We start from the raw sequence: 112,289 nt of genomic DNA, 5'->3' as shown, positions 1-112,289 counted from the left end.
ACAAATGCTTTGCTGCATACCTCGGTTGTAACGAGTGGTTATTTCAGTCAAAGTTGCTCTTCTATCAGCTTGAATCAGTCGGCCCATTCTCCTCTGACCTCTAGCATCAACAAGGCATTTTCGCCCACAGGACTGCCGCATACTGGATGTTTTTCCCTTTTCACACCATTCTTTGTAAACCCTAGAAATGGTTGTGTGTGAAAATCCCAGTAACTGAGCAGATTGTGAAATACTCAGACCGGCCCGTCTGGCACCAACAACCATGCCACGCTCAAAATTGCTTAAATCACCTTTCTTTCCCATTCAGACATTCAGTTTGGAGTTCAGGAGATTGTCTTGACCAGGACCACACCCCTAAATGCATTGAAGCAACTGCCATGTGATTGGTTGGTTAGATAATTGCATTAATGAGAAATTGAACAGGTGTTCCTAATAATCCTTTAGGTGAGTGTATATATTACTGAATGTGTGGCGAGTCCATTGCTATGTCATTTACATAGTGGAAGGTAGATTATTTTTCCTCTGTTGACAAATCCATAAAATGATATCCATAAGTATACTGTCTGCTTGACTGATTGATGCCCATTCTCATCTTCCTTTCTCTGATATTTTTCTCTCAGATTTTTTTTTGTGCAAATCTTTTATGCTTGTTCTTTATTAATAATAATGTTAATATACAAAGCTGATTAAAGCATTTAACAAGTGTTGAATTCGTGTTTCCTTTTCCCCCTTTTTGCAAAAAATCACACACACACACACACTTCACAATGAAAAAATTACACATTAAGTACTGGGTTTATTCTTTACTGCTTACATTCCGGTAATGTACAGAAAAGGTATGGGAACATTAAAAAAAAAAAAAAAAAAGGTATACAATTTAAACACAAGCCCTGACACTTAAAACAAAAAATACAATTGCCTTCACTAACAGCCTGTACCCCTCCTGTCAGAAACTAATATTGTTCACATTTGACATTGATTAAAACCTGTTTCCACCCCTCTAAAACACACTGCAATATTACAGCAGAAACTTGTATCCCTTTTAAAGAGGTTGGAAACTGAAATAGAAGAATGACATGAGATAGGAATGACTGTTAATCCACAGGGGTAATTTAAGACTGTTCACTGCCACGTCAAGTGGGCCCAGAGTAGGTGTCACAGTGGGTATGGTTCTACAACTACACCACTGCCGGAGAACACCGCTGCAATGGTCTGGTCATTTTTCACTGGGTTCAAAGGTGTTGATCTCTGAATTTTATCAAAGCCTGCCAACTTACCTTCCAAATGTACTAAAGGCCTCTGTTTAACGCAAAAAGAACCCATGCTGCCGTTCACCAGTGTGAACCCGTTGTGCTTATTAAGGAGCAGCAGGAGTGAAGTGTTTAATAGAGTTAAGTGAAGGTTTAATAGACCAATGCACGGCCTTAGAAAGTCATTCCAGGTTTACTGATCCTGTGGCTCTCTCTTCCAGGGTGCTTCACTTGCAGGGATGCACATTTTAAGCCACCAGTAGAAATGATTACATGCATTTATGGGTGGAAAGGGAAGGGGGGCAGTATTGGAAGATTATTCCACAAAATTATGTATGTTGTGCCTTCAGAATAGGATCTCGCGAGTCCCATTTTCTTTTCCCTGACACCATGGCCGGTGGGTCGAGAAGAGGTTGGTGCCGCCTCCTGTATGTTAGCAAGGCGCACCACCATGTGCGTTTCAGGTTTACAGTGCTCTTGTGGTGTTTGATTATACATCCAGCCACAGAGATTCGACAGGCTGGAGTCTGTACTCGCATTGAACGAAAACCTACAGTCCTACCTCAGTAGGGCACGGATCGGCACTATCCAGCAGATGTCCACATTAAAGCACAAGAAAACACATGACAAATATCCGAGACGGATTAGCCCTCTAGTCTCTAAGGGATGCGGTAGCTGCATTCCCGGATTAATACATCAAGTTGAGGAGTTCAAAGGTGTGGATGAGGGGTGGTGCTCGATGGTATGAGTTCTCCCTAAGCTTCCGATCCACTGTACAGAATTGGACTGCAGATTGTATGTGCCGAGCTAGAACCGAGTGCAATACGGACAACTGCACCGGATGACAACAAAGGCACGTTATTTTTCTGGTGCTAAGGCTAAACATTTAAACGAAAAGAGCTTCTGGAGATCTGAGATCCGCGGGTCATTTTGGGGTTTTTTGGTTTGGGATTCGGCACCCAGGACACTGTCCGATCCAAACCGTTTAAAAACCATAAGGTCAAAAGATCCACTGTCAGCAGTAGGATTCTATATAGGGGTCTGATGCCAGTGTACTGGCTGTTTGGAATGGGTTGTACTGTGATCGCAAAAGGAAATACAGATTTTGATTAGACTGATTGGTTGGCTAATTGTTATACAATTGGATGGGGGAGCTGCCCTGCCCAGAGCAGCATGTGCAGGGGGGGACTGGGTGGCCAAAACAGGTGTTTGCTTCCTGGGGTCAATCACATTTTATTGGTCAGTGATTGACTAATTTGCTCTTGCCTCATTGGCAATTAAATGCAGATTCATAGAAAAATCCCCCCCCCGGGAGTTTTGCAAGGGGCGGGCACGGTGACAAGTACTGTCCATACCAGCCTCACACCCATTGTTGGGCCTTTTTAAACGATTTGGACCTCTGGGGCTGATGCTGCTGCTGCATTTTCACCATCTAGTTCAGGTGGCTGTGTCCTCTGGGCAGAGGGCCGGGGCCGGACAGCACCTCACTGTCCCTGTAGCTCTCGCTCCCGGTTGAGATTCTGGAAGAAGGCCTTTCCAAACTCATAGGTGCTGATCATCACAGCACACGCTGGGGCCACTTTGATCACCCGTGGCAAAAAACCTGCAGGGAAACGACAAGTTTATTTGTGAAGTGTGTGTGGGGGGGGAGGGATCTAAGTTCTAATACAGAAGGAAACGCCACATTGCAGGTGCTACTTTAGAATCCATTTGTGTTTTACATATTATAGATTATTTACTTCCTTATATACTGGATTTAGCAAGTAGACACTAAATGGATGCTTCATACAGTCACTTTTTGTTTTCTGATGCTACATTGAACCACACACTAACTGAAAGAGGTTTCCCTTCGATCATAGCAAAACATACATTTTATTTTCCGCTCAGTTCTTGCCATAGAAATTACTTTGTAAAATGACTTCAGACTAATAACAGTAAAATAAAGGTATGGTACAGGACTTTATGCAAACAAAAATATTCAAATCACACAACACTGTTCTCACCTGCAAAGAGTCCACGATAGCCAGCTTCTGCCCAGATCCTTCTCATGATCATTAAGGTGGAGGAGGGCTTCTTTGCAACAACTAGGAAGTGGAAAAAAGAAAAAGAAAAAGACAGGGGGAGGGGAAGAACAGAACAAAAATATTTTTTAGTTTCCTTCGTGGACCCTGGAAGTATATATTTGAGAGAGTGAGAGAGAGAGAGAGAGAGGAGGCAGTCTGAGGGGCAAGTTCATTTTGTCTTCTCGTGATAGTTCCTTCTTTTTTTATTTCCCGCACTCTATGCAGACTCTGCAAAGGTAGAGACGAAGATTGACAGAGTTAATAGTTTAATTAATGACACCCATGTGACCTATCTCAGCATTCCCACCCCCAACTCACCCCCCCCCCAATTAAAAAACCTCCGTCAGGAGTGAGGTCAGTGTGAGAATCATTGTCCAAATTGCAGTCATCAATCTTGGGCACCGATCTCCGCTCCGAGCAAAAAGACAGGTGAGGAATTATTGCACAGAAGCTTAGAGACGAGAATCCAGAGGTTCCCAAAGACGAGACGCAAACAAACAAAACAAAAAAGAGCAGATTTTCTTGCACAACCAAGTCCAGCAAATGCCAGGGAGAAGAGTCTACTGCTGAAGTCAGGCGTTGCCCCACAGCAGAATGCCATATAGTGCCGGGTGCTAGTTAGTAAAGGCGCCACGAGAAAATGAAGGCTCAAGTTGCCAGTTGTCTTGTCCTGCTGTTCACCTTTCTGGTGCCAGGGAGACACTCAACCTGAGAGGAGGGGGGAAATTACACCTTGAGGGCACCCCCCCCCCCATCCAGAACACACACCACCCAGGGTAGCCCCAGCCCGACAGCATCCTGTTTCCAAAAAAGGGGATAAAACGAGGAGAGAGAGGGATTTAAACACGGTGTTGTTGTAGTAGGGTCCCTTTTTGCGTACGTTCACAAAGCAGAACAGCCTCTGCCCCCCCCACCCCACCTCTTACCTGCCAACGTCTCCATCTCGCCCAGCTCGATCTGCCTCCGGGTCTTCACCACGTCGAACGGCAGGGTCATCACCGCAGCTACCTGCAATCGAAGAGCAGCCGCTGTGAGACAGCGCGGCGTGGGCAGCCTCTCGCAGAGTAAGTCCCTTTGTTAACGTAGCCTCATTTTCAGCACAGCAGAAAAATGAGAAGTGATCTTTTCAAAAGCTCATTTCCCCTTCTCAAATTCTCCTGCATATGGTAACTAAACGGAAAGCGGTTCCCCGGTAACTGGGCCTGGTTTTCCATTGCTGGGGTTTATTAATGAGTAATGGCAGTGAGTTTATTCGAGTTACTATTACATGCTTACAGTTTATCATCCTAATCCTAATCATTTTAAAAACTGCAAAATGTTCAACTGAATTCAAATGGTCGGTCTTGATCAGGAGACTTTTGAAAATTGTCTATTGTGCATTTTGTAATGTGCGTAGTTTACAGCATCTGTTTCCTTTCCATTCCTTTTCCCAATTTCAAGGGCTATTTTTTTTCATAGCCACAGCCCAAAAGTTTGTATTTCACATAAGTATTTCAGGGTTTGTTTTGCTTTCATGTAAGAGAGAACAGGAAAAACAACATTAAAGATAAGAGCAATGCTTATCTGGTGTTATTGAACTGCCAAGAAAACCAGGAAAAGCAGACCATATGCTTTGAGAACCACAGCCCTACTCCCTGTATCTAAGTAAGCCAAGGTCAAAATGTGAAACTAAATATAATAAACAGTTAGTTCATCACTGTCCGACTCAAACTTGTGCAGGGAGTTAGCAATTCATAACATTGATACACCAAATACCGATTTTTATCAATTCATTTTTAAGCACAAAGGTTTAACATAAACCAAATGTAGGTCATTACTTTTATATACATGTGTGTGTACGACTACAATATGCAAAGGTAAAATATTGAAATCATGCCTTGACAGCCTTGTTTTGTAAATTGGTTTAACCCCAGTGTGAGTGGAATGGACTTGTTTTGCATTGGAAAGTGAAACAGCAGAGAACTCACCGCGCCTGAAATGGCCCCTGCGCAGAAGCTCATAGAGAAGGTGGCCTCGTGTACTCTGTAGCCCTGGCACAGCTGGGCCTTGACCAGTTCATAGTTGAACCAGTAAAGAGCTGCATTTAAAAAAAAAGGAAAGCAGACCACAGTGATGGATTTGTATTACAATTGTAGCCCTCACTAGCACACAAGAAGCAATTCCATAATTTTAGAGATGGTTCATGTATGTGAAGGATCTTTTTTCCCTACGGCAACATTTATTTTCCAAAAAAACAACAACCACCAACTACATAATGCTGAAACAGATGAGATGCCAGGCAATTAATCTTCTCAGTTTTCCATCCCACCCTCTATAATCGTACACAACAGAAGCAGCCCACTGTAGTGGCAATCAAGTCAAAAGTAGCCCGGTGGAGAGGAACAGCTTTGATACAATTACCAGACGAATAAATACATCCAACAAGCAGAGAAGTAGGGCAGAACAAGCCTCTGAGCTATAGAGAAGATCTGGTCTCAAACTGATATACTGGTATAGGATTTGTCATTGGGTGCTGCATTAGTGGATTAGCTTCCCCTTTTATTGTTCCTTGAGTTTAAGAACACAATACGCCAGTCTGGGGTAGAGGCTGCTGTATGAAGTAATTCTACACATGTTGTTTGCAAAATATCCTGCTGGATGAGGTTTTCTGGGGTGATCTCGATCCCCTTGCATACCTGAGAAGGGCACATCCCTGAGTATGGTGGGTCCCCAGCCCCTCCAGAGAGACAGCCAGCCATCCTGGGCCACGGCCGACTGGATACAGACCCTCAGCTCTGCGTACGACAGCTGCCTGGACTGCATCTTGGTCCGGACCAACTCCAGCGGGCTGATGACCGTGACCGCACCCACTGCAGAGCCAAGCACATGGTGAGATACACGAGTGGCAAAACAGAAGGCCAACCAAAATCCATACAGGGTTTGCCATGGAGGGGGGTTTTCTCCTGTTGCTTCCCCAGAGACATCAGATAGGTCTGCCTGCAGGTTAGTGCTTCCTCTGCAATCAGGGGAAACGCTCATTTTTCACACTCTCCTATCCTGCTCTTGAGGTATTTCACCGGTCATAAAGTCACAAAAACACTGCTCCACTCACATCTTGCGAGGCCTCCAGCCACTAGGGGGACCTGGCTGCCCTGGTAACCCATGCCATACCGAAGGAAGTCCCGCAGCTGGTCATAGCAGGTGAAGTAGATCACTGTAGCCGGCACGGCCATCACTCTGTGGAAAAACACAGAGGGATGGCAACATGAAACATGGGATAGGCCGTCACCGTGTTGATTTTCTGAGAGACTGATCCTGAAGGTAACACCCCCTGATGCAATTAAATCACTAAACGAAACAGCAGCAGCACAGCACCAGTTGATCTTTAAAATCATCACTGCAGATAAACTATTTTGAAGCACATCTGGTGTCACAGCTACCCCCGTTTCCATGGCAAAAGCTTATCCTACTTATGCACATTTTGAAGCCTCACTAATGCCTATAAAGGAGGTTATGTGAAGGCTCTTGCAAACTAATGCAGTTCATTCAATGTTATTCTTTGCTCATGCGTTGTGAAAAGCATGATTTTCTTTGTCGTACTTTTATCATCTGTAATAACCTCTAACTGCCAGGGGTGTTAATCCATGAAGGAGTTCAATTGGATTGATTTTGTTTCTTATGCAAAACCAGAGCTTATGAAGCAATTCAAATGCTAACAATGCTTTGAGCTAAACCAAACATTTGCTTTTGCTTTTAGAAGCATGTTCTTTATTTCTATAAAGTACTGTATACTTAGGACTTGCAGGGTGAAGAACCTGGCACAAGAAATCCACTTTTGTTCTGTGTATAGTTTCGAGATTTCTTGTTTGCTTGGTGATGAACACATAATAAGAAGTAAAGGACATTTATCTAACAGAAACGGCAGTGAAACGAGTCCTCATGGTCAAAGCTTCCCTGTGCTCGTATACACCTAGGCAGGGTCGGGGGGGATCAGGTGCCGGGGCTGTACTCACAGTGTAGGTGGGAGCCCACTCCACAGAGACCGCACACCCTCATTGCGGGTGATCTTCACAAAGGCATCCTAAAGTGGCAGAGAAGCGATCAGGAACTAAAGCAGAAGACACTGAGCACTGAGACCTGGAGGACTGTTCACCAGATGTCTCAAAATGTTGCATGACAAACCCCAGCAGGTCAATGTTTCCAAACATTATTTGGGGAACTCTCCACATTGACAGGAAACAACACACAGCTCATCTTTCTGAAGAATGATTTCTTCACTCACGGATTCACGTTTAGTGCACATGCATATTATCAGAGCTTTCCTCTCACAAGTTGGTGCACATCTGCCTGAACGGGTTGTACCTCATCATGTAATTGGTACGGGCTGGGATGTTATTCCCGTATATTCACCAAAATGACTTACCAGAGTCCCTCTGAAGTGGGTGGGCGTTTTGTACCAGCTGGTGCAGCTTGTACCATTCTCACACACGTAAACATGGTCCATCAGCCCATTACAATACAGGAAACATTTCCCTGCCAATACAAAATGCAAATCAATGCCAAATCCACTAAAAATACCACATGTGGGTGTGTGGTTTTTCCTGATGCACATTCTAAAATAAAACAAAAAAATGAGGTTCTACATTTACCCCTTAAAGCAACTAGTCAACATTGAACTGAAGAGTTTTAAATTGTAGCCTTACAAAAGGGCTTGTTTTTCCAGTTCCCTATCTGTGCTATAAATATACACTTGCAGCTTCAAGGTTATTTACACTAACTCTTATCTACACCTGGCAAAAGACACAAAGATGATAAAAACTAAATATTTATTGTGGAGAACTACACACAGGTTTACACTGCTATTAAACATTTATTTTGCTTAAAATTTAATTGAAAAAAGGTGCCAAATAAGGAGAAATGTGGGGATTTTGAAATGTTTTGTTTTAAATTATCTTTTCAGTTCACATACATTTTATTAAGAAAATATGTATGGAAAACAGTGATGTGTAATCTGACCCACAGAGAAGCTGCCAAATTCAGCACTCAACATACTGGCAGCAAGAGCTTTTGATCTCGGCCTTATAAAGACCTTGTTCTCTTAATTACCTAACAATAGAGGGTAGTAGTGCATCTGTTTAAGGGCCATTTACACAGAAGGTGATTTTTATTCAGCATTACGGCCTATTGTGATAGGGAGGCGTGGGGGCTGTGCATTTGTGACTGACTTTGAAGAAAAAGCTACAGTAGGCGATTCTGTTGTGCTGGGGAATGGAGACAGTGCTTGCAGATACAGTCACCCCTGGTTTATGAGGACTCGAACAGGTTCAATGAACTAGTAATGGCCGCCAGCCCTGCAGTCAACACTGCTGTTACTCAATTGGACAAACGGGCTTTTCGGCATAATGTAATTTCACCTGGGTAAACAAGACTAATGTCCTCCAGTCCAATGCTATTTACAGAGGTTTCTTTTTTTAGCACGACGAGTGATCACAACAAAAACACGAGGTTGGCGCTACTTCGCGTTGTTGCATTATCAATCTCTCCATGGTTTTGTGGGAAGGGGAGGCATGTAGCCAGGTGCGCTGAAGGGTGTCTGCATGCATTCGGATTATTTGTTTAATCGTTTGGCTGATGTCTTGTTTCCACAGCAGCTGCCCCGATCTACCCTTGGGCAAAAAGTATGTGTAGTTGGGATTTTAAAATGGCATCAAAATGCAATGCAGGATGGCTGTGTGTAGACACTTTAGGCTATTACACTAGAGAGATTTTGCCAGTTTACAGCAGACTGTTCCATTAAATAAAGCAGTGCTGATTTTGTGTGTGTTTCACTGAAATTACTGTACAGGGATGCTGCGGAACATCTGTAGTATATTGCTGTTTTTATTTATTGTATGCATTATACCCTCCAGCTGCCAGTCAGATTAATAAAGACAGGGCTTTTACAGCACTCTGTCAGACTGACCTACATTCCCTTTCTGCAGTCCAAACAGATGGGCCACTGGACTGGCAGAGTTAAACACACTGAAAAGCTCCAGCTGAGTTTTACAAGCACACGCAATACAACACTTGAATGGTTGCAACTAAATAAAAAGCAGCACGCCTTTACATAGAATGAACATCATTGTATTAAAAAATGAACACATTTCGGATATCCTGATGTTTCAACAGCCTTTGTGCACATTGGCACATTAGTTATACACGGTAGAGCTCGTCTATATTGAGGGATCAGAGGAATGACAACAGTATGCCGAACATAAATAGATACTCACACTTAGATTGACGTATAACATTGCTCCAGGGCAGTGAGTCTACAGCCAAAGCTACAAACAAATAATAGCAACAACAAACAAACAAACAAAAAAAATTAGTGCTTTCTTAATTGTGAGGTTAGCTAAAGCATGAAGAGGAAAGGGTGGCTTTGTGTGTGCCCAGAGAACTGCCAAGCGCTGTCGCAAGCCTTCAAAATCTGATTAAAACAAAACCATAAAGACTTTTATTGTAGGCCATCTGCAATATCGCATCATCCCCTTGTTGAACTTCTTACAGATGACACCGGGAATACTGCAATCATGTTTAAGGGGAAGAGTGTGGGCCGGTATTACTACATCTTAAAGAGCATGAAAGAGATTATGACTGCTCAGCTTGTGAAAAGCAAAAAAGGTGGGGGGGAGGCATAATACATGAAAAATTGATAAAGAGGTGACTTAGCAGAAATCCAAGCAAAGGGGGCTTTGGGCTGATAGTTCTCAGAATCAGCACCAAGCTTCTGAGGAATACCTTGGTAGAACGGTGTTTTCTGGGCTTGCAGCCTTATCTTGACTACGTCCAGTGGTGTGACTGAAACAAAGAGAAACCACATTTAATAAACTCATGGTGGGGGGTCAATGTCAAAACACACCCGGGTGTAAGAAATGTAATGTGTAAGGGATCCACAAAACCATAGTGAATCAATAAGATGTTTATTATATAATGGTAATAAAATAATATAGAGAAACAGGTGAGAGAGATACAGAGGATCCCTGAACTCCCAGAGTAAAATAGGTGCGGTTATTAATGGTTTGAGACCTCAAAAGCAAACAAAGAAAAGTCTGTAAATGGGAATAATTAAGAAAAAACAATGAATATGCATTAAATACTGATTAATATGCACGGCTAACAGATTATATTGGCTACTGAATAATAAACAATAAATCTAGTGGGCAGATATGTCAATACCTCTGGTACATTTCCACTGCACCATTTATTTAACCTTGTGGCCAACTCTCAGAAACAACAGGAAGGTTCTTTATCAATATGGCCCTGTTTCATCACCTGAAAGTGTCAAGGCAAGGGAAATCAAATGTTTAGAGAATGGAGTGTCTCTGTCTGCAACAGACTTCTCAAGACACAGAAAGAACTGCAGATACATAAAGGCCGTGTATCAGCCAAAAGGAATTACTTTGTATAACTTCAATATAGTTCCTGATCAATACTAGAAATGATTACAGGGGATACCACAGAGTAATGCTGCCTACAGAATGCAACACTGCACACCTCAGTTTGGCCACAACTGTAATTAAAAGCTGCAGTCTTAAGTTTCCATTGGGAAGAAAATACAATATGGGGAGAGGCTGAGAAACAGAGAGAGAGAGAGAGATAAATAGATCAAAAACAAATAAAATAAAACATCTGGGGTCTCACCAAACAGGGATGTGAAAAGGGCACCAGTGCCAGACGCCACCATCTGCTGCACTGGAGTGATGCCACTGGCGGGGCTCAGACCAGTCCTGTCCCCCATCCTGGAACACGACACGATCACAGCATCAGCACCGGCACCGGGGCTGGGACACACCAGCACTCGGTATACTTCAGATAAGACTCTAGCTAAAGACAAGTGCGGATACATGCTGATCACAGAACTATTGTGGACTTTAATTCCACGACTGGATTCTTTTTTGGCAGAGTATGCTTCTGCATGTCTCTGAAATGTGGCTCTGCAACTAGAAGGTATTAGCCCCTCTTTTGTATACACAGTCTGCCATTTCAAATCTATATTTGCATAGAGAAATGTATGATCCAGGCATCATACAATTAATAATGACGTGGTTAATTTGAAACTAGCCCCATCCAAACCTATACATAATTCAGTTAACTCAGTAGAAACACAGTGATAACTAGCCTTCCTATATAAAGCTGCTAAGTACCCCCCCACCTCCTCTGTGTTCATGTCTAAATTAAATGCTTGATGTAAAATGAGTGTCGATAAGTTATCTGCAGTGTACAAAGCTGGGGTGTGGTTGTATGTTCAGCTATTACTTTGAACTTAAAAAAAACTCAGACCCAAGAGATAGTCCGTGACACAGTGGTGTGCTTGCTGACAGATAACAGGGAGACCTGCCCAGTATTATTTGCCACACAATTTAAACTTAAAAATACACTTGCAAAGTCTGATCCATAATATGTTATTAAAAAACACACATCAGCTATGAAAATGTAAATGGGAAAGCCAGAAGCATCCTTTGCCCTGGCGTCTGAAGCAGTAAATGCACATTTGAATCAATGGCAGGTTGGTGGTGATGCAATTATTACTGCAGAGTTTTAAGTTTATAAAAATGATCCATCATCTGCAGGGCAGTGGGTTGACAAGCCTGGGCAGAAACTCGACAAATCAGACTGTTTTGGGGAAATGATCACACAGGGTATTGCCTTGGTAAACAATACAGTTAGGAACTGCTTGCGGGGGGAGGGGTAACATACCAGTCGTTGGTTGAGTAAAAGGGATTCTGTAGACATAATATATTAGGATTACAATTTTACTGCAACCATGCATAGTTATTGTAGGTGTTCGTTGTTTTTATTTTAGACTACAAAAGCATAATGTATGACGACTACCCATTTGCTTGAATCTCGATAAGACAGATCTGGCGCAGACCAGTTCATCACGCACCACCCACACCCTCTTCTTCCCCACTAAGTATTGTGCAGTAATACAATCTGAAATGTGAGCACAGCACACTGGATGGGAAAGGAAACTCTACCACTGGCGACTCTGTATGCAGACGAGACCAGCAATACAGAGCACTGCAGCCCCCACTGGTTTGGTTTTCTTTTGTGTGGAGGTTTCAATATCCTCCCTCCCTCCCTCCCTCCATCCATCCATCCATCCATCCATCCATCCATCCGTGCCAGCGATGGCTAGAACAACAACACGGCTTAAACAGGGACCATTATCCTGCAGCTGCGCATCCAAGAGCTGTTCTTTACAGATGCATACTAATGTTTTGCACAGTCACTGCACGCAAACTGGGACAGATCAAGCATTACGTCACATGAGCATTTTCCGGAGGGTTCCATCAACCAGGACAATAAAATCATCGTTAAGAAATTAACTTTTAGGTGACGGCAGTCGCTACGACACAAAGGCTGTTGCTGGGATGGTTTTCATTCAATAGGGAGACAAGTAAAGAGTGGCCTTTCTTTTTCTTGCCACTGCACCAATTTTAGTAGTTTTTGCTGGAAACACGTTTGAATGTAGTTACCCGTTTAATTTAAAACAATACGTGCTGTGTAACCAATCAAACATTGGATTCAGATCATCATACCGGATAGTGACAACAGTGGGATATTTTTAAAGTGAGATCTGATTACTGTATTAGCCGTCCATTTATCAGTCTCAAAACCAAACAAACAAATGCTATTCTAGGGAGGGTTCAACTCATGTATCCACTGCATTCGGGAGCCCAATGCAGTTACAGTCCGACAGTCATATTTCCTCTTTAATACAGTTTTCTCCAGTGTCCCTTGAAAAACAGAAACAAATATGTCATTACGCATGCCCAGTGACGTGTTCTGTACAGTGTAGCACCGATACACTGAACCCGCGCAGGTCTGCAGCAACTCTGCTTGTGTGTCACATTGTATCATTTTATATTATGTATTTTAAGATCTGGACATTAGTAACTTATAGATGGGACTGTGACGAAAATGAAGCGTTCCCTTGCGAGATGTTTTTGCAACAGAAAATGCCCACGTTAAACAAACGGTAATTTAAGATAAATGACATTTATTTAAAATATATAGGCCTATGTACAATTAATGATCGATGTGCATTTTCTAAACATTGGAAAAACCTCCGAGTCCTCATACTGCTAGTGTATGGTTTTCCTCTCTCTCATTATTCGCTGCTACTGCTTTGAAAGATTATCGCAGAACAGGGTATTTCTACATTTAAAGAAGGCATTTCAAACGCTATCAAAGTCTGTAAAATGGAAAACAGCCTGAGAATACAATCACTCTCAATTATATTCGTTGTACTGTACACTACAGCTGGAAGCGAGTAGTTACAGCTACTGGACTTCATACCTCACTTACGGGGAGGCCAAACACACCACGGAAAACCAAATTGTCCAGCGAGCCCTACGTCGATTTTCTTTTGCCTTACCTTTCTATCTTCAATCTAAGAGGAGATGATTCCTGTTTTGTAATTGTCACCCTTCATATCCTTAAAACGGGAAATAGATTCATGCTCCGGGATCCCAAGACTGGGTTCCCATGCTGCCCTGGACGCAGCCTGGATGGATTTAGCAGCGCCTGCTGTTGAACGTGCAAAACATGTCAGTCATAATCGAACTGCACGACAGTAACCTTGCCCGGAGTTTGGCTGCGGGATTGGTTCGTGGCGCAGACATGTGGGTTCAACTGGGGAAAAATAATCCCTGGGTTGCTAGTTGTTGTTGTGTTAACCACTAAATAAGCTAAATATATTTGAGATTTCATTTTAAATCTGCTAAACCCATAATAATGGAACAGTTTTGAAGTAGAAATAATCAGCCAACATCTATATTTTGTAGCTTCTGTTATGAACAGTGTTTTGATCGGTTTTTACCGTTTGTTTAATTTAAATCTAAATATTGAATTATATATTATTATTATTATTATTATTATTATTATTATTATTATTATTATTATTATTAACTGATTGGATATATTCCCAAAGACTAATTTAGCAGTTCTTACGCCAACCCCTATTGGCCTATGCAAATAGGTGCATCTAATTTACTTTAATTAAGCAAACGGTCTTGTTTAAAAACTGCAGAGTGGTGAGAGATGAACTTTGATTATTAATATTATTATTCAAGTAATGCAATTCTGCCAGAGAGCTGTACCCACATGCAGACCAATCAAGGTATCGGGAAGGGGGTGGGGATTTACAAAGTAGCCTACGTGTGTAAAAACAAATGTACCATGTTTACCCTAGTAAACCTTTCCAAAAATGATCGCCTATGATTAAAATGATACAACAATTCCAGGCTCTGTCGTTTGGTAATTCAGTGCTGCTGCCCCTTTAAGCGCTGTTACCAGGCAGACAACTACCAAGATAGTACTCAACCGCACAAATGTATAGCTGGAAGCAATAGATATCCTAAGATTTGGTTTAAATGCAAAATAGGACAGACAGTATGTGTATCGAAATAAAATACAGGTTATGACTTTAAAACGCAGGTGGTAGGCTATAACAAATGAACAGCAGTCGTATTTCGGGTAAACACGATGGATGCATCAGCATAACGTGCAGAAGCGAGGCAGACACAAAACACAGCAAGAGTCCCACGCCATGGATAACTGCATCAGGAAAGCGTCTGGGTGAGGCGGGATGGACCTGAAGTAGGACATGATGGTAGTGGTGATTATTGTTATATAGGAGGACAGTATAATCATTCTTCATTAATCACACGTAATGGAGAACACCTCCCGTATGAAAGATTTTGGAAATCCAACATATGACATCTTAGACAGTTCAAACACCTGGCCATGCACAGTAACCGCGGTGTGACCGCACTCGTGATCCCCTCAGCGGGTCATGTGATCCGTGATTGACAGGACGGCAGGCCAATCAGAAGCGGACGCGGAACGACAGTGGCCAATAGGCGGAGAGGAACACTAATGTATGGGCCAAGGAAAGGGCTTGCGCTGCTTAATCAAGCCTGATTTGGGAGCAGAGCGTTTAAGAAAAGGTAAGGTCGATTATAGTGTTTGCTCTAATTGTTCATTTAATTTAATTATTACGTGTCCCATGAATTACACCTCTGCCTGAGTTGTGACTGTGCCCGCAGGGAGAGTGAATGGCAGCACTTGGTGGTTGTATTTCTTCCCGGAAACCCTCGTTAATGTACACCGATACTCATCCGTGGTAAGCAACACTTACCAGGTGTGCTATTGAAACCTACACATTATTCCGTCCAATTCGCGTTCAAAGACTTGTTTATGCTGTATATTTCAAATGATCTTCCTAGTCAGTTCACACGTTTGGTGCTTCTGTTCTGTGGCAGCTTTGTTTGTCCATATAAACCACCGCATTTTGCAGTTTGAAAGTTGGGAATTCATTTTAAACCTGTTGACACTGGATACAGATTCGCCCCAGTCCTAATTTCTCAGCAGGTGATGGGCTCTGAAACCCCTCTCTTTGTCATGTTTAGTGGGTTAACCAACTTCAGTTGTGGCTTGTCAGTGTAGATACTGCCTTATTGTAACGTTGTTGTTGTTCTCTAGCTCGTAGGGTCATCCTGAACTGATGGGCTCTTGCTCTGCCGACACTTGTGTCCGGGTCCCACGGCAGGGAACTCAAACTTACACATTAAATTAGGCAGGATGTAACACGACCCAGAGTTTTTTCACGGCTCGGTGAACTTGTTTTCAATGTTAATCGGAAATATATGGTGTTGATCGATCATATTTTTATCTCGCAACTACACCTTTTGTTCAGTTGTTCACGGCTCAATGAGAACACACCCCAGTGTTCAATCTGATAGAGCTTTACTTCATTTTCTGTAAACAGGTTTTACTTTCTGTATGAACCTTGTTGAAAAAATCGTTAAAACCCCACTGTGGCTTTATATAACATATATATCCCTCCCTTTGTGATGATAAGCCTATGAGGTTCCCCATAAACAGGCAGATCATTGTTGCAGATTTGTCCCCTGCTTGCAAAATCCTGCCCTGTTTTCACCTCCAAAGTAAGTTGTATTTGTTTGCGTCCATGAACACGTTTCACAGTGAAAACATGGTCATCTATCTTGTTCTCCAGTAATCTGAAAAGTAAAAACGAACTATTGCAAGTCATGTCCTCAAACTATGACAATTACAAATATGGAGATTTTCTTTTAAAAAGCTTTGCAAATTTGAATTTCACTTCACTTTTTTTACTGATTTATATGCATGTTTGGGGTTTTGCTTCTTCATTCTGCTTCATGCTCTAGTCCACACCCACACTGTGCCGTTTGTACACCTCAGATCAATACAAACATTTTAAAATTTGCAAAGGAGAGTTGGAGGTTTAAAATACTGTATCACAATGGTAATCAATTTGCAGCAAAGTGTTTAGTGAGCGATTTCCCAATGCAAAGCAGATTGGGAGTTTCACAGCCACAATATTGAAAGTGCAAGTTAAATATGTCTTTTAAGTTTGTATTGCCCAATGTCCATAGTGTAAATACTGCTGACCTACACACACATAAGCAATAGATGAATGTAGGCTTTCTAAGAATATCCAGTATCTGAAAGGAATAGAAGGTTTTGGCATACAAGAATTTATTCAGTTGCCTATTGCATCTGTGATAGTGATGTTTTTTTATATATATTATAAACAAGGGGAATGCCACATCCTCATGCCTTTTTCAAAAGGGGATTTCAATATTGAAATGAAATCAAGAAGAAAATGAATACAGAAGTCTGGATTTAATTAACCATATCCCTATTTAGAGGTCATAAATCTACACCTAGTTACCATAATCCCCAGAGTCTTCACTTTGCTTTAACAAACCCTAGAGTTTAGATGTATTCTGGAAATGTCTGTAACTACCGCACAGACGTGCATTCAAGTTCGTTCATGTAATTGTTATTCCACAACATACATTAATTACAGGAGCTGTTGGGACATCTACAGGATATGGAACAGGGAAGAGGAGTGCTTTCACGTTTGACACACTGTGAAAGTGGAAGTTTGTGTTTCTAGTCATGTGAACTTGAATCATGCTTTTTATACACTTTGAGTGGGGAGACCATTTTCATTTTTTTGTTGTTGTCAGTTTTAATTGATTGAAGGCAGTTTACAAATTGGAGTTGTGGTGTTTTAAGCTGTTTTCACACTAAACACTTCAACCCAGGTTGAGTGGACCCTGCTTGCATTCGCATTTGCTTTTTGTTACAATACACTGGTTAAGATTCACATTAAAGTGTTTCATCCTGAAGTGAGCGCTTTGTCCCGGGTTGGAAATCTCAATTCTGGTCACTAGCAGGGGTGAGTTCAGGGGTGACCATATGACAGTGCTTGATTTTTTTTTTTTTACCCAGGTCACCCTGGGTTCAACTGCCTAGTGTGAAAGCAGCTGTAGTCTTGCTGATCAATAAAACCTTCCTGTCCTGCTCTGAGAGAAATCACTTGAGATACAAGGATGAAAGCTTTGCCATAGCAAGGGGTAGTTTTATTCCTTCTGTTTATTTGAGTATGTAAGGGTATTTTTTGGCAGTTTTACAAAGTAGTCTAAGAAATGCATGTTAGCAATTTTGACTACATGAATAGCAAAAGAGCAATATCTTTAGAAAAGAAAGTGTGTGGATGTGCGTGCGCGTGTGTGCCTCTTCCCCTGTATAATTTACTGTATACTTATGTTCTAGGTATTTTATCGGCACACATAGCAAAATTAGAAACGGGAAATGTACTGTTTTCCAACATGCAAAACCCTGCTTGGAAAGAAACGTTTTTACTAAACATTTGTTATAAGGACAAGTAATCTACAAATATACATCCTGAAATGTTTATTCATGGGTTTGGTTAGATTCCCCTAACTGCCTGATCTATTCAGTAATTGAATGTTGCAGAATATTGAACCTATTACTAATGTAAAGTACATTTGTTTTTGAGGTCTAAATCCATCCTAGTGAATAAATACTTAGTAAATGGGCTTTGCACTTGGCTGTTGAAATTGAACTGTTATGCTTTTGTTTTTCCTAACCTTGTAATCTTTTGGCATACTTCAGATCTTCATTTCTGTAACTGCCATAAACCAACCTGCCAAATTAGATAGGAATTTCTTGCACCCAAATCACCTGATTCACATGCACAGGTGTGGACTTTTGTGCCTGCCCTGGAAACAAGTCTACTTTTTTTGATGTTACAAACTAATTGAAATTCAATTCCGACCTTTCCAGTATTGGATTTAACAAAAAAGTAATTATTTACATTGATTTAATGTTTGTAATAACTTCAATGCTGCTAATGAACTATACACGCAAGTACAGAGCAACACTTCAAGTGACAGTCTTGTTCATCTTTTGTTTTTTCTTGCTCCCTTTCGTCTTTCTCACTCTCTTCCTTGTAGATGTATAAGGAGACAGTTCTGTGTCTCTGCTGGCTGGCCCTGGCTGCAGCTCTCCAGTGTCCTGATGGCTCCATCTGTCAGGACAGGAACACATGCTGTAAGAACTCGGCTGGCGGTTATGGCTGCTGCCCATCGCCACACGTGAGTGTTATTGTGGATCTAGTTGGCAGGTTAACCCGGATACCAGTAAATGTGGCAGCAAGGATGGTGACTGTGACTGCATGTCATCACTCAGCATTTCTCTTTCCCCCTCTCCTCCTCAGCCTTTCCCTTTGTCACAGAAGAATCATTCCTCTCCATCTTGCTAGGCATCCCTATGTCCAGTGGCTCACATGGCTGCAGTTTTTGTTTTCCTGATCCTGTTAAATGGGACACCCCCCCACTTCTGCTAGTATGAAGTGTAACTCCATTGAAAGTTAGCTTGAAGCCAGAGTGTTTACAGTTTCACAGTCACAAACGCTGTCAGCTGAGGTGATGTGGCCTGTGTTGACGCAGAGCACAGAGGAGGTGAAAAACCTTCATATGCGTTTACTTCCTGTTCATTGTACCTTGACTGTAAATGGCCTTTTTCATATTCATGCATTGAATATCCCCCTGACTCCCCCAAGCCCCTATATATTGAATCCACAAATAAGTATCCAACCCCAACCCCCCCACCCCCCGCAGACTTTTTTATTTGTTGCATGCATATCTGGGCCCTTAAAAAGCAAGGACTGAAATGATGCAATGGAAGTTCAGTAAAGTATCATGTTTTTAATGCTGGCTTCATTTTAAAGATCAAAACTTGTTTAGTTGGCTTCATATGAATCAGTTGACTACTTTTGGTTCAGCCTACACATGCAATTGGAAGATCCTTTGCTGTTGATTGCCCTCCACATCCTCCATTTCCCTACCTGCATAACTTGTGCGTGTTGGGGATGCGATTTGAAACAGGATTTTCCACCTGTAGTTGCTTCCCTTCATGGTTTTCTTCTCCCTTTCCATTTTGCAGACACTAAGTGCTCTCCTGATGGTGCCCTCCAGCTCAGAGAGAGTTCATCCACGCATCTGTCCAGATGGCTCTCACTGCCCCTCGGAGTACTCCTGTGTGGAGACTCCTGCAGGGCTGTACGCCTGCTCCCCTCTGCCTCAGGTAATGAAAACGAGCATGATTTAATTGATGGCATTACTTGGTGCATGTTATTGGATTATTAATTAAAAAATCACTCGTGACATGATTGTATTCTAGGTTGGAATGTTTGTCTGTAGCCGTGACTACTGAGGAACAGACTGGAATGCACCTGAGTTTGATTCCAGACTCCTCTGTCATCGCTGAGCATACTACTGTCACCTCTCATATTAATCTTTTGTTTATGTATTCATTATATGTATATTTTTGAACCTAGTAATCTAGTGCCTCCCCCACATTCATTGATAAGATTTAATGGGTGGTTGTGCAGCTCAGTGCATGTGCAGAGGGGTGCAGAAGCTCAGGGTGTTAGTAGACTATGTGACTGTGATTTTTCTCTGCCTGTTATGGAAGGATATTGCAATGCAAACCGGGTGTGAAATGTGTGGTTTTACCAGACTGCGGCTGTTCAGATGCAGTGGTTTAGAATAGCAAAACTGTGCAACAGCCTTTTAGTTGACCAAACCACATTGTAGTATATGAGTTGCATTGAGATTAGATACTGCATCAGCATATAGTAAGAACATCCATGCATACATACGTAAACATGAATAAAATATGGAATTGGTGTTTTCCCTGTTTGTCAACAGTTTGCATAAAAGCATCTCTTCTTTTCGGGTCTTGGTCTAATGTAACCAGTTTTATTTATTTTTTCTAATTGAGAAATTCTAGGCACCCAAACATTACTTTCCAGTTGGGCTGCAGTCTTGATACACAGCCAGTACTGCAAGCAGTTCTTGCTTCAGCTGCTTTTACTTCCTCTTGTTCCAGGCCGTCTCCTGTGCTGATGGGAAACACTCCTGTCCTGTGGGTCACCAGTGTAGTCACGATGGTAGCTCATGCACAGAACTGAAAGGTGTGACCTTTGATTGTTTTGTTTTTAAAAGTATAAACTGCTGATTTAAGCAGAAATATTTTAAAAATAAATCCTATCTGTGCCTTTATAATGTCCTTACAGTTATCATAACAGTAAATCGCGAAGGAAGAATTCAGATGCTTTCTACATACCCTGAATGAATCCCCTGTGCCTCTTCTTTCATATAAATAATTAGCAAAGGGTGAGCCCCTAAGGGCTGATTTGTTGTATGTTTTCCCACTTGTAAGGGTCACCTACATGCTTTTCATGTGCCAGGGGACACCATGTACTGTGAGGGGCTATTGCTGCTACATTAGTGAAAGAAAGAGGCTTGATTTGTGCTTGCCCTGGGCCTTGATACCTGTCCCTGTTGTTTTGCAGAGCCCTCAGGTGTGGAGGCAGTGATTTGTCCTGATCAGGTGTCGGAGTGTCCTGATGGGACAACTTGCTGCCAGATCCCAGATGGGAGCTGGGGTTGCTGCCCCATGGAAAAGGTAACTAGTGGTTGGGCACTAGCACGGGGGTCTCAATCTCACTCCCTGTATTCCTGCTGGAGATCTCCATCCCTTAGTTCAACAGATATGCTTATATATACATTTAAATGTCATTGTCACCATTGCTGTTGTGATGTAGAGTTTGGCATTTTGAGTGTTGGAGAGTCCGCAAATGCCAAAATGGTTTGCAGGGGAGATGGGTGTTGTCTGTAACAGAAACGCTGTGCTCCTTGGGTTAGGCTGCTGTGTAAGGGCCAGTCTTGTAGCCCTTTCCATCCCTGGCCTTTATCCTTCCTCAGGCTGTCTGCTGTGAGGACAAGATGCACTGCTGTCCGGAGGGCACCACCTGTGACCTCGAGCACTCCAAGTGTAAGTCGGCCACCAAGGATATGCCCATGTGGGCTAAATTCCCTGCAAGGAAGAGGGCAGCTTGGGAGGACCAGCAAGGTGAGCGGTCTCTGAGAGTCTACCTTATTCTTGTGATTGTGGATGACCACGCCAGGTCTTTGTGTTATAACTACCTTATGGTGTGTGTGTGTGTGTGGGGGGGGGGGGCTGGTTTATGTGATTTATTAGGACCCTTTTTTAGGTTACAAACTGGTAATTACAATGTTATTACACTATTAAGGTGGTTTATGAGGACATTGCCCATGTTCCCATAATTCAAAATGCTTATAAAACATACAAAATTATTTTTTTATTGAAAATGTAAAAATGCAGAAAGTTTGTTGTTAGGGTCAGTGTTAGGGGATAGAATCTATAGTTTGTACAGTATAAAAATCATTGTCTGTGGAGAGTCCTCATAGTGATAGCGGTGTGTGTGTGTGTGTGTGTGTATGTGTATGTGTGTATGTGTATGTGTATGTGTGTGTGTGTGTGTGTGTGTGGTTTTTGTTTTTAATTCCAGCTAACCTTTAGTTAATTAACTGAAATATGCTTAATATAAATCCACATCATTGTGGGGAAAGAGCTTGGTGTGTAGTGATGGTGTGTGTGCTCTGACCCTAGTGTATTGACTTTGGTTTGGTTAGCAATGCTCAGTGGGAAACGTTTTTAGCTGCCATTCCTGGTTTATTGGAGGCTTTGATTCCACCCCTTTCCCTTTGTTCTCTGCAGTTCTAGGTGGAGAAACAGTGCAGTGTCCAGATGGCAAATCCCAATGCCCAGATGGCACCACCTGCTGTCAGACGACCACCGGGTCATACGGCTGCTGTCCCTTCACTGACGTGAGTGGATTTGTGCTTCATTCCAGAACATTTCTAGGTTTTATAGATTTTTATTTTTCCCAGAATCTTAAGGTGGGAACCCACAAAAATAAATAAGGGATTTATGTTTTTAGTCTCATCTCCACTTCTTGTAAGTACCTAGCCTCTTTTTATTTTCATTCAGTAGAGTTTTTGTTTTGTTTGTGTGTGATGAATGGCAAACCATATTTCACATACTCTTTCAAACTTCCATGAGTCTTTTACAGTGTAGTTGATATAAGTACTTTAAAGTATCAAATACTGTAAAAAGGGATCTGGTTTGCCAGTATAATTTGTGTAAGAAAGTTCTTCTGAAGTATGCATTATAATCCTAGTGTGACAAATGGAAAGGTGTCTGTAGAACTGGAGCTTTCTGTGAGAGGCTGCCCTAGGTTTTCTCACATGTCTGTGGTTTCCCAGGCTGTGTGCTGCACAGACCACTTGCACTGCTGCCCTGGAGGCACCACCTGTGACCTGGAGCACAGCGTCTGCAAGTCAGCCACCAAAGAAACCCCTCTGTGGACAAAGCTGCCTGCCGTCCTTAGAGATGGTAAAGTAGCTTTCCAATCCAGAGCCATTGTTGTTGACAAGATTTTACTAACCCAGTTAATCTGCAAAGTAGGGCTGGGCGATTAAATCGATATCAATAATTATCGAGGTAATTACTTCCCTCAATAACCGTTGTTGGAAGTTCATTTGTTGTGGGAAGAGCAGAGCGATTGTGATTTTTGTTTGTTTCGTTTTAAAAACAAAGACCGAAAACAACACTACGAGCGATGGAGCCTATTTTATTCTTTATGCTTTACATGATTGGAGACTGCATAATAAATACATGTTTCTGTTAAGAGATATTAAGAAGAACTAAACGTGTATAGACGCGCATTACGTTACTGTAAGAAAACTTTTCCATGTACAACAATAAAATATTTGCTATTAATTATTATTGTAGTCATCACCAAGATATGTGCTAGTACATGTGCATTTTAAATGGCACAACTTGACTCCCTTAACTTATTACTCTTACTACAGATTTGTAACTGCAAACGACACTTTTTGCCATATTATTTTTAATTTACTTAGCAGACGCCCTTAACCAGGGCAAGTTAGTTGAAACAAAATACACATTTCACGATTAATAATACAGTAACAGCAGCTACAATATAGTGGGTTTAATTTAACTGAAGTGTGCATGTTTCAGTCATGGTGTTTATGGACGCATTTATAAACCAGTCCTTAATATTTTAGAGGGAAACACAGATCTGCTGTATGTATTTTATTTATTTATTTATTCATTCATTCATTCATTTAACTTGTAAATGGACACACATTATCCAAGTTGTGTTCACCTTCATGCTGATTGTCTCTGTGGGGCTGTTTTACATCAGACTGCAGATATTTATTTTTTTGAGGAAAAAGGACTGAAAATGTATTTTACTTAATTTTACTCATGCATATTTTTATGTTGAAAGATTTTATCATTATAATTGTTTTGAATGTTCCACCTCAGATTTGTGAAATGATCCATTGTTTGGCAAGTGTTTGTCATGTTCTGACCATAAAGAATAGTTTAAAACAACAATTAAGTCTGGTTTCTTCAACTTTCACTCAGGAGCAAAAATCTGCCTTTAAACTTGAAAGAAATAATGATTTGAAATGTATCGTGATAATTATCGATATAGACTGATATGAAATGTTTTATCGTGATAACATTTTTGGCCATATCGCCCAGCCCTACTGCAAACCTGACTCTGTGCAGCATGGGGTTCAATAGGCTGCATGCACGACCAATACACACCTAGTGGCCGGGTAGAGTTTTCAATGGCCCTAAAATTACATATTGAATGTACAGTAATTAAATATCATCAATGCTAGTGTGTGTAATTTAAACTATAATATGGGAATATTTAACATCATAAAAGGATAGTTGTTTAAATGCATCTTGTTTTGCTCAACTGGGTATGAAAGAAAATGCTCTGGAGTTTGATGGCAGTGGGTTTTGTTTGTGTCTCCTCAGTCACCTGCCCAGATGGACGTTCGAAATGCCCTGATGAAACTACCTGCTGTCTGCTATCAAACGGGTCTTATGGTTGTTGTCCTTTGCCTAATGTAAGTGTCGTGTCCCCCCCCCCCGTTTTTCCTTTCTTCCTCAGCTGTATATTTTCTTTGTCATTATTTTAAGCAATCAATACAACCTCATTATTAACTCTCTGGAACCTGTAACGTTTGATTCATGACAAGGCCGGTGACGCTCTATTTGCTGCACAGGGGCACTGATCCAGTGTGACCCGGATTACCATTGACGTGGGTGTGCACAATGAACGTCTTTTCTGGACTAAGTTTTTAAACCAAGATGAAAATTCAAAGCAGTCTTGCAGAATCTGTAAGAAAGAGGAGTGAGTGTGAGCAGTGAGAGGGCTTTGGGAGTGGCTAGCAGACCGATCCTTGTGTTTTGCAGGCGGTTTGCTGCAATGACCACAAGCACTGCTGCCCACAGGGAACCACGTGTGACCTGGCCCACACTAAATGTATAAGTGCGGATGGGACAAAAACCACCTGGTCTGAAAAACTGCCCGCACTGGAAACTGAAGGTAAAAGGAGTGCATAATTTCAATGCTTTATGTATTGATTTGATTAATTGGTCTCCACTTGTCTGAAGGGGCAGTGGTTTGCACTGCGGTCTCGCTACTCCTGGGACATATGTTCAGACAGATTATTGCCTGGAATACCTGGGTGCAGTTTGCATGTCCTCCTCATGTGGCCCATGTCTGCTGGGTTTGGCTCTGGTTCACCATGACCCTGCACTGTATGAAGCGGTTATTGAAAATGGATGGATGATCAATCCATTACTTACATCCTCAAAATGCCCTCTGGTACTTTTGTACTGCATTCAAATTACTTGAAAGCAAAACAAAATAAAAATAATAAACTGTTTTTTTAATCCATATTTAGCTAGTTTTTTAATCTTTTGCCCCACAGCCACCAACATATTGATTGCTGTCTTCTATCCTTTGTATGGTTTTATTTTTGGTGTCCCTCTTTCTCAGTAGAATGGCTTGATTTTATTTAGTGGAGTAGCTCCTATTACATCACTATTTAAGACCCTGGCACTTAGCATATGACCCTGTCATCTATGGGTGCCTTTTGTCTCCTAGCCAGGGATGTGCAGTGTGACTCCACCGCTGCCTGTCCCAAGGGTCATACCTGCTGCAGAACCAAGGCCGGTGGCTGGGCCTGCTGCCCTATACCCGAGGTACGTTGATCTGATGCTTCCACCGTGACGTAAATTGTGTACGTTTGTGTTGGGGGCTGTAATGCAAAGCAGGCAAGTGATAATAAACTCCATTAAATATTAATGTTAAAGTGGTATGTCTGTATGTCAGGTTGTGGTTTTCTGATTTTTAAATCTATCTGCAACAGATTTCCTAAAATGTATACCCTTGCTGCCCCCTGCAGGCTGAGTGCTGCAGTGACTTTGTACACTGCTGCCCTAAGGGCTACACCTGTAACGTTGAAGCCAGCAGCTGCGAGCAGAAGAGTCTAGTCTTCCCCTGGCTCTCCCAGAGGCCATTGACGCTGGTGAAGGCGCCTATGAGCAGGGTCCCCGTCAGAGCCAGCGATGTCCCCTGTGATGACACCACTTCCTGCCCTGACGGGTCTACCTGCTGCAAGACCACACAGGGAGGCTGGACCTGCTGCCCTTCGGCTAAGGTGAGGAGATGCAGCTGGTGATTACGCTAATGGGTCCTCTTTTGTAAGGCAACAGGGACAGCAGCTACAAGATATCCCAATAGTAAACTGAGTGAGGAAACCCAGTAGGCTGTCTCGAGTGTCTTTAGATGAGCAACACCCTAAAAACGGAGCATAAAGTTACATTGACCCAGTTTTTCAAATGCCTGTTTCCAACATGCATAGAAGGGATGGAAGGAATTGAAAAAATAAAGCAAAATCCTGGAGGACAATCAAAATTAAAATAAAAAACACATCTGTTTGTGTCCCTGGGGTCCAGCAGCGTATTGACCCTTGTCTCTCACTGTGTGTTCTCCGCTCCCAGGCTGTGTGCTGTGAGGACCACGTGCACTGCTGCCCAGAGGGCACCACCTGTGACGTAGCTGCTGGCACGTGTGACTCCTCCACAGCGTCTGTGCCCTGGCTGAAGAAGGTGCCCGCTGTGAGCAGGGTCCCCGTCGGAGCCAGAGACATTCCCTGTGATGACACCACTTCCTGCCCTGACGGGTCTACCTGCTGCAAGACCACACAGGGAGGCTGGGCCTGCTGCCCATTGGCTAAGGTAAGGAGACATTTACATATTACGCTTTTAAACCTTAGGTCAATTTTCACAATAGAAAATGTCCAAAGCACATGGCTTCAGTCGTCGAGGGCTGCATTTTAGTTTCCCTTTTACTGTGAATCCTAATGTTAATTAACCGTATGCTTGAACTTAAATCTTGAACCCTAACCCCGCCTCATCCTTGTGCTGTATAATGATTGTATCCACACACCCAGCCTACACTGTCTTTCTCAACCAGAACTGTAGCTCAGTCAATTGTGAAAAAATAAAATAAAGTAAAATGTTACATGTAACTCATGTTAATGGAAACGTAATCATAATGGGAACTATGGCCCAGCCCAGATTATAACCCTAGTCTGAATGCTGCTTGGACCCTAACCATATTTTTAGTCCACACTTATCCTGAATTAGCTAAGCTATTACTCCACATTATTGCAGACATCTTATTTCTACAATCTTTATAGCTCATTTTAACCCTCGGAGAACTAAGAGGACAGCGATCGCTATATGCGTCAGGACTACATCGCTCTCACACATCACTGCGCTTGGTATAGTGCAGCAAATTACTTAATTTTACATATATAGGTTTCATATGATCATTATATTTATCACAAGAAATGTAAGATTTGAAGTTTTTCATTCTTATTCTACAATTAATTTTTGGAATGAATACAGAAATGTGCATTAGCAAAGAAACCTAAGTTAGACAGACACCATTTTTATTCTCAAAACAACATTCATTTCAAAATGAACAAGGCTTATAAACACTTATTAAAATCATATATATACAAATCCCCAGAATGTTCTTTTTGTAAACACCGATGTTTACAAATAATTGTTAAAGAGATATCAGTTTTGCAAGGAGCGCATCTGTCTAGAAGCTTGTTGGTACTACACGGCAAAAAATACTGCAAATACGGCAAATAAATCTGGCTGTGCAGTGTTGAATACATCTAAAAGCATCTTCAAATGTACTTATGCCTCGGTTCCACTGGCTTAAGTGTCCGTGCCGTGCCGTGCCGTGCCATGCCGTGTCGGACGGGTCCGTCCTCAGACGCGTCCCAGAGCTTTTTTTTGCAAAACCAGGCCGCTGTGAAGTCCGTCCCTCTGATGGAGGAGCAGCGACTGTGGGTTTAGTTTGTGTTCGTGTTAAAAACAGAGACCGAGAACAACACTGAGCGATACAGCCTGAAATGGAGAGGACTTGTGTGTCTGTTTTATTATTTGTGCTTTACATGATTGTAAACGGCGTAATAAATACACGTTTCTGTTCAGAGATACTAGGAAGAGCTGAACGTGTAGAGACAACATTATATTCAGACAAGCATGTTCCCATAAGAATACGTTTCCATGTGCAACAATAATACTAAATACCGAATATGTATTGTTATTATTATAGTAATCATTTGTGCTGGTATATATGTATGTTAAACGGCACGGCGTGACTCCCTTAACTTATTACTCTTACTACAGATTTGTAACTGCAAAATACTTTTTGCCGTATTATTTATAATTTACTTTATCAGACGTCCTTAACCTGGGCAAGTTACAGTTGAAACAAAATACACACGTTTCGCGATTAATCATCCAGATACAATATAGCAGGTTATAATTGAACTAAAGTGTCCACGTCTCAGTCATGGCGTTTATGGACGCATTTATTAAACCAGTCCTTAATGTTTTATAGGGATCCCCACATCTGCTGTATTAATTTATTTGTTAATTTAACTTGTAAATGGACACGTTAACTAAATCGTGTTCGCCTTCACACTGACTGTCTCTACGGATTGTCCTGCACACCATTCACACAACATAGCCTGAAACACCGGCCAGTTATTCATAAAATATTAAGAATATCGGCTGCTACCGCTCCGATTATTATCCTTCAGTTTCTTTTAACTAATCACGGCACTGTACCGGTCCTGTTAAATCCAAGTTTTTAATGCACTCGGATATTAACTGTAAGCAGTCATTGTTTCTGTACGTGGATTTCTCTCCATGCTGCTAATAAACTTGTAATTTCTTCATGATCGCACACGGCACTTGAGATTATATCTTCCTCCCCGTGTCTCAAGTCAAACACACACCTCCAATACTGAAAGCGAATCATGTCCTCAGTGGGCGGGACGGACGCTTACGGACACGTCTAGCACCAGCAAGTTAACCGTCCACAAAACACGGATGCGTCCGCCACTGGAAACGGGGCATTAATGTCGTTATTTTCCCGTTTGTGTCCCTGGGGTCCAGCAGCGTATTGACCCTTGTCTCTCACTGTGTGTTCTCCGCTCCCAGGCTGTGTGCTGTGAGGACCACGTGCACTGCTGCCCAGAGGGCACCACCTGTGACGTAGCTGCTGGCACGTGTGACTCCTCCACAGCGTCTGTGCCCTGGCTGAAGAAGGTGCCCGCTGTGAGCAGGGTCCCCGTCGGAGCCAGAGACATTCCCTGTGATGACACCACTTCCTGCCCTGACGGGTCTACCTGCTGCAAGACCACACAGGGAGGCTGGGCCTGCTGCCCATTGGCTAAGGTAAGGAGACATTTACATATTACGCTTTTAAACCTTAGGTCAATTTTCACAATAGAAAATGTCCAAAGCACATGGCTTCAGTTGTCGAGGGCTGCATTTTAGTTTTCCTTTTACATTAATGAAGAGTATGCTTGAACTTAAATCTTCACCATCCCTAACGATAGGTTATCATAACCCCGGTTCCCTTAAAAAGAAAGACAGCCATTACCGAATGGGAAGAGCCTTCTGACCTGTCATTCAGTGAAAGTATGTACCAAAGCTGCCCAATAGGGGCCCTGCTGGCAGGAGGGAGACCCGCCCCCAGCGTTTGTGAAAAGTCTCCTCCTGACTGCAGCTCCCTGCCATTTCTTCATCAGGAAGGTCGTCTGGTTGAGCGACCGCTAAGAGGAATGGCTGTCTTTCTTTTTCAGGGAACTGGGTTTATGATAACCTATCGTTCCCTTTCAAATCGAAAGCCAGCCATTACCAAATGGGAAGACCACAGCTGTCGTGAGTCCGGACACCTGACTAAACCTAGGTTTATTGCATCAAACCTAATGCTGGGGTCACAGTACACTATTTGATCGGCACTGATCGGCACGACAAGCAGCTGGTCGGGACGGGTCCCGCTGCCGATGGTCGTGTAGTGAGAGACGGGCTGAAGTGTCGCTTGCCCTCCGATCTGATCGTAAGCTTGTCGGAGCCCCTGCGATGTTATTAAACATGTTAAACATTTACGACTCGATCGGTACCGATCGTGGAGAGTGTCGTGATCAGCAGCCAATGAGAGCCGAGCTGACTGAAGCAGAGAAAAGAAACGGAAGAATAAACGGGACAATAAGATTCATACATATTTATTGAAATACTTCAAATACCAATGGTTGTTTTGGGGCACGTTATTTTAAAATACTATACGCTTTTTGTGTTTGTCTCCACCACGGCTTGTGGTTGCGTTCTTTCCGCAGTTTTGTGCAGATCTGCAGAAATCCACTGATCCCATTGGTGGAGCAGCGCAGATCTGCGATACACAGACGTGACCTGTACATGTGCACGTCCGTGTTTGTTGACCTTTTCTCTGTGTGGATCACGTGTGTTTCTGCGAGACTTGGAGGCTGTGACGCAGATCCATGACAAGGATGTCGGATCAGTCGTGTAGTGTGCGTCCCTGTACTTAAGTGATCGTGTAGCGTGTGCTCCTTCACGACGCAAAAGACACAAATTCGGAGCAAAATAGTCATTCAGTGTGAGCTGCCCACTGTTCATAAAATCGGGTCGGATTGTAGAAATCGTGTAGTGTGACCACGGCATAAGTTAGACAGACACCATTGTTATTCTCAAAACAACGTTCTTTTCAAAATGAACAAGGCTTATAAACACTTATTAAAATCATGTAGCATCTGTCTAGAAGCTTGTCTGTACTACACGGCAAAAAATAAATAAAAATGAATCTGGCTGTGCAGTGTTGAATACATCTAAAAGCATCTTCAAATGTACTTATTGTCGTTATTTTCCCGTTTGTGTCCCTGGGGTCCAGCAGCGTATTGACCCTTGTCTCTCACTGTGTGTTCTCCGCTCCCAGGCTGTGTGCTGTGAGGACCACGTGCACTGCTGCCCAGAGGGCACCACCTGTGACGTAGCTGCTGGCACGTGTGACTCCTCCACAGCGTCTGTGCCCTGGCTGAAGAAGGTGCCCGCTGTGAGCAGGGTCCCCGTCGGAGCCAGAGACATTCCCTGTGATGACACCACTTCCTGCCCTGACGGGTCTACCTGCTGCAAGACCACACAGGGAGGCTGGGCCTGCTGCCCATTGGCTAAGGTAAGGAGACATTTACATATTACGCTTTTAAACCTTAGGTCAATTTTCACAATAGAAAATGTCCAAAGCACATGGCTTCAGTCGTCGAGGGCTGCATTTTAGTTTCCCTTTTACTGTGAATCCTAATGTTAATTAACCGTATGCTTGAACTTAAATCTTGAACCCTAACCCCGCCTCATCCTTGTGCTGTATAATGATTGTATCCACACACCCAGCCTACACTGTCTTTCTCAACCAGAACTGTAGCTCAGTCAATTGTGAAAAAATAAAATAAAGTAAAATGTTACATGTAACTCATGTTAATGGAAACGTAATCATAATGGGAACTATGGCCCAGCCCAGATTATAACCCTAGTCTGAATGCTGCTTGGACCCTAACCATATTTTTAGTCCACACTTATCCTGAATTAGCTAAGCTATTACTCCACATTATTGCAGACATCTTATTTCTACAATCTTTATAGCTCATTTTAACCCTCGGAGAACTAAGAGGACAGCGATCGCTATATGCGTCAGGACTACATCGCTCTCACACATCACTGCGCTTGGTATAGTGCAGCAAATTACTTAATTTTACATATATAGGTTTCATATGATCATTATATTTATCACAAGAAATGTAAGATTTGAAGTTTTTCATTCTTATTCTACAATTAATTTTTGGAATGAATACAGAAATGTGCATTAGCAAAGAAACCTAAGTTAGACAGACACCATTTTTATTCTCAAAACAACATTCATTTCAAAATGAACAAGGCTTATAAACACTTATTAAAATCATATATATACAAATCCCCAGAATGTTCTTTTTGTAAACACCGATGTTTACAAATAATTGTTAAAGAGATATCAGTTTTGCAAGGAGCGCATCTGTCTAGAAGCTTGTTGGTACTACACGGCAAAAAATACTGCAAATACGGCAAATAAATCTGGCTGTGCAGTGTTGAATACATCTAAAAGCATCTTCAAATGTACTTATGCCTCGGTTCCACTGGCTTAAGTGTCCGTGCCGTGCCGTGCCGTGCCATGCCGTGCCGGACGGGTCCGTCCTCAGACGCGTCCCAGAGCTTTTTTTTGCAAAACCAGGCCGCTGTGAAGTCCGTCCCTCTGATGGAGGAGCAGCGACTGTGGGTTTAGTTTGTGTTCGTGTTAAAAACAGAGACCGAGAACAACACTGAGCGATACAGCCTGAAATGGAGAGGACTTGTGTGTCTGTTTTATTATTTGTGCTTTACATGATTGTAAACGGCGTAATAAATGCACGTTTCTGTTCAGAGATACTAGGAAGAGCTGAACATGTAGAGACAACATTATATTCAGACAAGCATGTTCCCATAAGAATACGTTTCCATGTGCAACAATAATACTAAATAGCGAATATGTATTGTTATTATTATAGTAATCATTTGTGCTGGTATATATGTATGTTAAACGGCACGGCGTGACTCCCTTAACTTATTACTCTTACTACAGATTTGTAACTGCAAAATACTTTTTGCCGTATTATTTATAATTTACTTTATCAGACGTCCTTAACCTGGGCAAGTTACAGTTGAAACAAAATACACACGTTTCGCGATTAATCATCCAGATACAATATAGCAGGTTATAATTGAACTAAAGTGTCCACGTCTCAGTCATGGCGTTTATGGACGCATTTATTAAACCAGTCCTTAATGTTTTATAGGGATCCCCACATCTGCTGTATTAATTTATTTGTTAATTTAACTTGTAAATGGACACGTTAACTAAATCGTGTTCGCCTTCACACTGACTGTCTCTGCGGATTGTCCTGCACACCATTCACACAACATAGCCTGAAACACCGGCCAGTTATTCATAAAATATTAAGAATATCGGCTGCTACCGCTCCGATTATTATCCTTCAGTTTCTTTTAACTAATCACGGCACTGTACCGGTCCTGTTAAATCCAAGTTTTTAATGCACTCGGATATTAACTGTAAGCAGTCATTGTTTCTGTACGTGGATTTCTCTCCATGCTGCTAATAAACTTGTAATTCCTTCATGATCGCACACGGCACTTGAGATTATATCTTCCTCCCCGTGTCTCAAGTCAAACACACACCTCCAATACTGAAAGCGAATCATGTCCTCAGTGGGCGGGACGGACGCTTACGGACACGTCTAGCACCAGCAAGTTAACCGTCCACAAAACACGGATGCGTCCGCCACTGGAAACGGGGCATTAATGTCGTTATTTTCCCGTTTGTGTCCCTGGGGTCCAGCTGCGTATTGACCCTTGTCTCTCACTGTGTGTTCTCCGCTCCCAGGCTGTGTGCTGTGAGGACCACGTGCACTGCTGCCCAGAGGGCACCACCTGTGACGTAGCTGCTGGCACGTGTGACTCCTCCACAGCGTCTGTGCCCTGGCTGAAGAAGGTGCCCGCTGTGAGCAGGGTCCCCGTCGGAGCCAGAGACATTCCCTGTGATGACACCACTTCCTGCCCTGACGGGTCTACCTGCTGCAAGACCACACAGGGAGGCTGGGCCTGCTGCCCATTGGCTAAGGTAAGGAGACATTTACATATTACGCTTTTAAACCTTAGGTCAATTTTCACAATAGAAAATGTCCAAAGCACATGGCTTCAGTTGTCGAGGGCTGCATTTTAGTTTTCCTTTTACATTAATGAAGAGTATGCTTGAACTTAAATCTTCACCATCCCTAACGATAGGTTATCATAACCCCGGTTCCCTTAAAAAGAAAGACAGCCATTACCGAATGGGAAGAGCCTTCTGACCTGTCATTCAGTGAAAGTATGTACCAAAGCTGCCCAATAGGGGCCCTGCTGGCAGGAGGGAGACCCGCCCCCAGCGTTTGTGAAAAGTCTCCTCCTGACTGCAGCTCCCTGCCATTTCTTCATCAGGAAGGTCGTCTGGTTGAGCGACCGCTAAGAGGAATGGCTGTCTTTCTTTTTCAGGGAACTGGGTTTATGATAACCTATCGTTCCCTTTCAAATCGAAAGCCAGCCATTACCAAATGGGAAGACCACAGCTGTCGTGAGTCCGGACACCTGACTAAACCTAGGTTTATTGCACCAAACCTAATGCTGGGGTCACAGTACACTATTTGATCGGCACTGATCGGCACGACAAGCAGCTGGTCGGGACGGGTCCCGCTGCCGATGGTCGTGTAGTGAGAGACGGGCTGAAGTGTCGCTTGCCCTCCGATCTGATCGTAAGCTTGTCGGAGCCCCTGCGATGTTATTAAACATGTTAAACATTTACGACTCGATCGGTACCGATCGTGGAGAGTGTCGTGATCAGCAGCCAATGAGAGCCGAGCTGACTGAAGCAGAGAAAAGAAACGGAAGAATAAACGGGACAATAAGATTCATACATATTTATTGAAATACTTCAAATACCAATGGTTGTTTTGGGGCACGTTATTTTAAAATACTATACGCTTTTTGTGTTTGTCTCCACCACGGCTTGTGGTTGCGTTCTTTCCGCAGTTTTGTGCAGATCTGCAGAAATCCACTGATCCCATTGGTGGAGCAGCGCAGATCTGCGATACACAGACGTGACCTGTACATGTGCACGTCCGTGTTTGTTGACCTTTTCTCTGTGTGGATCACGTGTGTTTCTGCGAGACTTGGAGGCTGTGACGCAGATCCATGACAAGGATGTCGGATCAGTCGTGTAGTGTGCGTCCCTGTACTTAAGTGATCGTGTAGCGTGTGCTCCTTCACGACGCAAAAGACACAAATTCGGAGCAAAATAGTCATTCAGTGTGAGCTGCCCACTGTTCATAAAATCGGGTCGGATTGTAGAAATCGTGTAGTGTGACCACGGCATAAGTTAGACAGACACCATTGTTATTCTCAAAACAACGTTCTTTTCAAAATGAACAAGGCTTATAAACACTTATTAAAATCATGTAGCATCTGTCTAGAAGCTTGTCTGTACTACACGGCAAAAAATAAATAAAAATGAATCTGGCTGTGCAGTGTTGAATACATCTAAAAGCATCTTCAAATGTACTTATTGTCGTTATTTTCCCGTTTGTGTCCCTGGGGTCCAGCAGCGTATTGACCCTTGTCTCTCACTGTGTGTTCTCCGCTCCCAGGCTGTGTGCTGTGAGGACCACGTGCACTGCTGCCCAGAGGGCACCACCTGTGACGTAGCTGCTGGCACGTGTGACTCCTCCACAGCGTCTGTGCCCTGGCTGAAGAAGGTGCCCGCTGTGAGCAGGGTCCCCGTCGGAGCCAGAGACATTCCCTGTGATGACACCACTTCCTGCCCTGACGGGTCTACCTGCTGCAAGACCACACAGGGAGGCTGGGCCTGCTGCCCATTGGCTAAGGTAAGGAGACATTTACATATTACGCTTTTAAACCTTAGGTCAATTTTCACAATAGAAAATGTCCAAAGCACATGGCTTCAGTCGTCGAGGGCTGCATTTTAGTTTCCCTTTTACTGTGAATCCTAATGTTAATTAACCGTATGCTTGAACTTAAATCTTGAACCCTAACCCCGCCTCATCCTTGTGCTGTATAATGATTGTATCCACACACCCAGCCTACACTGTCTTTCTCAACCAGAACTGTAGCTCAGTCAATTGTGAAAAAATAAAATAAAGTAAAATGTTACATGTAACTCATGTTAATGGAAACGTAATCATAATGGGAACTATGGCCCAGCCCAGATTATAACCCTAGTCTGAATGCTGCTTGGACCCTAACCATATTTTTAGTCCACACTTATCCTGAATTAGCTAAGCTATTACTCCACATTATTGCAGACATCTTATTTCTACAATCTTTATAGCTCATTTTAACCCTCGGAGAACTAAGAGGACAGCGATCGCTATATGCGTCAGGACTACATCGCTCTCACACATCACTGCGCTTGGTATAGTGCAGCAAATTACTTAATTTTACATATATAGGTTTCATATGATCATTATATTTATCACAAGAAATGTAAGATTTGAAGTTTTTCATTCTTATTCTACAATTAATTTTTGGAATGAATACAGAAATGTGCATTAGCAAAGAAACCTAAGTTAGACAGACACCATTTTTATTCTCAAAACAACATTCATTTCAAAATGAACAAGGCTTATAAACACTTATTAAAATCATATATATACAAATCCCCAGAATGTTCTTTTTGTAAACACCGATGTTTACAAATAATTGTTAAAGAGATATCAGTTTTGCAAGGAGCGCATCTGTCTAGAAGCTTGTTGGTACTACACGGCAAAAAATACTGCAAATACGGCAAATAAATCTGGCTGTGCAGTGTTGAATACATCTAAAAGCATCTTCAAATGTACTTATGCCTCGGTTCCACTGGCTTAAGTGTCCGTGCCGTGCCGTGCCGTGCCATGCCGTGCCGGACGGGTCCGTCCTCAGACGCGTCCCAGAGCTTTTTTTTGCAAAACCAGGCCGCTGTGAAGTCCGTCCCTCTGATGGAGGAGCAGCGACTGTGGGTTTAGTTTGTGTTCGTGTTAAAAACAGAGACCGAGAACAACACTGAGCGATACAGCCTGAAATGGAGAGGACTTGTGTGTCTGTTTTATTATTTGTGCTTTACATGATTGTAAACGGCGTAATAAATGCACGTTTCTGTTCAGAGATACTAGGAAGAGCTGAACATGTAGAGACAACATTATATTCAGACAAGCATGTTCCCATAAGAATACGTTTCCATGTGCAACAATAATACTAAATACCGAATATGTATTGTTATTATTATAGTAATCATTTGTGCTGGTATATATGTATGTTAAACGGCACGGCGTGACTCCCTTAACTTATTACTCTTACTACAGATTTGTAACTGCAAAATACTTTTTGCCGTATTATTTATAATTTACTTTATCAGACGTCCTTAACCTGGGCAAGTTACAGTTGAAACAAAATACACACGTTTCGCGATTAATCATCCAGATACAATATAGCAGGTTATAATTGAACTAAAGTGTCCACGTCTCAGTCATGGCGTTTATGGACGCATTTATTAAACCAGTCCTTAATGTTTTATAGGGATCCCCACATCTGCTGTATTAATTTATTTGTTAATTTAACTTGTAAATGGACACGTTAACTAAATCGTGTTCGCCTTCACACTGACTGTCTCTGCGGATTGTCCTGCACACCATTCACACAACATAGCCTGAAACACCGGCCAGTTATTCATAAAATATTAAGAATATCGGCTGCTACCGCTCCGATTATTATCCTTCAGTTTCTTTTAACTAATCACGGCACTGTACCGGTCCTGTTAAATCCAAGTTTTTAATGCACTCGGATATTAACTGTAAGCAGTCATTGTTTCTGTACGTGGATTTCTCTCCATGCTGCTAATAAACTTGTAATTTCTTCATGATCGCACACGGCACTTGAGATTATATCTTCCTCCCCGTGTCTCAAGTCAAACACACACCTCCAATACTGAAAGCGAATCATGTCCTCAGTGGGCGGGACGGACGCTTACGGACACGTCTAGCACCAGCAAGTTAACCGTCCACAAAACACGGATGCGTCCGCCACTGGAAACGGGGCATTAATGTTGTTATTTTCCCGTTTGTGTCCCTGGGGTCCAGCAGCGTATTGACCCTTGTCTCTCACTGTGTGTTCTCCGCTCCCAGGCTGTGTGCTGTGAGGACCACGTGCACTGCTGCCCAGAGGGCACCACCTGTGACGTAGCTGCTGGCACGTGTGACTCCTCCACAGCGTCTGTGCCCTGGCTGAAGAAGGTGCCCGCTGTGAGCAGGGTCCCCGTCGGAGCCAGAGACATTCCCTGTGATGACACCACTTCCTGCCCTGACGGGTCTACCTGCTGCAAGACCACACAGGGAGGCTGGGCCTGCTGCCCATTGGCTAAGGTAAGGAGACATTTACATATTACGCTTTTAAACCTTAGGTCAATTTTCACAATAGAAAATGTCCAAAGCACATGGCTTCAGTTGTCGAGGGCTGCATTTTAGTTTTCCTTTTACATTAATGAAGAGTATGCTTGAACTTAAATCTTCACCATCCCTAACGATAGGTTATCATAACCCCGGTTCCCTTAAAAAGAAAGACAGCCATTACCGAATGGGAAGAGCCTTCTGACCTGTCATTCAGTGAAAGTATGTACCAAAGCTGCCCAATAGGGGCCCTGCTGGCAGGAGGGAGACCCGCCCCCAGCGTTTGTGAAAAGTCTCCTCCTGACTGCAGCTCCCTGCCATTTCTTCATCAGGAAGGTCGTCTGGTTGAGCGACCGCTAAGAGGAATGGCTGTCTTTCTTTTTCAGGGAACTGGGTTTATGATAACCTATCGTTCCCTTTCAAATCGAAAGCCAGCCATTACCAAATGGGAAGACCACAGCTGTCGTGAGTCCGGACACCTGACTAAACCTAGGTTTATTGCACCAAACCTAATGCTGGGGTCACAGTACACTATTTGATCGGCACTGATCGGCACGACAAGCAGCTGGTCGGGACGGGTCCCGCTGCCGATGGTCGTGTAGTGAGAGACGGGCTGAAGTGTCGCTTGCCCTCCGATCTGATCGTAAGCTTGTCGGAGCCCCTGCGATGTTATTAAACATGTTAAACATTTACGACTCGATCGGTACCGATCGTGGAGAGTGTCGTGATCAGCAGCCAATGAGAGCCGAGCTGACTGAAGCAGAGAAAAGAAACGGAAGAATAAACGGGACAATAAGATTCATACATATTTATTGAAATACTTCAAATACCAATGGTTGTTTTGGGGCACGTTATTTTAAAATACTATACGCTTTTTGTGTTTGTCTCCACCACGGCTTGTGGTTGCGTTCTTTCCGCAGTTTTGTGCAGATCTGCAGAAATCCACTGATCCCATTGGTGGAGCAGCGCAGATCTGCGATACACAGACGTGACCTGTACATGTGCACGTCCGTGTTTGTTGACCTTTTCTCTGTGTGGATCACGTGTGTTTCTGCGAGATTTGGAGGCTGTGACGCAGATCCATGACAAGGATGTCGGATCAGTCGTGTAGTGTGCGTCCCTGTACTTAAGTGATCGTGTAGCGTGTGCTCCTTCACGACGCAAAAGACACAAATTCGGAGCAAAATAGTCATTCAGTGTGAGCTGCCCACTGTTCATAAAATCGGGTCGGATTGTAGAAATCGTGTAGTGTGACCACGGCATAAGTTAGACAGACACCATTGTTATTCTCAAAACAACGTTCTTTTCAAAATGAACAAGGCTTATAAACACTTATTAAAATCATGTAGCATCTGTCTAGAAGCTTGTCTGTACTACACGGCAAAAAATAAATAAAAATGAATCTGGCTGTGCAGTGTTGAATACATCTAAAAGCATCTTCAAATGTACTTATTGTCGTTATTTTCCCGTTTGTGTCCCTGGGGTCCAGCAGCGTATTGACCCTTGTCTCTCACTGTGTGTTCTCCGCTCCCAGGCTGTGTGCTGTGAGGACCACGTGCACTGCTGCCCAGAGGGCACCACCTGTGACGTAGCTGCTGGCATGTGTGACTCCTCCACAGCGTCTGTGCCCTGGCTGAAGAAGGTGCCCGCTGTGAGCAGGGTCCCCAAAGATGAGAAGTGTGACGACCACACTAGTTGCCCACGTAGCACCACCTGCTGCCAACAGAGCCCTGGAAAATGGGCCTGCTGTCCCCTACCTCATGTAAGTTTAAATTATACACGGATCTATTTCAATCATCACTTCACAAAAACTACACTGCAGCCTAATCTCTGAGGGAGTGGGTTTCGACATGGCGTTTGTGAAAACCACCTTCGTATCCTAGCTTTATTTTGATTTCAAGGTCTGGCTTCAAATGCCTTTGCCATCATTTGTAGCGCAGAAAGGTTTCTTTTAAGGTGGGGCTGCGGGAGTGAGCTGCTCAAAGGCCTTGTGCATGTTTCAGGCGGTGTGTTGTGAAGATGGAGAACACTGCTGCCCTAGAGGCTACAGATGTGATGTGACTAAAACCTCCTGCATCAAGGAAGGCCAGGAAATACCCTGGTCCAGGAAGCTCAAGGCATCCAGCACCCCCGCCGGTCCCCAAGATGTGAGGTGTGACCCCCAGACAAGCTGTGCCTCCGGGACCACCTGCTGCCAGCTGCCCACGGGCAAGTGGGGCTGCTGCCCTCTGGTCAAGGTAAAGCAGTGCCAGGGAGTTGTTAAGGCTCGCAGCTGACTGAATGAATGGCAAGGTTGGAAAGGCTGAGGTCCAGGTATTCATCTGTCTTGGTCTTTTGCCCCTGTCCAGGCGGTGTGCTGCTCGGATCACGAGCACTGCTGCCCGCAAGGTTACAGATGCAACATTGAGGCTGGCACCTGTGAGAAGCAGGGCGAACCCTTCGTGTGGCTGACCCACACTGCCCCCCTGGTTCGTGTCTCTGGACTGGCAGCACAGAGCTCCCAGCTCCAGAGGGATATTAAGTGCAGTGACACCTTCCAGTGCTCTGATGGGGAAACCTGCTGCCAGATTACAGCCCATTCCTGGGCCTGCTGCCCTTTCCCTCAGGTATGCTTTTTTTTGTTTTGTTTTTTGTTAATTAAAAATCTGTTAAAGTGTAAATGAAACACCTGTTTTGGTGTCCTTGCACAACAACAGCATCTGAATACAGTTTGATTTGATGTAGGCTTGCTGTTATATGTAGGTGGTGCTGATCAGTGTACAGTCCTCTATGAAGGGAATTCCCATGTGGTTTAGTTCACAGTGCTGTGCTTCTACTGGGACACCACAGACTATTGTACACGGGCACAAGCCTGTTTGGCATAATTTGAAGCGTCTTTTACTACAAATTCACACTTTGTAACTGGAAAAACTGAGTACATTTGTGGCACCTCTGGTAAATGTATACTCATTGTGGGTTATTACTGTTATACTCTCCATCCACGACGGGAACATTTGGATCTGGAATTGTGCATTCCTCCGACTGGGTTCGGAGGGCTCGGCTGAGTGGGGCCTCTTTTTGACTGTGTGATGGTTTCTCTGCAGGCTGTGTGCTGTGCTGATAAGAGGCACTGCTGCCCTGCGGGCTACACTTGTGATGTGGCTGGAAGAGGCTGTGACAAAGATGGGCATCTGAGCTGGGACGTGTTTCTTGGAGACCAAAGAAGAGCCCTTGACCCTCTGTAATGCCCATGCAGACCTGCACTCCAGACCTTCAAAAAAGCAACAGCACTAAATGTATTTCAAGAAAGGAGAGCTGTTCATTTTGTTGACTCATAGGAATGATGCCATTTAAAGAAGAAAAATACGGAATGACATTTAAACAAAAGCAACGTTTAGGGTGCCGTACAGTTTAAGCAGATGCTCTAGATGAAGTTGAAGTTGCCTCTGTGCTTCTACTCATGTGCTGCAGCCTAAAAAATGACATCTTATTTCAGTGATAATGTAACTGCTTTATGTACTCCCCTCCCCCAATATTGACTACTGCATCTATGGAATTACAGTAGCAGAATCACTTGTAAATCCATGATTTTGTTTTTCAAACAAGCAACATTAGAATCAGTATATTTTCTGTCCCCTCTGTTGGGACTATTTTAAACCCACTCATTCTATGCAAGGTCACCATAACACATAATTAGTGAATAATCTTGAATTACATCTTTCTAGAAAATGCTTAAAGGCATACACAGTGACAGTTATACAGTCCTACTCAAGTATTGTAAAGATTTGCACTCTATTTTATTGCAGATATGGACATATCAGGGCTAGGTAATGATATCTGTGCCTTTGCACTTGAGTTAAGGAATATAAAGATGGGAGGACAGCCTTTTCTCTTGAGGGCACTATTCACATTTCTGCTGACTGGGAAATAAGAATTATACAATCCAGTTTTGTACTGGTTTGGTTAGTTTTAGTCTAGCTAATTGGATAATGGCATTCACTTGTATTATATAATTTTTATTTCCCCCCATAAAGATTGTAATACACATACATTTGTCTAATACTCAATTGATCGGAGAGTATAAAGCTCTGATCCTGTGTAAATTGCACTTTAGTTATAGCACTTCTAGTGTAAAGTTAAATCTTGTAATAAAAAATGTTGCCTTTTTTTTTCCTCCTCTAATTGATAGACCGTGAAAGGCTTTTTAGTTTTTATGATAAACCTTGTAAGAAGAATGTGTTTTAAAATGCCATTGAACTTCGAAGCACTGAACTCTATTTCCTGCAACTCACTTTGTTTAATGACGTTTACCTGCTCTATTCTTTGTATTTTAAACCAACATTATATCTGAATTGACTACAACTGTTGGGGGTCCCTTTCTGTACAACACGGCTTAGACCAGAGAATTGCGCATGGGAATTCCGATTGTTGGTACCCAAATTTCAAAATAATCAGTGGAGAAATAACATGTTGATTATTATTATGAGTCCCAGGTTCAGACTCCATCTCTCTTGGACCATACCTCTAGAACTACACAGCAGGCCTTCTACACATGCAGTAATCATCACATTTTGGATCCGTGCTAACCTTGAGCGTCTTAAAAATACCTGTCTGAGTTTGTTGGATGTCCAAGATCCGTCTTTGTACAGTAATGGATGATTTTGTTTTTTCAGGGAAAATGCGAATTAGCAGTAGGAAATGACTCCCTTCCTTTGAGTCCTTGTTAAACACTATCAGTTTCTGCCCATGTTCACCATGTTCATAACTAGTTATCTGCAAATATTTCTCCCTAATATTAAAATAATTGCAAACTCTTTCTTGCAAAACAAGTACAGCGTAGTTCTGGGCATATAATACTAAGAGTATGTGTGGGTGGTATTTTATTTTATTGAAGCTGGTTGATTTAGTTGATTGAGTGTATACCAACTGAATTGAAATAAAGATTTCTACAAATGCTGTTAAACCTGTGTTCTGATTATTTATCTCAAAGCAGTAAAGAAGGACCCTCTTCCAGTAGACCAAATTAGGGCAACTGCTTATTCTAGTTATGCCATGTCCTACTTTTGCAATCTTTCCAGAGTGCATGCTAAAACTCAAGACTAGAAGCAATCCGTGTGATCTCCTCTATAGCATTATTTCAGGGGTTTGACTAAACAACTGAAGTCTTCTCTTTCTCGGTGCATGAAACACGAACACCAACGCACAAATATGAGCCTGTTCTTCCATGATCCACGCCATATTTTTTTTAATTACTACAATCTAAGCTTTTGGTTGTAAAATTGCAATACTAGTAAAAATCCTCATTTGTATATTTGTGTGTTCTTCAGACGTGTTTCTATCAAATTGCCAACAAATGAAAAGGGGCGGTCTGAATACAGTATTCACAGTACAGATGATATACCTGGTGTAAATGTGCAACCAAGAAAAACAACACAAACGCAGCGGGCTGACATGGCCTGGTTAAGCGGGACGAGCATGCATGCATTTAACCTAATTCCCACTGAAGGGCGCAGTGCTGTGTGGTATTGTATAGGCTATGCACACATTAAAAAATACCGAGAATGATGATGCTAAAATGGCAGGACGCAGGCTGTAGCTTTCGGTCTGTGGACGTTACGGGATGCACGATGAGGAAGACACCATTACAAGCATGCATACATACATGCACTAGGTCGCTACATGACAGGCGTGTGATACTATAAAAGCCTGTGTGTTGATATGCAAGATGCATCGCAAACGAGCAACAACAAATCACGTGAGGAGACCCTTTACTATCCACCGGAAGTGCGGGTATGAAAAAAAGAAAAGGGAAAAGAAAACAGCCAGTGTGCGGCGCGGCGGCTGCGCGTCTTCTGTGTACATATGAATTTTTAAAGCCGCGTCAATAATCATCCGCTGCAATTATCGACCTTGAAATACAGTTCACACCCCACAAAATAGGAACCATTTCACTCCCACAAGAAACAATGCCCCGGAGGAAGGTAAGAACAGATTTAGTTATATCCAAATAACATCAAAAACGGAGGAGATATGTTTGCCACTGCCTCGTACTGTATTTCGTGTGCTGTTTTTAAATGGGGAAAAAAGCCGCCTGGGTTAGAAATCGCACCATACACGTAAGACCGTTACGTGTTTGCCAAGGGACACTTTTCGGTATTGTTGGGTTATATGTAGGGGGAAAAAACCGTTTTGGAGGTGTTCATGCGGGAAAGGGAAAAAAAACGCCCACCGCCGGGATTCAGTTTGGCTAACTCGGCGGACTTACAGTCTGCTCTCCTCGGTTCAGGAACATACTAGACTCTGAGGCTGCAGTTGAGGCCTGAGGCAGAGGGAGGGAAAGAAAATAAGAATCGGACACCTCCGAAGACTGTAGGATTGGCTGGTTTCTGCGTATTGGAGCTGTGGATTGGTTCAGGACAGTGTCTGTCAGGGCTGGGTCCCGCCTCCGGAGGCTTTTGATTGCTCGGTGTGTTTAGGCAAGACGCCATTGGTTGCCTTCGATGGAAAAGGACTTTGTGATTGGACAAGAGCGGCCTGGAAGCAGTAGGTTGTGGATTTACTGGAGATGAGAGAGGGGGAGACTGCGCTTGTTTTAAAAGAACAAACTATCAGTGGAAGCATAACTGTTATGGTTGTAAATCTTGCTGAGTCCATCACCGACTATTTGTTTGTTTTTTAAAACGCATTCCTTGTACATGTATGCACGCAAAGCACTCTGGGAGCGCTGCGGGGCGGAAGTGTGAAGTGCACGGGGGTAGCACGTTTATTGTGCACCCAGCAGCTGGTGCATCACGTGGGGGCGTCGGACATCTGTGTCCAAGTCTTCTGTGCAATCCTTGTTTTGCTCATAGGTGCTAATATCACAAAATATGGACTCAAGACTTTTTGCTCTTGTACTTTTTACACCGTAGTAAGTAGCTAACTTTTTAAATAATTCAAACCATGGCTTAAAATTCGGATGATGTAATAAGTCTTGGTAGTGCTTTTGCATTGCAGATCTTATCCTAGTCTCTAAACGTGGTAAAGGTTGTTTTCAGCTGCATGGCGACTAATTGTAATTTGCTGCTGCCTATATGTGGCACTGTATTTTGGTTTTGTGTGTAGCCTCTGTATGATGTGGTGTTATTGTTGAACCACAACACTGTTAAATCTTAAAACTTGCAATGTCTGGTCTCTGTCTCTCTTGCCTACCTTATGCATGTAAACAGTAATGAAAAATACAAGAAAGCCAGCAGTTACAGTGGGTCATCAGGGCTGAAGATGGGAAATATTAGCTTTGTTATTGTATTATTGTGTTTATTGAAAAACAAGAGGTAGCTAGCTGGCAGAGAGAGGGACTTGTATGTAAGCTCTGTGTGGTTTACATTTGAGTTGGGGTCAATCTGTTCGATTCTATTTAATCAAACCCAATCTGTGAAATAATACAAATTGTGTACAAATATACTGACTCTCATTCATGTGATGTGTATGTCTTTCCACTTTAATCCATGTTATGTATTGTATAATTCCTGTCTTATAATGATAATTTATGGTATTTTTCTTATTTTAATGTACTTTCACATAAGCACTTACAAAATATTTAAGCTATAATATTGTCTGCAAATCTGTAAATGCATGACACTGCACTTGTGATTCCTTAAACATGAAAATATAAATTCCAGTTTATCTTAAATTTTGTGTGGATTTGATATCATTATGCCATGCTTAATCAGCAGTACTGTGGCACTTGGATTTTTCAATATCAAAAAGGGGTGCAGGGGTGGCCAATCCCATTCGTGGAGAGCAGCAATCCTACCAATCAATGGATACCTTGAAAACAGGGACAAGTGGTTCAATGAAGCAGTTCAAAATCTGGATAGAACAAAAACCTGTAGGCCCTGTGGCTCTCCAGGACCAGGGTTAGCCACCCCTGCTCTAGTACTTCATGCTGGATAGACTAAAGATACATATACATTATTGTTGTTCATATAAAAATTGATGAAATTTGTATGCTTTTTCAAGCAATTCAGTGCATCGGATTCTGACGTGGGTGGAATTCAATAAAATTAAAACTAAAATGGAAATCTGTGATTCTGATTTTGTAATTGAATTTGAATTGACCAGTAAATTCATTTTAAATTGATGCCAGCTCTGGTTTCCATGTATACATCTCTGTGGCTAAGGAAATGTCATTTTGCCATAGAGGAATGCAGGCAGCAGTTCTGACGGTACGGAGGACTCCGATTTCTCTGCCGACCTGGAGCACACGGACAGCTCGGAGAGCGACGCGAACACGCGCAGGAACACACGGCTCACCCGCGCGTCTGTCCGCCTCAGCCAGAGCTCACAAGGTAGTGTGTGTGTTTTGTTGTTACTTTGTTTGTATAATTAAAAGAAAAAGTAAAATAATGTAAGGATGCGGGAGATCCAAAACTGAACATAATCCATTCCACTGAAGGGCCTGCCAGACATGAGTTACACCTCAGAATTGAAAATAAATCCACACTCACCCTTTTTATTGAATGTAAGTGAAAATCTGTGCTTTAAATGATCTATTTTTCTATTAACATTTTTTGCAGAATCATACAGGATGTTTTAACGACACAATTTCACAAGTCTGCAAGAGGGAGTGAAAATGTTGATCTTTTTCATTTATCTTCTACAAATGCATTCCATGTGCACACTTAATTTAACTTTAGCTAATGCTTTGAGTTTTTTCATTCTTTTACCCCTCCGCCCTCAGGAACTTGCTTAGTGTCACTGCTTGCCATATGAAAGTATATCGACCCCTTAGAAAAAGATGCGTGTCCTTTTACAGAAATGAGAACTTATGTGAGAAAAAGCATAATCTATTCAGTAAATCTGGGTTTAATAGGAAGAAGAATTGTGGAAGGTGAAATTTGTGTTTTGATTGGCAGTCTGTCTCTAGGTAAGGAATGTGTGCCTTTGAAGCACCAGAACTGGACTTTTTATTTGCTGTTCTTAGTTCTCTCTTTACAGTGGCAATGCAAAAACCTTCCCATCTGCAAGCCTCGATGTTTATGTTGCTTGTCGGAAATGCATAGATTGGGGTTCTGAGTCATCCTTTTGTACGGTACTTTCTAAATCCATACATGAATAAATACGAAAATCACATTAAACAAAATCGTTACTTACGCCAGATTCTCTTGATCTCTTCATGCTTTAGTTAAATCGAGGAAACATCTTTGAAGGCACTTCATAAAACACTGCCTGTCTTATCAGGAGTTTTGGTTTGTTATTTCCTCCTTGACTCCACTTGAGCCTGCATTTTTGCAGTGTTTACAGTTCTTTCAGTGAGCTGCTGTGATTGTCCTATAGTGATTTTCTGTCCTATAGCATTGCAAGTAGAGGTAATCATCCAAAAGAAATCCAGTGTTTAGTGTTTATCCCCCACCCCCTGCTCTGGGCTGTCACTTTCCACTCTGGCTTTGTAAAATTCATAGACATCTTTCTCCAGATTTTCAAAAAGGGTGTGTAGGTGTGAGGTAGGTGTCAGATTCCATTTTCTTACAGCTGGTTTTCAGGGAGCTCGGCGAGGATTACATGCTTTTGACTTGTTCTTTGAGTGAATGCAAGACGTTTTTGGTTTAGAGTTTGGCTGAATTCAGTTTTTTCCAGCTTGGCATTTCATCTGAGAATCTCGCCTCCTTTGGAGAATATGCTCTGTAGTCTACGGTTAGGCTGCTAACTGACCGTTCTGGATGTGGAACATTTTGTGGCTTTGTGTCAGTGGAATGTTTTTTGTGTGGAATTTTACTAAGAGGAAAAAACATGTGACAACTGGAATAGTTATCCAGAGACTTGACATACGTGAACTCCATCATTAATGAGTGTTTTAGGATTATTATTTTTCTTCTTTTAGCTCCAAACCCCCCCCCCCCCCCTGCAAATATCGCTGACTCTTGTACCTCTTTAATCCTCAAGGTTGGCAGCAGAAGTCTGTGTCTCTATGTGAAATGTGAAGGCTTTCTTTTTAGATTCCAGTCCAGTTCGGAACCTGCCGTCCTTGGGTGCGGATGATGCCGCCTTTTCCACCAGGCGTGTGACCCGTAGCCAGCAGCAGGGGGCACCAGTCACCCCAAAGAAATACCCCCTGCGTCAGAGCCGTTCCTCCGGATCGGAAACGGAGCAAGCCATCGACTTCTCCGACAGGGGTAGGAGGAGGGGCTTCGGCGTGCGCTTCAGGAGGCAGCATTGCAGCTCACTGTCACCCCAGTCCAGTACTCTCCATGCTCCAGTTCCTTAGCTGTATCGTTCCAGAACTCAGTTCTCGAAAAACCCAAATTGTCCTTTTCGTTCCTTTTCACCTTTTTTTTTTGTAGGGGGTTTCTAGGTTTATTGAAAACAAACACAAAAAGATGCAAAAGAAACTAGTTCAGTTCTAACAAGCTTTTTTTTTTTTTTTTTTTAAATAAATACTCTCTTCACTACAACCAAAGGCTACTGTAGGTTATACACATTCTGCACATACTGTTAGAGTTGCCATTTAAGAATGTTACATAAAATTACAGTTATCAGGTGGTTAAATTAGTCAGATTCATTCCAGTCCACTTTATTGCTTCAGTTTTTAAAGCGCACTGTTTTTGTTGCAACAGAATAGCAACAATTAGCTTCCCTCGAATTGCTTATGCAATTAAGTGCTGAGAGGGACATCATTTGACCTTGAATCACAAATTACCAACCCTCTAATCATCCATGGAATAGATGCAAGGAACCTATGGGTAAACCGAAAGTGGTCGTCCAGTGACTTATTGAAGGATATTCTATCACTCGTTATTTAGATTTTTTCCAGACCTCAGGTTGCTTTATCATCCTTTCACATATATCAATCCTAGAAGCAGAATCAGTTAGTGTGGAGGTTAAAGGTGAATTCGTCACTGTAATACATGAGCAATGTTTTTGCATCATACAGAAGTAAAGAAAATGGGCCTCACTTATTGAGCCTTAGTTTCGTGTCATGTTTACTGTCGTCACCACCCTTGATTGTGTGCCTTTTAATATTGGCTATGCGTTTAAATGTTTGTTGAACTGGACCAGTTTCTTTTCTTATTTGTTTCTTTTGTATTTTTTTCAATAATGAAAATGCCCATGAGAAATCAGCTGGATTAACAAAGATCTCAGAAACAAGTTCTCCATAAAATCCACACTCCAACTCCATGTCACATGGACCTGATGTTCAGTACACTTGTGTAAACTGAAAACGTGCACCAGTTTTTTATCTGAAGCTGTCGCTGACATCTTCTGGATGTCATGATTATGTATTTCCATAGCTTTCAAACAGATTACCCATTCCTCATTCCTCTAGACTGAGTTTTTCCAGTTGTCTGGCACCTTCTGTGTATTGACCCAACCCCAGACTATGCAACTGTAGTGTGTGGTAGTATCACAATGTGATAAGATTTTGATTATGTAAGAATGTTTTTGCTGTGCTTTGTCTCTTTGTCTTCCTGCGAATCAGCTCCTGTTCTGAAATGGATCAGTTTATGGAGGTGTATCTTTATAAAAAAAGTAGATTAGATGAAATATGGATGTTGCCTTTGAAGTTCCAAAATGCCTTAAGTAGCCCAGATACATTCATAGTAATAAATAGCTCAATGGCATGGCATTTTAGAAAAGCTTTAAGTGCATTTAAGATTATGTTTATGTTCATCTTTGTATTATGTTGGTTACTGTCATAAGTGTAAGCAGAGAGAAGCAATCTACCAAGTATCCTTGGTAACCTTATTGATAGGAAGTACCTTCTCGAGAGTTCTGAATGGTTTGCTTCAGCGGTGAAACTGCAGTGATACTGATCTGTCTTTGATAAAGACCAAGTGTGTTTTATACAGGAGAACAGGACTGTGGGTTATGTAACTTGTGATTTCTTCCAGTTCAAAGGTTTTCTTGTTGTTGACGATGATGTTGTTGTGTGTTAGATGCACAGTCCACACTTGACACAGCATTGTTTAGACTATATACATTTATATAAGTGTATATAGGTATATACAGTTTTATTAATGTTTTGTGTTACAAGGATTTTCTCTAAAGACTACTTTCATTATTTGCATGGAATACACAAGAGGATCATTAATTTGATCTGATGCTACTTGAAATCCTCATACCTTGAAATGGTTCATTATCTTCTCAAAAAACATTTCAGATTTTTATTTATTCTATATATATTTTTCCACCTCGACACTTCTCTTAATTGCATTGATACGTCTGCTCTGCCTTTGAAACTCCCAGTGTCAGGGCTCTGCATTGCATAGCCTATTGAAAGGCAAAAAGTGTGCGTGCTGGACTGATTATTCTGATCCCGGGAGTTCTTTCTCTGAGATCCCAGTGCTGATTTCCGAGAATCAAATCAGCTGGTTTTCAGTGTTCCAGTATACATTCCAATCTGGTGGTACTCGGATATTGAGATTGATCAATATTATGCTATTTTGATCCATGGTTTTTATTTTATAATATATCAGGCTATATTTATATAATCTTATTTTTATAATTACAACCCCAGAACTGAGTTCTTTTTTTATGTGCTTTTGCTGTCTCTTACAGATTGTAGTCGTAGTGCATCGTCTGCTAAATACGCTGGCTGTGAAACATAAAAGTAGTTCTCTTCATTCATGTTTTTAACTCTTTAAGTTCTCATTATGCTTTGTCTTGTGTTCACTTCTGTGTTCAAGCTGGGTGGGAGGGGGGAGTGGTTGGTGTTGTAAAATAAACTTAGTCCATGTTTTTATTTTCACAAAACAGAAGGCTAGACCAAATAAAAACTTTGACCTTCCCACTGACTGTAGATTACAACCTTCTACCCTGTCACATTTTGAATTACAAGTCGTAGAAAGTGGCTTCTGACAATACATTTAAATTTGATGGGACAAAGGTTTGTACTTGGCGATTTGCAAAATAGGTTCATGTTTTAATTTGGTGTAGCCCAAAGTCTGCTTTTTGGTTTTCTTTGATCCCATGGCACTGAAAATATCAGATGCATAATGGCACAACTATCAACTGCTTTCTCATTGCTGCATGAAGACACTGCACAAAACAACTTGCTTCCAGTTATAAGTAACAATGATAGTTTTCTTAGGTTCTGAAAGGACATTGTGTATTTTTAATCCCAGGAAATGCAGTATGCATTTTGCAAAATAAAAGGGGCAAGTATATATGTAAGGACTTGCCTATTTTAATTTGGTAATTTAAAATAATATGTATCTATACATTTGTTATTATTGTTTTAAGACTGTCTGTCCCTACAATGTTTGAAGCAGTACCCTAATAAAATGTTAGAAAAAGTTAGATTGCTGTTGTATGATTGCTGACATCACAGTGCTGAATTATCTAGCGTTTCTTGACCATGTATATTTTGGTTAAAGGGATATATTTTTCCCTCCTGATATAATTCAATAAATATTTGAGAATTGATTTTTTTGCTTTTTACCATTTAATTCTTAATGTGAAGAAGCAGTCCATTTGTTGTCTTTCTGGTCACTGCCATACAACAAAGTTACCACCTGCATATTCAGGGGTCAAGCATGCTGCTGTTTCACACCAGCAAGTGTACAAGAAAGAGATTAGCCCTGCTTGCTTTGAATTCATTCACTTTGGCCTGTGAAGCCATCATTTTGGCAATATCTCCTTTGGGAACTTGGTCAAATATTTTCCTGCACTTGTACTCTGTTGGAATGGATTTCATTCTTAGCTCACATGCAGTCCACTGTAAACGGTTGTCAGGACAGCTGGATTAATTTAAAATTATTTTAGTTCTGTTGCAGTGTTTTCACTCAACATTTGTATTGGACTCCACTTACTGTAAACAATCTCCTGGAACTAATGACTTTTCAGACCAGTGAGAGGAAGTAGGGCTGCTAAGCAAATATGGTGTTACAGTCCAGCAGCAGGGGTTATGTGCTAGTGTTTTTAAAATAAAAAATAAACAAGTCAATTAATCAAATGTATAATGGCATGGCTTTTTAGTTTTTCCTCCTCCATTTCCTACGTTTTGCATGAATATCTACCCAAACTTGGGACAAAACAAATGTTATTCTAAGTCGTTTCCAGTCGGTGGAAGTGAAGTCCTCTAGACGTGGTGAATTCTTCTCTTCACGCTGACCTTTGTTGAAGTCATGCCACACGGTGCCAGTGCCTGGGATGCGAGATCTCTCGTAGAGATCTGTAACCAATCTCTTTCTCGTCTCTGTGTCTTAGACCTGAAGCACGCAGTGGACCACGACGAGTCGCCCCCGCGCACCCCTACAGGCAACGCCCCCTCCTCGGAGTCAGACATCGATATCTCCAGCCCCAACGCCTCCCACGACGAGAGCCTGGCTAAGGACCTGTCGCTCAAGGACTCGGGCAGCGACCTTTCCCACCGGCCCAAGCGACGCCGCTTCCACGAGAGCTACAACTTCAACATGAAGTGCCCAACTCCTGGCTGCAACTCCCTGGGTAAACACACTCTGGTGCACTGACTGAGGCACAGGCTCCACTTGACAGGACAGTCATAATTTGAAGAAGAATTAAGATAATCATAGCTGTTGTTTAGTAGCATTGTATTTGGTTATTAATACGTTTTAGATTTAAAATACTTAATCCTATCTGTTTCTTCTTAGGGCACCTTACGGGAAAGCATGAAAGACATTTCTCCATATCCGGATGTCCACTCTACCATAATTTATCTGCTGATGAGTGCAAGGTACTGCGGACAAAAAATCTAATCCAAATTGTGGAGGCAGGCCTGTAGTCTATGTAGTGTATTGAGACAGGCCCTGTGGACCATGCTCCTGCTCCAGATAGTGTTTTGTCTCTGGAGTATGATCTCTGTCAAGGATGCTTGTTTTCTTGTTCTCATATGGCAGCTCAGGACTAATGGGCCCCCAATCTCTGTCTGCAGGTGAGAGCCACCAATCGGGACAAGCAGGTGGAGGAGCGAACGCTGTCGCACCGGCAGGATGAGAACAACCGGCACGCCACTCGGCACCAGGTACCCACACGAGCCACTGCACCGGCCCGGAAAATGCCTTTTAAAACCCAATTAATAAGTATATTGGAATATCAATTAAACCTGTGAAAGGGTTTGGGGGTCAAGTTCCCATTAACTGCTGCTTTTAAGTTTGCCAGTGCTGCTTACCTCCCCTCACTCATTTATGGATCTTGGTAAACGTTCTTGTCTTCTTACCAGGCCCCTACAGAGAGGCAGATGAGGTACAAGGAGAAGGTGACTGAGATGAGGAAGAAGAGGAACTCTGGCCTTCTGAAGGAGCAGAAGGAGAGATACATGGTACAGTACTGTAACATTATACAAGCGTTCCACACTCGGCCACTGAAATGAGAGAGTGTTTGTCTCAATGCTGGCAAAGGTTGTGAAATGCATGTTTTATAAAATATTGGGAACCAATACATCAGGACCTGCAGCAGACTAAATGGGTGAAGTGTTTCTCTCTCTCTCTCTCTCTCTCTCAATTTCTACAGGAGCACAGGCAGGCTCATGGCAACACCAGAGAGCCACTTCTGGAAAACATCACAAGTGATTATGACCTGGAGCTCTTTCGAAAAGCCCAGGCACGTGCATCGGAGGACCTTGTAAGGGAGAAAATTCATTCCCTTTCTTGATTTCACTGCGCTAAAACAGTAGCTATGACTAGCATCTTGGGGTTAGCTGGCTGAGCTAAAACACACTTCCTGCTCTGATTTCACACCTATATTGAGTGCCCCACAGGATAGAAAGATAACAGGTTTTTAATTCTAGTGGGAATACAAAAATCTGCCCTTTTAAGTATTTTTAATTGGGGCAGCCAATCGACAGTGGCAGCCAGCTTTGGTGTCACTGCTGCTTTTGTGTGCTATTGCATGTCCCATCAAAATGGGGGAAGCGCAAATGCCAAAAAAATACTTATAAATCAGCTGTCTAGTCTATTGGGCTAATGGACACAGGGTAGTTGATCTGCAGATGTACATTTTGCATATTAAAACTATTTTTTGTCTCGTGCAGCTGCAATGAGGACTTGAGGCCTGTCTTGCTAGCCTCCTGGATGGCCTTTTCTGAGTGTTATTGTCAACGTGCCACAAGCTAACAGGCGTTGAAAGTCAAGGGCCTCAACTCTTACGCAATGAGCTCAGAAGCTATCAGTTTTGCTGTAGACAGAGAGCACTTCAGTGTTGAGCCGCTGCTTTGTTTGTGCTGTGTTTTCGAATACTGACCTTAAGCCCTCCGCTGTTCTCTGTAGAGTGCCACAGTAATGCAACGAACAGCTCCTCAGTTTGTTCACTAAAATGATTATTAAAAAAGAATGCATTATTGAAAATGGATTAACTTTTTCTCTGATTTTTATTTATATATATTTGAATTTCAGTTTTTGAGGGTGATTTAGTAGTGTATTTTAATAATATTTTTTTTTTCCTGGAGCCTGAGTGGTCTCGGATCTACTCAGGACAATTCCAGCTGTCGCCAAAACACAATCCAAAGTGGCAATACAAAGAATGTGAAGAGATGTTACTAGCCAGTTAGTTATGGATATCGTTTATGCGGTTAAATAATAAACTTTTAACAGGTTTGTTAACAATGGTTATGAGATGTTTTGCGATTTTATAATACATCTGATAATGTGAGGAAAGGCAAAGTTAAAGATCACCTATCTTGAATTAACAATACTATATATATTTATAATATCTATACAATCATCCATATGGAGTTAAGGATAAAGTACTGGATCTAATGTGGGGTTGTGTGTTTTCCTCTTCCACCACCTCGCCCCACCATGCACAGGAGAAATTGAGGCTACAAGGCCAAATCACAGAGGGCAGTAACATGATCAAGACCATCCTGTTTGGCCGCTATGAGCTGGACACCTGGTACCACTCACCCTACCCTGAGGAATACGCGCGGCTGGGGCGGCTGTACATGTGCGAGTTCTGCCTTAAGTACATGAAGAGCCAGACCATTCTCCGCAGACACATGGTAAGAGGCATTTTTTGGAGTTCGGGTGTGTTTGTTTTATTGCACATCATGACCATGACACACTATAACAATTTTAATCTCGCTCCCTCCCACCAGGCGAAATGCGTATGGAAGCACCCCCCAGGAGATGAAATTTACAGAAAGGGAGCCATATCGGTGTTCGAGGTTGACGGCAAAAAAAATAAGGTAAAGGAATGTTGGACTGTGGACCGAAAGCTAATAGTCATTTAAGTTTGAAGTTCTGTGGCTTCTAAGATTGGTTTTGCCAATAATAATCTTTGAATTATTTTTCTAAGTAACTGTCTGAAAATAACTCTAAAGCCTAAAAAGTGAGAAATGTTTGCATACTCTGTATGAATAATTTTGCACTGTGGCTTTACAACCCCTAGATGGCATAAAAGCAGTGAGAGAGCTAAAGAACTCTGCCTTTATTTGATCCTATCGGTTAACATCGAGTGTCCATTTTTTCCTTTTAAAGATATACTGTCAGAACCTGTGCTTGCTAGCGAAACTGTTCCTGGACCACAAGACACTCTACTATGACGTGGAGCCCTTCCTTTTCTACGTGATGACGGAGGCGGACAACACAGGATGCCATCTAGTTGGTTACTTCTCCAAGGTAAAATGAAACTCGTTTGTTGAGGCAGAAATGAGACAAAAATATAGGAGGTACAATATTGGTGAGCAACACGATGAGCATATTATATTATTCTCTAAAATGTAGTAGACCTTTAGAGAATTAAGTTGATTTATTGCATGATCCGTTATCATATCGTGGAAATTTTACACCATCACACCCCTTGTCTGTAGCTTTGGTTGTGGAGAGCCTCGGGGTGCTCTTATTTGCATCCCTGTGTTGTGTAGGTCCTGGCACTTTGTGGCTCACCAGGACTTGGGTAATGGGCAATAGACTAGAAAAGCACATGGTAGTGTTCTCATCCAAGCTAATGGAAACTCGGTCGCACCACAGGCTCGGTTATTGGTGCTTTTCTGTGAATCTCATGAAGGTCCATGTTTGTGTGTCAGCACTACACTCCAAGTCTTAAATAGGTCATATATATCTTTTTTGTTATATTCCTACAGGAGAAGAATTCGTTCCTGAACTACAATGTTTCCTGCATCTTGACGATGCCACAGTATATGAGGCAGGGATACGGCAAGATGCTGATTGATTTCAGTAAGTACTAATGGCCACCTTCACTGTGATGGAATCACTATTATGGCTTGCTAATGAAGGTTTGTTGTTCATTCTTTCAGGTTATTTATTGTCAAAGGTAGAGGAGAAGGTAGGCTCCCCGGAGCGTCCTCTCTCAGACTTGGGTCTCATCAGTTACCGCAGTTACTGGAAGGAGGTGCTACTACGCTACCTGCATAATTTCCAGGGGAAGGAGATCTCCATCAAAGGTGAGATGCTCAAGACCTGCGTAGCAGAGCTGAATTAGCTCCATGCCCCCATGAGTAATTCTGACCATGAGCTGCAGTTATACTGACAGTTTGGTTCCTGAGCCCTGTATTACAGCTGTCTGGCTTTAACCAAGGAAATCAAATTTGGAAGGATTTTGCTTGTCCCTTCCTCGTGTTTGTCCCTTCCCATTGTGGCATTAAGCAAACACAGGAAGATCGCTTGGTGCGATTTGTCTTTCTGAGCCACAGCGGAAACGGATTATATGACTGAAGTTTGAAATGATGCACGCTGTCTTTAGGCTGAGTTTTTTATTCATATCTATTTACTTAACTAAACTTTTTGTCTTTTTTTTTTTTCACTGTTCCACAAGGGATGAAAGGGCAATGATTAGAAGCAGGAAACAAGCTGTCGGGAGCAACTGGGCTTGTCGGTTTAAACCCTTTTTAATTGGCTCACTCAGAGGAACAGACCTCAGTTTTCCCACTGCTCTGCAGGTCTCTTTATGGAACCTGCTCTGGGGTGTTCTAATGAAAAGCTTATTTAAAAACACACACACACAAAGACTTTTAAGATTGATTGCTCCTGCAATCCCTATCTAAAGAAAACATGTCAGATATGTGCTTGACATTCTGCTCAATTTGTGTTTGCAAAGGAAAGGGTGGGATTGTAAACCAGAGTCTGCTGTTTTAATGTAGCCTGTGCCAGCTTGGTTGGACAGATACAGAGTTAGGCCCCCTCCTCGTAACTGTGATTTATAAGATTATAAGTATATTATTCTTAAAGCAGAACGCTAATAATATTAAGGAGACGGGAATGGGACTGTCCATTATTAGCACTCCAGTAAACATGCTTTTTGATCTTGTATTAGTCTCTCCTTCCATTCGAAAATGCGTCTGTAACTTCTGCATGGCAGAGCTCAGGACTGCACACGGCTGCTACTTTTGTTTTAATGTCTTGTCTGATCTCATTGATTTCCTCTGTTGTGCTGTCCCTTTGGTTATCACGGGTCATGTAATTAAATCAATTTTTTGAGTGTGTGAGTGTGTTTTTTCACCCTGCAGACGGAAAACTAGATTATCGGTGATTTGTTGTCAGAGTCTGGGTGACATATGAACACGACCTGTAGCAGAGATTCGAAAAAGTACTGACAGTCTATTTCAAAAAATCATTATATTTGCATCCTTTCAGCTGATGCTGAAGAAATGACGTTTCTCGTGCACAAGCAAATTGACAGGTTGTTTTTCTTTCTGATGACCACCCCAAACATAAGGAGATTGTATGATTTCCTCATAAATTTATGTCCTCATGGTAAAAAGCTCGACCTCATGCATGTAGCAAAGCTGTACAAGACTCCAGTATCTCAAGCTGCAGTATCTCTCTGCTCCATTGTGTGCTTGGTGCTGTCCCAGACATGTTATCCTCATGTCAAGGCTGCTGTTTGTAATGTGGCAGGCTTATATATATTTTTCTTTGTGTGTCTGTCTCCCATGTGTGCAGAAATCAGTCAGGAGACGGCAGTGAATCCAGTGGACATCGTCAGCACATTGCAGTCTCTCCAGATGCTCAAATATTGGAAGGGAAAGCATCTTGTCTTAAAGAGACAGGTAATTCAGTAGAGAAAAAAAATGTGTTCACCCCACAATGTATTTATTTTCATATGCTCATTTACTTATTAAAGTTGCAGCAACTCTAGACACTAGACTAGATCGATGAAGGCTGCAGTTGATTCAGGCCATTTTTCCTGCAGCTTTTTCAATGCAGACCACAGTTAATGTAGCTTACACACTTGCTTCCCCTCTGAACACAGAGATTAGACACTCAGCCTGACAGCTCTAGTTAATGATGCCGTTAGACTCTTGCGACCTTGCAAGCAATCCTCCTGTTTGCATACAAAACAAAACGAATTAAGCATACTAAGCTGCATTGCTGGAATGTGGAACGTTACTGACAGTGTTCCAGACAGTGTAGGGCACACCTGATTGGCTGAGGCAGCGAGCCTGACGCCATCCTTGTTTGTCTTCTCAGGACCTGATAGACGAGTGGAAGTCCAAGGAAGCAAAAAGAGGCGGCAGCAACAAAACCATCGACCCCAGCTCTTTAAAATGGACCCCTCCCAAAGGAACATAATGCTCTGGCCAGGGGATCTCTTCTTCAGCCGGGCTGCTCAGTACAACACCGTGTTATTCAGCTAGCAAACCTGTCAGTAGTAGATGTAGAGCTATTGCTGCTGTGGGGAGCAGGACCACTGGTGCCACCTGGCCCCAGCAAGGTACTGGAGGGGCAGAGGAGTAGTCTTTTATTTTTGGGGGGTTCCATCCCTTCCTGAATTGTCCCATCATTGTTCATTTCTTCTTACTTGATGCTGTACTGCGGTTTAGCTTTCAGAAATGCCAGGATTTCCTTTTTTTTTTTTTTTTTTTTTTTTTTTTTAATATACGTGTGTGGATGTGTGTGTGGATGTTATTTTATTTGCATTTCTCTATTTGAAATCAGACCTACTTACCAAAAATATAAGCTTGGAAAGCCCCAGTACATTTCTGGAATACATTTTGCTGGGTACTTTACTAGTTCTACACGAGTATATATGTGTTTGTGTCTGTGTGGGTGAGGAGTTTTTTATATATATATATATATATATATATATATATATATATATATATATATATATACACACACACACATTCATGTTAGTCTGTAATTCTCGAGACTACTGACAAATCATTCACTTGGCATATGTTGTCGTGGTAAACTGTGTTGTACAATTTTCAATACATTCTTAAAATTATGACAATGTTGCAAGGCACCACAGAATAACACGTCATCCTGAGAAGTGAAAGTGTGGAGGCCAGAACTTCATTGAATTCATATTAATGTGGCAATATTTCCAGGGTTTAACATTGACATTTGGAACAAGGTTTGTACAAAATGTTTTTTTTTGTGGGTGCAGGGGATGGGGGGGGGGGGTCATCATTTTAAGACCAATTTTAATAAGGAGAGGTTTTATGTGATTTTAAATTTAGTTATAATCCATGAAGGCAGACTGGATTTAAAGAGCAAAATGTATTAAGTGTCAATATGAGGTTTTCCTACAAGATACCCCCTTTAGCTTGCACCAGATTAACCTTTCAATTTGGTTTTCATTTTATTCCTTTTATTTTATTTTTAGATGTTTGTTTTTGCTTTAAACCTGTAGTTCATATGGCCCTTCTTAAATGGCCTTATCTGGCCTGCTAACCTGAAGCAACAAGAGGCCTTGTGTTTTCTCCGCCAGTTGGGACACCGCTTTTGAGTGGACCAGCTGGGCAAATTCTTGGCCGGATGTTGACCGGAGGCAAATTCAGTTGGATTAAGGAGCACAGGTTTTTAATCCTGTGTGTGAAGATACTTCTGCCTACTCGGTTAACTTTGTTGATTCAGAAAATGAAGAGGGGTGGAGGAGGGGTGGGGGTAAGAAATCGTCTCACTAAGGAGAGCTGCTTGTACTGTCCCCTCCTCAACAGGACAGAGTGATTTTCCTCTGGAACCCTAATAAAAACCTGTGCTGCCAGTCTTGATAACTGTGTTGTTCATATCCCTCCTGGGTTTTGTGGAAAGGTGAAGAGTTCGAGGCAGTTCCTTCTGGCCCCCATTAACGGGTGAAATCCAGCATGTAGCAGACAGGTGTGTTGCTAGGCAGCAGTGCTCTGTGAATCTGCAGCCGGTTGTTGGATGCTTTGCTGTACACTTTGCCCCCCTTGGTGAAGGTCATTCTGGCAAGCTATTGAGGTCCAACACTTGCTCTTCCTTCTGTAGTAGGATTAGCCTCAACAAGCCTCTATTAATAATAATAATTAAAAAGCGTGACATCTGTGAAATCCCATTGTTTCAAACCAATGAAAAATAAATCTGACATGACAATCTTAAAAATAAAATAAACATTTTAAGACTGGTGAGGAAGGTATCAGATAGATGGAATACTTGAATACTGAACAATAAATAAAACTCCACTCGCTGATTTTTTTTTTTTTTTTTTTTTTTTTTTTTCTTTTTTTCCCTGATACGCAATTTAACCACAAAGAACAGTCAGTTGTCCCCAGTGGCCTTCGAGAGATGAACACGTAGGAGCCTCATACTTCACAACACTGCAGTTTCACTCCTGCATTATTTCTCAGCCCATTCCTCCTGCCTGGCATTGCTGTGTGTTTAATCACAGAGCCGAGGGGCATCTGTAGGTATTCTCCAGTTTAACGTTTCCTGGGGGGGTGCAACCTATTATGATGGCATGTTTTATCATGCAAAAATACTTAATCATCTTTTCCTTTTCCTGTAATCAACCAGTGTCAATTATTGCTACATTTAATCTGTTAAGGTTTATTGTTATTTGTTTACCATCCCCCAGAAATAAATAAATAAATAAAATAATACCAACTTAATTGGATTTTAGACATTTGACACTGTGTTCCTCTTGGTGCAATTTCCCTTTCACTAGATTGAGGCACTTGGTGCTGAAAATAATAATTAAAACAAAATAACAAACATAAACACTATGGAGAACCTATTCTCAGCGCCTGAATTAAAAAATAAATTGATATAGTGTGTTTTCTGACCAAATCAAAGATCGTAACTTGGCTTCTGTGAAGTTGTCTCCGATTGATCGCAGGGATGTGAACTCGCATTAACTGACGAATCCAAGTTCAGATGGCTCCGGTGTTTATCACTCTTCTCAGCTTTGTTAATATCTTCCATCTCTGTTATAACCCCCCCGCCCCCCTCAAGTAACTGAAGTCTGCTGAGGCATCATTAAGCTTTATGAATTAAGGTCTGTGTGAAATGTTTTTGATAGTTTTTTTTTTTTTTGTATAATTAGAATTTGAAGATGGATCATTTAGCAATATCTCAGTATTTTTGTTTCTTTTTCCTCCCTCCTGCACCTTTGCTTTGCAGTATTAGATTTAATATTAACAAGAACAGAAATATCCAAGTTCATTTTCTGAGGAACATCACATATTCTCCACAGGCCTACACATATGCCTGTACACACACGCACACACACTGTAGATTGTTTTTGCAAACCTTCTGAAGTTCACAACGCAAAGTTCCTTCCCCCATTGCATCATTAATCTTGCTGTGTGGTATTGAGCATTATATGTCCATCACATGGTGTCTTATTACTTTTCTGATCGGATTTTGTCCATGGCAGCTAAAGTTACCTAGATATTACAGCTTGGCTTCTTTGCAAATTGCGCCTTATCTTTGTAGAAGGTGATACAGAGTTGGAATGATCTTCCTTGGTGGGGTTAGACGGAATGGGAACATTTTATTGAAGCTCGTGGCCGAGAAAGATCTGGGTACAACTGTGTAAATGGCAATGGAACGGTGATAAGTTCTGTACCTGCTTTCTCATAAATAAAATTGAAAGAAAAAATGAACTGCTGCCAAGTCCTTGTTTTGTGAGAGTGTGTTTATTTTAATGTTTGATGATCCAGAAATGTAAGGTATGTCTAGGTATCTAAATGTACTGTATTGGCATTCAGTAAAAACAGGCATTATTCCTGAACAATGCACATAGAGCGGAGAGCCCCGTGTACGCCTGCTCTTATATCTACTGATAGCGATGATGGTGTAAAGTCTATGAACAGGTTTTCCATGGCTTAAGGGAAAAGGGTAATTTAATTTACATTTTCCTCTATTCCCCTATTTGATTTCCAGCTTGATTAATATCCTGTTGTCTGTGTTCGGTCTGATCTGAGCCGATAATTCCTCGTGCTGATTGACCATTCCAGCAGGAGAAAACCCCAGACCATTATTTTGTACATTTATTTCTGCTCAGGGAAAACTTCTATTTGATTACAAGGAAGTGTTGCCGCCAAGTAAATTTACACTGTGATTGTCTTCTCCACATTTTTCTTTTGAATCTGCCTTGTGGTTTTTCACAAGTATTTCCTGTGTGTGTGTATGTGTGTGTGTGTGTGTGTGTTTAATACTGCAGTTTCTTCAGGAGAATCAAATCTAAACTGAAACATCAAATGGCATTTCAAATAATGGAAAACATAAAGCAGCTATCACAAACTGCTTTAAGGAGTGAAACAATTATTAAATATATGCTTTTGTTTGATCAATGACTTGTATTTCCAAGCTAAACAAAATCCTTTATATAATGACATCAGAAACATGGTCTCCTCGCAACACTGTGAAGATTAAAATTAGTTTTATATTGCTTCCTTAACCGGAGGACCTAACATATTTGATTTATAATTTGCAGCGAGCGGAGACCGAAACTGGAGTCGGCAGCGACTAATGTTGTGAGCTGTGCAAGACTAGAGAGGCCTACATGTCAATATTTACACACCTTCTGTTTATCATAAGATTAATACTACAACTAGTCTGCTATGCTAACAAATATAATCTCTGAATTGTGGAATGAAACAATATTTTGTTTGGTTAAAATAAACTAAATTTAGCAGTAATCTACAACACTAATATTTGAGATGTAAGCATCCCCACTTCTATCTTCCAGAGTTTGTTTTAATGTGTTATCTGGGTTTGTTGGGAAGTTGACATTAGGATGTTTTCAAGCTGATAAGCATTACAACTTTTTTTATTAGGTTTGCAAGTATGTTTTTTAGTTTGCAGTGGATGATACCATTTCTCTATTGTTCACTTAGGAAATATACAGGTTAGTCAAGAGTAACTTACAAGTGTTAGTGAGGCATTCATATGAAGCATTTTGAGATTCTCGGTTGTGGTCTAGCGTACATCTGCTAGTACCTTGGCTTGCTTTTATCAAGTACCAGTGCGAAAAATCTTGAAAACATTTTTTCTCCTTCTCTCAAGTAATTCAGATGTACAACACTTTTGAAACACGCAAGAAAAAAAACCTGGCAATGTCAAGTCATACAAGATCACCTTTATTTTATGTTACATGAATTGTATTACAACAGTGTTCGAACAATTTATTTATAGCAACAGCTAGGTACAAGTATATCTTATAAACTACCTTGAATGACACAAAGTGCACTTACATGGAAATATAAACACCGCACTGAACTGAGTCCTTTTTATAATTTTAACAGTTTGGTCAGCGTTGAGTCATTTGGATTACAAGGGAGATACTCGAAGAGGACAATGGAGATGGACTAGTGCATATTCAGGTATTTTCAATGACTGCTATATAAATAAGGTTATACCAGAATACCCAAATTAAGTTGATAACAATATAGTTCAATCTACCTGTGATAGGCAGAAGGCAACACATAATCGATAAATAGGTATTATAGGTAAATTAATGTACCTGTTTTTGTACCTTTTCAGAACCCTGTCCTGACAGGTTAATGGTATCTATACTCTTAAAAAAAAAAAAACACATTCAGACTTGATTCCAGATGAATTACTCATAATTTACTTGGAAAAAAAGGTTCTGTTTCCCCTCATACTTGATATGCTCATTAGATGTGATCACAGGGCAATTTAACTGTTAAAATCATGGCAGTACCATCAATACATATTAAATAATGAAATAATAAATAGTCTATCCTGTGCCTGGTTCAGAGTGGGACCCTTCTTCAGTTTGTTTGTTTGCTTTGATGGTGGAGAGAGTTTGACTGAAATCCGTACAAGAGGAAAGACTGCATTTTTCAAACCTAGACAATGTAGTCAAATGGTATTAATAACATCTCCATTCCTCCTATTTCCAAATGCCTTGCCTCCCTAAACATTACAGTTGGCACACTCACTGGCTCAGGAATGATAATTACTGAAAGATAGCCAGGGTTGGCATCTTATTAGTTTTCTTTCTTTCTTTTTCCATGAACGATTCATTCAGGATTTATTGGGTGCTCTTCTTCGTGTATTTCCATTGTGTTTTTGTTAGTTTGTGTATCTGGTTGGTTGTTTAATGCCTTTTTAAGATCGATCCAAGGGTTCTAAAGAAAAGGGAAGGAGGAGGGGTCAGGGAGGGATTGTGTGGGGGGTATCAGGGCAAATGGAGCAAGAAATGCAGAAGGCAAGGCGTGTTATTATCTCAAATCTATTTGCGTCTTCTTTCGTACTGAGGTCTGTCCCATTCTTCCTGCAATTCTACAAGACAATGAAAACAAAGGGCAGTTCAGAATCTGATCTGAGAAAAAAAGCTTTTTTAAGTCTTCAAAATTAAGTTGTTTTCTTAGAAAGATTGCAAAACATCATTTGAATCTGTAAATCCCACCAGTTTGAATCTGCTCCAATTTGTTCTGTAAAATCTCACACAAAACAAACAAATGCATTAATACAATACAATTAAAAAATATATAAAATCAATGCAGTACCTCCACTAGAAGATCTCCTGCCCATGAGACCTACGAACATTTCTCCCTTGTGTCCTGTTGGGACATGAAAACAACATAAATTAAAAGGGGCATTAAAATGGACGGGATTATCGTTTTGCCTTCCATATCAAGAAGTTTGTAATCATTCTTCATTTATTTCTTACACTATAACCGATGGAGTGCAGTAATATCATTGCACGTAATATAATATTACTATTTACTACAACAACCATTGTTATCTTGTAAGGCTGGATACATTACTCCGGTAACAAAAACATAATGTATTCAGTAAGGTTGATTTCTATGCTTTAAAATATCTTTATCGAATTAACGGCAAAAATTGTTTTAATGAAAATCAGTTGTTCCGTGTTACCAGCCTTTCCTCTATAATAAAATCGTCTCTCTCATGTGTGGGGGGGTTGTTATTTTAGGACTATTTGTTTTTGGTTTGTTTTTCTTTCCGTAATCACTTACTTTTACGGCCCAGTGGTACAGTCTGTGGAGCACCTGCAACAGAGAAAGGTATTGGATATGTGTATGCGTCAGTATATAAAATTAAAGCACTAGCATGTTCATAGCTGGGTAAGAAACGGTAAATGAGATACTCGGGCAGTTGAGTAGTACACCTGAGGTATTGCATAATGCAATAATTAAATGCAGCTGCTTTTCCCTTGACTGCAGTCTTGACTTGGGTGTTTTGTACAACACCTTAAACTCAGAGCACACTAGGGCCGAGGAAAACTTTACTCGTGTTAGCTGTTATTTCGCACAACATATAATGCCTGCGATGCTTGCGTAATGCGACTCTTAATGCATGAGTTGCAACAGCTACTATTTCTTGAGAAAATACATTCCTTCTTTGCATTAAAACCTGCTTTACCCTACATTAAAATGTACATGTGTGCATTTAGTTGTCCAGTTCTACAACTCTCTCTTCAACTTCAGCTCGTGTCTCGGAAACCAGTTATTTACATTTGGTGTATTTCGCTCCACGCTGTCTGCCAGGTTCTACGGTGGCGTTATTGGAGCGCAGATTTCCGCTCCCATTGGTGGAACAGCGCATATCCGTGCAGAAGTGCGGAAATCTGCGCTACCCGAACAGCATGTATTTGTGATCCATCACTCCGCGACATGTAGCCAAACCTTTGCGCCATGTAACGTTATACAATTTGAAGAAGAATAACTAAGCCAGCAAGCGTGCTCACAGCATAGCGCAATTTGTATTTGCCAAACCACGATAACCATCTTTCTCACCTGAGCGTCTCCCCATCAGCCCGTAGAACTGGTGCGATTTGGATCTCTTTATGAGCTCCGCCACCCGGTGCGCCAGGCTGTTCTCCGCAGGCTCCTCCTGCAATGAGACGCAGGGTCATCACGGCGCACCGGCTGCACCAGCACGGTAGAAAGCACGGCGAGGTCCGGTACCTGTGTCTGAACCCCCCTGCGAGCCGTGACTGGACAAATTATATTGACTATTTATGTGCATATGTAATATTAGAAGGAAAGCACTGAAACAGCGCGAAACGAGGAAACTCGCCAACAATAAAACTAATCAAATACATAAATAAAAGCATAAATATAACTCAATGTCGTTCTTAATGTTAATGTAGCATCATAAATTGAGAACAGCGTATAACTTTATTCGTTTTGTGTTGTTGTGCTGGAGCCAGAACCCTGCACAGACGGTGCAAAACGCTAGGCTTATTAAAACAATCCAGCGTCCTAGGAGTAATCGAGTTGCTGTGTTTTTCAATACTAATTACTTCACTGATTTATTTTTTAAGCATTCGTGCATTTTCAGGTTTCATTTTGAAGCCATGTGGACTTATTCTTCCGTCAGTGTAGGACCTCGCCGACGTGCTGTCCGAGGTGCTGAAACTTGCGTCCTGCCTGAACACTTGCTATTATTCAGACCCTCTCTGGCAAATATAACTGCGATGTCATTATGTATTGGCATTAAGTGCAACTCTGTATTTGACAACCTGCTAATCATAGGTAGAACATATTTTAAATCGTTATTCAATGCGATGCAATGGATGCATTGCCACTTTCGAGTCAACACCCAGCTAACTCTGCGGGATAACGCACGCTTCATTAAATACCAAAGTACAACTAAAGTAAACGAAGGCTACAAATGAAGTACAAGGTAAAGTAATGGCTCAAACGGTACAGTTCCGTAATCGTGCATGTTGCAACTAAATCAACAAGGAGGAAAAAAACATAAAAAAACGCAAAACATGCAAACCAAATTAAACTTAGTATATGTATATATTTCTAGAGTTTTCAAAAAAGTAATCTTACCTGCCAATTCTCTGAAGACCAGTACTCCCGTTCCTCGGCTGGAGGAGAGTCTTCCTCGCAATACACTTGTGCGAAGAGGACGACCATTACAATCAAGACTTTCAAACTCTCCATCTCGCAGCGCCTCTAAATACTAACAACGGTCTTAATTATTTCTGAAGAATCGAAACGATCCCAAATACACAAATAAGCAAATTTAGATCTATATAAAAAAACACATTGAAATGTATCTATATAATAGAAAAGAAGACTCTAGGAACTTCTCAATGCTTAAAATGTCCAGGTAGTAAATCTGTATCTCTTTCAATGTGATCTTCCTCTAAACTTATATTTATACCCAGGGATCCACAGAGTTTACTCATCTGCTCCTCCCATTAAATCTTAAAGCACCCCCCCTCTTTCCTCTCCTCCCTTCTATAGCATGCAATGAATCACCTTTTCCTGTGGGGTGTTATGTAAAGTAAGATGACTAAGTGGGAGAACCACAATGACACCTGATCGTTTTCCCAAAGCGACTTTTGTTTTCCCGATAGCCACCCTGGTTTACATTGCTCTCCAACCGGACACTGCCCCCCCACGCCCTCCCTTTGTTTATGGAGAAATGATGGAAGTTTGATTTGTTATTTGCCTTGGGTCGCTTTCCTGGAACTCGTTAAGATTGTTTCTATAATAATTTAAACCTTTTTAGAAGAGTTCTACAAAAAATACTCTTCTAATACACCATTAGAGTAAAACATTTGTAATAAACAATAATAATAATAATAATAATTACAATTATAATTATTATTGTTATGGACTCGTTATCTACACATTTATATATAAGTTTAGTTTTAAATTATTTGTAAATTAGATATAAAAGTCCTAAATATTTTTCTTATGTCTACCAGCCTGAAACCAAAAACTATTGATAATGATACATTTTGCTATATGACTTTAAGATTTTGTAATTGTTCTAGTTGCTGTATGATTTTTCTTGTGTGTGTCTCTCTCTCATATATATATGACACAGAGGTTATAATATCCTTGGTAAATCAGCAGTACAATTACATATCGGCAACACCTTCATAAAATTACCCATTGGCCCAGGAGATGAAACAGTTAATGTATCTTGCAATTAATCAGTCGCTGCTAGCCCATTGTGAATAAAACACATGGGAAACTCAATGTGTCGTGACACTTTCCAGTGGGATACGATGGGTTTATATTGGAAAAGAAAAACACTTAGCCCAGTGAAATACAGAATGTGACCTGCTTTTGGAGTAATTGTCAATACCGGCAGTGGAGGCTCTTGTTTAACTCTGCCTCTTTGTCTCTTGTTGGTCCTTGCTTTTGCCTATTACTTTCATAACTTAGGTCTTTGACAGACAGAGTTATTGAAATACAAGTGTCAGATCTATCAAGGGTGACATTTTAATTTCTTTTTTTTGCACGCCAAGAAGTTAAAGTAAATCAATACAGAGTGGAGGGCTACAATAACAACTGGTCTACAGTATGTTTGGTGCAGGAACTAAGAGGCAGGATATCCTTCCCTTTCTGTGGAGAGTGGGCAAAGGGGGAGAGTGTAATGAGCAAATGTGTGCTGAATAAATCGACGACTTTCAGATCTGACACCTCAAGGAGTCAACTTTAGTCTTGCATTAAAACCTCAATTCCTCACCGCTCTACTTGTCCCAGAAACCAGGCTGAAGCAGATACACGGTGCACAAATAGCAGACTTGTACAGTTAAAATACTGTGTTCTTTGTGCACCAAAGGAGCCCACTTAGCTGTCATGTAACACAGTGAAGGCAGTGTCATTGATGGAGAGGCTAAATTAGACTTTGGCTTCTCTGTGTTTCAATCTCGGCAAGACTCCGGGAATCTATTTAAAAGGGAATGGCAAGTGTCTCACTTGGGGGCAGTTTCAATTTCTAGCTCGACCTGGGCATTTGTCAGTATCACATCAGCTCATACAGCCACCATGCTCAGCCTTTACCGGCCCCATGCAAGAGAAAGTGAACCGCACTGGGAAAACGAACCATTAGCGGAGTAGCCTATGTTATCTTTAGGGGTGGCTTTGGAAATGTACCAGAATGCATCATTAATCAAGGTTTATTCTTGGGCCGTTTTGTCAAATGAACACAGGCCAAAATACAACATTGTTTGGCTTAACTGGCTTTATGTTATTCTGAAGTGCAATTTAGGCAATGTAGTCTAAGATGCCTGGTGAGATTTTGAAACCAAAGAAGCCTGCCCTGTAAATAATTATTTATCGTAAGTCATTTATACTGTATGTCAGTTGACAGTTAACTTTTCAGTTGCTGTTTTTTGTTTGTTTATTTGTCAGGCCAGGTTTGGACTGATGAGATGGCAGGTAATTCAGTCCATTAAAAGCAGAGGTATTATTATGTTGTGGATGACTTCATAATCCATTAAACTCCTCTCCCTGAGGATTCCTCAGACATGTCTTTCTGGTTGCCCAAAAAAGTGCTAAAAAAGTTGTGTTTGTTGGTGGTGTAATGGACTGGGCATCATAAGTAACCTGGCATCAGCGGAGAATACATCACTACGGACTCCTATGTATAAAATATGTAAAAGCAAAGTTAGGCTCAATCGTGTTGCAGCACTGGGCCAGGTGTGTATATAGGACTGCCTAGATTATTATTATTATTTTGATACCAATTAAATTGCAGTGTAGATCATGTTCAACAAAGAATATGCTGAACTGAAAAGAGATCTTAAGAAAGGTATTAGGAAAGCAAAGAGGGAAATAGAAAGAAATATAGCTCTTGGAGCTAAAACCAATGCCAAGAGCTTTTTTCAATATTACAACAGCAAGCGGTCAATAAAGGAGGAAGTGAAACAGATAAAGGGCAAAAATTGAAGTATCTTGGAAAATGGACAAGATGTGACAAATGTTCTAAATGAGTATTTCACTGAGGTTTTTACAAAAGAAAAGACAGATAACATGCCACAGGTTGACAATCAGTCCAGTCAAACCCTTAGAGAGATCAGGATAAATGAGGAGGAAGTACTAAAGGGACTAGCAGAATTAAAAACAAACAAATCACCTGGGCCAGATGGTATATTTCCAACAGTACTTAAAGAAATGAGGGAAATTATTTATAGGCCGCTAAGTCAAATATTCCAAATGACACTTAGAACAGGGGATGTGCCAACTGACTGGAAGACAGCAAATGTCATCCAATCCACAAGAAAGGGGACAAAACTGAGCCAGGAAATTACAGACCAATCAGTCTCACCTGCATTACTTGTAAAATGTTGGAAAAAATGATTAGACAGAAAATAGAGGAGCATCTTAATGAAAACCATATTCTTAGAGATAGTCAACATGGGTTTAGACGAGGCAGATTATATCTTATTAATTTATTCAAATTCTTTGAACATGCAACTGCAGCTGTAGATCACGTGAAAGCATATGATGTGATATACTTAGATTTTCAAAAAGCTTTTGATAAGGTTTCACACCAAAGACTGATCCTCAAATTGGAAGCTGTAGGCATTCAGGGTAATGTAAGTAGATGGATTATGAACTGGTTGCTGTATAGGAAACAGAGGGTGTCGATTAGAGGAGTCGCTTCTAACTGGAGTGAGGTTGTTAGTGGAGTTCCACAGGGATCAGTACTAGGGCCTTTGCTTCTTCTAATCTATATCAATGATCTGGACTCTGGGATAGTTAGCAAACTTGTCAATTTGCAGATGATACTCAAATAGGTGGCTCAGCAGATACATTCTCAGCAGCACAGGCTATTCAGAGGGACTTAGATAATATTCAATTGTGGGCTGACACCTGGCAGATGAAATTCAATGTGGACAAGTGCAAGGTATTACATGCAGGTAACAAAAATGTCCACTATAATTACACTATGGGAGGAATAGAACTAGATGAAGTAACGCATGAGAAAGACCTAGGAGTCTCCGTGGACTCTTCACTTTCTCCATCCAAACAATGTGGGGAAGCAATAAAAAAAGGCAAACTGAATGATAGGGTATATTGTCAAAAGTGTAGAATTGAGAACAAGGGCAGTGATGTTCAGACTGTACAATGCACTAGTTAGAGCTCATCTGGATACTGTGGACAGTTCTGGGCTCCACACTTCAAGAAAGATATTGCTGCTCTAGAGGCAGTTCAGAGGAGAGCAACCAGACTTATTCCAGGTCTGAGGGGAATGTCCTACTGAGAGACTGAGGACCTGAACCTTTTCACCCTGGAACAGAGGAGACTACGTGGGGACTTGATCCAAGCCTTCAAAATCATGAAGGGCATCGACCACATCAAACCAGAGGAGCTTTTCCAGATCAGTAGGGACACACGCACCCGGGACACAAATGGAAATTGGGCTTCAAGGCATTCAAGACAGAAGACAGGAGACACTTCTTCACACAGAGAGTTGTCACAATCTGGATCAAACTCCCCAGCGATGTGGTAGAAGCTGAAAATTTGGGAACATTTATAAATAGATTGGATAGGATCCTTGGATCACTTAGTTATTAATGGACACCAAACGAGCACGATGGGTCGATTGGCGTCCTCTCATTTGTAAACTTTCTTAAGTGGTGTTTTTTTGTGTGTTTTCCACAAATATGCAATTTACTATACAGTAAATGGTTATACAGCAATTTCAAGACATCACTCAGCTTCCCTTTCTGGCTTTTCAGCATTTGTTCCTCAACAGAAGGGAGGGCAAGTCTCTCCAACTTCTTTAATATGGGTTTCATCTCATTGTCACAACAGTACCCTCTGGTGAAAATACGATCATACATCGGAGATGGTGGAGTCTTCTGCCTTAACTGTGCTGGTTTAATGCATTTTCTTCTGCTCTTACAGTGACCCCCCGGCTGCTGCATCGTCCAAGGGGCTGCCTCGTCAAGCTCATCCATCCTCCATCTCGCAGGTCCTAGTGTCGGTCATCTGGTCAGTTTCCATTTTAAGCCTTTCATCTTACACGTACCATTTTCTCTGTCAGTTTCCTGGTGATGTACACATCAGTTTAGTTTTTATATTTTTTTTACACCTGTATACAGTTTTACTTTATTTGATGCACTTGCAAAACCCTGTCTGCTGGGGCCTGACGTTAATGGTGCAAGGCGAAGGTCTGTAGCATCAAAGTGCTCAGGTGGGAGGCTCTTGAGCCGGGCTGCTGGAGCTCCTGTCTGACCAGGTTTGTTTAGAGGCAAGATATCTGTCTCTTCATAGCGCTTGATGGCTAGGCTCTGTGCTGTGAGCCATTTCATCACTCGGCTGAGCAAAACAGTCCTATTGATTTCCATATTCCAAGGCGATGCTTCATGTATTGGTTAATGAAGTTAGTTTTCTCCTTAAAGCACAAGCTGCTAGAAAGTGATATCAAAAGGCAGCAGAAACATGATAATAATTAAGAACTCTGCCCAAAGTAAATAAATCGGTAATAATGAAATAAATCTATATCGATGGGTAGATAGATAGATATGCTTTTGGTTCAGTTAATGCACACAATGGTTTTGCACAAGTGTAAGACATTTAGCAAAGGTATATATATATATATATATATATATATATATATGTATGTATGTATGTATGGGTTTATCTATATGTATGTCAAAGCAGGGTCAGCAGTCGTTGGGCTTGGGTTTCTGTGACTACATGTACACTCTGGAGAATGCCCTGCCTCCAGTCTCATTTTTCCAGATGGGCAGCTCTCTGAGCCACTACATAATTGTGCCCAGTGATTTTATTTTAAGCTTGAAAAGTTTCTGGACGTTAAAGTATGAACTGCTCGTGAAAAGTCTCTTGTGATGTCAGCAGCTGAAAATGTGATATGCATGCTGGTATATATGGTTAGTATTTGTTTAGCAATTAGCACCCATACTGCTTGCTTAGCAAGCTGCTTATACCTTTTTTAAATGTAAAGGGGGACAGGGCAGTAGCGAGTAGAGATCGCTCTGCAGACTGTAATGACTTGTGAGGAATTGGAATGAAGAGAGATGCCACATCAGTAGGGTTTCTTATAGGTGCTCTGTCTGGCTCATACCAGAGGTGCCCTGTTGCTTTCAGTCCTTTGCAATTATAACAATTGTGTTGTAAATCGTCAGCTTAACACAGATCTGACCCTTGGTGCTCTTTGATTAAAGACCCTTGATTATTAACTCAAGTAATGTTTGTAGTATTTGTACATTTAAATTTAGATATATGTAAATTACACCTTGGTCCTCCGAGTGGCCCTTTTTGTGATGGAAATCCATGGACACATTCATTATGTAGATCACATCTGGGGTATCAGGCTGCTGAAAATCTATCTCTTTCTGTCTGGGAGTCTGGAGTCTTGTACAGTGTGTGGTACATTTGTTTCAACACAGCCGGGAAGGGATGAATTATTGCTTAAACGAATAAGGAAAAAACTACTTCACACAGAAATCCCCTCGTACCATCGATCTTCAGAACCTGACACAACAGTCTTTTATTTAATTTTCTCTAAGTAAACACAAACACACACACACACACACACACACACACGCACAATTCTCTGTGTATCTCATTCTCTGTACAACCAAAATTTAAAAATTATATATATTTTTATGAATGTTCATCCTGATACATAATTATCATTTTGATTAGGCTATATATAGTTTTTAATTTCAGTATAGGAAATATATATTGTTTATAAAAATATATCTTATTTTGCATCTGAGTTTTTGCAAAAGTAATATGTATTTAGATTTGGATTTTCTTCCCAGGAATGGGCCAAAAGGGTCCTACATGCTATACACCAAGACTTTGAAAACTAACTTATTAGCCTGTCACTGTATTTGTGTGTGTTTAACTTGATATAAATTATGAAAAAAATAAGAAAATACATAGATTTTCAGCAGTGCATAGACATAATCCATGATATCGAAAGCTCCTGTTCATGGGGTTCCTCTTGGGAATCAATGTCTCCTGTGCTGATTTGCCTGTGGGTTTACTCCTCGACAATTGCAGTCAATTTACGGTGTGGAAGAGAATGCACTTTAAAAGCAGGAACTGCTTAATTACTGTGGTGACATGTTTTATTGAAAGCTAATTGGTGCTGGAATGCATTAGAGTAAAATATGTGTTTCTCTATGTAAAGTGTAGCCTCCTAAGTGTTGCATTTATTTATTTATTTTATGTATTAATATATTAATATTCCTCCTTGTATTAACAAAAGAATTTGCCTGAATTGCTTTGGGAAGTGTTTTTACTTTGCCTGTCTAATTATTTTGCTGTTGGAAGTTAAAAAAAAAAAAAAGCATCCAACTCAATTTGACCAGAGTACTATAAATGTTATTAAACAGAAGCCTGTAGATCATACGTGATTAAAAATGGATTCTGTTTAGTTTTCCACTAGTAGTTTGCCAATTTGATCCTCATTTGTAAAAACCCTTTGTTCCCAAATGTAGAATGTGAACCTGATAATAAATAACCCAGATGTTCAGCATTTTATTTGATCAAAAATCAAAACCATCAAATACACTGCTCCTGTAAAACATTTAAAAAAATCAATGTATATATATATATATATATATATATATATATTTTTTTTTTTTTACTGAAAGTTTACAATGGCTTAAACACTCTTTAACAGAAGCACTTTTGTTAAATATTTAGTTTAATATACCACTGATTGTTTCCTTCAAAGGATTCTCTGCAGGATTTAAATTAAATATTAAAAATCTTCAGGGCTTTCCAATTGCAGGTTAATTAATAACAATTAGTGCATTAGATAAACAACCTGCATTTGTTTTGTTTTTTTAACTCTTTTAATGTGGATAGAAGTTGAATTATGTGCCTTCAGACACTCTCATTAACCTTTCGCCTGAGGGAAGAATCATTTATCTGTCTTCTGAATTAAATATTTGCTTAACAGTAAAATACTGCAGTGAAGACGAATTAAAGTGAAATGCATTTGGATATTCATATCAGAAGCTGAAAGAAAGAAGGGAGATCAAAAACCAAGCACTCATGGAATTAAGTGTGTAGAATAGTTTCAAAGTAGTAGGAAGGCGTGTTTCAGGGTTGCACAGGTTAGCAACGTCAACAGACATGAGGTTTCCGAAAGAAGCAAAGGTGACGCAGATGTGGGGGGTCAGGAGGACCCTGGCCTAGTGTGTTCCTTTTATTTGTTAATCACCGCTGCCGCCAGAAGTGCCCCCACTGTCCTGTGAAGAGCCTCACACAAGGCGGGTCAGACTGACTCCTCACAGACTCGCACAGCGCAGAATGCACCATCCAAATATTTCACAGCAGTGACTTTTCAGCGCTTTGAAGATGGGCCTCTCTCCACTGTGTCTGAAAGAAACTGAGGGAGAGAGAGACAGTGTGTGCTGGCACTTCCCTGGGCAGCCCAAGCTGCGATGGTTGCTAAGAGTGATTGAGGAATGGCTCTTTAAAAGGTCCCTTCCTGCAGTTAATGGGTTGTACACTTTGCTGAGGGTGATTTTAGTGGCAAGAGTCTTGTTGTAAGGTTGCATTAAACGAGCATGAGACAGACCAGGAACTCTCGCCAATCTCTCAGCTGGATATGATCCACTCGGCTATAACCTGTCTCTCAGTCTCTGATAGCTTTATATGTTATAAAGACAGAATAAAAAATAAATACATAGTGTGTGGTGCATTTAAAATGAATACCTTTTTTTGTTTGTTTGTTGCCAGCTGGGTAAAATTTAATCCAGGCCTGGGCCTTATCTCTTGGTTTCTGCTATCGCTGATTTGTATGCATGTACCTGAGTACTAAACTCTGCGGTGTTTACTGAGCCTTCCCCCTAGGGAAATAGGCTACCTCCTAAATAAAGGGCCTTCAATCAACCTTTTGAGAACTTTCCTTGGTTCGTTTCTTGTATTGATCTGAATCCCTGTTACACCATTCTGCATGTCCAATCCAAGTTTTTTTTTCTAAATGAGCCCCCAGGTGACAAATTGAATTGTGCTATCTGCTTCTTGTTAGGGTCGCAATGAGCCGAGATTACCGTGTCACTCTGCTGTCTGAAACCTGGTAAGAGTGCACCCCACGGATCATGTTTAGAATCCATGGTTACTCTAATCGGCCTGCTTACATGCTGCCCCTTTGGGTTTGGGGGATCTGAAATACAGCTCTGCAGTTTGCACTATTAATCTGAGGATCAATTTGATTTCAAACTAACATGGAGTTGTTACACATTGGTTGTTGATTTAATTATACCCTTTAGATTTTTTATTTTATTTTGACCTTCTTTGGCAAAACATCTCAATGAGTTTCTTCTCCCACCCCCCAAGAGCTTGGGGTTTTAAAAATAACTTAAACAATAGTAGGCGTAAAATTGTTAAACAAAACACAAAATGTGTTGCAGGGTCCCACCCAAGCCTGTTGAGTTTGTGAGCACCTCTTAGGGGATCAATTGCGCTTTACTTTTCTCACCCACACGATATGCTGCAAAGCAGTGCTCCTGTATCCATTTGTTTCACAGGTCCTGGTTATACTATATTATTATACTGTCATGGGCTACCTACATTAGCTCAGGTGGATTTTCTGGTATTTAGTCTTAGATGACTGAAAATCCAGAAAAAAAGATACCACATTTCACGGATAAATCTAAAAGGCTTTTAAAAAGGGAATTTGAACTCCTGCCATAGTGACGCAGGAAGATTTTGCCATTAGTGGTTAAACACAATAGCACATGGACTGACAGACCCAGGAGTGGATTTGCAGGGTAGAACTGGTGGGGGGGGATGCTTTGGTAATGAACGACATTCTGTAAGGATCGAAGCTCCGTAGTGTGGCGTGTCCTGCGGAGCTGTGTCTGTCACTGTCTCGCCAAGGAGCAGCATAATGGACAGTGTCACTGGGTCTCTCATTGATATGGAAAGAGCCAGAAGTGATTGCCCTACCTGTCCTACCAGCTCTAATTGGTTGCCCTTTCGGTGCCGAAAGTGCGTCTGCAGCCTGTGCCCCTGGGGAAGGCTCCTGCTGATCAGTGCAGTTCTGGCGTTTTTTCATTTCTGTTCATTTCTTTTAAATTAATTGCATGGCAGGAGCAGCTGTGGGTACCGGTGGGCAATGCTTTGCGTAGAGAACCAGCCCAGTCCCAGGGCTCTCTTGTCTGCTCAGTGACACACTCAGAATGATTAATTTATTTATTTGTGGCCTTTCTTCAAGTTGAACAGGTGTCCTTGTCAATGCTGAGTGACCTTAGTGTATACAGACTCCTCTGAGGTTGGCTTGGGATCCATTCTCTCCCAGATAGTGGCTGAGTAGGAACACCCTGTGTAATGCTTAAGCCAAAAATTTCTCCCCAGAGAGCAGCTATATTCTGGTGCAGAGGAGTGCCTCGCAATGAAATGGACGGTCAAAGCCCTCTGTTATCTGTTTGGTAGAGAATTCACCCTGGTCACTGATTATTCACCCCTCACCTGGATGTGTCTCAAGAAGGAGACAAATGCCAGGGTTGCCCAATTTACTATCGAACATCGGACGGGGACCTGCCCTGGTAACGCTGATGGCTTGTCCCATGTTCATTGCCTCTTGGTGGGGTCTGCTCCCCACTATGGCCTGGAGCTGAGTGGAGGGGTGTGTGGTGAAGTGTATTGACTGGTGACACGAGGAAGATATGTCAGCCTACGCCTGTTCTAAACCCTATTCCCCTATGAGGCCTTCAGGACCAGTATGAAGCCCTCTATAGGGACTCGGTCTGCAGAAGATAACCTCCCCAATCATATTTCATGCAATTCACCTGTTGTCAAGCACAGGTGCTGTCAATAGGCCTATGAAGAGGCTAGGAGGAGAACAAAGGCAGATGAAGGCTGAGAGGAGCAGTAGATACAACAGTACTGTGTATAGAGATATCCAAGGCTTATATCTGAGTGAATGTGAATTTATACACTACACCAGGGAATATAAAATATATATAGGCCAAAGGATATAGGCTGAGAGACAAAGAAATATAGACCAAGGGTATATTATCCATAGTTGGGAACTGGGTGTGACTATGAAATCATACGCTACTCAAGAGAGACTTTACTACAATATATATTGACACAGATATATACACCGATCAGCCATAACATTATGACCACCTGCCTAATATTGTGTAGGTCCCCCTTTTGCCGCCAAAACAGCCCTGACTCATCGAGGCATGGACTCCACTAGACCTCTGAAGGTGTGCTGTGGTATCTGGCACCAAGACGTTAGCAGCAGATCCTTTAAGTCCTGTAAGTTGCGAGGTGGGGCCTCCATGGATCGGACTTGTTTGTCCAGCACATCCCACAGATGCTCGATTGGATTGAGATCTGGGGAATTTAGAGGCCAAGTCAACACCTTGAACTTGTGATTGATCAGACCAGACCACCTTCTTCCATTGCTCCGTGGTCCAGTTCTGATGCTCACGTGCCCATTGTAGGTACTTTCGGCAGTGGACAGGGGTCAGCATGGGCACCCTGACTGGTCTGCGGCTACGCAGCCCCATACGCAACAAACTGCGATGCACTGTGTGTTCTGACACCTTTCTATCAGAACCAGCATTAACTTTTTCAGCAATTTGAGCTACAGTAGCTCGTCTGTTGGATCGGACCACACGGGCCAGCCTTCGCTCCCCACGTGCATCAGTGAGCCTTGGCCGCCCATGACCCTGTCGCCGGTTCACCGCTTTTCCTTCCTTGGACCACTTTTGATAGGTACTGACCACTGCAGACCGGGAACACCCCACAAGAGCTGCAGTTCTGGAGATGCTCTGACCCAGTCATCTAGCCATCACAATGTGGCCCTTGTCAAAGTCGCTCAGATCCTTACACTTGTCCATTTTTCCTGCTTCTAACACATCAACTTTGAGGACAAAATGTTAACTTGCTGCCTAATATATCCCACCCACTGACAGGTGCCATGATAACGAGATTATCAGTGTCATTCACTTCACCTGTCAGTGGTCATAATGTTATGCCTGATCGGTGTACTGTGCAAAAGTTTTAGGCAGGTGTGAAAAAATGCTGTAAAGTAACAAAGCTTTCAAAAATATACATGTGAATAGATTATATTTATCAAAAAATCTACATCAAATCAATATTTTGTGTAACCACCCTTTGCCTTCAAAACAGCATCAATTCTTCTAGGTGCACTTGCACACAGTTTTTGAAGGAACTCGGCAGGTAGGTTGGCCCAAACATCTTGGAGAACTAACCACAGTTCTTCTGTGGATTTAGGCAGCCTCAGTTGCTTCTCTCCCTTCATGTAATCCCAGACAGACTCAATGAGATCAGGGCTCTGTGGGGGCCATACCATCACTTCCAGGACTCCTTGTTCTTCTTTACACTGAAGATAGTTCTTAATGACTTTTGCTGTATGTTTGGGGTCATTGTCATGCTACGGAATAAATTTGGGGCCAATCAGATGCCTCCCTAATGGTATTGCATGATGGATAAGTATCTGCCTGTACTTCTCAGTATTGAGGAGACCATTCATCTGACCAAATCCCCATCTCCATTTGCAGAAATGCAGCCCCAAACTTGCAAGGAACCTCCACCATGCTTCACTGTTGCCTGTAGACACTTATTCATGTACCACTCTCCAGCCCTTCAGCGAACAAACTGACTCAAATTTTGACTTATCAGTCCAGAGCACCTGCTGCCATTTTTCTGCACCCCAGTTCCTGTGTTTTTGTGCATATTTGAGTCGTTTGGCCTTGTTGTCACGTCGGAGGTATGGCTTTTTGGCCGCAAGTCTTCCATGAAGGCCACTTCTGACCAGACTTCTCCGGGCAGTAGATGGGTGTACCAGGGTCCCACTGTTTTCTGCCAATTCTGAGCTGATGGCACTGCTGGACATCTTCCGATTGCATGATGTGTCTTTCATCTGCTGCAGTAAGTATCCTTGGCCGACCACTGTGTCTACGGTCCTCAACGTTGCCCGTTTCTTTGTGCTTCTTCAAAAGAGCTTGGACAGCACATCTGGAAACCTGTCTGCCTTGAAATCTCTGCCTGGGAGAGACTTTGCTGATGCAGTATAACTGCCTTGTGTCTTGTTGCTGTGCTCCATCTTGCCATGGTGTATGACTTTTGACAGTAAACTGTCTTCAGCAACCTCACCTTGTTAGCTGAGTTTGGCTGTTCCTCACCCAGGTTTATTCCTCCTACACAGCTGTTTCTGTTTCAGTTAATGATTGTGTTTCAACCTACATATTGAATTTATGATAATTAGCACATGTTTGGTATAATTGTTTAATCATACCGTGAAAGCCGGACACACACAATGGGGAGTGAGAGAGAGTCTCGGGTTCCAGTAGTGTCCGGGATTATTATAATCTATTAACATGTCTATTTTTGAAAGCATTCTTATTTTACAGCATTTTTTCACACCTCCTAAAACTTCTGCAAAGTACTGTGTATATATATATATATATATACACACACACACACTTTGTTTCTGGACCCAGAGTCGAAGAGTGTGGCACAGAACTGATGTAAATATTAATATATGTATTGTTTTTAATAGAGAGTGACAGATCTTGGTATGTCTTGGTGATGCTGCATAAAAGGCTTTCTGACTTGAACACCCACCCCTGACAAGGCAGCCCTCCCTTTTAGTGCTCTAGCGAATGACTAATTACATTTTTGCATTTCCCATATCTTGACTTCTAAAAAGCCCAACGGTGCTCAGCCCTGCTTTTTGACATTTACAGACAGGGTGGCCATGTGAAGCTTTTACCTTGAATGATTGTTTTAATAGCTTCACTCTGGGGACAAGATGAGCACTGCGTATATCCACTGAATGATTAAAAAGAAGGTACGTGCGCACATCCGAAATATTATAAAGTGCTGCGTAACTGATTATGAGTAGTCCATTATATTTTTGAATCTTCTAGCTCACCTCACATTTCACATGTGGACCTGCATATTTACATATATGGTCCCCAAAAAAGATTGATTCCACCAGACACAAATCAGACAGAGTCCCTGGTTTGATAAAACTTTTTTCTGGACCATGTATGTGAAATGAAGTGAAATGTCTGGTGAGGTAGAAAATGCACCAATTAATGGCCTCCTTGTGATCAGTGCTCAGGCTGTGTCCCCTTTCATCATCTAGAAATTGTACAGGCGGTGTCCAGATGTCAGCGGTCCCACCCGCTGTCTTACACCCTTGCTCAGTACTGGGAAATCTAGTTTTAAAAAGGTCAGTATAGTGAGACATGGAGCAGAAATTTGAAGGATGCTTTTGTCATCTCCATTTATATTCCTCTCTCTCATTTCTGTGTTGTTTCCATTCGAGATGAGTGATGGTCGTTTGAGTAGACAGTAGAAAGACTACTGTCTAATCTCAGGTTTTTTCCATAAGTTGCGGAAGTTCGTTTTAAGAGCAAATACCAATTAGTATAGACTGACTGAGTGTAATGCAGCTACCAGTACCTAAGAGTTCAACTGTAGTCCCATGAATAAGTTAATGGAACTTTTAAAGGATTTTCAAGATTGGAAACCCACTCTCTCTGAACACAGTAGAGTGCTGCTCTGTGCGGAGTGGGTTTAAATGTGACCAAATTATCTGTCAAGTTTAGAATGTATTTTCTTGTGTTTTAATGAATGATACTGTACTGAATAATAACATGTCCTGTGTGATTTGGGATTACATACTTCTAAAGACCTACAAACATATCCAGAATAGATAGAGCTAAAAATTTACATGGGGGAAAAAACAATGCATATGTGTGTTCTTTTGTTTTAAAATGAGCAGACAATTGGTACAATTTGTGAGAGGATTGTTTTCTCTTAGGCACATTATTATTCATTGGTTTTATCAAAGGATCGGCTTAACCCTTGAGGACTTTGCTGTAAACATAGCCAATGACAAACCAATCTGTATTTTCTACATGTTTGCTCTTCAGATCATATCTGGCAGAGAAGGTTGATCATGTACCATTTGCTGTGAAATATTAAATGACATAAAAGCATTGCAATCCGAAGCACTGGGCACCACAAAAGCATTGATCGTTTTCCACAAGAAACATCTGGTTAACAGTCTGGCCATTAGTGGGCTGTTTGTGGTAGACACTGATTACATGAGTTCCCATATGGTCTCGGTGCATTCAGCAGGTAGCTGGAGTAAGTGCCCTTGTGAGGAGCACAATAGATTCAGAAAGGCTATATTTGCATGCGAAACAGCTTCCTGTGAAGGGGTGCTGTGACCATGGCGTTTCCACACACTGCCGAGTGCTGATCGCTTTGTTATGGTAACTTTAGTTGAATACCAAGGCACTTGAGCTGTAATTGGGTTATGGTATTGTCATGCTGCAAACACGCACCCAGTGAAAAGGGTATCATTCAGATTTATTTTATTTATTTTTTACCCCCTTTTCTGCTAGTTATAATCACATTACATAAAATGTTATCTTTATTATGTGGAGGAATGTAACAAGGCCAATCACTGTGTAATAAAGTTTGACCTCAACCACCTAAATATACACCGATCAACCATAACATTATGACCACCTGCCTAATATTGTGTAGGTCCCCCTTTTGCCGCCAAAACAGCCCTGACCTGTTGAGGCATGGACTCCACTAGACCTCTGAAGGCGTGCTGTGGTATCTGGCACCAAGACGTTAGCAGCAGATCCTTTAAGTCCTGTATGTTGCATGTATGGTCCAGTTCTGATGCTCACGTGCCCATTGTAGGCGCTTTCGGCAGTGGACAGGGGTCAGCATGGGAACCCTGACTGGTCTGCGGCTACGCAGCCCCATACGCAACAAACTGTGATGCACTGTGTGTTCTGACACCTTTCTATCAGAACCAGCTTTTTTCAGCAATTTGAGTCACAGTAGCTCGTCTGTTGGATCGGACCACACGGGTCAGCCTTCGCTCCCCACGTGCATCAATGAGCCTTCGCCGCCCATGACCCTGTCGCCGTTTCACCATTTTTCCTTCCTTGGACCACTTTTGACAGGTACTGACCACAGCAGACCGGGGACACCCCACAAGAGCTACAGTTTTGGAGATGCTCTGACCCAGTCTAGCCATCACAATGTGGCCCTTGTCAAAGTTGCTCAGATCCTTACGCTTGCCCATTTTTCCTGCTTCTAACACATCAACTTTGAGGACAAAATGTTCACTCGCTGCCTAATATATTCCACCCACTGACAGGTGCCATGATAACGAGATTATCAGTGTTATTCACTTCACCTGTCAGTGGTCATTATTTGTGTGTGTGATGGTGATAATGGTGATGGTGATATACTGTATATACTGAACAAAAATAAAAACGCAACATGCAACAATTTAAAAGATTTACAGTTCATATAAAGAAATCAGTCAATTGAAATAAATTTATTAGGCCCTAATCTATGGATTTCAAGTCTAAAGTTTTGAAGGAGCGTGCAACTGTAATGTGACTGCAGGAATGTCCACTGGAGCTGCCGTCAGGTCCAGACCCTGGCGAGGACGACGAGCTGCAGATGAGCATCCCTGACATGCTTTCTGACACTTTGTGCAGAAATGCTTTGGTTGTGCTTTCCGGGTGTGGGGGTCCTGGGCTGGCATGGTCACGTGGTCTGTGGTTGTGAGGCCAGTTGGACTTACTGCCAAATTCTCTAGAACAACAGTGGATGCGGCTTATGGTAGAGAAATTAACATTCAATTATCTAACAACAGCTCTGGTGGACATTCCTATATTCAGCTGGCCAATTGCACACTCCCTCAAAACTTGAGACATCTGTGGCATTGTGTTGTGTGACAAAACCGCACATTGAGTGACCTTTTATTGTCCCCAGCACAAGGTGCATCTGTGTAATGATCATGCTGTTTATGGATGGATGGGTGGATTATCTTGGCAAAGGAGAAATGCTCAGTAACAGGGATGTGAACACATCCTTGCACAACATTTGAGAGAAAAGCTTTTTGTGCTTATGGACTATTTCTGGGATCTTTCATTTCAGCCTATGAATAATGCGACCAACACTTTACATGTTGCGTGTGTGTGTGTGTATGTATGTATGTACAGTGAGGGAAAAAAGTATTTGATCCCCTGCTGATTTTGTACGTTTGCCCACTGACAAAGAAATGATCAGTCTATAATTTTAATGGTAGGTGTATTTTAACAGTGAGAGACAGAATAACAACAAAAAAATCCAGAAAATCGCATTTCAAAAAAGTTATAAATTGATTGGCATGTTAATGAGGGAAATAAGTATTTGATCCCCTATCAATCAGCAAGATTTCTGGCTCCCAGGTGTCTTTTATACAGGTAACGAGCTGAGATGCGGAGCACTCTCTTAAAGGGACTGCTCCTTATCTCAGCTCGTTACCTGTATAAAAGACACCTGTCCACAGAAGCAATCAATCAATCAGATTCCAAACTCTCCACCATGGCCAAGACCAAAGAGCTGTCCAAGGATGTCAGGGACAAGATTGCAGACCTACACAAGGCTGGAATGGGCTACAAGACCATCGCCAAGCAGCTTGGTGAGAAGGTGACAACAGTTGGTGCGATTATTCGCAAATGGAAGAAACACAAAATAACTGTCAGTCTCCCTCAGTCTGGGGCTCCATGCAAGATCTCGCCTCGTGGAGTTTCAATGATCATGAGAACGGTGAGGAATCAGCCCAGAACTACACAGGAGGATCTTGTTAATGATCTCAAAGCAGCTGGGACCATAGTCACCAAGAAAACAATTGGTAACACACTACGCCGTGAAGGACTGAAATCCTGCAGCACCTGCAAGGTCCCCCTGCTCAAGAAAGCATATGTACAGGCCTGTCTGAAGTTTGCCAACATCTGAATGATTCAGAGGAGAACTGGGTGAAAGTGTTGTGGTCAGATGAAACCAAAATCAAGCTCTTTGGTATCATCTCAACTCACTGTATTTGGAGGAGGAGGAATGACCCCAAGAACACCATCCCCACCGTCAAACATGGAGGTGGAAACATTGTGCTTTGGGGGTGTTTTTCTGATAAGGGGACAGGACAACTGCACCGCATCAAAGGGATGATGGACAGGCCCATGTACCGTCAAATCTTGGGTGAGAACCTCCTTCCCTCAGCCAGGGTATTGAAAATGGGTCGTGGATGGGTATTCCAGCATGACAATGACCCAAAACACACAGCCAAGGCAACAAACGAGTGGCTCAAGAAGAAGCACATTAAGGTCCTGGAGTGGCCTAGCCAGTCTCCAGACCTTAATCCCATAGAAAATCTGTGGAGGGAGCTGAAGGTTTGAGTTGCCAAACGTCAGCCTCGAAACCTTAATGACTTGGAGAGGATCTGCAAAGAGGAGTGGGACAAAATCCCTCCTGAGATGTGTGCAAACCTGGTGGCCAACTACAAGAAACGTCTGACCTCTGTGATTGCCAACAAGGGTTTTGCCACCAAGTACTAAGTCGAAGGGGTCAAATACTTATTTCCCTCATTAACATGCAAATCAATGTATAACTTTTTTGAAATGCGTTTTTCTGGATTTTTTTGTTGTTATTCTGTCTCTCACTGTTAAAATACACCTACCATTAAAATTATAGACTGATCATTTCTTTGTCAGTGGGCAAATGTACAAAATCAGCAGGGGATCAAATACTTTTTTCCCTCACTGTATGTGTGTAATTAATATATGTGTGTAATATAATTAATTATATGCATCAATTTTTTTCAAATCTATGCAGTGGTTTTGAATCACTATAATGAGAAGTGTACTGTACGTTTTACATACTTTTAAGAAGGCCAGCTTGGAAGTTGGTCTTCCTCAGCATTATTCACAGCAACACATGCTGTGTTGTGCATTGTCTTTAAAATGCTCAGAACAAACTGTAACGGCAGGCTTGACATCGCGTTCCTGGAGAAGAACGCTTTAAGTTCCCGACACTGACAGACTGGAGTGACAGATGAAACTAAAGAGGCATTTTTCTTTAGGCTATCGTTTCACGTCAGGGCCCTAGACAGAAAACTGTCTTCGCAGATGACTCCCAATTGCTGGCGGTGTACGGCACAATTGCACAGGACTCTTTGTCAAAGAGTCTAAGATCCTGCCTCACAGAGTATTCAGGATTCCTCCTCCTTGTGCAGCAGGATTGAGTTCAGTTCTCAGATAATAATGACTAAAAGATGGGCCACTCAGAATTCTATGGGTTCTTCTTAATGGTAGCCCTTATATCTTATTAAAATTGCTTGACTCAGGGTGACCCCGTTTGCTACAGAATCTGATTACACCTCTGTAATAATATTGCCACTTTAGATGTCCTCCTCTGTAATGGCTCGGCCTGGGCTTCACTGAATGGCTTTTCCTTACATTGCAAACAGCAGATTGAAGAAATGTATCAAAGCCCTTTGACCTCCTCTATTATTAGTGAATCCATCGTGTCTGGCGCCCCATTAGCCCTGTGAATTTAACCGTATTTCACTCAGACAGCCTGTCCATTGTGCCCATTCCTGATGCTCCAGGTACTTTCAAGCGAACAGTCTGTACAGCAGGAGCAGCAGTGTTGCTTCTCCGAAATGATGTTGCTGGGGAAATGGGGAAAGGGGGGTGGGTGAGTACATTTCTCCCTTAAGTGGTGTGTCAATTGAGAAGGATGAGCGCAGTATCCAAGGACTGTGTTGGGTGTCGTGGATCTTGTATGCGTCTTCTTCGTCATATTACCATGAAAGTTCATTAGGTTGTGTCAGTGTCCTATAGCAAGGTCTGTTGCATTGTACAGACAGCAGAAGTAGAATATAAAAAGGTATACACTATTGTCAAATCTGATTACTTTTCCAGAGTGGTTTATTCAATTTCATATAATTTATTTGTACAATTCACACATCACAATTTCTCACAATGTACTTGATGTACTTCATCATGTACGTGATGAAAGGGAACAGAAGGTGCCTGCATGTCCTGTATCTATAGCTCTGACAATCTCTTTACACTGGCATAAATACTTCTGAGACAATTTAACTTTGTATTTTGTGTGCATCTTTTGTCTTTGGGGTTTGTCAGCCCAGGCTAGCGATGTGCTGTTGAACACACCTCTCCCTCAACCCTCTCCTTCTTTAATTGTACAGAATTGTTATTTATATATTTATGGTATATTTCTCCCCTTGTGGAGAAATGCAGATTGAGAGTCTTTCTAGAGGTAAGTTGAGAAACCTGACTTTGAATTGTGTGTTAAAAAGAAAGTGCTTAAATCAAGCTCTTGCCTCTGTCTGTTCTGTTTCACTTTCCATCTGTTCATCCAAAATGAAAAGGTGATTATTGCACTGGTTGGCATGGTCTGGGTGCTCACACGAATTGTGATGGTAACTTCCTGTAACACGGGTAGCCATGCTCTGAAAGTTAGTGTTGAAAGTCATTGCAGAAAAGATTTTAGTGCCATCTTGGGGCCTTGCTTGCAACTGCAGGAAAAACACATCTTGCCTGATCACAGCTCACACATGTGGCTAACTCAGCTGAACCAAAATATGAACCAAGACATATGTGTATATATATATATATATATATATATATATATATATATATATATATATATATATGTGTGTGTGTGTGTGTGTGTGTGTAAGTGGAACTATATCTTCTAATGAAGCTGCACAGAGCCCTGCCATATAAGAATGAGCAGCCTCAGGCAGTGGATACATCCATTTACATTCAATATAGAAAGGATCTGTATCATTCGAGTACAAACAGACTATGTGGATCTATAGAATCGGTGTGGGTGTATCGTGCAGAGTACAGCTTAGAAGGTGAAGCTATCATAGCAGCTGGCATTTCTTTGACTGTTGTGTGTGTGTGTGTATAAAGACCTAAAGACCTAATCATATGCTTTAGGGAAGCTGTAGAGTGAAGTGAGTGGAAACATCCTAGGGAGGCCTTCATCCAGCAGTGGATTGATACAGGCAGATGGTGATGATGGCAGTATACTTTTTTTAGTTTAGTTCTTTTGTTTAAGAAAGTCAAGTAATTTAGGGAGTTGCACAGTGGCCATGTGGTGGAGCCTCTGCCAATTGCAGCCCTGTTGTTTTGTTATCTGACACTAAATGTTAAAGTTATGGAGAGTAATCTCTTACTGACAGCCGCTGTCACAGATCTGATGGGCGGTGTGCCAGAGTGGAGAAAAAAGAGCCTGCTGACGTGAGGAATTACTTCACGATTCATTCTGTCATCGGGGCCGGTTTTATTCAATGCTCTTCGGTGGGGTTGTTTTTTGTGTTTCATTTAAAATCTCTGGCATGTTCTCTTGACTTCTAGTAAACCAGTGGATGTGTTCTCTGAATGCAGGTGGAAGGGGTGTTCCTGTGACATTGCCTCCCTTGAGCCGGGGGATGGTTCTCTGTCAGAGCTTGCCAGTTTTACCAATCCCAGTCGGATGGAAGATGTTTTGGTTTCAGTGCCCTGGGTCATAGCAGGAGGAGGTGCCAAGTTGTGAGAAGTCATGCAGAGCTGTAATTCTGCCTTATATGCTGAATACCCATTAGATGGTGCAACATTAAATTAAAATTGAAGGAACTGATTGTATTAATGCTACCAGGTATAATGCTATATAGAACCTGCTGCTGGTCTAGACTGATCTAAAGCTTAGTCAAAATTCCCCTAACAACCTCCATAAGTTACCTTATAGTTTCTTTTCTTTGATTATTTGATTATTTGATTTCCTTAATTTTGCACCGTGTGAACATGATACCTCTTATCTCAGGTGTATCCACTTTCTTAACCTCTCTTTTTTTGTTTGTGTGTGTGTGTGTGTGTGTGTGTGTGTGTGTGGGTATGCTTATGTATTATTATTATTAAATTTTTTAGGTTGGTGCACTCTAATGCGTTCTAGAGAGAGATTATGTTCTGCATTACTGAGATGTCAGGTCAACATCTTTGAGCATATGCTAGGACAGCAAGGAATTTAAACCTGCTGAAGAAGAATGAGAGAGGAAAAAATGTGTGACTTCTGATAGCTCGAGGCTGTCCAGCTCACTCGCAATGATTGTACAGATTTTAATTCATAGGGAATGGCAGTCATAGGAGTGTGAGGCGGGAGAGGAGGTCACAGATTCCACACTGCATGTAGTCACAAGTCAATATCAGATCCTCCCTACGTACCTAAGAATATCTTACCCCCGAGAACAAGATGTACTTTTACTATCATTTTTACTTTTGTTGCCTTGAATAGGTATTCAGGTTTGTTATGCGTTGTTGAAAAATGTATATAAAAATAAGCCAAAATGAGAGATGTCAGTTCTGTTCACTTTAATCCCTTTATAGGTGTAAAAAATGTAATAAAAACTAAAAAACAGATCTGGTTTCTGATTTATGAGAGTAGTGTTCTGTTACTGCCCAGGAGAGGGCAGTCTCTACCTATTTCTAAGTTAGAGATCGGTTCATATTTCCTGTACACTTTTATTAAAGTAGTCATAACTAATGATATAACAGCAGTGCAGTACTAATGTTGTGCTTATGTCACGTTGTTAATTTAATTGTATGTATTTTTCGTCAAATGGTCTTACAAATGATGTTTTAATGCCTGCAATAAAGCAGATGAAAATGCATACATACTCCTCTCACCAAACAGTAATACCTTAAAAATAGATTTGCTGATATTAATTTGTTTTTGTTTTGTTTTTCCTTCTGGACAAGACAGGTGTTGAAAAATAAATCTGGTAGTCCTCAATCTCCCGGGCAGGTTAAAGACAGACACATTTCCTCACTTTTCATGAGCATGTTCAGTATTTCAAAAGCCAGAAGTCTTCTGTTCACACTTTATTTTTCAAATGCAAACATATTCATTTTAACAAAAACCAAACTGCACAGCACAGAGCATTGTGTTGTGTTCATTTAAAACTGGCATGCATAACTCCAGCATTTCCGATCTCTGGCATTAGGGAGCGCTGTGACATCACAGATGAACAAAAGTATCGGCATTGATACTAGCATTGTTCATTTATTTCTTCTAAGGCCTCTGCAATTAACTGTTAGTTATCTTTTCAGTTCAACTGTGTCAATTTTTTTTTCTTGCTTAGGCTAAGGGAGTGCGGACTGTGGGCTCTGATGTGACATTACCTGATGTGCTGGCCTGTTGAATCAGAGAGAGATTAAAGGTGCAGGACTGTGTTGTTGCTTGTTTGTGGTTCAAGGTGTCTTTAACATTTTCAGAGACACTGTGGTGTCAGCATCTTTCTCCAGGCTCCTAAACTGAGGAGCTTGCAGAACAGAAATCCCTGTCTATTTATTGCATACCATGGATATCTCGCACAGGTAATAGAGAGGTAGGTATCAAAGGTTAAAAAAAAAAAAAGAAAGAAAAAATGCACCACCAATTCTGTCTTTGCTAGAATATTTGCTTTACTTTTCTTCACAAAATCTAAATACAGAATGGAATATACTTTAACATTTTCCATAATATATTTATTTAATTTACATTGATAGATCTTCTGAAGATGTTTTAGCATACATGAAATCAACAGTGATACCTTTTATTGGGATTATGTAGACCCTATTTTTGACATTCTGCTTGTGCAGCCTGTATTGCAGTTCTGATGCATAGTGTTGACTCCTGGCTTTTGTTGTTGAAAGTTATTTTTTACTTTACTTTTCGTTTTTGTTGTTGACATTTTAAACGCATGTTCTACTGTTCAATTCCATGTGACTGCAACGCAGTTTCCTATTTTAATTTTAAGAGTCAGCCTTTGTCTCGGAGGTAAGCTTGGGGAATCAAGAAAGCCATAAATTGTGACTTATGGTGCCTTTATTTCACTGCAAAAAACTGCCTGATACTCTATGTGGTTAGTAATATTTACATACCTCAGATTCACACCATGTGTAAACGTAAATGTCTTCTCTTGTGATTTTTAGGGCAGATTGCCCAGGTACAAGATTAGGCAAAATTATTAACTTTTTACCATTATGGGTGAAAGAGTTTTATAGATTACAATAGAAATGTGTGGTTCTCTAGGTATATGGCACTAGCACAGACCCACTTTGAGAAAACTTCAGTAGTTTATTCATTGTAAGATGAATGGCATTAACATTTTAACATTTTTAAAATCTACAGTTCACATTTAGCTTCTTTCCTCCATAGGACAGGTTAAATAAATATTCTCGCTATGCACACAAGTATTTCCGGAGTTCCAGTGAACTGTGAGCTGTAAGCACCACCAGGACTATTTTTGGTTGTTTGTTTGTTTGCTGGACCTAAAGATCCTGAAAGCTAGGTTGCCATCTTGACAGGGCTGACAAAACTGTGGGGAGGGTGAAGTTGAGATGAATCTGTACAGGCAATGCCCTTGCCCCACCCTGTTTTATTTAGGCCGAGCCGTTTCACAATCACTTTACTGAGCTTCCCTAAAGAAATAAAGAGTCACATACATTTTTATATAGTGCTCATAGTAGACTAGGCAGATAGCCTGTGACCTTTGGTCAGCATAGTATACCCAACACTAAGTGCCTGACGCTGGCCACACACCTACATAAAAACCCCAAATAGCCTTAGCATTCTTGGCAGCAATGACAGCTTCCTTTTAGGTAGGTTCCTTGGATGCTTATGGATAACATCACATATACTTGCTGAAAAGGCATAAGTGATGGAGGCATTTTATTTTAATGAAACAATCTTCCAGAATGCGGGTTCAAGTACTTTGTTTTCCTGCAGATGGCAAATTGTTGAGAGCCTGAAAAGTGAGTACGTTTGCCTGAGTGGGAGAAGTGGAGACAGACAAACACCTTGGAGAAAATTAGAAACCTATCTGGCAGATTCATATCTCTGACAAGCAATGGCATTAGGCTCATGTTTAGCCTGAATTCCATATTCATAAAAAATTAAGCACCACCACCGAGTTTACACCTGTCCTATTCCAATAAGAAAACATATAATCAACGTTGTAAATTTTTGTATGTGTCTTTCAGGATGTTAAGAGTATGGCAGTATGGCAGTAAGAACATATTTTTCTCAGTGTGTAACATTTTGAGGTTTTTTTTTCTGAATATTAGCATAAGATAAGAAAAGACAAACGTTCACGTTTTTCTGCTCAACCACCCATCTGACATACATAATTGTGGACTGACACTTGATTTCGTTCCTCCCTGTATGGATCCTATAATAAGAATAAATAAGCACAATATCTCCCATTTATTGAGGACACTGAATTATTCACAGTCGTGCTAAGTGACTCCTGAAACCAAATCCTAGAAGCCAGCCTGTGTTGACATCCAAACACATCGAAGATTAAAGCTGTTGAAGAAGCGATCTCACCTTTTGCATAAAGTTTTCACTTGATTTTGAGAGGCCTGTGAGGAAACGACCACACAGGGGAGTGTCTATCAGAGTACTGACTGACAGCCTTGTTTTCCTAGCCCTCCTTTCTGTGGGAGCGTAGTCCGATGGGCTTTCAGTGACGTGAGTCCACCTAACATCGGGTTCATATTACTAGAACTCCAGAAAGGTGACTCATCAGTGTAGTCGCAGAGTGTGATTCTTACATGCTTTGCCAAAGGGAAATAAATAAGCAAATGCTAATAGTAGCATAATAATCAACTGATATGCGAATACCCTTCTCAAGCTGGGTAAAAGTGATGACAGGCCTTCCCCCCGCACCCTGCCACCAGCACTCCATTCACACTGGCATCCAAAGGAACAGCAGACTCAAGCTGGTGGACTAGGGGCACGCGGTACATTTTCAAACCCCATTCAAACAGACCCACAGGGCCCGCAAACGCTCTCCCTGCCTCGGCACCCACAGAGTTCAATTACTCACTGCGGCGCTTGTGTTTCCAGTATCAGTAACACCTGGCGGTTCAGGGGAAGGAAGTGGCCGCTCTCTGCTTGGATCTTCAGCCATACATGTTGAAAGGCATGGTGTGAAAAGGTATTAAAAGGTATTAGGACATCTGTTGGTTCCTGTTTTGTTTGACGCTACAGTGTGCTGCATAGTAAATAGTCTTCAACTGTATCATGCTTTATTTCTAAACATTTCAGAATGTTTTATTATACATGATAATACAAAAGCGTTTTCATCATTATATATCTGTATCTATATATAGCAGTTTTATATAAACATCCTCACACTTAATTATTTTTATCACAGGTATATTGGAGACAGTCAACATCAAATTGTTTTTTATTCATTTTTTGGTTCATCTACTATCTGGTCAGCTTTGTAAAATTGACATGCAAGTCCTCGGGCAGTTTTAAAATCAACTTTACCATCTAACCCTGACCCAAACACTAGGTTGTGTTTCCCTTAGCTGTTAGTTGTGCTTAGGCTTATCTCTGCCTGTTTTAAACTGAAATAAAGCTGCATGTAAATCGAATTAAAATTGTATTGAAATTCTAAAAGCAGCTTGTATTCGTTATCTTGCCAGCAATATGGATATATTTTAAACAAAATAGAAATGAGTCGCACAAGCCTCATGTATTCATTGCTGGGTCATTGGGGTTGGACTGAAAATGCAGTCCAGTTCCATCATGGCCACAAGAGTATTACACATTCAAAACCGGGCCCTGTACTGCTCACTTTGTGTGCCAAGCTGTAACTCTTCCTCGGGCCGCAGAAGATCACATAAACTACATGTATAGCTGCCTCCTGCATCAAAAACTATACATGTAGGACTTTGTGAATGTAGTCATCTGCATCCTCAACAAAATTAAAAGAAAATCTAATATTTCTGTGTATTGGCATACAGAGAGCAGACACGGATTAAGATCGATGGTTTGGCTGGCCTGAATAATGACTCACTCTGGGATGTATCGCGATTCTGATGAAAAGTGTGGTCTCCGTGAGTCACTGAGGCTCACAGGGGGAAATGCCCTAAGATAGCCTTGTGCAAGTGGGCCAGTGTGTAAGTGTTTATTTTCTCACAAAGCCCACATTTGATCGCCTTCTTGTTTTAAAATCGGTCTCCCGTTTGTGAATTTATGGCGTTTGACATGTTTTAAAAATGTATATTTGTATTTGTATTTGTGTAATCCGTCCTGCGAGGAGGCGTGAGGGAGCAGTAAAGACAGACTGGGAGAGCTGAAGGAAAATGATGCAGTGTCTCTTTAAACAGAGACAAGCAGACGTGTTTCAACAGTGGCCTTCCACCTTAATAACAGCCTATTCCTGCACTCACACTTTGATGCTGTCGGGTTTATGGGCCTTGTTTGATACACTGTCTTTTTTCCCTTCTTTTCTTTCTCTCTCTCTCTTTCTCTCTCTCTCTTTTTTTTTTGTATTTGGAGGCAGTGGCTGCCAGACACCCTGAGGCAGCAGTAGCGCCAGTGAGTCTTCCCACCTCTGTTTTTGTGGTAGGAGATGACATGTTGAAGCTTTGAAGGGCAGAGGAGTGAGAGAGGGGAAAAAAACACACACAGCACACAGAGCAGAGCGCAGGACTGAAATGTCATGTGGCTCGCCAGCCTCCCCAATCCTCTCGCTGTCTGTGTGGGCAGCGAAGCCTCGAGAAGGGAAGGGCCTCTCTGAGTTTTCTTTTCTTTTCTTTTTAAATGCTTTTCTTTTTTCTCTGTCGTTCTTTCAAAGATCTCCCGATGGCTCATTAGGCATTATTCAGTTAATAACATACTACAAATACCGTATCCCAGTGCTCTTCAAAAGCAGGCCAGACGATCTCCTGTATTTTTTCTTTCTTTTCTTTCCCACGTAATATCTTTATTAGTTATCTGAAGTTATTACTTATTTAGCAGATCCAATAGAACTCTCTAATCAGTTTAGTGGTTTTAACACTGCGTAGGACCTTTGACATGGCTGATGCAGGTCAGTGCAGGTTTTCTACATTTCAAATCCCTTTCCCGGCCTCATACCAAGGCAGTGTGTAAACCTTGAACTCTAATGTGACCAATGTACTTATGTTCTGGTAGTGAGCTTAAGATCTTCCTACAAACCCTTCCCCTGTGAGGAATATTTCCAGTAAAGCTGTACGAGAGTAATTAGACAGGAATATCAATGTTATGACAGTGTGAACGAATCATTCTGTGCGAACTAAGATGGATGAGTTGTCAGGGGGGAATAAAAATAAAGGTTTATTTACCACTTGTATTTTGAGTTTTCTCAGTACCATTGTGAATGTCTTTTCCCAGGCTTTCCATATACTTATTTAGGCTCCTAATTGGCTGGAACAATTATAGTGGAAAAAACGCTGTTGGTGCTGTTCAAGTGGAAACTGGCATGTTGCATCCAGTATTGAGGTTAGCTGGTGTTTGTCCTATGATCAGTACTCCATTATAGACAGAGCTACATTTCCCTACATTCGTTTAGATAGAAGGGTCAGGTTTGTTTTGGGTTGTTGTTATTGTAATAAATTATTAATATGTTAACTATATGGATTGTGGTGGTTGGCAGAACACGCCTACTGGTTTTACTTCTCACTGAGCTTTCTCTTACCTACCTAAACCTTCAAATGAACAAATCATTTGTTTAATAAGACCTTTTTAAGTATTGGCAGGTCTCCAGCAGAATTTAAGTTACCTTTACGTGTTTTAGAAACTTTAAAAGCCATTAAAAGAAATGTGGTTCGGTGAAGTAAAGAGATGTCAGACCTTCTTTCCTGGAGAATCAGTTTAATCTTTTGTGAACCCCCGTTTCCTGTTTGACTTTTAACTTGTGTGGGAGCTGTGGGATGTTCACTGTCCTGAACCAGACATGGATACTTGTATAAAACGACAACAGAAAAACAAGATGATACAAGAACAAACAAACACACAACACACCTACATTTGTTAACACAAATTGTGTGAGCACAACATGCCGGGTGCTCAGTGTGGGAGTGTGCTGTGTGGGCCGGGGGGACCCCCCAGCAGGAGAGCACGTTCTGCCTTCTCCCTTCACATCGGCCGCCTCGACTCCCCTTCTTGCGCTTGCTGTATTTATGTTTTGTCTGCTCAGAAAGGCCTTCTAATTTCGCTGCGTTTAATACCAGAGTAGGTAGGTACTGGAAAGTGCCAGAGGAATTTGGGAGCTTCAGAGAGCAGGGGATTAGGAAGGAGGCAGACTGGCAGAGCCAGGGAGACCCTCCTACTGAGATGAATTGAAATTCCTGGGTTTTCAGTGTGGGATCAAGGCTGGGGTTTCTGTGTATCGCGCAATAGCTACAGGCACATCCCATTAGTATTAAACTCGCAAGTATCAGTGGCATTCACTGGGCTTTGAAGTGCTTGAAAAGGTAGGCTCGGTGAAGTTACGCTTTAAGCACGTGGGGGGGTGGGGGGGTCTAGTGGTAGCATATATACACTAGTATATACAGTACTGTGCAAAAGTTTTAGGCAGGTGTGAAAAAATGCTGTAAAGTAAGAATGCTTTCAAAAAGACATATTAATAGATTATATTTATCAATTAACAAAATGCAAAGTGAGTGAACAGAAGAAAAATCTACATTTTTGGTGTGACCACTCTTTGCCTTCAAAACAGCATCAATTCTTCTAGGTTCACTTGCACAGTTTTTGAAGGAACTCGGCAGGTAGGTTGGCCCAAACATCTTGGAGAACTAACCACAGTTCTTCTGTGGATTTAGGCAGCCTCAGTTGCTTCTCTCTCTTCATGTAATACCAGACAGATTCGATGAGATCAGGGCTCTGTGGGGGCCATACCATCACTTCCAGGACTCCTTGTTCTTCTTTACACTGAAGATAGTTCTTAATGACTGTCACTGTATGTTTGGGGTCGTTGTCATGCTGCAGAATAAATTTGGGGCCAATCAGATGCCTCCCTGATGGTATTGCATGATGGATAAATATCTGCCTGTACTTCTCAGTATTGAGGAGACCATTAATTCTGACCAAATCCCCAACTCCATTTGCAGCAATGCAGCCCCAAACTTGCAAGGAACCTCCACCATGCTTCACTGTTGCCAGCAGACACTCATTCGTTAACTGAGTTTGGCTGTTCCTCTCCCAGTTTTATTCCTCCTACACAGCTGTTTCTGTTTCAGTTAATGATTGTGTTTCAACCTACATATTGAATTGATGATCATTAGCACCTGTTTGGTATAATTGTTTAATCATACACCTGACTATATGCCTACAAAATCCCTGACTTTGTACAAGTGTATCTAGAAGAATTGATGCTGTTTTGAAGGCAAAGGGTGGTCACACCAAATATGGATTTGTTTTTCCAGTTTTCCCACAATCCTTATTCAAACACTATACGTATACGTATCAAGCTGATATGAGTGTTTGAGACATGTCAGGCACAGCGCTCTAGAACCAGCTACCCAGATTGCTTTTGTCGGCTTGGTTCTGTGCTTGGGAGTCATCTTGTTCCGTGCCGACATTTAAATACAATGAGGCAAGCACGTTTTACCTCCACGTTTGATATATATGTAAATAATTAAATAAAAGTACAAACTAGTTTTATACTACAACCAGGAGGAAAATGAAAAGTAACAATGTCTCGTTCGGTGTTTGAGGACTTGAGCCTCTTAAAGAAGGATTTTTTTAGTTTGCTCTTTGTTTTGCCTTTCTTTGAAGTATGATGGCAGCCACAAACACCTATCCTTGATCATACCTTGAATCTGCTCTGAAAGCCTGCAGTGTGGCGTGGACTCCTCTCCAATGCCTTCTGTAGCCCATACCTGTTGATTGGCGTGAAGGTTTTGGCCAAGAGGAATTTCAGGCCTACGTTCGGCATGTCTGTGTTGAATAAGAGTGATGTTGAAATGGATGCTTTCAGGTTGGGTTTCGTTGTGGATCAGTACATTCCCTTCTCTTCTGACGCTCTCTCGATTGCTTATGTGTTTATGCTGGAAAGAGTCTGGGCGCCGACTGGCAGGTGTGGGAGCGACAAGTGAGAACTCTGTGGGCAGAGTGTTGAGACAACAGTTGGATTAGAATGGCATTCATAGACACCTAATCATAACAATTGCACAGTTTCCTACCAGTCTAGGCTAATGGTGGGGGAGAAGAGACAAAACACACACACAAAACAGAAAAAAACCTTCACATATTTATGCATGACATACCACAGTGTATAATGTCGATGTTAGTGTAAGACTTGTGTGTCTTATCTGACTCTTTATTTTTTCCTCTCTCTTTTCTCAGACTCTGGATGAGGCTGAGAAAGGAGGACTTGTGTAGCTGTGAGAGTCTTCCCAAAATGATACATTTGATTGGAGTTATATGCTTCCCAGCTATCACGAGCACAGTTATTTTGAAGTTATTAAGTGAAGTTATTTTTCACTTGTACAAGTCAACCACACACACAATATATACTATTCTCCACATGGGCCTGCTTTTACACTTGCAATCCATTCGATTGATCTGAGCTACACATGGGTGGGTGTGATCGGCTCTGCTATGAACTGGCAGGCCACGGTGTGTGTGGAAGAAAAGAAAAGTAGCCCTCAGCGCAGGCGAGCCCAGTGTGGAAAAAGTCTGCGATTTGTGGTGCAGTCGCACATCTGTCAACTGGGAGACACATCTGGAATCTGGGTCTGGTACTGCTTGCTGTGGAATCAGCACTGTGGTTTTCCTTGATAGCAAATGGCATCCTTCCAAGAGCCCCTGGCACAAGGGCTCGAATCAGAGAGGAGGCACACGGTTGCAGCTCGGGAGTAGGAGAGGTCCTCCTTACACGTCCAATGCGTGGTCACATATGGGCAGTTCAAATGCATTCAGTGACCAGAATGCCTTGAGACTGAAGCTGAAACAGAGTTTGAAGGAATACAAAAAACAGAAAAACAGCAGAAAATAAAAGAAAAAGAACTAGAACTGGTTTGAAAATGCCCGTTCTGCTGTGCACTGCATCACAATCACATGCAAATATCAAGCAAATGCTTAGTTTTGTTTAAACCGCACGAGCATTTGGGAACCTGAACCGTTTTCCATGTAACTGTGCTCTGTCATCTTTGACAGAGCTGTAGTCTCTGGTCTGCGAATGTGGGGAACACGTGCTCCTTTTCATAAAAGAAAGGAAAGAAGAGGACTGCCTTCTTATTTTATTAAGTTCTGCCGTTCATTTGTAATAGGTGTGTGTCATACAGTGTTGATGAACCCGGTCCTGTCTGTTCAGACTTCTCCAGAGTGTGTCACCCAGAACGCCGGTAGAGTTACCAGTAGTCTGCGGTTACAACAAATTATCTGGGCATTCTGGGTATCTTCTTTTCCTTTTCTGTGCTTTCGTCTGCTCTGGTTCACCTCTCTCTGACATTTCGGTGTTATGAATTCCAGGGCATTACCACACAAAAATGAAAGTGATTACAGAGCAAAAAAGCAAAAAAAAAAAAAAAAAAAAAAAAAATTGAAAACACATCATTAGGAAGAGCCAGGCTATAATTATAGAAGCAGAGCTGTTAGGTGAGGTGTCAGGGTATCTTATCAAAGAGCCAGGGCTTTTAAAAGGAGCCACACTCACACCCTCACTGTGTAATGAGCAGTCTTTTTAAGTACTGTGTGCACTTTTAAAAGGAAGATGGAACTGGTGAGTAATTGCAAACTGTGTCTGAGTACCGTGGGTCTGACGGGTTTCCGGTCGAAAGGAATCCGAACTGTCAAATCTCCAAACCAAAGTGTTTTAATGAGTGTAGGGCTCAACAGGGCTGGATTTAGGGTTTTGCATAGGTTGCAAGATTTATCTGATTCGAATCAATAAAAATGATGACGGCATCCGAGTTCAGTAGGAGGATTTGTTTGTTTTGCAATCTATTGTTTATTATTACCCTGTAGTGTGTTAATACCTTTTCATCAGCCTGTCACCTCATAGGTGTTGCTGAAACGACTGCCAGCTTTTAAGTCCTGCTGCCAGAAACCTTGCCAGTTCATCATCAGTCAACACCTTTAAAGTTTTGTTGTTGTTGTTTTTTTTTCCCCCCAAATAAACATAAACCATTACCTGTAATTTTAACTGTTGGGGAGAGTTATTCTAATCCCCATCCATGTGTTGTTCTCTATAAGAATGGGCATTGACTAAAACATGAACCCGAGGAAGATGACCTTGGCCATCACAGTCCGTCCAGATGTGTAGTGGGGTATTAGTATCTAATTAAAATGGAAATAAAACTCATCGTACATGACACATTGACCTAAAAAATCTCATTAGTCCCACAATACTGTCTCCCTTAATAGAGTTCAAAGTAATCAATCAACTCTTCCTCATAAAAACAGCACTCTGTTCCACTGTCCATATCCAGAGCATACTGTATATAATTAAATACTCTATAGATACAGATACAAATGGCTGCGATCATGTGTTAAAGCCATTAAGAAAATGAGGAGCACTGCTCGTATGAACGAATTTATAAATCATGCCTGGTTTTCTTTTTTCTTTTTTTTCTTTTTCTACTCTCTTTCAAAGTATGGTCTAAATTTTCCATGGCTTGAGTCTGAATTGCTGAGAATGCTGTTCCTCCAAGCCGCAGTGTATTTTCAAACAAGATCGGGGAGAAAACCAGAGACTCCTAAAACAAGACACAAGACGCTCAGTGTTTCGGCATGAGTTGGCTGGCAGCCTGACCAGAGGGATCAGCCAGCGGCTTTAACGTGTGTGAGCAGGCCAAGGCAGGAGGAGATATGGGAGCATGTGACAGGGACCGGAATTGTGCAAACCGGAGATAGGCGCAACTCCCGAAACCACTGCAGGTTACCGTAGATGCATACGGACCTGGGAAGAACCTGAGGTACAAACACGTGCTCTCCCACTATCAAATGACTAGTGCGCCCTCGGGTATGGCAGACCAAGTCCAAGATTGCCTAACTAAAACTGATTGAGATATAAGTGTGGACCGCTTTTTGGATCCAATCTTTCTGCAGTCAAAAAATGTCTGCTCATAAAAGTGTTTACTTATCACCAAGACACCTTGCATGAGTGTATTCATTTACACACATACCTCTTGTAATGGAGTTTATAAAACTAGGACGAAGACAACCCACAATCATGCCTCAATCTGCTCCAAGCACAACCAATGAGATGCATCCTCACACACACACACACACTATCATAAATACCAGTCTGCGAGTTCCTTTCCCCTGGTCACTGCCTCCACTCTCCCTCTTGCTGAAAATCAGAACGACATCCCTCCACCTCCCCGGTCTCTGCCCTCGCAGCAGCTCTTCGACTCCATCCACCATGATGTGGGGGTGTTCGGAAAGCCTCCACCTCATGGCCAGGCTGTCATTCCCTCAGCCAAGCAGGATACGGCCAAAATAACTCCATTCCTTCACTCACTGCTTCTTCCACCTACTTCTATAGGGGGTTGTCTGAACTACTAATATGTATTTAGTCCTTTATTATTTTAAATCTCACTTTATTATGTGTTATCATTGTAAATCCTGTTAGTTGGTTAGTTGTGATACAGTGTGACGTGTGGATGAAGTATTGCCAATTTAGTCTGTGTTTAATTCACCCGTCAAGTTCCAGGCCTCAATTCTTTCAGACTGGTGAGGTCTGCATGCATTTAATTTGGTTTCACAGAGCAAACGATTAAATAATTATTTTTTAATGTATTTATTATGTAGGCAATAAACTTTAAGCCTTTCCTTCATTTATGGTTTAATTTAATTTACTGTAACATAGGAAGTTTTACAGAGCTACAATGGATGCCTTTATTATACTTTGGAGTCGGTACCAGTGGCTTGGGTCGTGTGCTAGCGATTCCAAGTGTTTAGTAACAGAATGTATTAATCTCTTCAGCCTTTCTGCTGTTGTGTTACACACTCGGCTAATATGAGTCCACTACTCTTCATAGTTTAATGGTTGGAAAAATTTATAGATCTTGAAACATTAAGTTTAATGACTGGCATTTTCTTGATTTATTGTTTCCAAATAATGCATTACTAAATACTAACTTTGAGTGATATTCAACACCCATTTCTTATTACTTACAGGAAAGAAACTCTCTCTCTCATATATATGTGGTAGAGTCTGTATTTTATTATTATTTAATTTCAACTGGAATTACACCCATCCCAGATTAAGAATATAAAGAGGATTGTGTTTTAAAAGGTCTTCATTGCGGACAACACCAAATTCGAACGTGACGAGGCGCTCTGGTTTGGATCAAATGGATCAGGGACACTTAAGTCATGAGTGAATACAGATACTCTGAAACAGTGTCTCTTTGTGCCCTTGAGACGCAACACAATAGTACGCACACTGTACAAGTTGAGAAACAATGCTGGTTTGAAAACCTTTTAGTCTACATCATAGCATGGCGATCACAAAACCTCAGTGATCTCATTCATCCTACCGCCCACCCCCCCACCCCCCTCCTCCTGCCCCATGGAATTAATACAATGGCGCAGAAGAACAATTCCAGAAGAATTGCAAACCACTTTATTGAGTCCTACAGTTAACCACTTCATATGACTAACAGTAACATGGAAGGACTGTTGGTCTTCAGAACTATTATCAGAATTCCACAGGGGTCAGGGTTGTGCAGTGTTGTCTTTTCTGAAAAGGCACGGTTGAGTTTCCTGCCAAAGGCATTGTGGGTTCACAGTTGTTGTTATTTGTGTTTTTTAAAAGCCCTGCTGTAAATATGAATGAGGCGGTTTTGCTGTAGTGCTGGAAGCTGGCCAGAGACACAAAGATGTTAAACATCATGCAGGAAAACAAAAGAAGGAGAGCTAGGCCACAGACTCTGGGTGTCAAAATGACCCATTTGTAAATTAATTCCATTTGCTGGATCCCCTCCAAACAAAAACTGCCTTCCACTTATTTCAGTTGTATCAAGAGCTTCTGTTAACATTTCTTCTCACTAAAAGTAGTTTACCAAGTGCAGTATTGCTGTCTGTATATGTTGGTTTAATTTAAATTGCAACATTGGTGTCAGCGCCTATCAGTATGCTGTAAAACAATTCATGTATTTTAGTTATAAAATAATGTAATGCTGTAAACTATTACAGTCACTTTTTAAATGTTGTTAAATTAAATTCCCGGTATATATCCACATTGTGATTGAAATGTGCAAACAGGCTGGCGTTCTCTGCACTGCATCTGTGCAGTTTACACATATGCACATGACATTAATATGACATGTTTCTTTATTAAATCATGCAGGATTCAATTAAAGAACATATTAATCTGTCTTCATCTTCCACTGGAATATCCTCCTGGGGTCTGGAAGTCTGGGCTGCAGAACGCAAAACCCCAGAAAATAAAAATAAATGGTAGAGATTTTTTTTTTTTTTTTAATTTCTTTGTGGCTTTGTCTGTCCAGGACATTCTGTTGGGAAGAGCCAAGATGTGCATCGACATTTTGGTTTGGCTGTTCTCTCGCTCTCGCTCGGTCTCCCACACCACAGGAAAAGGGAAGCAGAGCGTTCAGAAGGGCTCGAAAAATATTGTCCTGGGTAAAAATGGACCCGAAAATTGCAGCATGCTGCTTTCCCGTAAAAACAACAGTGCTTTGAAAGTTAGGTGTAATGGATTTTATTTGGCTTTCGTAAGCTGGCACTCTGTACAACTGTATAAGTGCTTTTGGAACTAAAAATGGGTCATGCTCTTTTTTTTTTTTTTTTTTTTTACACAGTCTTTTTTATTTATACATTTAGAGTTATTGTATTAAAATGCTGAAATGGCAGTTTTTTTCTGTATTATTCAGGATTAGGTTTTTAACATTGGCACCTCTGTGTGATTCAATTTAAATGCTTTGAAATGCCTTTTGCTGTTGGAATTGTTATTTTTGGATGTTAGGATCCTGGATTTGCAGAAGGTTGGCTGTAGGGGTGCACATCGGGAACGACAGGAGAGGTGCACAATGTTGTTGGGCCTGATTGCAATCTCCATCCGGGAGTCAGTCAGATGGAAACCACAATGATTGTTTACCTTTTTAGTTTTTTTAATGATGGAGCGGTTTGATTCGTTAGACACTCTCATACTTCACACTTAAAGGCGTGCAAGACTGACATGTTTAGAAAAGGGAAGCTGTATACTGTACAATTTAAGTGCATCTGCACAAAGTGAAACAAAAAATAGTGTCAATACAGGTTATGTTGCGTACCGATTATGCATGCAATGTTTAGTAAATAGCTGTCATGCCTTATTAAATGATAGCGTTACCGCATGCTCTATTATTGTAGTGTTTGGTGCGACGCAATTGGCAGTGTTTTGGTGTGTTGCACGCCAGAGCTGTAACAGCAACAACCACTGAAGTACCAGAGCAGCCGCTGACATATTGAAGGTCAAGATCGGTACGCAATCATTTTTAACCAGTGCAAGTAAGAATGTGAAAGAAAGTATGGTAACACTTCTCTTATGTATTTTTTCTGCTGTCAGCTATGTCACATATATCCAGTTTAAAATGAAAGTGCTTCTAAGTTTCTGTGCTGTCAAATCAGTGCCACACTCCTAACACACAGCTCCAGCACAGATCAGTGCGAAAACTTCATATCTGCATGGAAAAAATGTTCCAGGGAGGACATTACGAACGGCAGAAATATTCCCTGACTCTGAATTTTCCCCCTCGGCTTTCCTCACCAACGAAACGAAGCTGAGCTCTGACCATATTAGAGAGCTTTAAATGTCCCGCAGCGTGTTTCTCTTGGGCTGATCTAATCGTTTCTGGTCTCTTTCTTTCCTTCTTTTTCCTCCCCCCTTCACTCGAGGGCCTGATGCGGCTGACGGGGTGCCTGCCAAACCACTTCAGTGAGCATGTGGTTCGGTGACAGAGTGGTCGTTCTCAGACGCGGAGGCCCCCCATCTCTGTGATCCTATGGGGATGTAGAAACACATGGCGGTGCTCTGAAAGGACTGCATCCCACACCTGCACACACACACATGACGTCTAGAAAATCGGATGGGAGGAAAGCCCATAGCATTGTTGTGACCCATGACCTCTCCTGTCGTCTGCATCCTTTTAGAACTAGAGAACGCTGTGTTAAAAACTGTTCTGTGCCGTCCACTTTGTTTCCACCTGCTCCTCCTGTTGTCCAGAGTCTGCTCATTCATATACCAGCGTGTGTTTTACTTGTGGCTGCAGGTGGTTCACTTCTGTAAAGACTGGCGCTGGATCACTGCTCAGACCTGGGTTTTCACATCTTTCTATCAAAATGGAGAGCAGGGCCTTCTGGTTCTAATTTTTTGACCAAGCTCAGTGTATTAAGGCTGTGTACGTGAGGTATGGTATCATCCTTCAAATGCATCAGGTTATACAGCTCCCTGTACACCAGCACCCTTGATAGACCTTTGGAAGGGGTGAGACTTGTTCCTTTCAATGAACAGGCTGTGTAAACCACTCAAGAGCTCAGGTGTAGCGCAGAACGGAAATGCTTTGATCGGAAACCTTTTTATGGAGTACAGTAGGGATTTGTCTCTGAACTTCGGTGGGGGGTGATAAAAAAAACATAAAACAAACCTAGTTTTTTTTTTTCTCCTCGCCACACCCCCTCCTTGCACAGAGCCTCCCTGTGGAAACGTCCGCTCCCTGGGAATAGCTTTGATGGGTTGCCAACCCCCCAAAATGGTTAAGGGAGATAGTACCGAGGGGAGGGGTGGGGGACCGCGCTCAGCAAGGCCATCTGGTCAACCTTGCAGTCCTCTTGAAGTGCTGCCGTCTAAGCCGTGGTGGTTTCCCATGGCGACTGAAGGCTTGCTGCACAGCACTTCCAGCCTCTGCCCAAACCTCAGAAAAGGAAATCTGGGTTTCAGAAATGGAGGGCTTGCTTCTGAGCTATTTACAGACCCCGCTGCCGGTCCACTGCCACCCACGATATTCCACATGAGAGAGAGAGACGAGAGGGGGGGGCGGGGAAGAGGGAGGGAAGGATGATGCAAGGGATGAAAGAGGCTCTTTTGGAAAAGCCATCTGAGGAAGTCAAGAGCTCAGACCTCAGTCAGGCAGCGCCCCAAAATGCAGTTGTAGTAGCTCCAGCCCCAGCTCCCATACCTCGCCTCAGTGCTGGACCACTTTGTACAGAGAAATATAATAAACTCACAGTTTTGCATTTGCAGTATTATACTGCAATGACAACTTGAGGAAATGTAGCGCATAGCAAGTCTTAGTGAAGTTTGACTCCTATTTTTGTCTACAAATACAGTATTTTAGAAGAACAAATACATTTAATTATTCTAACATCTCCTTGTTATGTTTTCACTGAAGGCAATATGCGAAGCTCTGAAATTATCACAAATGTTACCTACAAGTTAAGCATTCATTGTCCCTTTACAAAAAAGAAATCAACCTTTTTCGAGCTGCAGAACGGTGTGCGTCACATATGTTGCCAGTTTAGTGTGCATAAATCAATAATAAGCCTATACTTTTATTTTTTGTTACAGCAATTATTTTTATATCTTTTATTTTTACAGTGTAGTTTTTGGCAGTTCGTAGGAGTGTGAATAAAGCTGCGGAGGACCGGCCTTCAGAGATGTATTCTCTTCTCTCCTCTGAACAATAGTCACATGCTTCTCTTGGATGAGTGATTGAAGTGTGGGTTTGTCATGGAAAAAATAATTACATATTTATATTATATAATATATAGATATATTTCATCTGCCTGTGTGTGGGATTGGTCTGGACCTTTAGTGAAAAGGAAAAGGCAGGAGTTAGGAACATTTTGTGTTCATGTGAGATTCTGGACATGTTTCTGTCAAAGGCTTTCCAGTTGTAGCTAATCAGGTCAGGAGTGAAGGTCTCAGGAGAGCAGGCTATGTGGATCAGGGCAAACGGGTTTAGGCCAAACCTGGGACCTGTAATTGCTTCTGTGCTATTAGGGTACAGGAACGTTAAATTTGAAGATAGCTGTGTGTTTTTGGGGTCTTGTTTAGGTGTGATCTTCCGTACGTAATTTGAAAGGCCTCTTGTCACGAAGCTCTCACTGAGAATGAATGAAACCAGTGGCTGAATTTCACCAATTTACCACTTTCTCACACACACGTGTTTTGTAAGATTTACCGAACCGATACAATGAATATAAAACCAGGAGCTTCTCATTCGGACCTCCCCGGTGCTTTTGAAACGCACTCTGATCAACCCATGTTTTTTTTTTTCTTCAGTTCTTGGTTTTGAATAAAGACTCTGCATAGCAGAGGCCTGGGAGACCTTGGTTAATTCCTCTGTGTCCCGTGTGTCCTCCTGCATCTGTGCCCTTCCGCTTTGTCCGGGTTATTTTAGGCAGGCTTACTCAAAGGAAATTATAGTGTGAGACTTGCCCTTGTAATCTATATAAAAACAAACTGTCCAAGGTATAATTTCCCCGGTTCGTTCCTAAAGAAGAACATACATCTGGAGAAGGTTTACTGGACCTAAGGCCGGGCTTGTGTCCCCCCTGCAGCTCCCTTCCACGCAGGTAGGTTCCTCCCTTGAGGATTATCAGAAAGTCCAAAGTAAAGCACAGTTGAGGTCCCCTGCAGCACCACACCTTTTGGGGGGGGGCTTTCACTTCCAGCACTGAGCCAGCCGCTAACAAACCTACATTTGTATAAATAAGATGGGTCCTTCCTACTAATTTCTACTGCAGTATTTCATGGCTGAATGTGCTGCTGTTCTGGCTCAGCTCAGCTTGTCAGGATCCAGTGGGTTTAGCAGGCATCCACCTAGAGAGGTTGCTGTTTGGTAACTGGTCACAAGGTTTTATAACTCTCTGCCCGAAGGAAGGGCTTTGGCCTACCTGCTTTAAATCAACCCTGTTGCTTTTTGGGAATATAGAAGATCTCACTGAGCAGTGACCTCACAGGACTCTGCTTCTCACCTGTGTGTGCCAGTTGTATTCCAAGTATGCCATACCAGGAGTTGCTAAAATTGAAATTATTATGCTAAGTGAAATAATTGTGTTCCTGTAGCAGTGCATTTGCTAACTGATGGACGAGCTCCTCCCAAAGCTGTACCTTGAACTGGAGTTGCCAATGCTAAACTTCATGAACTTCATGCTCTGCTCTGGCCAACTTCGATTATAACTCTTATCCCTTGATGGTAATTACAGTTACATTTAATTGTTTCTCAGTGTGGGTTTCCCGTAACAGACCACAATCCCTGATGTGTAATCATACTGAGGAAAGCTTCCTAAACGACATCTATTTTATTGCCATTATTCTTGTCTTATCGAGACAGATGTATTTGTTGTATTATTCTCATTTGTTAAGATGTGATTAGGCATCGATTCAATCTGTTGTGGGCTGAAGGTGGGCCATGGGGTGATTTGGAAAGATGGTTGGTGCCAGTTTAATCCATTTCACCTAGGTAAATTTTCCAAAATCCAAGAGAAAAGTTCGGCCTCACTCATACTCAGAAATAACAGTTTTGGAAATTAAATAAACCCCTGCATCTAAATATTTGAATAGCTCTATTCAGAAGAATAACAAACATACCATCAACCATGTCTACAGTAGGGGGGGGTTCTTATTTATTTTTATAAATGACAGGAATTTCAATAGAGATGTGCATTGGCACATGTTACCATGTAATCAAGCCTGAGTAGGGAGGTGGGGGGGATAGTGTTCTGTGAGAATATCTCTCGTGAGAATACTCTAGGGAAGGAAACTGCATAATGTCATGTTCTGTAAAAACAGCCCGATGAGAAGCAATGCGTAACTCCTATAACCAACAAAGCTGCTGCTTGTCTCCTAGCCTTGATCCCCATGAGAGGGATAAGGCAGCCAGGCCCCGTGGGAGGGTTTTGGGCCCTTGTCTCCACTGCAGCCATAGGTAAGGCAGTCGAGAAGCTCTCTGAACGCCCCCCCACCCCCCACTCCTAGCCCTGCTTGTCTGCCTTCTTAAGCATCTTAAATCCCTCTAAATTGTAGACCTGAGTCCCTTTACACAAACAAACCCAGAGACGAGCTGAGTGTTTTTTTCCTTCCCCCGACAGCACCCCAGCCAAGTGATGCACTGTTACCTGTCAAGGCAGGTTTCTAGATTCTGGGTTCACCCCCCCGCCCCCGTCTCCTAGAAGAATGCAGAAATGGTCGCCCCCGCATCCAAGAAGTTAGGATGCTTCTGAGAAACACCAAGTAGAAAGTGGATGGAATTGCATTTAAAAATGTTAAAAATATAAATTTCTCGTGCTTTACACTTTTTCTTTTCCTTCCTTTTTTTCCCCATCCGTAGCTTTTTTTTCTTTTTTCCTCCCTCCTGCTGGAGCAGGGGAAGGGGGCCGGAGGAGTGCTGGTTAATTATGGGCCTGAGCTCCAGCCGAACTGGCCTGGGCGGGTGTTGGAGCCAGTGGGTCTGGCACAGGAGGTCTAGCCACAGAGCCCAGTGGTGACGGCATGAAGTCTAGGACAAGTCAGAGCACCATACCGGGCTGAGAGCATTCCTCGCACACCGCCCTCACAGACAGCCCCGGCTCTGTGTTTGCGCCGTCTGTCTGCTGCAGTATAAATAAATACAGAAGTGGGAAACCCAAGCAGCATGGCACACGCATGGCACAATAAGGAAAAAAACAAATGAGGAAAAAAACTTCCCCTCTTCGAGTTTTATTACTATCATTGTTGTTGTTATTACTAGTCTTTTTTAGCTCATTTGAGAACAGATCCCTGGAGAACATATGTGTGTGTTTATATAGATGTAACGAACTCTGCTAAGATCTTTATATCTTGCCCCTTTACAATCCCATACAACTTCCGGACAATTCTTGATCAGATGGATTGATCCCTCCCGCCCCCCCACTGTAGAAGCTCCCCACACAGAACAACTGTTATTTCGAGGGAAATTATATAATCGTCGAACATGTTATGCTGTACTTTTAAAAAAGGGATATTTCCACAAGGGAGTGCCACAGCTCTCTTTAATGTTGTAATTAAATATCTCTGCTGCATTTGGCTGATACAGCAGTTTCTTGAAGATTAACCTCTTTGGCTTGTCAGGAACAAGTGTAAAGTGGTTGTGATTGCTAGGAAGCCCTGTAACTGGTAAGGAGATAATATATATATATATATATATATATATATATATATATATATATATATATACACACACACACACACACACACACACATATATATATATATATATTATCTCCTTACCAGTTACAGGGCTTCCTAGCAATCACAACCACTTTACAATTTCTGTAACACTTTCCTCCCAATCGATCTTCAGTCTTTTTCTTTGCCACATGGCATATATTAGGGCACCAGATCCCTTCACAACAAAAACGAATTCAATAGCCAAGCCTTCACAGCATGTGGGAAAATGATCTGTTCATTACAAGGTAATCAGTCCTTAAACAGGAGTGTACATAGCAATTCTTTTTTTTTCTCAGATGATGAAAGAAATACAGCAGCTTGGAATTTGCCCAGCCGTTTCACATCCATATTTTCTCAATTAATGCCTGGGTTCAGATCAGCCCAGCACAGTACAGACTCTGGATGCACAGTTTATTTCTCTGCAAACTCAAAAACCTCAGGCAGGTCAGGTAGCTAATAACCTTGCAAAAATCTGCAGTCACTGCCACATGGCTGCATTACTGATATTTGGCAACCTGACCATTAGGAAGGATGCAGTGATGAGTCCACAGATTGGTGGAAAGCAAGAAGCATGTTACGTTTGGTTTGCTGAAGTGGTGTGCAACATACATAGTCACACAAGGAGGTTGGTTTCATCATTAAAATCCCTGCCTTTACTTTGACAGACCCGTCATGGAAGAAATGTTGTGGTAAATGCATTTCTGAGTTCAGATCTAGCCTAGCCCATCCTGGAGAATACATTGATTTTGTCAGATGTCTTTCCCCAGCCTCACGTTACCTCACCTCACCTCAGATTTGGTCTCTTCTCACTGTTCGTGCTGTTAGTACGCGTCTCATCAGAGTGATTCTCTGACGTTGAATAATTGCCAGCGCTGACTGATCCTACATTAAATTAACAAAACAAAACAACTTCTGAAAACACCGGCCTCCAGGAGCTTTTGAGAACAAAGACGATATTAACCCCCTTTTAGGTCATCATAACTCTGAATGGTTTGTGTGCTACACATAAAGGCACATGATCTTATTGTTAGCGGGTCAGAGCTGTGAGGAATTCTTTGTGCAAGAGACAAGACTGTATGTCTGTATGGTGCACGAATGAACGGCTTCTGGGCTGCTGCAATGCGGCCTTAAGTGCTGCTTGGGTTGGTCTAATTAGAACCAGCTCACCTGACCACACATCTGTGATTGTCCTGTACTGTGACATGAGGCCCCATGAGCAGCTCCTCTGGGCACTGAAATGACACAGGAAAACAATAGATTGTTGGTGCTGCCTTTGTCCGGTGGTCACTTTTGTGTTTTAACAAACCGCCTGTGGATAAAGTGATTCTTTTAAACACTGTTTCCCAATTGTACGTGTCTTTGTTAACTTGGTGAGCCGTAATATGTCACCATACTTAGTTTTCTGTAACTTAGATTTCTGTAACATTCAGATTTTTACAAGACTAGAAGAACCAATCCGTCTCTTCAGGGAGAGATTGTGTCTAACCATTTGCAACTTGCACGCTTTTGGGGGAATTGTAAGCTGTTTTTTAAAGCAAAGGCAGTTTGCTGCTAATAATGAGAGAGAATAAATATTTAAAACAGTTCTCAGGGCAAGTGAGTGAATAAAGTGGGTATTTTTAAGTAATTCCGAAGTCATCCTGTCCAGGGATAGGTATAGCCCAGCTAACCAAGCCAGACTTAAATAGCCCCACATCAGGCGCTGTATAAAAAACCTTTCTTTTTACAACACCGCCTTTATTTTGACAAGGCCGAGTGAAATAAGTATTTATATCTCTGGCTGTGTGCTGTGGCTTTGGGAGAATTACAGGCTTGTGGTGCTGCTGGAGGATGGGGGGAGTCGGGTGGAGAGGGACACAGGAAGGTACCAGGAGGGTAAGGAGTCTGTTTCAGGAACGCTGGAGTCGGCTTCCTGTGACTGTGCTTTTTTAATACGTTCATTCTTCTTTTTTACATAAGGAATCTGCACTTATTTGTGTTGTTCATTGTACTGTCCATTAATTTAAATTGCCAATGATCACTGAAAGCAGGTCACTGGTATTGGGCAGCCCCTGTTGCCACCTTGGTTAAGCCCACTGTACACGGCCCCCTTTGTTCTTATATCTGTTCTTATATTGCCTTTAGAGACGAACCGTGTGCTGGTCCCACACAACTCTTTCCGCACTCAGGTCCCTGCAGAGTTGCAGTCTCAGGCAGAGGAATTGACGCTGCTGTCACAGATAACACTGCAGGAGTGTGGATGGCTGTGGCGGTAGGATGGCAACCCCCTCGCCCCCTGGCAGCACGTGGGTGGTTATGTAGGGGGACAGTTCCCAGTCAGAATCGTCTTCTGACCATTCTGTTTAGCATTGGAAATCTCCGAAATCCAGTATTCACCCTGAGCTGAGAGAGGGGGCATCCCAAGTTGATTGAGGAGACCCAGCTGTGCTCCTTTGATGTTGTATGGGCCCAACACAAATATACTCACATAACCCACCTCAGCATCCCATTTTGTATACACGTTCGCAGACATTAATGTCAATCTGAACTGAAACACAAATATGAAATTTAAACATAGTTCTAATTTCGCCTACCGTTGGCTAACATGGGGTTTATTTGTAGTGTGTGTGTGTGAGGGGGGGGGTGGATAAATAGTAGGAGGCTTTAAGTCTGAGGATGTTATTTAAAAAAACAAACAAAACCTTTGGCTTTTTATTGCTTTTATTTTTGATCATGTGACGTCTCTTTAAATGTATTTTGAGACTTGCTTTCTTGATTAAACTGAAAAGGCTG

General features: G+C 41.8%; 4 protein-coding genes across 10 annotated transcripts; 2 read left to right on the top strand and 2 right to left on the bottom strand.

Moving 5' to 3' along the window:
* Positions 1-776: 776 nt before the first annotated feature.
* On the bottom strand, positions 777-13,883 carry LOC136743930 (mitochondrial glutathione transporter SLC25A39). Of its 5 annotated transcripts, none has more exons than XM_066698715.1 (12): positions 13,713-13,882; positions 10,973-11,155; positions 10,070-10,129; positions 9,562-9,612; positions 7,716-7,825; positions 7,306-7,373; positions 6,405-6,529; positions 5,989-6,162; positions 5,281-5,390; positions 4,240-4,321; positions 3,254-3,334; positions 777-2,853 (listed from the first exon to the last, which is right to left on the bottom strand). In XM_066698715.1, exons 2-12 carry the CDS (start codon positions 11,067-11,069, stop codon positions 2,735-2,737), a joined length of 1,077 nt encoding a protein of 358 aa, XP_066554812.1. In that variant the 5' UTR covers positions 11,070-11,155; positions 13,713-13,882; the 3' UTR covers positions 777-2,734. The 5 variants fall into 5 exon arrangements, with proteins under 5 accessions (XP_066554812.1, XP_066554813.1, XP_066554811.1 ...); XM_066698716.1 differs by having other exon boundaries at positions 10,973-11,151; XM_066698714.1 differs by having other exon boundaries at positions 10,973-11,070.
* An 860-nt stretch (positions 13,884-14,743) lies between these two features.
* Positions 14,744-42,841, top strand: grna (granulin a). The gene is made up of 22 exons (XM_066698712.1): positions 14,744-15,285; positions 18,649-18,789; positions 19,640-19,780; positions 20,588-20,672; positions 21,054-21,166; positions 21,466-21,613; positions 22,283-22,392; positions 22,831-22,960; positions 24,425-24,516; positions 24,866-24,998; positions 25,563-25,660; positions 25,864-26,118; positions 26,462-26,698; positions 28,991-29,227; positions 30,786-31,022; positions 33,315-33,551; positions 35,110-35,346; positions 37,639-37,875; positions 39,434-39,661; positions 39,903-40,136; positions 40,248-40,505; positions 40,983-42,841. Exons 2-22 carry the CDS (start codon positions 18,649-18,651, stop codon positions 41,121-41,123), a joined length of 3,729 nt encoding a protein of 1,242 aa, XP_066554809.1. The 5' UTR covers positions 14,744-15,285; the 3' UTR covers positions 41,124-42,841.
* An 832-nt stretch (positions 42,842-43,673) lies between these two features.
* kat7b (K(lysine) acetyltransferase 7b) lies at positions 43,674-61,627 on the top strand. Of its 3 annotated transcripts, none has more exons than XM_066698710.1 (15): positions 43,675-43,859; positions 46,061-46,208; positions 47,856-48,032; positions 52,066-52,305; positions 52,470-52,552; positions 52,751-52,840; positions 53,039-53,137; positions 53,329-53,418; positions 54,623-54,814; positions 54,911-55,000; positions 55,293-55,433; positions 55,898-55,991; positions 56,072-56,218; positions 57,717-57,823; positions 58,245-61,627. In XM_066698710.1, the coding sequence occupies exons 1-15, from the start codon at positions 43,845-43,847 to the stop codon at positions 58,344-58,346; spliced, it is 1,815 nt and encodes a 604-aa protein (XP_066554807.1). In that variant the 5' UTR covers positions 43,675-43,844; the 3' UTR covers positions 58,347-61,627. The 3 variants fall into 3 exon arrangements, with proteins under 3 accessions (XP_066554808.1, XP_066554807.1, XP_066554806.1); XM_066698709.1 differs by having other exon boundaries at positions 53,329-53,439; XM_066698711.1 differs by lacking the exon at positions 47,856-48,032 and having other exon boundaries at positions 43,674-43,859; positions 53,329-53,439.
* Positions 61,628-63,088: 1,461 nt separating this feature from the next.
* LOC136747286 (protachykinin) lies at positions 63,089-67,093 on the bottom strand. The gene is made up of 5 exons (XM_066700222.1): positions 66,803-67,093; positions 65,756-65,852; positions 64,976-65,008; positions 64,502-64,555; positions 63,089-64,274 (listed from the first exon to the last, which is right to left on the bottom strand). Exons 1-5 carry the CDS (start codon positions 66,914-66,916, stop codon positions 64,225-64,227), a joined length of 348 nt encoding a protein of 115 aa, XP_066556319.1. The 5' UTR covers positions 66,917-67,093; the 3' UTR covers positions 63,089-64,224.
* Between the last annotated feature and the right edge of the window lie 45,196 nt (positions 67,094-112,289).

This window comes from Amia ocellicauda, chromosome 3 (genome assembly GCF_036373705.1).
Source record: "Amia ocellicauda isolate fAmiCal2 chromosome 3, fAmiCal2.hap1, whole genome shotgun sequence".
NCBI classification, from domain to species: Eukaryota; Metazoa; Chordata; class Actinopteri; order Amiiformes; family Amiidae; genus Amia; species Amia ocellicauda.
This window is presented reverse-complemented; position numbering and strand designations above follow the sequence as displayed.

Coding starts and splice junctions, on each gene's coding strand:
- LOC136747286 (XM_066700222.1), bottom strand. CDS start 66,916: ATGGAGAGTTTGAAAGTCTTGATTGTAATGGTCGTCCTCTTCGCACAA. Junction 65,009..65,755: donor GCTGATGGGGAGACGCTCAG/GTGAGAAAGATG, acceptor TCTCTGTTGCAG/GTGCTCCACAGACTGTACCA. Junction 64,556..64,975: donor TGTACCACTGGGCCGTAAAA/GTAAGTGATTAC, acceptor ATGTCCCAACAG/GACACAAGGGAGAAATGTTC.
- LOC136743930 (XM_066698715.1), bottom strand. CDS start 11,069: ATGGGGGACAGGACTGGTCTGAGCCCCGCCAGTGGCATCACTCCAGTG. Junction 7,374..7,715: donor CCCACTTCAGAGGGACTCTG/GTAAGTCATTTT, acceptor CTGCCACTTTAG/GATGCCTTTGTGAAGATCAC. Junction 2,854..3,253: donor CTATCGTGGACTCTTTGCAG/GTGAGAACAGTG, acceptor GTTTCCCTGCAG/GTTTTTTGCCACGGGTGATC.
- kat7b (XM_066698709.1), top strand. Junction 46,209..47,855: donor CCTCAGCCAGAGCTCACAAG/GTAGTGTGTGTG, acceptor CTTTCTTTTTAG/ATTCCAGTCCAGTTCGGAAC. Junction 55,001..55,292: donor TTGACGGCAAAAAAAATAAG/GTAAAGGAATGT, acceptor TTCCTTTTAAAG/ATATACTGTCAGAACCTGTG.
- grna (XM_066698712.1), top strand. CDS start 18,649: ATGTATAAGGAGACAGTTCTGTGTCTCTGCTGGCTGGCCCTGGCTGCA. Junction 18,790..19,639: donor GCTGCTGCCCATCGCCACAC/GTGAGTGTTATT, acceptor TCCATTTTGCAG/ACACTAAGTGCTCTCCTGAT. Junction 40,137..40,247: donor GCTGCTGCCCTCTGGTCAAG/GTAAAGCAGTGC, acceptor GCCCCTGTCCAG/GCGGTGTGCTGCTCGGATCA.